Source organism: Heterocephalus glaber, unplaced genomic scaffold (genome assembly GCF_053883595.1).
Source record: "Heterocephalus glaber isolate CG9 unplaced genomic scaffold, H.glaber_assembly_v1.0 deba00001532, whole genome shotgun sequence".
In the NCBI taxonomy this organism is placed as follows: domain Eukaryota; kingdom Metazoa; phylum Chordata; class Mammalia; order Rodentia; family Bathyergidae; genus Heterocephalus; species Heterocephalus glaber.
Genome location: NW_028258330.1, coordinates 21,176,946 through 21,295,414, shown reverse-complemented (window position 1 = coordinate 21,295,414; position 118,469 = coordinate 21,176,946). Strand labels below are relative to the sequence as shown.

Below are 118,469 nucleotides of genomic sequence, written 5' to 3'. Positions count from 1 at the left end.
CAGGCTTGTCCTCAGGATTAAATGAATTAGTCATGTAAAGTGTCTAGGACACAGGTGGCATCCAGTATATGTTAGTTTCTTCCTCATGGCTATATAAATTAAATTACAGAAGCATCACATTCAAATGAAAACAGAGACACTCTTACTGAGAGAATGGTTGCTGGGCAGAGGAGCCATTGCACACTCTGACCCTCTGCACAGAGACCTCTGGAAGAATCTGGAAGATTCTGGAATCTGGAAGGTGCAGCACAACCTGGGCCTTTGTCACCATAGTTACATCTGTCCCACTGAATAATGACAGGAGGAAAACCATGTATTGAGCTTGTATACACTGGGTGCTCTGCCAGGCAATGGAGATAAGGTGATTCATCTGTTGTTACAGCAATCCACAGATTCAGAGTGTTACCCTTTGTCCAAGGCCACACAGCCAAGAAAGACAAAGCCAGGCTTTGGCTGAGACCTGAAGGAAGGTGCTTGGACTCCCACCCCTCTGCATCTGAGTCTTGGATTTCCCTAGAGGAATCCACTGAAAAGGCCTAGGTAGACCTCAACTTAGGCAGTAAGAATTTATGGGGCAGGAATATTGCTCAGTGGGGCTGCATCTGCCTGGAAAGCACAAGGTCCTGAGTTCAATTCCTGGTACTGAAAAAAAAATTTAATCATGTGGTTACACAAGAGCTGCAAAGGAACATGGGAAATGAAGTTTTTTGGTTGGACCTATTGCCAGATTGTTGGGTTTCTGTTACTAAAAAAGGGGAGCATGGATATTAGGTAGGCAGTAAGTAGACTCAGCCAAGGTGTGTTGGAAGACACCCAGGGCCAGACTGGTCACGTGTGCCTGCTGGCCTTTCCCAGGCAGCAGCCTCAGGAAATCTACCTCCAGGAGAGGACATGGAAAAACCCTGAATGGAGAATCTGCTCTCAAAAATCCATGTTCTCTTTAGGCTTCCATCTTCCTATTGGTTATGGGTATCATGAGTGACAGAATTCCAGCCCTGCCTGAGAGTCAGTCCCTACTCTCCCTGGACCTCAATCCTCAATTTCCAGATTTGTTCAGGGACTAATTTGGGTAGATTATCTCAACTGTGCCATCCAGGTTGTTCCCACAATGGGCCAACAGTCCCTGTGAGGCCATAGACACCACAGATGGCCAGTGGGATTTGGCCTCTGGAAACAAAATATGCTACATGCTCTTTCTCAGTTGCCTTGGTTTTGCTTTTTTGGAGGTTTGCACAAAGTTAGTTCATGCTACAGTTACAAACAACCCTGAGATCTTAGTGGCTCTTAACGTAAATCTTATTTCTACACACATGCCCACTGTGTTAGCTTTCTGTCACTGACAAAATATATGAGAGTGAGAAAGGAGGATTTATTTTGCCCCACGTTTCAGTCCATGATCAGTTGGCTCTCTTGCTTTTAGACTTGTGGTAAGGCAGAAACATGGTAGAAGGACATGATGAAAGAAATGTGGTTACTTCATGGCAATCAGGAAGCAGAGAGTTGGTGGTAGTGGTGGGGGTGGTGGCAAGAAAGGGGCCAGAGACAAAATATGCCCTTCAAAGCCACATCCCTAGTGATTTGTCTCATCCAATTGAGCCCCACCTCCTAGCAGGCTCACTGAGCCATTACTCATCCATAGTGATGAGGTCAGAGCCCTCATGATCCCATCACCTTCCAGAGCCCATCTCTGAACATCTGAGCCTTTTGGGGAATATTTGAGATCCAAACCATAATATCCACCAAGGGTTGGCAGGGGTCCCCATGTCTCCTCACACCAGGCCCTGCCCTGGTGGAACAGCCACTATCTTAAAAGCTGTCAGTAGCCATGGCAGAGGGAAAGAGACCTCCATCTGGCAATTAAATGCTCCAGCCTCAGTTGTCTAATGCCACTTCTCATCAACAAGTCACCCTACCCATCACAAAGGGACAAGGAAGTGCCATCCTACCACATGCCTAGAATCTAGTATGGGAAATACATAGAGAATGATATGAATGATGACCCCAGGCTTCTGTTCCTGGGTATCTGCCAGGGGTCTCTGATCACCTATAAAGGGGAGGGAGAGTAAATGTTTCAGGGAGGTGGCTACACTGAACTGAGGAGTGAGGAAATTGAACAGAAAGAAGACATCTGACATTTCAGATTGGGACTGACCCGACTGTCTCATCTCAGACGCTATGGCCTCAATTTGGTGTTCCCTGAAAATTCAAGTGTTGAAATCTAGTCTTCTATGTGGTAGCATGAAGAGGGGGAACTTTGGGGAAGTGATAAAGTCATGAGGGTAGAGCACTGTGAATGAGGCCTGGGGAGCTTGCATGGCCTTCTGCCCTGTGAGGATGTCCAAGACGAAGCAGAGAGCTCTCTGATCAAGGACTTCTAAGCCCCCAGCAATGTAAGCATTACATTTCTATTGTTTATATCCAACCTAGTCTAAAGTATTTTGTTGCATCAGCCTTAATCGATTAAGACACTATCCCAGCCAGGAGCTTGGGATCCCACTTTTGTAAAATCAAGGTAGTAATTTTTACCCTGTGTGACTAAGTGAAGATTAATGGAAGTACACGAGAGATGGTGAGTAAACAGTCTTTCTACTCACAGCAGCCCTTTGTGAAAGGTGGTGCTTTTCAGCGTTCTCTGAGCCCTTTGTTGTATTTGGGTGGGCAAGTTTGAGAACAGGAGCCTGCCGAAGAGGGGCATGGGAAAATGCAGTCAGGTTTGAGGGGGCATGTTGTAATATTACATGCTTGAGAAACAGGCTTCTAAGATTTGTTTGGGGTGGTTATCTGGAAGAGTTTTGGGGGAGTTGATACCTACCCCCATCCAAACAGATTTGGGGGTTTCTGTGGCAGTCTACAAGATGGAGGAGCAAAACCAGAGGGGAATTGAGGGAAGGCTGTGTGAAGGAGGGGCCCTAGGCATGTACAGTGACCTCTAGAAGAGTGAAGGCAAGTAGGACGGTCCCCTGGAAACCAGTTCTGAAGCTGCTGCCTCATTGTGATGTGAGCCCCCTCTGTTGACAGGAGGCTCATTCCTGCATAAGACACTGGGACATGTGGCCTGTGTCACCCATGTCATGTCAAACCAACCTGTGGACACAGGTCTTCTGCTTCCCCAAGGCTGGAATGCGGAAAAACACATCAAACGCCCTAGTTCTGCTCAGCACCAAGACCTAGATTCACTCTTCAGAAAGCCTCAAATTGCCAGCGCCAGTCTTCTGGCATAGTTCCTCTTATGTGCTGAAAAAAGGAGATAAAGTGCAGCAGACAGATGAGAAACTTCCCAGTGATCAGAAGCCATATTATTAATCTGGTGAGTAGACTACTTTGTAGATTAGACAGACTGAACCTGGCAGGGAATAAACCATTTTCCCATAGTAACCCCAGCCAGCCAGTGGCACTGCCAGGATGAGAAGCCACACCTGCTTTCCTACCACCTTTAGAGGAGGGAAACTGGGGCTCCAAGATCAGCAGGGCCTTGCCACGGGTCAGAAAGCAATTTGGTAACACAGCCAGGACCCAAGGATTCCAAATCTTGGTCTCATTCAGCTGCCAGCCTGGGCAAGTTGCCCAGCCCTTTCACCCACTTTTGCGCTTGTGCTGGGGGCAACCTGGGGCTGGCTAGGAAGAGGCAGCATGGTCTGAGAAGTCTGCTCAGGCCCAGATACTTGGGCTGTGCCGCACCTGCGCGCTGGCAGGAAGCAGCATTTTGAAAGTTGACCCCAGGGGGACCAAAACTGAGGGCAGACATAGGACACCCAGAGTCTTGCTTAGCCCCAGTCGGCCCTGCTAGGGGCCAGAAAGAAAGGTTCTTTGCAATTCTCTATTTTCCAGCGACGAAACAGGCAAGTAGGGCTCAGTCCCAGGATTCAGTCTCGTGCTTGGCGAGCACGCACACGGGAGGAGGGTGTCGGGTTGGGTCGTGCTTTCCTGGCGGCAGCCGCCGCTCCGCCCGGCGCCCGGAGGGGCCCCACCGGAAAGCGAGAACAATGGGCCGACGTGGGGGCCCTCGGTTCTGGAGCTAGGGCTGGGGCTCTGGGCCGGCTGGGAAAGGTGGAGATTGTGAAAGGAACCACTAGCATTTTTGAGCCCTTATATTCCAGGACCCATGTTAAAAGCTTTATAGGGATCATCTCAGAGTCCTCATCGTACTCCGATTAAGCCCCTTACAGATGAAGAAATTGAGGCAGAGTTTCAGTAAAAATCTCAAGAATTGAAAGCAAGATTCGAGCCTAGGTAGTCTGGCTCCGGACCCTGTTCTTAACTATAATAGATTACATGTATTTATTTGGAAGCTAAATATATAAATATACAATATTAATACTGTATATGATAACAATTGGGGATTTGAGAAGGTCCTGGTTCATTCACCTGGCAGTTCAGGTGACACCAGAGAAGAAAAGCATCCTTCTTAAATCACCTGTCAGCGCAAAAAGAGCCTATAGGGTTATTATAATGTTATTATACATCTATATATAAATGCTATCTACACCTCTTCATAACTTCCCTTTTTTGCCTACTCTATCAATTTCTGTAGTCCATACTGCCCATGCCCCTACCCCTGCCCCCGTACTGGGGATTGAACTCAGGACCTTGCGCTTGCAAGGCATGCGCAATGCCACTGAGCTAAACCCCTGGCCCCAATAATGTCCATGTTTAACGTGCTGTCTCTAGGTACCTGTAGAAGAGACCTAGACCATGGGCCCTGCGCACCCCAATCTCTCCCCCACCATCTGAGGGGCCAGGGTTTCCCGCAAAGCCTAAGTTAAAATGTGGCTCCTCTAGTTTAAATAGGTGTAACAGCAGTGGCACCAAGGTTTGAACTAAGGGGCGCTTAAACTCTTCTTGAATCTCCATCCAAAGCCCTCTGCCACCCAAATACACCAGACACACAACATCTAGATTTTTATAAATGTGCTTATTGTGCAAAAGCGCTTTGAGACAGCTTTCCTCATGTCCAGACTGCAGCACCCAAGTCAGCTGGTGGGTTAACACCCCAGAGGTTGCAGCTTTGAATACAAGACTAGAAATGGCAGGTTTCTTAGGATCCCGTTGGGTGGAGATTTGGAGCTCAAGGCAGTGGGAGACACAGGAAGATCCAACCTGGCCAGGCACTGGGGGCTTTAGAAGGTCCTGCAACTCTAGCCTGGAATTGTGCTTACTGTGTTTTATATAAGAAGGAGGCCTCAGATTGGCACCATCAGTAACTGGGAAGGCTCTCAGAATGCTGGGGCAGCTCCTACCTGGCTCCCTTTCATTTGTGCCAGCTGGGGGACACCCCCTCAGTGCAGTGGGGTCAGGTGGGAGACTCCTTAAAGACATTCAACTGCAGTTGCTGGGGAAGGTGATGGGGGCAATAAACCACCTGCAGGCCCTGCACTGGGAGCTGAGTTTGGGCCCTAAGAGGCCAGCTAGGGCACTGTATGGGGAAGCAAGGCCCCTGCATTTTGGGTTTTAGTTTCATGCCTGCCCCAGGCTACAGTGCCACCCTGGGCAAGCCATTCCCCATCTTATCCTCTGCTTCCAGTCCCTGACACACCTGGGACCTCTGGACTCTTTCCAGTCTCATAGGTAGGCTAACAGGGATGCCTGTCTTCTCTGGGGTCACCTGAGTCGCCAGGTGATGATCCTAAACTTCAACTATTATTATTTACATAATTATCTTTCAAAGATAGCTGTTTAAATAACTCAGCATCCATTTCCCTTTGTTAGGTATCTGGCCCCAATTTCCCTATAGGCAAGCCTCCCCGGCTCCTTTACCTCTGACTCCAAGGGTTCAGAGGGACTAGGCCTGTAAACTCCCGCATTCTAGCCCTCAAATCTGGGAGGAGGTACAGGTCATGTGACCTGCACAGCTAAAGGCATCAGGCTTAGGGCTGCCCAACAGTGAAGTCTTGGGAGCTTTTTACCTGAGAGGATCTGAAGTTGGATCTGCTAGCCACCACCCTGCCTCCACTGGCAGTGGAGCTGCTGCTGAGCAGGAAGAGTCAGGTGGGGGTGGAACTGTGGGCCATGGTGCAGCTTAAACCCTCTGCTGCTGCCTCGGCTCTTAGGATATTCATGTGCAGGAAGCATTCAGGTGTCTTTTCACTGAGCCAGTTTGAAGTAAGTTTTCTGTTGCTCCAGACAGAAGAATCCTGTTGCGTTGAATCTTCTTGAGTCTCTGACACCATCAATTGCAAGCTAATTTTTAAAGAAAAATATCAAATCTACTTAATAGTTTTTTGTTTGGTTTTACACTATTGGGGATCAAACTCAGGTCCTTTGCACTGAGATACACCTCTCCTCCCCTCTTTTTTGAGACAGGAACTCCACAAGTATCCCAGGTGGGACTCAAACTTGATCCATCTGCTTCAGCCTCCCAGAATGCTGGGACTGTAGACAGGCACAACCATGCCTGCCTAACAGTGTTTCATTTTAACAGTTTCAAATGTGCCCTTTAAAAAAAATTGACCGTAGTTCATTTTTTTTATAAAATTATGTATCACTGTTCTCTTTGGTGCTATTATCAAAGTTCTTCACATTTAGTGTCTAAACTTATTTTGGTAATTTTTACTCCCAATTGTATTACCTGGCTAGTGACAGTCATTCTTCTGATTCTTCTGTACACTGGATAATCTTTTGTCCATGTGGCATCATTTGCAAAGTTATTTTAAGTGATGACAAGGGATCTAATCCAGTAAAATTCTACAGGGTTTAATCACAGCCACCCAAATAGGACAGCAGACAGTAACACTGCCTAACTCATGCTCCACCTGCTGGCTGGCATGTTTCTCAGACATCAGTCATAGGCCACATCTTCATTCCAGAAATGTTAAGTTGGGGTGGTAGGAGACAGTGCATCAGAACAAATTAGGGATGTAGTCATCACTTCTTGGGGGACAGTCACTGAGTTAAACACAACAGAGATGTGATCTTAAGTAAGTAATGTCACTGCTCTGTTTCTCAGTTGCTACATCTATAAATGAGAATAATGTAACTTCATTAGTACCTTTTTCCACATAACTTCTGGAATTAGGAACTCCAGAAGGGGACATCAAAGACCAAGGAGGAGGGCTGAGGATTTAGTTCAGTGGCTCTGCCACCTGCCTTGAAAGCACAAGGTCCTGAGTTTGATCCCCAGTACCAAAGAAAAAAAGAAGAAGAAAAACCATTATAAAAAAAAAAGACCAAGGAGGGAAGAGACTATCCAAGGACATACAGCCAGTGAGTGACTGGGCTCAGGCTAAAAGCCCCATACCCTGACTCCTCACATGGTCCTCATGCTTCAGTGCCCTTCCTTATGGACGGCATCCCAGCACTTGATGGATCCAAGAAGCCCCCGACGACCACCCAGGCCACATCCACATGCTTCATGGTAGAGGTTGAAATACTCATTTGGCACTTCAGATGTATACTTTAGAGTCAAGGAGAATTTGGGTTTGGATTCTACTTCTACTATTTTTTAGTTGAGTGATCTTCAGTTCACTTTCTCCTTTTACTGGTCTTCAGTTTCTTCACCTGCAAAATGGGCTACAGAAGCCCAACTCATGGGACTGATGTGGAGTTTCAGATGAGGGCAGCATGGGTATGAAGTCAGGGCAGGTAATTTTCTTATTTCAGTCTTCTCTCTATAACATAATTATTTCCATGGATAATCATGAAATAAAATGAATAATAATAATGATGAGAAAAAAAATGCAGACAGTGAAAGTTTTCCTTTATGGGATTTCACATATTGCGCCAGTGAAAAATAAGTGAACACAATTTTATAATGCAAAAAGTAATGAATTAATACTTCTAAATCACATTAATGTCTTTTTTTCCCCTCAAACAAGAGGATCACAAATTGAAACTCGTATCAACTTAGCAAAAGCCTGTGCCAAAAGTAAAAAAATAAAAAGGGCTAACCCTAGATAGGTGGGCCAAAAAAAATACTATTTTATTTTACCTTCATTGATTCTTTGATGTTCTTTCTTTTTGTAGAGTGGAGTTTCTGATCATTTTCCTTCTCTCTGAAGAACCACCCTGAACATTTCCTGCAAGCAGGTCTACTGGCCACAAATTCTTTCAGTTTGTTTGTCTAAGAAATCTTTTATTTCTCTCTCATTTTTAAAGTTTTCTTTCTTTCTTTTTTTCCCCCCATTGTAGGGGACTGAAACTAGGGCCTCTTCACAGCTAGGAAACTGCTCTACTATTGAGGTAGAATGCTCTACAGCCCTAGCCCTTTCATTTTCAAAAGATAATTTTTGCTGCACACAAAATTCTAGGCTTTTAACAATTTTATTCCTTCAACATTCAAAATATTTCATTCTAATTTCACCTTGCTTGAATGATTTTTTTTTTTGGTACCAGGAATCAAACTCAGTTCCTTGCGCTTGTGAGGCAGGTGGCGGAACGAGTGAGCTAAATTCCTGGCCCTTGCTTGAATAATTTTTGATGAAAAATCCAGTGTAATGTTCATCCTTGTTCCTCTATAGATGTTTTCCCTGTTTTGGCTCTCTTTGCTTTGTTTTGCAGTTTGTGTATGGTATGCTTAGATGTAGATTTTTTAGTATTCACCCTATTTTATGTTTTCTGAGCTTCCTGGTTTGTGGTCAGGTATTGATCACTAAATTTTTTAAAATCTTTAGCCATTACTACTTAAAGGATTTCTTTTGCTTCTTTCTCTCTTTTCTAGTATTTCTATTATGTATATTTATACTTTTTGTCATTGTTCCACAGTTCTTAACTACTCTATTCTAGTTTTGTTTTTATGGTGCTGGGGATCAAACCTAAGGCCTTGTACATGTTAGGCAAGTGCTCTTCCTCTTAGTTACATCCACAGCCCTCTTCTATTCCCGCTCATCCACTGGTTTTACACACTGCATCTTAGTTTAGGAAGTTTCAATTGACCACTGACATAGTTCATGTTGATTTATTCTTTCCTCAACTGTGTACTATCTGTTGATGAGCCCATCAAATGTATTCTTCATTTCTGTTACAGTGTGTTTGTATCTTGCATTTATTTACTTCAATTTTTTGGTACTTTCCTAACGTTTCCCTCTGCCTGTTCACATTGCTCCTCTATCTTTGCGTGCTATCTACTTTGTCTATTAGAGCTCTTTGCATGTTAGTCAGTTACTTTACTTTCTTAGACTCATAGTTCCCAAATCTTTATCTATCTGCTGATTCTGATGCTTGATTTATCTCTTCAGACTATTTTTTTAATTGCCTTTCAGATAGTCTTAGAAGTTTTTGTTGAAACCCAAGTATGATGTATTGGGTGGTAGGAACTGTGGTAAAGAGTGAGTGTCTACTAGGGTGAGTGTCTACATTTATCTGGCTAGGATTTAAGCTGTTTTCTGTAGCTATGGATGTTAGAGTCTTCTGTTTCCTCTGGTATCCTTGTTTTCATCTCCTGCTATGGTTTCAGTGTTTTTCTCTCCTCTAAGACTCATATTGAAGCTTAGTTCCCAGTGCTGTGCTATTGGGTGGTGTTGCTTTTGGAAGGTGACTGAATTGAGTGGATTCTACCTTCATGAATGGGATTAGGAGCCCTTAGAAAGGGCTTGGAGAGGGAGTCACTCTTTTTTGCTCCTATGTCAATGTTCCTCACTGCAGAGGATACAGCATTCAAGGAGTATCTCAGAAGCAGAGGACACCTCACCACACAGGAAGCCTACTGACATCTTACCTTTTTTTTTGGTTTTTTTGAGACAGGATCTCACTATGCAGTTCAGGCTGGCCTTAAACTCACAGTGATTTTCCTGCCTCAGCTTCCCGAGTGCCGAGATAACAGGCATACACCACTATCCCTGGATGGAACCTTGCTCATAGGACTTTTCCACCTCCAGAACTATGAGAAATAAATTTGTTCTTATAAACTACCTAATCAATGATAGTCTCTTATATCAGCACACGCCAAACTCAGTCATCTGTCTCCCCTCTTGTCTTTTGTGTTCCCTTAGAAACTCCTTAAATAGAGTTGGAGCCTTTTAGTTTTTTCATCTGTAACTCATTCTTATCTTGCAGAAGCCCTATTGAGGTAGTAGGAAGGTGTAGGGGAGAAAGCATTCTGTAATCCTATGATTAGGTCTCAGACTTTTATGGGCCTGTACCCTTGGGCAATGAGTTTCACAAGTGCATCTCAGTTCCCTCTTCCCTTAGATGAGACAAAGCTAGAGGGGGGAAAAAAACAACTTTGAAGTATAATTTATATGAAATACAATACAGTGGTACCGTGGTTCATGAATGCTTTTGTTTGTGAACAATTTGGTTTACAAATCAAAGCATTTGGCAAGTTGAAACCCAATTTTTCCAGCACCATTTATTAAAGAGGCTATCTTTCCTCCAGGGAGGGTGTTTGGCTCCTTTGTCCAAGATGAGGTGGATGAGTGTGTCTGGAGCTGTTTCTGCATCTTCTAATCTGTTCCACTGGTCCTCAGGTCTGTTTCTTTGCCAGTACAATGCTGTTTTTATCACAGTAGCTTTGTAGTATAGTTTCAAGTTGGGGGTTGTGATACCCCCTTGCCATGTCTCTGTTACCTAGAATTGCTTTTGCTATTCTGGGTCTCTTGTTCCATATGAATTTTTGGATTGTTTTCTCAAGGTACTTGAAGTACATGGCTGGGATTTCAATTGAGATTGCACTGAATCTACATAGCAGTTTTGGAAGTATGGCCATTTTCACTATGTTGATCCTTCCTACCAAGGAGCAGGGGATGTCTTTCCATTTTCTTTTTTATTGGTACTGGGGAGTGAACTGAGGAACTTGCACTTGTGGGGCAGGTGGCAGAACCACTGAGCTAAATCCCCAGCCCTCCAATTTCTGATATCATCTTCAATCTCTCTTTTCAGAGTGCCATAGTTTTCAGAGAAGAGGTCTTTGATCTTTCGTTAGGTTGATTCCTAGGTATTTCAGTTTTTTGGATGCTATTGTGAAAGGAATTATTTGCCCTATTTCCGTCTCAGTGAGTCTGTCACTGGTGTAGAGGAAAGCTATTGATTTTTGTGTGTTGACCTTGTATCCAGCTACTTTACTTAATTTGGTTATTAAGTCTAGAAGACTTTTGGTGGAGTTCTTGGGGTCTTCTATATAGAGTATCATGTCATCTGCAAATAATGACAATTTGACTTCTTCATTTCCTATCTTTATTCCTTTTATTTCTTTCTCTTGTCTAATTGCCGTGGCTAATGTTTCCAGAACTACATTGAACAAGAGTGGTGATAGTGGACATCCTTGTCTTGTTCCTGATTTGAGTGTGAAGGATTTCAGTTTGTGACCATTTAGTATGATATTGGCTGTTGGTTTTTCATAGATGGCTTCTATCAGTTTGAGGCAGAGACCATCTATTCCAATGTTTTGCAGGGTCTTTATCATAAATGCATGTTGGATTTTGTCAAATGCTTTTTCTGTGTCTATGGAGATAATCATATGGTTCTTGTCCTTGGCTCTATTGATATAGTGTATTACATTGATTGATTTGCATATGTTGAACCATCCCTGCATCCCTGGGACGAATCCCACTTGATCAGGGTGTATGATCTTCTTGATGATCTTCTGCATTCTGTTTGCCAGTATCTTATTAAGGATTTTTGCATCTATGTTCATTAGTGAGATTGGTCTACAGTTCTCTTTTTCAGTTGGTTCTTTCTCTGCTTTGGAGATCAAGGTGATGCTTGCTTCCAGGAATGAATTTGGGAGTATTGCTTCCCTTTCAATTTCACTGAAGAGTTTAAACAGTAGTGGCAGTAGTTCCTCTCTAAATGTCTTGTAGAATTCGGCGGTGAAGCCATCAGGGCCCAGGCTTTTCTTAGTTGGTAAGTTTTTAATTACATTTTCAATTTCATTGATTGATATTGGGTTTAGAATTTTTAGGTCTTCTTTGTTCAACTTTGGTAATTCATATGAATCTAGGAATCTGTCCATTTCTTCTGTTTTCCATCTTATTGGCATATAGGTTCTGGAAGTAGGTATTGATGATCCTCTGGATTTCTGCTGGGTCCGTTGTAATTGCATCCTTTTCATTCCTAATTGCATGGATTTGGGTCTTTTCTTTCCTTTTTCTGATAAGATTGGCTAAGGGTTTGTCAATTTTGTTTATTCTTTTGAAGAACCAACTCTTGGCTTCATTGATTTTTTGTATCATTCTCTTAGTCTCCACTGCATTGATTTCTGCTCTGATCTTTATAATTTCCTCCCTTGTATAAGCTTTGGGTTTGTCGTTTTCTTATTTTTCTAGAAGCTTGAGGTTCAGCATCAGGTTGTTTAATTGGGCTCACTCTGTTTTCCTAATATGCATATTCACTGCTATGAATTTCCCTCGTAACACTGCTTTCATTGTGTCCCATAGATTCCGATATGTTGTAATGTCATTTTCATTTAATTAAAGGAACTGTCTGATTTCTTCTTTAATTTCCTCTGTGACCCATTGGTTCTGCAGAAGTGTGTTGTTCAATTTCCATGTGTTTATGAAATTCTTGCAGTTTCCTTTGCTATTGATCTCCAATTTCATTGCACTATGGTCTGATAATATACAGGGGAGAACTTCAACTCCTTTGCACTTACTTAAATACATTCTATGAATGAGTATGTGTTCTATTTTGGAGAACGACCCATGTGCAGCTGAAAAGAATATGTATTCTGATTTTTTGGGGTGGAAGGAACATTCTGTAAACATCTGTTAAGTTCATTTGTTCCAGAGTTTGATTGAGTTCTAGTATTTTGTTGCTTAGTTTTTGTGTAGTTGATCTATCTATTTGAGACAGTGGGATATTGAGGTCCCCCACTACTATCGTATTAGTGCTTATATGATTTTTCATGTCCGTTAATATTTGTTTTATATAGTTGGGTGCACTAGTGTTTGGTGCATAGATATTTATGATTGTCATCTCTTCCTCTTGAATTGTTCCCTGTGTAGTGCCCTTCTTTGTCTTAATCAGTGTTGGTTTGAAATCCACTTGATCTACAAAGAGGATAGCTACTCTTGCTTATTTTTGGAATCCTGTTGCATGGAGTACTTTTTTTCCACCCTTTAACTTTCAGTCTATGAGTTTCTTTTTGAATTCAGTGTGTTTCTTGTATGCAGCATATTGTTGGATCATGCTTCTTGACCCATTCTGCCAGTCTATTTCTTTTGATTGGTGAATTGAGACCATCAACATTGGTGGTTATAACTAATATGTATTGAATAATCATTGTCATGACTTTTTTTTTGTTGGATTCTCCCCCTTTGTGTTTAATTTCTTGTCATGCCCTATGGACTCATTCTGCTGGGCTTCCTGGGGTTGGATCCTCATTGTCTTTTCCTAGGATATTGTCTAAAGTTTTTTGGAGTGCTGATTTGGTATTCATGAAGTTCCTAAGGTGCTCTTTGTCATGAAAGTATCTTATTTCTCCATCAGTTTTGAAAGATAGTTTTGCAGGGTACATCAATCTGGGTTAGAGGCTGTTTTCTTTTAGGGCTTGGAGTACATCACTCCAAGCTCTTCTTGCCTTGAGGGTTTGCATTGAGAAGTCTGCTGTGATTCTGATGGCCTTTCCTTCATATGTGATTTGTTTCTTTTCTCTAACTGCTTGTAGAATTTTGTTCTTCTGTTGGGTTTCTGGACTCTTATGTATTATATGCCTATGTGTAGATTTTTTTTTGATCAAGGCTAGTTGGAGTCCTATATGCCTCACTTATCTGTATGTCAAGTTCTTTCCCCCTGCTTGGGAAGTTTTCTGCCATCACTTCTGTGAACAGTTTTTTTAATGTCTGCACTGTCTCTTGTTTCTTCATTGAGTCTGATTAGTCTTATGTTATTCTTCTTTGCATTGTCTCTCAGCTGCTGGATTGATTTCTCATGGTCCCTTACCATTTTGAAGAAATTTTTCTTTTCCTGGTCACTAATTGCAATCTTATCTTCTATACCTAAAATTCTGTCCTCACATTGGCTTATACTGGTGGGTAAACTTTCAATGGAGTTTTTAATCTCCTGGAAATTTTTGCATCTGTTTTATGGATTCCATTTGTTTCGTATGTTGGAATTCCATCATGTTCCTCAGCTCCTCTATTTTTTTAATCTGTGTCCTCTCTAGATTTGAGTATCAGATTGTTCCATCTCGTTTCCCTTTGGGGTGGCTGTAGGTGATCTCCAAGTCTGGTTTTGAGGCTTATTTACATGTCTTCTCATTTTGACGGGGGTGCAGGGAGGGCTCACCCTTTTCGTGCTGGGAACCATGATACTATAGCCCAGAAGCCTCCTCCTCTCGGCTGTGAGTGGTGGTCTATGAGATTTTTGTTATGTTTTGCAAATATTTTCATTATGGCTTTTTTCAAATCCAGAATGCATTTAATAGAATAGTTTCCAATTCATCTTGATTGAAGGTGCTTTCTGAGCTGCTTATTCCTGGAATAAGCTTCCTCCTGGAAGCCTTGCTTTTCATCCTATAGGCTGGCAGAGGACCATGGATCAGCCAGCACACAAAACTACCATGTGTACCTAAGGGCCTGGTGATTTTATTGCATCCTAAACATTTCACAACCATGGAGTAGGAATTGAGGCTCTGCACCAGGTGCTTTTCTCTCCTCTTCTTCTCGAGAGGCATGAAGGAGATCCTTTGTGAGAGGCATGTTTTCATGTGGAGGTGATCACGGCTGGACTGCATGGCTCATCTTTTGTTTATTGGATACTAAGGGTTTTTAGGTGGTCACATAAACAATTTTCTTTATGTCTTTCTGGTTTTGCTTCTTGACTAAGGACTTTTCCACTTGAGGATGTACTTTAATTTTTTTTTTAAAGCAAGTAAGAGAAAAAATAACAGTGTAAGATAATGCAGTATGGTGGTGGGTGTCAGAATAGAGCTAAGTTTAAAGTAGTTTTCTCTAATGAGTGGCCTGGAGTGAGGAAGGGCCAGACAAAAAACTACTGCCTTTCTACAGATTCTCAATCACCTTCCAGCATGGAAGTTGCACTGATACTGTGTTCCTTGAATCTGACTGCTCACTAGTCTTTCTTTTATCCATCTGTCAAAGGCTCCATCATCTCTGGCCTTGATCTCAAGTGCCTCACAGGTTTCCTGCTTCTACCCATAGCCCTGTTCAGGTATCTATTGCTGTTCAATAAACCACTTCAGAACCAAGTTATTTGGTCTCACAATACTGTGTTTTTTCTTGGCCAGGTGGAGTGGTTCCTCTATATATTGCTGGGGTGTGGGCACCTGTGGGCTCAACTGGCACAATGCCCATGGGGGCTCCCTCAGCTGCCTGGCCATTGATGCTAGCAGTTGGTGGAGATCTCAGCTGGGAGATCAGGTCTCAAGTCTCCCATGTGTGGCCTCTGTGTAGCTGTGTAGCTGGAGTTTTGAAGTGGATGCCAATGATCTTCTTAAACCTGGGCTTGGAAGTTCCACCACAGCCTTCCATTGCCTCCTAAGGTCAGAGCAGGCAGAGGGCCAGCCTAGATTCAAGGGTTGTGGAGGAATCTCTGGGGTCCATTTTGGCAGACTAGCTATTTCTCAGCCAATTTTCCAGTTTTCAGAGAGATCTTTAAAAAGATACTAGTCCCTTGTTGAAATTCACCAATGGCATCATCATGGGACTACACCTGTAATGTAATGCTGCTTTACCTGGCCCCACTCAATCCTGTCCTTTCCACCTCTGTTCCACCTCTACTAGTTTTTGCTGCTGTTTCTCCAGCTCCCAATACTATGCCTCAGACCACTGCACTTACTCTTCCATTAGCCTACAACAGTTCTGCTCCAGGTCTTCACTCGGCTTCATCATGCTCTTCACTGCTATTGAACTTGGATACCTGATGTTATTTATTCATCCATTTTTGGTCTCCTTCACTAGAACTTAAGGTCCTTGCTGGCGGCACTTTCCTCTGCTTCATCTTATACTCACTCCTAACACCTAAAATAGCACTGATTAAGGAATGGCATCACCATAAATATACTGTGATTAAAAGAATTTGTCTTCCTAAATCTTGGGGATGAGTTGATTTGATAAATACACAAATTAATTTTAAAACAGGAAAAATGACAGCAATCATCACAGGCAGATCTGATATATCAAGTCTAGCAAACATAGCCACTGGCATGTATTTCTACCTTTCTAACAAAAGCTGACAGCTGTTTTGCTGAGTGACACATGGGGCAGCTGCTACAGCAAGCCCAGCCTCTGCTGGATCTGTAACCAAGCTGCTTGATGCATGCTTGGAACTTAAGGAACTTGGATAAACTCATCACACACTCTGGGCAGAAGCCAAGGGAGTGCTGCCCTTGGCATTTTAATTTTAATCCATTTTTTATATCAGCTGTCCTTCATTAATTCACTAAATATAATTAGAGGTCTGAGGGAGAATCCCTACACTGACTTCTCAATGGTTCTTTAAGAAATGAATCCAATCAAAAGTTTGTCAACCAAAACAAGCCCACATTTATTCAGGATGTGTGTTAAGGCAGAATTTTCATACACATCCCATCTGTCAAAGACAAAATTAAATCTGAAATTAACAAAGTCTACTTACTCATAAACTTGTACTGAGGAAAACTTTCTGTACTCATCTAGTTTCAGTAGTTCAAAGGTGTCAGAGAGTGTTTTACAGAACGCAAAGAGGAAATACCAACAGAGTTCCATTGGTGGATGTTCTAGTAGGCTAGGATCTATGGAAGCACAGGAGAGAATAACTGGTCTTTGAGTACATTTGGCCATCTTTGATTAGCTGCAAAGGGCACGCAGCCATTTGGGAGGATATTTCAAAAGAGGAAGGAGGTGGAGAGTTTTCTGTGGCAAGCCATTTCCTGGAATGAGTGTTTGTGTGTGTGTGTGGGGGGGGTCAATGGAATGCTTTTTTGCAGTCAAACTTCCGTCATGGTTTTCATAGGGTAGGGTGGGGAGGTGGTGGCACGTGGCTGCCATGGCAAAAAGTTTCTCACACAAGTCATCAAATTTTAAATAACATTTTAGAGTTGGGAGGTATCTTAAGGTTCACCCATCACTTTGAACACTTCTGTCCCCATTTCCACTTCAGGTCCACTTAACAAATGGAGTAACTCAGACGCAGCATAACTTGTCTAAGCCTTAGCAGAAAGGAGGAGAATTAGAAACAAGCTTTCCTGAGTCCTAATCTGTGAGTATAACCATCATGCTTCTCATAAATAAAACAAAAAATGAAAATGTAGTCAGTAAGCAACATAAACCATTTCCAGCTAATTCCCCTTTCTTAACAGAATCTGACTGGTTATGTTCAGTGGCTCTAGGCTCCCCCAGCCTCAGCGTCCTTTTCCAGACCTGGGGAAGGGTCTTGACTGGCCCAGGGTCAGTTGTCCAAATTTAATTCTATCCAATGAACATGAGGGGAGATGGCATAATGGGATGGTGTCTTAGTCCATCTTGTGCTGCTTTAACACAATACTACAGACTGGGTAACTTACAATGAGCAGAAATTTATTTCTCACACATCTATAGGCGGGGTAGTTCAAGATCAAAGCATGGCATCTACCAAGAGCCTTTCTGCTGTGATACTCTGGAGGAAGATGAAAGGCCAAAGGCAGAGAGAGGGAGGGCAAGAGAACAGAATTTATCCTTACACAGTGAACATAGTCCAACAATAACAAACCCACTTCTGTGATGTTATTAATCTGTTCATGAGACCAAAGCCCTCATGACTCAAATACCTCCCACTGGACCCTACCTCACAACACTGCCACACCAAGAATCAAGTTTCCAACACATAAACCTTCATGGGAACCTTCAACTCACAGCAAAAGGCTTTTAGAAAATTGAAGATTCTTAGTTTTCTTTTGTAGATCATAGAAATGATGGCTCATTATCTGGATTGGGACATGGGTAGTATTTTTTAGCGTGGAGGTAAAAAAACAACTCTGGTCTAACTTGGCAATGCAAGTCAAGACATTAAATCTCTTCTGACCCTACAGTTCCCCTTCTAGTATTTTACTCTAGAAGAGAGCATTTAGAATAGAAAAAGATTACATGTTCAAAAATGTATTGGCTTTCAAATTCATTTTAATAAAAGCAAAGAAGTGGAAATAACCCAAGTATCTGACAATAGATCGGTAAACACTACGAAGGATTCTGAAATAGGTCCATCCCTGTTCTTCAGAGGTGTTGCATCTAACCCACCCTTCAGGGTTGTCTACATCTTAATTGGTTTTGAGCCACTTTAGTTACATAAACTAAAGGAAACTGATAAAGCAGACTCTTGCCCACAGAAATGTATGTTGTGACTACAGGAATGTATCTGATTATTGCTATGGATATTGGCCAATTTTGCCAGGTTTATGTTATTAATTTCAGCACTGTTACTGGGCTAATATATTTACTTGCTTCTTGGATTCTCCTTTGAACCAAAGAAAACACCTCAGCACTTCTCTCATTAATGAGTAAATAAAATCTTTAACATGTTCACTTTGTATTTTCACAAACCATTTTACTTACAGAACAAAAAATTCTTTAACAAGGTAAACAGAAAGAAGCTCAAATAATTCCCCAAATTACCTACTCTGCTGTTCAAAAGAATTTTAATATAGATGCTAATTTGTGTCATTTGTACTACTAGTTTCTCTCAGTCACTGAAAAGAAAGTTTTGTGCTATTATGTGTTTCAGCTTTGTAAGAATCTTTTTTTGGTCTATGTCTTGTACTGTGTAACTACTTTAAAGATAATGATACACAGGGCATTAACTATTATTTTATGAAATTTTTTTCATAAAATTAAAAAAACTTAAGGGGGGGTAGCAGGGAAGAAATGCAAAATTTTTACTATGCTGTGATTAAAAGTGGAAATTTTAAGTGCTTAGGGCAAGAACTAGAAGGGAAGGAGAAACTGAAGTTGGATTTGCTGGGAGTAGTTTTCCTGTACAGTAAGTCCCTGACTTACGAACATTTGAGCTGCAAATTTTCACAGGCGTACTGTGTAAGATTCACAGACCTGGCTAGGGATTTAACTCAGTGGCACAGCACCTGCCTCACAAGTGCAAGGTCCTGAGTTCAATCCCTGGTACAGGGGGAAAAAAAAGATTCACAGGTGTACTGCATAACTTTGTTGGATTACAAACAAATCCAATTTACAAACGTTCTCCTGGAACAGAACTTGTTCTGTAAATTGGGGACTTACCGTGCAGATTTAAAAAGTGATCCTATATTAGTTTTCTATTTGTGTTTGTTGCTGTAAGATTACCATGAACTTACTGGTTTAAAACAATACTAATTACTTCAATTCTGGAAGTTAGGTACAAAAAGCATTTCATGGGACCAAAAATAAGGTATGAGCAGGGTTCTGTTCCTTTTAGGAACCCCAGAGAAGAATTCATTTCCTTGGCTTGTACCCGCTTCTTCCATCTTTGAATCCAGTGGCACTGCATCCTCAAATGTCTTTGTACCTTCACATCTTCTCTGACCCTTGTATGAATTGCTCTACTTGGGTAATATAAGATAAATCTCTTTATCTCAGGGTTCTGTTTAATCTTATCTGCAAAACCAGTACTGCTGGGGATAAGGATATAGGCATCACTGAGGCGATGATTCTGCTGTAAACGCCAACCCTGATCTAGTTTCTCTGAAAAAGTTCAATGAGAACAGCTTTCCTGTGAGCCTTAAAGCACACTGACTAACAAGTGCCAGAGGGTATGAGGTAGAACTCTATTTAAATTAAATTCTAAGGTGGGGATGGTGGTACATGCCTGTTATCCCAGCACTATGGGAAGCTGAGGCAGGACTGCAAATTCAAGTCCAGCCTGGACAAATTAGTGAGATAAGGTTGTAGCTCAGTGTAAAATCAAAACTTTTGCCTCTGGAGGTGGCGTAGGAATTAACTAGAAGGAATAATGGAACTTTCCTGAGACAATGATGTTCTACATTTTGTTAATGGTGTAAAAGTATAAATACTATACACTACCTATGATATATATTGGGGGAACTGTAGTAATACCTGTCATTTTCTATGAAATGTTGACAAAAAGGATGGTATCTATCCATCAATTTGTATCTGCATGTTTATATGTGAAAAATAGGTACAGCAACATTTTTATAACAGAATCTAGTATTTCCTCAAACAATCCTTCACTTTGACAAATTTTATTTTTATAAGTTGGTCCAACTTTATTGTAATGTTACAAGACAAATAAGAACCAATATCTTTGGTTTTAAGGCCTTTAGAAATCTCAGTTATGTCTTACTACAGAAGAATATAAATTAGCTCAAAGTACAGTATAAAAACAAATTTTACAAATGAATAGTGAGTGTATCATTAGATGTTTGTAAATGGTTTCTTCTTACTTCACAACCAACAACAGTGCTTCAAAAAATTCCAATAACCAGTTTGGAACTGACTGAGAAAACTCACACTTGGTCTAACATGAAAGATGTTCACAGAAGAGTACTCCAGCCACAACCTTCACATACTACTGAATGTTGGAAGATGCTCTGTTGCTAGATGAAAACATTTTGTATTTTTTCTAATTAGGGAAAATTATACTCACACATAAGAAATCATCTCTTGCTTTACAAATGCAAAACAAATTCTTTGGGGGATCTCCATGTTAGAGACACTTTTTCAGTTTTAGGCAAAATATTGTATCTCTTGAAAAATGTATTTAGCAGAACTCAAGTCCTGCACTAAAGCAGAGAACTAGGGGTGGGGTAGGGTCCTGAGATCTCAGGCTTTTGCGCAAATACTTAGGAAGGTCAAAGTTTGCCTTTAGAAATCAGAATTCAACATAGAAAACAAATGCAGTTGTCAGACAACTCTTCCTTACACCAAAACTGTACAACATAACAAAACTCCATTTTATCCTAAAAAATTTTACATCATGCAAACTTCAAATTTAAAAAAGAATTGTTCCAAGTTCCAGTGTAGATCATGAGCCTACTTAGACCCTAGCAACAGAAAATAAACTTTTACATTTTTCTAGTCTTCCTGTGTGGTATTTTTTGGCTGACAGATTAACATCATAGGCTGAATCTGCTGCTGAGGAACACATTTCTTTTTCTCTACCACTGAACTCCATTCTCAGCCACAAGGAACACACTTTTTGATCTGGTAACAGAAAATGGTTCTGCTAACTTTTTCAGCAGTTACCAGAAGGGAGGGAGGGAATTCTGCAATGATAGGGCTCCTGCCACTCACTGCTTTTGTGCAAGTTTTCCATAGCCCCCTCTTCCCGCGTCATAGTCCTGCTGGTATTCATCGCAAACCTGGTTTCCAGATTGCCTGCGCCCATACTGCCTGCCCTCCTTAAAGCCTGAATCCCAGTCTGTGCGAATGATCCTGTCGTCCAGATGAGTTCTGTTTATGAAACGCATGGCATTTTCTGCATCTGCTCTCGAGTATTCCACAAAACAGAAGCCACACGCTGTTTTCATTTTATCCAAAACCATAATGATCTTCTTTATGTCACCACTTTTGCTGAGTTCATAAATTTGTTCTTCAGTTGTGTAAAAGGAAAGATTTCCGATATACAATGTACAACTTTTCTTCAGTAATTTTTCTTGTTGTCACTTCGAAAGTGCTGGTCCTGGTACTGGCTCAGCTCCACATAGGAGTCGCTGCGCAATGCCTTCAAGAGGTCAACATGATGCTAAGAGGTAGAGAAAGATGCATCGCCTTTGTGAACAGCTAAGGAGCTTTCCACTTTGACAAATTTTAAAAGAACTTTTGAGAAAATACGATCCTGGAATATTACTCCAACAATATAAATTAAAAACAAAAGGAAAAAATTTGAAAGTCATTAATCAAGTCCTTAAATAACCTATTTAAAGTCAGTGGCTCTCAGCCAGAGCAGTTTTTTGTTTTTTGGGTTTTTTTGATACTGGGGATCAATCTCAGGACCTTGCGCTTTCGAGGCAGGCGGTGGCACCACTGAGCTAAATCCCTGGCCCAACCAGAGCAGTTTTGAGTGTCAGAGTAATTTGCTAGCCTCCATAACTTTCAGTAAGGGAAGAATGATACTGGCACATACAGGCTGGGGATCAGGAAAGGTACTATAATCATTCAGTCTAAGTGGCAGTCTTTCCACACCAAATGTTACCGAGGAATAATTTAAAGTCAAAATCTTCCCTTTGTAATTCTTCATCAATTTGCTTCTTGACTGTGACTTTCTTCTTGAGAGGTGGATATATCTCACACGTCTTCGTAGCCCAAGAACTAGGTGGCACAGTGTTCCACCTAGAACACATACTTAAGGACATGTGACGATGGGGGAGGGGGTACTCCCTGACTATCCCAGCCTGACTTCCAGACAGTTCTTTTGATGACAACCTATGGCCAAATCTTCCTCCTCCTCCTCACCCACCCCAGAGTGGTCAATGGGTAAGGATGATCACTGCTGCAGTTCTGCTAACATTTAACTTTGGACACTATCCCTATTGCTACCTTTCCCTCATCCAGACCCTCCCCCCTGCACCAAATGGCAGGGGAGGCATGTGAAAGTAACCACCATGACACAGAGCTGAGAAAAGTCAGCATAAAGCACTTTTATTGCAATAATAAAACTTGAAACTCATATGTGGCGCGGGGATAGGGGTGGTGCTGAGCGTGAGTGGAATGGGGAACAAAGCAACACTTCTCACCAAATCACTACACAGGACAGCAAAGGGTGAGAAGGGACTGAGGGAAGAAAAGCCAGGAAGCTCTGAGATCAGCAGAGGGAGCCAAGCATCAAAAAAAAAAAAACAAAACCAAAACAGAACAACCCACAAAAAAAAAAACCCCAAAACAAACAAAAAACAGGGGATGCTGAAGCTGCGATGACCAGCATCATTATTTTAATAGAACACTCAAGGATTTGTCATGATGGCAGGGCTTTCGTTGGGTGATAAGTCTACAAACAGCACCTTCAATTTAAACTTTCAATTAAAGTTCTTAAAATTTAGGAAGTGGAGCTTAAATAGTTATGAGATTATAAAAGTCCTGAAAATCCATTAGAAAAATGGGGTTGGGGGAGTAGGTCAAGAAGGCATCAGAGGTCCCCGCTGGCCCAGGGACAGATACCTGTAGTGTCCAACATTGCAGTGAAAGTGATCTGCTTTCAAAAGGCAAAGGTTTCAGGGGAGGTGGCTGGGGCTGACAGAGGCTAAGGCTCTCCCCCTCCCCACTTCAGCTTTGGGTAGGGCTTTTAATTTAACCCAAGAACATCTCTCACAATGGAGAATAATTCAGCCCTCAACCACATCTCAAATCTGCTATGGCTTTGCAGCGCAGCAGCAAGAATGTTTAATATATAATAGATAAAAATTTCATCCCCCCCCCAAAATTCTTGGAACCCCCCCCAACACTAATTACTATTCTAAAGTTAACCCATCACTTGTGCTCTTAATACTTGACAATATACTTAATTGGAAACTAGATCCAAAAGACTGAAACTGAATCTTCAACCCAAAACAAACAAAATGAATAACTTGAGGTTAATGGCATATAGTTTAGGTAAACACACATACAAGGACACAGGGAAGAGGAAATGGAGGTGTCAGAAGCAAAGCTGAGTGACAGAACACATTCAGTCGGGGTAGATGTTTATATAAAGAGTAGTGGGATATCAGGAAAAGCTCCATATTGATTCATGTGCACGCATCTGGAGACACAGGATCCCTCCATAGCAGATCTGTTGAGAACAGAAAATCTGTGAGTTCCAGCAACTCTGTTCTTTCTGAGGACAGCCACAATGCCATCTGCCACACCAAATCTTGTCCCTAGCAGCTAAGAGGTCTTGCTGGGACAACACCATTTCTCTTCTAGCTGGAGAAAGCCAGATAGGCTGGTGCTGGGTTCCCAGGTGAGCCAACTTCTTCCTGCTTAAATTGGTCCATGTATTTTGTTTTGCTCTTTTGTCCTGAAGTTTATGTGCAGCTTGCTGAGGATAGAAGACCTTGACCCATGTTGCTGACAGCATAGTTCCCCATTATCTCTAGTCTCCAACTTGGCTACATACAGGAATCACTTGGGGGCTTGAAAAAATCTTAATGCTTGAATCCCATCCCCAGTTACTGTGATTAACTGAATTCAGACTGAGAACCACACCTTGTTATTTGTCAGGGTGAGTAGACTAGAAAATGTATTCATTCAGTCAAATCTACAACTTTCTGAATTGCCTTCAGGCTCTCCTTTGTGATCTTTGTAAGAAGCTCTGAGATGTTTGGCAGAGGGTAGGGTTAGGTCAGGGTGACTTGTAGCCCTCACCTCTTTCTCTCTTTTTCCTTCCTCCAACCCATCTGGCTTACAGAAAATATTCGGAAATAGGATAACTCCAAGGCTCCCTGTGTGCATTTATATTCAAATAACTTACCTCTCTAAGAACAGGAAAGGGATCGGGATGAGGTAGGCACCTCTGGGCAGACATAGAGTATAAGATTTCCTCTTGGTAGAAATGATGAGCAAAGAAGCTAAGTTATCAAACCTGGCCAGCCCTGTATTACCTCAGTATATATTTACATCTCAGGCTACTGAGAGGAAAGATTGCTAATAATAAAAGAGCCTCTCACTTCAAGAAGCCTGCTGCAAGGCAAGATTCCAAGTAGCTCCGATTGCCATCACTGAGTTAGCAGCCACTTGCTACAGCTTTCAAACAAAAGCGTCCTCATTTAGCCTCTGGCTGTGGCCTTCTGGTTCCATGGACAGGTGGGCAGTGAATAGGAAGAACTGGGCAGTTGGAAAGCAGATGACAGCATTCCTGTGTGTAATGATTCTAATACCTGCACAAAAAGGGATGCCCTATTAGGATATTGTTTGGTTTCCCCCAAAAAAATAAGTGTAGAAGAGGGATGTCAGGAAATAGGCTCTAGTCCTTTTGCTACAGCCTGAATGTTACCCTGAGAAAAGGTTTTCTTCCTAGGTCTCAGTTTCCTCACCTGCTGCACAGGGTGAGTCAGATCCTTCCCAGGACTATGTGACCTGAGTGAATCCTTTAAATTTCACAAGTATCCTCTCGCCTCATCTTTCCTCTCCATTCACTGAAAACAAGCTGGCCTTGAGTGTCCTGAGCTCGGTCCCTGAGGCAGGTGGACTAAGACAGTAATGCCTCCCTCACATCTTCTAACAGGCAGTAACCGCAAATTGTACAGCTGAGAAAGCCACACAGGCTACACATTTGCAGGAGAGGTGCTTTGCTTACTAGCGTCTAGAAACATGGGGTAGAGTGAAGTCATCAAGTCTTCTAAAGAACTAAAATGCCAACATTAGCCATGAGGCCTGTGTTTCCACAGTCCCCAACTCAGTTAATAAGCTATATATAAAAAGTTTGTTGTAACAGCTGCCATCCCCATGAGTTCATTCCAGAACATATGCCATCCCTTTTCTTTGGATAACTAGCTTTTATATGCAAGGTGTACATTAAAAGAATGCCCTAACCAGGCATGGTGGCACATGCCTGTAACCTCAGCACTCGGAAGACAGGCAGGAGGACGGCCACGAGTTTGAGGCCAGCCTGGACTACACAATGAGTTCCAGCCCAGCCTGAACTACACAGCACGACCTTGTCTCAAAAAGATTTTTTTTTTTTTTTTTTTAAAGGATGCTCTATAGGGGAAGGATACAGGAGAAAAAGTAAGCCTCATAGGTTTTTTTTGGCCTCTATCCACCAAACCCTGGGCATAACAAGGGAGATGCAAAAGCAGTCAAAAAGGCCCTTCAGTATTGTTTCCTTACCCAAGAACAGGGAGCTAAGGGAGGAGGCCACTCCTGTCATTCCAGTTTTAGAAGCTCCACGTCGAAGACAAGAGTGGCATGTGGTGGGATGATGCCTGGGTGCCCAGTGGCACCATAGGCATAGTCTGGGGAGATAGTCAGTTTGGCTCTCTGACCCACACTCATCTGTGAAAAGAACAAGGAAGAAATGCTCAGTTGGATACACTCCTCGTCTCTGTAGAAGCAGAATGGTTTACCTGGAAGTTCCCTGGTCAGCACAGTTTTTGTGTTGGCTAGGACATTCCAGTCACTTTGCAGCTAGCTGTGCAGGTATCAAGCACCTCCTCCTCCTGCCCACAAAGGACTTGGAAGCTGGCAGTCAGACCCCAAGGGTCCCAATGGCAGTGCAAAACCCCTCTTGACTCCTACAGAATCAGGCCTTCAACCTTCTACCAGGTCTTACTGATGGCCACTGGGCAGGCAACAATCTAGAACTTTCCTCAACCAGTCCTCAGTGGTCTGTCACTCAGAGGACATTTGGTTAAGTGGCATCTATGTTCCTTTTAGTAAAAGAACTAGATTCATTCCAAGACTCTGAGGATACCAAAACCTGTGATGCTTAAGTCCTTATATAGAATATTTGCATATGACCTACACACATCCTCTTGAACATTTCACATCATTTTTGTATTGCCTATAATACCTAATACAATGTAAATGCTAGATAAAGTTTTTATAATCTGCTATTTGGGAAATGACAAAAAAGGTTGTATATATTCAACACAGACTCAACTTCTTGAAATATTTTGATATGTGGTTGAATCCATGGATGTGGAAACTGAACACAAGAGGGCTGACAGGTACCTTGATCAAATCTTTGCTTTAAAAGAAAATAAAGTAGTTGGGATAATCTATTTTTTCCTGTACTTTCTATATTTACACTCCTATACTGAGAAACTTCAAAATAGTATGATTTTTTTTGCAGTACAAAATAGCATGCTATCATTTATGAGATTATTTATATATTTGTACCTGCTGTATATATGGAAAACATCTTTGGAAGGACACCATTAAGTGAGAGTAGTGAGTGTGAAGAGTGACCAGCACGGAGGGAAAATTTTTACTTTAAAAAATACATTTGTATATTTTTTGTTTTTAATCAAATACACAAGTAAATGTAAATACCTATTTTCTGAAACACTGAATAGGTTTTCTGCTGTATTTCTATTCTTTACCTGTTTTGCTTTGTAGTTTCTACGTGTGTGTTTCTGGCTGTGACCGAGCACAAGAGATGACAACCACAGAGGAAGCTATGGGGTGAAATGAAGTTTCTAATGCAACTCAGAATCTATACTTTAGCATCTCTGAGCAACTGGAACATGACGGATCAAGGTAGTAAGGACAGTTAAGAGCATATGGCTTTATTTAATAAAATTCAAAAAAATCCTATCTTTTGACTCAACATTTCTACTTCTAGCATATTCTAACCCATCAAAAGGGGTGTGTTTCACAGGCATGTTCATACCATAGACTGGCCATTAGAAAAAATATAGTAATACTTAGGCAAGATGGTACATGCTTGTAATCACAGCACTCTATGGCTGGGGATTTAGCTCAGTGGTTTTGCCACCTGTCTTGCAAGCGCAAGGACCAGAGTTCAATCCCCGGCACCAAAAAAAAAAAAAAAAAATCACAGCACTCTAAGAGGCTGAGGCAGGAAGATTCCACGTTCAAGTATGGCCTGGCAAATTAGTGACTTTGATGCTGTCTCAAAATAAAAACTAAAGGTGCTGAGATTTAACTCAGGATGAAGGCACTAGGTTAAATCAATCTCCAATATTGATAAGGGGGGGGGAGAATATAGTAGCCAGCTTTTAATGTACTAATATGGAAAGATGCCCAAAACATACTATGAGAAAAAGGAAACTGCCTATACAGTACTTGTGGCACCTGGAAACATGTAAAACCAAGAAGAGGCACGAGACCTTAAAAAGGAGCAGAAGACAGTCCCTTCTTCCTCCTATGTCTTTAACTCAACATTCTATACAGGAGAGTTTAAAAGATGTTTTATGTAGTTCTCACACTACCCAATCTTCTCATAAGTGACAGGGCTATAATGGACCCCAAAGCAAAGGGATCTGGACATTGCCCAGGTCTGTTATGCCTCGAAAACTCTGGATGTGGCTTAGGTGGATAATGCTATCTCAATAGCAGCTGTAGCACTTGGGCCACACAATAGTCACTGTCCCAATGCTGGTACAGTCACAGAAGATGAGCTGTCATGTGGACAATGGTTAGCATAGCAGGTGAGGGATGAGCTACAGACCCAAGAGCTGGCCAGATCACAAGTACAGGGACAAAGAGATATGGCTGGCAAGGTTTCCCAAGAGAAGGAAGCCACAAAGGGGCTCTTCCCTATGCTGTCAACCCTCTGCCCTACAGAAGCAGAGATCCAGACACCTGGGAGTGAGGAGGCTTAAAGTTTCTAAAAGTTAAGCAGTTTCCTCAGATATAAATTGGTGATATTTTACAAAGTAAGTGGAGCAATGTGTATTCTGGAAAAGAAAGAATCTTTCTTTTATCCTGGTTAAATTTCTACTTCTTGGTGAGAAGAAAAGATTATATTACCCATTATCCAGAGCCTAATTATAAAGCCCCTAGGGTCTCAGCCCACTGTAAAAATCCCTTTATCTGCTTAAAGCCAAGGAAAAATCCCTGTCTGGTAAAGACAGAATCCAACTGAAATTTGGCAACCCTGGTTCTCCTATTGTCTCCCGGGAATTCTGTCATGTTGACAGAACAAAAGCTACTTTCACAAATGGAAGGGAAGAGATGAGGAATCAAACTCAAGACAAAATTACTTTCTCCACAAGTGTGACCTCTCCCAAGGGACTGGATGTGACATGGGCAATAATAAGAGAAACACAAAGTAAAACTACACAATACACCATTTTCCATTTATCATATTGTCCCACAGCCAGAAGTTTATTACTGCACTGTACTGTTGGGGCTGGGAGTAGCCAGCACCTTTACTGCATGTCAGTGGTAGCTCAGAGTGCAATCCTGATGAAGGCAACATGACAAGGCCTGTGCATCATGCAGCTTTGAGCCACTCACCCCACTTTGGAGAATTCTGTTCTATAGCAACACTTGCATATATGTAAAATAAAGTTTACAAGATGAGCCACTACTGCATTTTTTATAATAACAAAATACTGGAGATGGCCCTAACAGCCATTGTTAGTGCTCTGTCAAATTAAATTGTAACACATCCACCTCATACATGTAGAGCTGTTTATGTTCTGGTATGTTTAATGTTCTGGTGTGTAAAGGGAAGAAAAGTGTATGTACACTTCCATATATGCTTAAAAGTCTGTAACACAAGACACATTAATAGCTACTTGTCGGGGGTATTAAGAAGGGGTGCAAGGCCAGGGATTTAGCTCAGTGGCATTATGCCTGCCTCACAAGCCCAATGTCCTGGGGGGAGGAGGAGGAGGAAGAGGGAGGCAGGAGGAAGAGGAGGGAGGAAGGAGGAGGAGAGAGGAAGAAGAAGAAAGAAGAAGGAGGGGGTGGGAGGAGAGATTATACCTTTTTGATTTTCAAATCATATGAATGTTTTCCTAGAAAAACAATTTAACAGGTAGAAACAAAGAAAAAAACAAAACAAATGATAGCATACCTGGGCTACCCCTTCCTCCCAGCCTCGGATCACCTCCTGCTTGCCCAGCATAAACTTAAAGGGCTTGTTTCTGTCCCGGGAGGAATCAAATTTCTTTCCATCTTCAAGCATCCCTGTGAAAAGGGGCAGATGTAACATGAGCAATGAGGAGAAATGATAGGAGGCAAGTCAGAAACTAGCAATGAAGGGCCCTTCACAGATGCCAGCACTAATGGGCCTGGCAGGGTGTTTCTAGGCCTAGAATGAACTGTGGCATCTAGGGAGGATTCCCATGTCCTCACTGGGCAGCTAGGGATTTGGAGCAGTCCTTGATGCCAAGAAGTAAGTGGACCCCCAAAAGACCTCACCTCTCACAGTCAGTAGCAGTCTACCTTGTTCTGGAGGAGAGCACAAACTTCCTCCTGTCATGACTTTTCCAGCACCCCCTGGATTTCTTCCCAGATCAAGAATCATGTTCACCCCAAGGGTTTATCACCTTTTATGTATAATGCATAAAACATAACTGCTCTTCCACTGTTTGGCTGAGGTAAGGCCCCTTCCACCATCACCACCCCATGACCCTCTCAGTGACTCACTAAATGTGACACACACATGCTGTTGCTCTCCCAGCTGGCTAACTAGGTGTTCATCCAGGGAAGGGGAGAACCCACTTAGCACCCTGGGGTGTGGAATGAGAAGGAGGATGCAAGCTTTTGAGAGCATTTGGGTGGCGAGAATCTCATACCAACATGGAACCTGGGCACAGGCTGGCTCCTGAGTTATCACTTTTGTGGGAAAAGTAAAAACTAACCTGGGATGATCCAGAAAAATGAAAGAACTTGTGTAGCATTCACCCTATGTATTTCACCCAAAGGTGTCCCAGCTCTCTGAAGCTCCCTTCTCTAGACACAAACTCAGCTATCTCCACAACACTGGTTCCATTTCACAGAGAAGACACTGAGGCAGAGGAGTAATTTGCTGAAGGGGTACTGCTGAAGAGGTAAAGCTAGACCATCAAATCCAAATTACCATGTTCTATTACACTGGTTTCCCAGAAGCCAGACAAACCACAAAGGCATCTCCAATAAAAGGGGGAATTCCAGAGATAGAGGTCTCAGAGTTTGTACCATGAGAAAAGAGGAAAAGACATCTTGACAGACATCTACAACTCCTTTTTCAAAACACACCATCAGCATTGAGTTCTCTGGAAGCCAGCGTCAGCCAATTGTGATAGCTGACACTGAGTTCCTGGAAATTCTCACACCAGAATCCCAGACTGGAAGAGGCCAGACAGTTGTTGACGTGAAACTGATTTTATCAGAGGCTGAGAGGGTGGGCACCCACCAGGGTTAAGCATCACACAGAAGACCTACCAAAACAGAATTATGTTGTATATGTCTACATGTTTAGGGGAGAAGGGAAATCAACATAAAACCCCAGCCTAAAAACACAATGTCAACACTTATATAAGATAGGGAAGCAGAGATGAATTGAAAGCATTACCACAGCTACTGGACTATGTAGACTTTAACAAAACTAGAAAGGGGTGGAGATGGCTGTCCAGAGAAAGCAGGAGGGGAGACAGATGTCCTGGGCAGCATGGGCATGGATGTGGCCTAAAGCCCCTCCAGAAGCAAGAGCTGGCTCCTCAGAACTTGTAAGCTGGGATATGCATTTAGCTCATTCCTTTGCCAGAATACAATCACCACCTGATGAAAGAAATGACAAATAGCAGGGCTCAAATTCTTTTGTATATATAAGTAACTGGGTGAGAAACAGCTTTGACACTCCAACAATAGACATGCTTCCTATGCTGAACCTGAACCAACTGAGCCCAGGTTTAGGGTAGGAATGGGCAATAAACATGGTTTTCAGAATCCTTGCATTCACGTGCAACAGAAACAAGAAAACCACTCCAAGGCTCTGCAACTCACCCAAGGTCAGAGATAGTGAACGGTAGGGCTTGGCTGCAGTGAAAGGTTTTATTTAGCTGAAGGAGGACTGGGAATCATTAAGGAGACCAATAAGCAGAATTAGCCTCTTCCTGGTCTTTCTTTTGAGCAGACCTTGAGTCTGACAGAACCCACACCTTCCTGAGCATCCATGGTGGACAAAAGAGTGAGGAAACATCAAAGGAAAGGACCCAATATGCAAGGGTGGTCCCTGGCCTCTGAGCCCTGACTGTCTGTAAAGGCTGGCTGAAGAAAACCTAGAATAAAAAACATGCCGCGGGAAACCTGGAAGCAATGTTGTGACCCAGTCCAGATTCCGTTTCCTTTCTCCTTTTTGATTGAGCATCAACTTTCCAGGAATACCAACAGCCCAGCCTAGATGAACTGGAATCAATCTAAGCTCTTCCCTATGCCAAGGCTGGTGTGGGTTGGGGTATGGGTCAATTTGGGCACTAGAACCTAGTAGTTTAGGCATTATTTTATCTGCGTTGAATGTCTCCTAGAGTCTTCCTGGAAAGTCCTGTCTTACGAAGAAAAAGAAAAAAAGGCAAGAAGAAACCTTCTACCTTATCTTCCTGTTGTAAGGATGTGGTGTTTGGTGCTACAGCAGTTGCCCTGTAACCCTGCAGTCAGGAGCACCAAGGAGTAGGCATGCTGGTGCCTTTAACCAGCTCCCGCAAGACCTGTGTTCTGAAGTGACTTAAAGTCTGCTTCAATTTGAAGGCAAAATATGGAGAGTATAAAATGACTGGTACTGGGAGTCTGGATGGGGTGGATGAACAGATGGAACACAGGGCACTGAAAATAATCTTTATGACACTATAATGGTGGCTCCAAGTCATTATACAGTTGTCCAAACCCACACAATATATGCCAGGAGTGAATTCCAATGTTATACACTTCTCATTTTAAAAAAGGATCTGATTGTGACCCATTATTTCATGATACACTAATAGGTTATAACCCATAGTTGAAAAAATACAGTATCCCCAACAAAAGAACTATACTATTTCTTACCAAATCTAAACAAATAGTCCTGACCTGGGTAAGATCATATTTTGATTGCAATGAAGAATTACAAAGTACAGGGAGAAACTTCCTACACTCTCCTTTTAACCCAACGAAATGCAGTGGTGAGCAACCTTCTGATGTTACATGCATTAATGCTGCTTTGCCTGCGGTGAGAGGCCTCAACTCTGACTGGTACCAGGCAGGAGGCACAAAGTAGGACACACTTTCCACCTGCTGCTGAGCCAGTCTGAAGATCTGGATGGTCACTAGTATAGTGACTGTGGCTATCTAATTATGCTTTCTTGAGCTTATGTAGGACAGACAATGAGGGGCAAAGCCTTTCTCTATTATCTCAGGAAATCATAAAAGCCAGGAGACAGAATCTCTGCCTATGATTCTTATTGCCCTATGCTATATTTCAGATCAGCTGTTGTCCTGGAAAAGGGAAATGAGCATTGCTCCAGAACATCAGATCACAGTCACTACGTTCCAGAATGTCATCACAGTTACTATCTGTCAATCCCATCTACATGTCTTCACCAAGAAGGACTAGGGTGTGGAGGTGGCAGTGTTCCTTAGGTATGAAGAGGGGATGTCCCGTAATCCAAGTCCATAACCTAAACAAAATCCCTAGAAATGAGCGAGTGGCATGTGATTAAGTGGGTGTCACTCAAAGGCATAAGCTATAGGACAAGGAGATGCTAAAAGGAGGGCTTCACCAATGGGAGGAACAGACCCTGCTGTATGGCTCTAAGTGGTAAAGCTGGGGGAAAGAGGCAACAAGGAAGGGATGCAGCACTATCTGTTAAAGAGGCAGGAATTCGCATGCATAGTTTTCTGGGGTGTGAATTATGCTGGTCAGCATTAAATGCAGGATGTAAGAGAAGCTGTGATGTCAAAATCGGTAGGGAGGACTTCCATTTTCAGGTAATAGAGAAAAAAGGGTCAAATTTGTTCCTAAAAAAACCCCAAACCACCCATCCTCTCAAAAAACCAAGAAACAATCTGAAGAAAACATAGCTAAAGAGTAATTTTGGGTGTACTACACACCCACATGAAGGATAGAAATCCCTGAGAGATAGGAAACAAATGAGGTGGACATACAATTGTTCCAGGTTATATCCTTGAGAGTTTTAAAGGAGAGGGATATGGAAATAGAGCAGAGAAAGAGAGAAAGCAAGCAAGCAAGAAAGCAAGAAAGAAAAGAAAAGAAAAGAAGAGCAAAGAGAAGAAAAAAAGAAAGAAAGAAATAGAAATAGAGCAGCAAGAAGCCATAGGACAGAGTCCCAGGCAGGAAAGCACTGCAGAAAGACATATCGCAGAGATCTGCAAAGGACCCTCGTTGAATATTCAGCAGACTACTATCCTGTGCACCTGTATGAGGAAACAATATTTAAGGGCAGGAGAAGAACTATCCAAAATGTCTACAGGAAACAGTGCCCAGCGCTCACACTGGGCTTGGATCAGAGCCTCAGACACTGGGTATAAAATGCAAGATCTTACCTCAGTAGTGGAAAAGTATCAGCCTGAAACTGAGCACTGCGCTTCAGACCTATCTAACAAATCACAAAAGCAAGATTCACAAGGACTAAACTGTTTCCTAAGTAACTTAAATGCTTCTCAGTAGGAAGCTGGAATACAAATATCTAGCATTCCAAAAGTTAAAATTCACAATACCTAGCCTACAAAGATTACCAGTCATACAAAGAGGCAGAAGTATGGAGAAACAGATAAAAAGGATATTAAGACTCAAACTTCTAGAGATGAGAACTACAATGTATGAGAAGAAAGACACTGGAGTGGAACAAGATTTGAAAACGCAAAAGCTTGGATCCATACTCCATACCATTATCAAAAACCAACTCAAAATGGATCACAGGACTAAAAACAAATGATAAGCCTATAAAATTTCTCCAAGTAAACACAAGAAAGAAATCTTTGTAATAAATATTGAATTAAGAATTTCTTAGGTATGTCAAAAAGTACAAACCATAAAAGAAAAAAATTGAACATCAAAATTAAGTACTTTAAAAACCATAATAAAACAATGCAATTTAAAGAGACAAAAGATTTGAGAAGGTATATCATTGAAAGAGATGTATATGCATGCCAAGTAAGCACATGAAAAGATATAACATTCTTAGTCTTTATAAAAATGCAAATTAAAACCACCAGATGACTACTACTATTAATTAGAATTAGTAAAGCTGGAAGATCTTAGGGAAGATGTGAAAGAACTGGAATTTTCATCTATGCTGGTGGGAATACAAAAAGCAGCAACTACTCTGGAATCTTGGTAGTTTGAGTTAAACATATACCCTCCGTATGACCTAGCTACTCTACTCCTGGGCACTTACCCAAGAGAAAGGACAGGCTATGTCCATACAAACACTTGTTTGCAAATATTTAAAGCAGTTTTATTTGTAATAGGCAATGACTAGGAACCAACCAAAACATGATCAACTAGAAAATGGACAAGTATATTCATATAGAGAAAAATAGTCAACAATAAAAAGGAATAAACTATTAATACATGGAATGATATAGAGGAATCTCAAAATAATTATGCAGAATAGAAGAAGCCAGACCAAAGAGGACATAATGTATAGTTGCATTTATAATTAGAAAATACAAACTAATCTCTGATGACAGAAAGCACACCAGTAGTTGTTACGAGAGGGTAATGAGGGGGATTCCGAAGGGAAACAACGAAAGCTATAAAAACTTATGAAACTATACACTTTACACATGCGCAGTTTACTGGATGTCAAGTATGCCTCTACAAAACTTTAAAAAAAAGGAAAAAGTAGGTAGGGACATTTACCATAATCCTGCATGTTTAGCTCTAAACCCACCCTGGCAACAGATGGCAAGTGCTTCCTCTGTTGGGGAAGGAGCAGGTAAAGCAGGCAGCAGCTCAAGTCTCAGCAGCTACACCAATTTTAGCTTGAAAAGCTCTGTGCCAGGACCTGGAGCCCTTGACCAGTGAAGCCACCTGCCAAGTCAGTGCCATTAATTTTCTAGAGAAAGCATGCTCTGCAGGGAGGAGGCACTGAGGTTATAGTTCTGACATGTCAGCTGGCATTCTCTGGGCTCTAAAGTCCCATTAACATAAAGCATCACAAGCATTACCTTCTATAGGCAGCATTCGCCACCTTCATTTCCAACTATACACTACTATATATCATGACCAAAAAACTGCCTGGAAGAGCTCCATATTCTTGATTCCAAGTATTAAGTCTTGGCTCTTGGGACTGAATGCAGCTTGAGGTCACAGATCTGGACTCAATTATATGTCCCCACAGTACTAAGCTCAGCCACTGGCATTTGCAATGCTGGTATTCCTGAGCACTTTTGGATTTGCTTCACTTGCATGATTTTTAAAAACCAGAGGGACAAGCAGGTTTCCCTATTTAGACCTTTTCCGAATATGGTAAGAAATATCTCACAGGTAACCCCAGAATGGCAGTCTTTACTTTAAGCTCCTTTAAATTACTCATCAGTGAGAAGAACGAAAATTGAGCATCTCCAGTTAAAAGCAAAACACCACACAAGGTGTAAAAGGTATGGCTGTATGCAGAATTGATGTTCTCTTCACCTGGATCTCCTCCCAAACTGATTTTTGGGAAGAGCCGGATTCAAATCCTTAGAATGAGCCACAGAGTTGTGTGTGTGTGTGTGTGTGTGTTAAATTCAGCCTCTTGCATGATGGCCTGCTCTTTCCTGCTGCTTATCTGGGTCTGTTCTTGTGCAGAAAGAAATAGCAGAAAGATAAGACTTGGCCATCAGCTGGTGGGCAGTTCCCCTGGACTGTGTTCCTGGTGATTGGCCCAAGACACAGAATCCAAAGACAAATGGGTTATTATTTCACTAATAACTCAACAGAAATGGAGCCATTTCCACTTCACGCTGCTTTGTGGAAGGAAGAGTTCCTATATGCTGTCTACTGGGGATGGGAAGATGACTGAGGAAGGTATCCTTGGAGACTTTGCTTCAGCACTGGTCAATTCACAATGTGGTGTACAGCTGCTCATTAATCTTTGCAGGTTTTCATAAACAGCATTTTACATAGATCAAAATACAAAATAAAGTTCTTGCCATTTGCAGTGGGAAAGAGAGAAAAGGTCTTTCCTTTCAATACAGGTGAGTTTCGGAAGTACAACCAGTGCCACCAATGGGAGGAGGTAGGGGGACCAAAACTGAAGACATATATATGTATATATGTGTATATATATACGTATATATATATATGTGTATATATATACGTATATATATACACATATATATATATACGTATATATATATATATATATTTTTTTTTTTTTTTTTTGGCAGATGTGGATTTGAAGCCACTTAGAATGTTCCCAGGGGGTGTACTGACCAAGGTCTAATGGCAAAGCTGTTTCCCTTCATTCTTCTATTAGTTGGAGAAGCTCTCTGAACCACTTTTTGCTTAACTCACAAAATCCACCACCTTCACATACAGCAGCCTGGTGAAGAAGGCTTCTTCCTGCCCCAGTCTCTAGCTCAACCTAATGCCTTTATAACCATGAGTTTTATGCTTACCACGGGGTGGGGGTAGGGGGGTCAGCTGTATTTGTTCCAAACTCATTCATGGCAGTTATGCTAACAGTATACAGATGACATAATTAAATAGTATGTAAGTTAATGGAATATGAATGACTGGAAAGAACAGTTCCAGCTAACTGCTTACAGAGCAAGAAAGTCATTTAAAAACTACTACTAGTGAATAGCTATATAGGAATGAGGCCACTGCATGTTTGGAGAAAATTTTAAAATCTGGATAAAGTTTGGTATTTAGACAATCTCTTACAGTAGTTCTTGCTCTACTACTTAAGAAAAAAAGCCAAAATTCAGTTCTGTAAGAACTCTGATGGAAAACTCTAGCTGCTAAGCAATACTCAAGGAATGACTTGTTAGCAAATGATTTATGTTTTGAGTTTGAAACAAATGTTTAAAGAAGCCATACCAGTTTTCACATTCAACATATCAACTACCTACTTGTCCCAATCATTGTGAGTGAAAAGGGATTTTACATGTTCGTAGAAAAGGTTTTGTTTTCTATTTCCATTTCTGGGTATCTATGGCTGGAATCCAGTACAACCTTCCTGAACTGAGGTTTTCAGAACCTCTTGAGAGCAATATGACCAAAAGTGAAGTGTCCACCTCGAGTTCACAAAGTGACTGCAAGCTCATTTCCCACTGGCAGTATGGAAATAATTCTAACCTGTGGTTAAATCCCTTTAGATTTTACAACCAAAAGTCTACTTCAATTACAAGGTCCATGATGGGGAAGAACATATAAGAAAAAAATGCCAGCAGCAATACAAAGAACACAGACAAGAATGCATATCCTAGTAGGCATGCATTTCCATTTCTCATTTTAATAACAATACAAATAAGAGTAGTGCCACATTAAGTCACACAAAGAAGGGAGAAGGAAACACCATTTATGGGTGTTGAGCTGGAAGAGGCAGAAATTGCATTTTCCCATAAGGTATAAAGGTTAAAGGCCTGAGTTCTGGTCCTCTGCTTCAGATTGCTATTATTATCCCCCCCCCCCCCCCCCCCCCCGTCTTCTTGCTTCCGCCCTTGCTCTTGGGCAATCTAAAATTGATATGGCAACCCGACAGATATTCCTTTAAAATGCTAGTAAGACTTTGTTATTCCTCTAAAAATACCTTCCCATGGCTCCCCATCTCATTCAGAAAAGTGAAGTCCTTAAAATGACTTATAAGCCCTTGTTAAACCTCCCCCTCCTCCAACATCTCTCTGACCTCACCTCTGATTATTCTTATACTTCACCACTCCCAGAATACTGCTTCCTTGTTCTGCATACACACCAGGGAAATCCATTCTCCAGAACCTTTGCACTTGTTATCCTTGATGCTTAAAAGGTTCTTGTTCAAACAGTCACACTGATCACTCCCTAGCTCTCTCAGCTCTGCTCAAATGTCACTTTCTCACTTGAGGACTTTGCTATTTTAAAACTTCAACTTCACCTGCCAACTCCTTTGTACTTACTGGCTAACATACAATAAAATTTTGCTTATTACTCATATTCATTATCTGTCTTTTTCACTAGAGTATAAGATTTATAAACGTAGGGACTACGTCTTATTTACTCCTAAATTTTTGGTACCCAGAATAATTCCTTTACATAGTAGATGCTCAATAAGTACTTGAAGAATTATCAAAGGCACTGATCCCCCTCTGGTCTTTGCAAATACAACCAAGATCAGGAGGAATTTCTTCCAGGGCATTCTAGCCTTGTAGGTGCAGACTTTTCCAGGTACTTTCTTGTAATAGAATCACTCCCTTCAGGGTAAACCCCTCAAGGCCAGGGCTGAGCCTTTCCCCCTTCCATCTTCTAACACCTTCACTGAGTAATTGAGGAAAGGCTTTGGTACACTGACCTGTGTGCAATGGGTGCAAGAGGAAGGAGTGGCCACAATTTTATTAATCTACAGAGACTGACCAAAGCTCAAAAAGTTGTAAATATTTTCTCATTCAAATCTAAAGGAAATAGAAATATTACACCAGTCATAACAGGAATGTAGGCTTTGTCTACTCCAGCTAGAATCTAATGCCAGGACCTAAGGAAATAGAAATATTATACCAGTCATAACAGGAATGTGGACTTTGTCTACCACAGCTAATGTCTAATGCCAGGTCCTAGCTGGCACTCATTTGTCACTAAACACCTATTATGACACCACAGTGCATCAACACCAAGCATTAATGGGAAGACCCTAAATTAAAGAGTAGTGGAGTCTGGCCTCCTGTGACCTACAATCTGCTGTGGAAACAGTAAATGTAACTAGACAGAGCCTGACTATAATAAAAGCTAAGAAGAAAACAAACAGGTACCTTGTTGGAAAATCAGACATGTTTGTGCACACATGTGAAGAACTATGTTAGCCAAGGATCAGAGAAACCTCCTGAAGGGGGGTTGCTTAAACTGTGATATAAAGAATAGGAAAAAGTTTAATTTTGAGGCAGACAAATGAACCCCGACTGATAAGACACAATAGACCCACTAGCACTTCATGAAAATCAAATTTTAGCCACCAGAAATATTCAAGTTAAAAAGTCTATGAGTGGGAGGCGTGGAAGGGTTGAAGGGAGGGCAGGGGAGTGGGGAAAAAAATAAGAACCAAGATATATCATGTAAAGGTACAAATTCCCAATGATAAATGCCATCATACTGTATACCTAAAATGTACCAATAAACTTAATGAAAAAAGTCTATAAGTAACTGAATTTTACGGTATGTCAGTTATATTCAATAAAGCATTAAAAAAAAAACTATGGGACACACAGTTTACTGGAGATGGCTGCGATCAGAGAGCAGTGAAACCAAGGAACTTATAAAGGAGTAAGTAGGAGCATGTCAAAAGGGTAATACAGCCACCTTGATGGAGCTCCTACAGGCCAAATTTAGGATAATATTATCAAAGATAATGAATATTATTAATTTGAAGGCCACACTTGAGCAAAATTTACTGTATCAACATAGTGTAGTAAAAAAAAAAATAAATAGGAGGAAAAGTCAGTTGCCATTATTTAGGATGAATTTCACACTGATTCCCCTTTAAAAACTGGTTACCACGTGCTCGCTTCAGCAGTACATATAGTAAAAAACTGGTTATCAAAGAATTAACTTTACCCTGTTTTATAGAATAAAGGCAGCTGATAAACACATAGGAAAAGAACAAATTTTAAAAATAGCCACTTTGTGCATGCCAATGAAAAACTTTCATGAAGGTAAGCTCTCCACCAGTGGAAACACCACCAGGTAAAAGCTGATGAGGTCGAGGCATCTGCAGGAGGTCCAAGCACTCCACAGTTCAGTGCAAAGGGAAATAGTGATGCCTGCTGTGGGTGCTGAAGATGAAGTATTCATAGGGAAATATTTAACCAGAGCTAATTTAGACATCTAACATTGAATGTGCAATCTGTAGAAAATTAAGACCTGTGCGCGTGCGTGCGCATGCGCGCGTGTGATGCATTAACACCAGGAGAAAACAATGGGACAGCTGTGGGTATTCTCTAAGATAACCAGCCTGACTTCTCTTAGAAAAATCAGGGTCATTAAGAAAATGTAGTGCAAAGATTTTTCTAGAAAAAACACTTTGAAGACAATGTGAGGTGGTTTCAGAGTTTAGTTTTAGATAACTACTGAATCATTTTTTCTTGGATGTGACAGTTTGGAGGATAAGGAGAATATCCTCATTCTTAGGGTATGCTCAGGTCTTCAGAAGTACAATGTTACTTTTGCAATTTAAAATGGCTCAGCAAAGACACAGATTATGAACTATACATATTCTACAAGTAATCAGAAATGGCATACGTGACAAAATGTCAACCACTGTGGAATCTAGGTGGTAGCACATGGGTATTTATTGTTCTATTTTCATTTTTCTTTCTTTAACAACTTCCCCATGAAGAGCTGTATACACATATAAGAATGCTATATGAGATCTTCAGTTCATTTAAGAGAAGAGAGCCTTCCTCTGCTACTACCTGTGCAAGAGTAGGAGGAGGGCACCTATGTGATTCTGTTTTTTGGTGAGCACAATCCCAAAGCAAAGTAATGTTTCTACAGCAAGGTTGAGTTTCACAATGTTAACATCTTACTAGGCTACAGAAAGTAGGAGAAACAGGACTGATACCATAACCTGCTCTCACAGCCAAACTGGTACAGGCCCAGCCTGGACCCTCTCATACAGTGGTGGCCACAACCACAACTAATAAACCTCCCCTGGCCTCCAAATGTAAGAGACCAGCTCCAGTGTTCCTGGATTATACACATCCTGGGAAAAGGTTTTCAGATGAATCCTCGGTAAGCTCCATCTCCCTTTTTGAGGTACCTATTTCCCCATAGGTGAAATGGAAGAGGATGAGGTCCTAGCCCCTGCCAAATGCACAAATCTTAAGCTGCAGCAAGTATGGGCCACCCAGGAAGCTTCAGTGTCAATACCACAGCTCTGTCTTTTTCCCAATATAAAAAGGACAAGGGTGGATGCATCACTCAGTGCCTGGGACACATATGGGGCCTGAATAACAGTATGTGTTACTGTTACAACTCACTGTCACCCCCAGGTCAACTCAGGCACTCCTCACAGCAGGTGCTGTTACTCCAATTTACATGGAAGCTGAGAAAGGCAGGACAAATTACTTAAATTCTCAGAGCCTAGTACACAACACAGGCAAGATGTGAACCCAGCAAAAGACCTCCTTCTGCTTTGGGGATAACTGTTCATCTGACACCACTTCTGCCATGGCCTGGCCTGGGATATTCTAACACTTGGGATACAACCAGGGTCCTCTTTCTGCCCTCTCTCCACAGTTCACTGTCCATACGGGAGGCAGAAAAGAGGACGTAAAATATAAGTCAGCTCAAGACCTTCTACTAGCTCCCACCTTACTCCGGAAAAACCAACGTTTTCCTAACAACCTGCCAGGCTGTATCATCTCTCTCACGGCCTATCACATTCCTCTTTCACATCAACCTTCCGCAGTCTTGGGCCCTGAGGGAGCCTAAGTACTCTTCCACTATGGCCACAAGGTCCACTCTCTGCCTTCCTTCCTTTGAATGATGCTGAGCAGCTTATGTCAGAGGGCTTCTCCAACTTCCTCCTTAAAGGGAAACACCCTTCCCACCCTCCCTGCTTCACTCCCTTCACAGTGCCTCTTACCACCTGCTATGTCATGCTGCCATGCTAGTCTCCTCGCCATGGGCTAAACTCATGGTCTTTGTGTATTTAGTTCATTGACCATGTCTTGTGCCTGGCTTGCTGCAGGGTCCTTCATAGCCTTGCCCAAACATCAGAGGGAAGCCATCTGAAGCATCTCTGCTGGAGGCAAGCCTTCTACATTAGATCACTGGCTAACCAAGAAATAGTCAGTGGAGAAGTATATGAACTAAAGGACAGAAGAGTGGGGATGGAGGCTAAAGAAAAGCAAGGGGCTTGAAGGGGCTGCAGGAGAGCAGCCACACTGATGGACCCTGAGGAGAGAAGGCTGAGAACTCTTGGCTTACTCATGATCAGGCCAGGAATGACTTAAGCCTGACCCCAAGGACAAGATGTCCATTTACTTTTTAAGAGAATAAAAAAAGGAATTCCTTCAATCTACTTGAGGTTGCTCTCACAATGGCAAGCACGTGTCTGCTGGTGTGAGGGACATGAACCTAGCTGTGTGCCAGAGGAAGCTCAACTGTACAGATGACAAAGCTCCTGGAGGCAGGCAGCAGGCCATGAGAATCTACTCAATCTGCAAGGCACTTAATTGGCAGGTTACCTTCCCACCTTCTCCCTCCCACCTCAATCAAGGCCTGTCATGCTCCTATAGCTCTTAGCTGCTACCAGTAAAGTCTTTTATTTTCTCTCTGGCACCACAAAGAGGTGGTGCAGGCCTTGTTCATGCTATGTTGTTAGAGGTCATGGAAATAAACAGAGGGCCTTGAGAGTGGCATCAAGGCTACTAATGGCAGCCACTAGTGGCATTTAAAACATCTTTGTTATAAAAGTCAGTCTATTCTATACTTTGGTGGCTACAGGGGGATTCTCATCACCTTACTTTTACTGTCCTTTCTTTGGATCTCTACCCAAATCAGCAGTAATGGACACCTGGCCAGAGCAGACTTGATTGAGTGTTTACCTGACCCCAACGTGGGTCAATCAGATCCTCCCTCTCAGGAACTGTGATCAGTCACATCAAGCATCTGAGCCAGATATCAAAAGGGGACAGAGACTTGGCATTGTGGTGGGGGTTGGTGGTGGAGAGGTAGGTATGTGGGCAATTTCTACCATCTACCAGTTGGGAGAAGCAGAAAATAAAAATCTCTAATGGGATTACTGAGACAGGGAGGAAATATGAGAGATGAGAAGTAGGGGCATCACCTTCACAAAAATTTCTTTTCCCTTCTTGTAGCCCAGTGGGCTTCCTGCCTTTGAAGACGTCCCCAGATCTTTATAGCTCTCCCTTCAGATCTAATTTCCTCAAGATGGATTCTGTTTCCAGTGATTAAAAGCCTGAAATGATACGGATGACATCTCAACAGTTCTAACCTCCTCCCTCCCACACCCTCACAGGTCTCAAACAGGTTCTTCCCGGATGGCTCGTGGCAAAGACCCACAGGAACAAAGCTGCCCGAAAACAGTCTATTCTGTGAGCATGAAGCAGAGCTGACTTCTCACTAAGGCGTCTTTGTAGGGCTTATCAAAATGAAATTTAAAAAAAGAGAAAGGTTTCATTCCAAAGCATGCCAGGGTCCTGCTGCTGTTCTGGGAATGTGTGGGTAGGTGCCACCCTCGAGGAAAACACAGACTTGAGAAGGCAGTGGGAGCTCTGATGGTGTTCTGGGTCCCATAGCCATCTGCTGATTTAGGAAAAGGATACAGACATACTGTGTGGGGACATTTAACCAAGAGGCACAGCAAAATGAGTTTCGGTCTACATGATGGTGTCTAGCCCTTAACAGTACCAAAATATGGCCAAAGATTAGGGGCACAAACTTAGAGGAGTGGGACAGATGTAGCCACACACACTAACGTGGCTACCTGCAAACTAGGGTGGGCAGGGGCTACAGTGGAAGGTACCTCCTCACTAATGAAGTCCTAATCTCTGCCCTACTTGGGCTGTGGGAACTCAAGGAACTGCTTACTCAGCCTGGCACTGTAAATAAAAGGCAATGGCTACTCTTCTCAATCTGCTGATCAAAAATGAACTGACTTTTTTTCCACTAGCCCCTCCCCAGCCTGAGGCGCCATGCAATGACAGTCATTTAAAATGTCAAAACCACTTTGTAGTTTCATCTAAAATATGAGACTGTTTCTTACAAAGATGGACTTCTACACTTCCTACATTGGCAGTCCTGTAAAGATTTTAATTCTTAACTTATTCCATCTCCTACCAGCATTTTTGAGTTAAGAAGTGTCACAGAAATAAAAGGGCAGGAGAGGGAATTAGTTGCCTCTTCCCCTTCCTAATATAGGTCATTTCCCTCAAGGGGGCTCCTCCTATGATAGGAGAAAGATGTATGAGCAGCTAGGTCAGAACTGCTTAGAAGGAAGGGGTTGAAGAAACATAGGAAGGAGGGGGAGGGGAAATGGGAAAGGGGAGGAAAAGGTTATTCATATCAACAACTGTGGCTACACCAATCTCTCCAGTCCTAGAGCCAAAAGCCCACAGCCACTGAAATCACAGCCAGCTCAGACCCTCCCCCACCCCATACAATTTAGGAGTACCTTGTAAGGGCATGGAATAAAAAATGGTACCAAGGCACAACATGTTTGAATCTTGGCTGGGGGAGAAGGGGGTCTAAAATATCTGCTGAATTACACTACTGTGTGTATCCTCCCTGAGCCTCCAGTTTATCTTTAAAATGGGCGTGAGAAAAATATTACTAGAAGGGCTGGGGAGGACTAAACGACACAAGAAGCTTTCAGATAGCCTGGGCCATCAATGCAACAGAAGCCTGGATTTGTAAGAGATTCAAAGGTAAGAGGAAAAGAAGTGGTACAGAAAGGAAGGAGTACCCGCTGCTGAAGGGAGAATTCTGAGTTTCCCCAAGCGGAATGGGTAGCTCTGTAGACTCTGAATTACCTCGCCCCTCCATCTCCACTGAACAGAGGTCCGAAGCGGGCGAAGAGTGTTAATCTGGTCGTAGAAATAGCACAAATGTTTTCTCAAGGTCCTTGGCTAGGGCTCTGCCCGTTCCTGCGCGTGTGACCTTAGTCACCAAGACTCAGTTTCCTCATCTGTGCAGTGGGCACGATGGCAGCATCCCAGACTACTCTGAGGTTTCGAGGTAACCGCTGGCCACAGCCACCGCTCACCTCCACGTGTTCAGGCGGCCCCAGGCTCTGTAGGCCCTAGGGTGCCCCTCCGGGCGCGGCCACCGCCCAGGCCTCAGGATCCCGCCACGCGGGCCTCGCCGCCGCCACGCCCCAGGTCCCTAGCTGCCGAGGCCGGCAGCACTAGGGCGGGGGTCAAGGCCCGGGTCCCCACCCTGCAGACCCGCCAGACTCACCGGTGTAGTGTACCACGCAGGTCTGGCCGCGCTTCGGAAAGGTGCGCCCTGGGGAGGTAAAACAGACGACAGGGTGAGCGGAGGCGCGCAGCGGCGAGGCCCCGGGGCCGCGGGCGCCCTACTCACCGTCTCCTGGGGAGATGGTTTCCACCTGCACTCCCATGGCGGCGGCGGCGGCAGCGGCACGAGACAGGCGACGCTACCGACGGCGTGGACAGAAAGCCGACCTAGCAGTGTTACCGCGGCTCTACTAAGTTCCTCCGCGCGTCGCCTAGGCACGCGCGCGCCCCCGCACGACCCGCCCTGCGTGCGCGTCCACTAGGCGGAGCGCGCGTACCGGAAGCGCCGGCCGCCGCACAGAGGGACCGGAAGCCGGGAAGTTCTGAGGTCGCCGGATGCATCTGTGTGGGAGGCCGCGTCCTGCTGACCTCTCCCTGCTTTTCTCTGTGCTTCCAACCTGGCTCCATCTCTCTTGTCAAGTTTCCGCATCCTAGAGATGGATGCAATGATAACGGGCCAACTGACCGGGTGACTCTAAGGTGTTTCACACTAACAAGCAGTTATCCTGTCAAGATGGCAGTGCCCAAGTGGTAGATTAGCGTCCAGTAAATGACTCAAGTTCCGGACTCGTTTACAAGATATTTTTGTTTTTGGTGCTGGGGATAGAAAGTAGGATTTTGAGCCTGCTAAGTACCTGCTGTACCTGTGAATTACATCCTCAGCCCCCACGGAGGTGTTTGTTGATTTGTTTCAATCCCAACACTTCCATTTTGTTTCTCTTTGTAGGTTGTATTTAATTAAACTATCTCTTCATTTGTTCCTAGATATTTATCCTTATTCTTTTTCTTTTTTGTTAAAAGACTACGATTATTCTGTTTTTATTTTTGTAGTGGTGGTGATCAAACCCAGGATCTTTTGCATATTAGGCAAGCACTCTACCCCTGGGCTACCTCCCCAGTGCTTGTCCCTATTTTTTGAAACATTTTTGTAATAGCTCCTTTAAGGACTTTGTCAGGTAATTCCAACAGCTGTATTATTTCAGCTGGGCTTTTTACATGTGAGTTGAGATTTTCTTTTCCTTTTTTTTTTTTTTTTTTTTTGAGACAGGGTCTTGCTATGTAATTCAGGCCAGTTTTGAACTCACTATTGTAGCCCAGGCTGGCCTGGAACTTTCAGTGATTCTCCTGCCTCAGCCTCCCAAGTGCTGGGATTACAGGTGTGTACCACTTGGCCCAGCAAATTGAGATTTTCAGATTTACATGTCAAGTAGTTTGGGATTATATCCTAGCTATTTTGAATATCATGCAATAATAGAATTAAAAAAAAATCTTGTGGAGAATTTGGTATTTTTGTGTTAACAGGCATTTTTGTGTGATCAGATTAGGCTGAGGCTATCTAATCTCTCAGTTCTAGGGTCTGCAAGTCTGCAAGTGAAGACCATCATTGCTGTGGCTGCCACCCTTACAGGTATTTCCTGGGGGATGAGGTATGAGTGAATAGAATTTATTTTTTTTAAAAACGTGATAGATATCCACTTGGGAACCAGAAGACCTTCTGCTTCTTACCCTGTAGCAGCAATAGAAGGCATCTGTAATTTTCTCTGTCTGTCCTGGTGTGTACTTCCAGGGTTTAAGCTGAATTGAAAACATGCTGGGAAATAGTGGTGGGAAAGAAATGATAAACTCACTTCTGGCTTGGTGGTATGTCAAACTCCAGTTTTGTTCCTTAAACATATCTGCTACTGTTTATTTTTCAGAGTTCCTTAAGAGCTACTGTATACATTTTGTCCAGGTTTTAAAGTTGCATTTATTGGGAACAAAGGGTGTATTGTACTTTTCTGTTTCACCTAAGTCAGACATTGTCCCCTTTGATTTTAAAGATGATCTTTTTCCAGAGACACAGGGGGAAAATGATAAGGTAGAATCTGAATGAAGGCTATAATGGGAAGCCTCCATACAATTTTTTTTAAAGGAAAGAAATTCTAGCCTGTGTTACATTACCAATGAGCCTTAAGGGCATTCATTATTCTAAGTGAAATAAGCTGGTCACAAAAAGACAAATACTGCGTGTTTCTACTTATATGAACTACTTAGGGTAGTCAGAATTATAGAGTGGTGGTTGTAAAAATTTGCAGGGGAGGAGGAATGGAGTTATTCCTTAATGGCTAAAGATTTTCAGTTTTGCAGGATGAAAACAGTTTTGGAGATAGATGGTGGTGTGGTCACACAATATAAGTGAATGGTATACTCTTAAATGGTTAAGAGTAAATTTTATGTGTATTTTACCACAATAAAAAAAGGGAGAGGGGATTTAGATACAAAAGCACCAATCTAAGAAAATAAGGTGTCACTTTCCAACCCCAGGAGAAATTATGTTCCCATGATCTCCATAGAGCTCTCCTGCTGACCTAGCTGAACTGTTCACTGGTTACAAGATTTCTACAGAGGACATGCAGGGAAAAGCTTTGATAATATAGAGATGACTAAGTAGCTGGTGAACTGGTCACCTCCAGTCCCTTAGCCCAATTCTGAGTCGAAATTCAAATTTGGGCTTCTTTCCCTTGTGATAACTGAGTCCGCCTGTTCTTATTATCATAGAGCACTAACATGGTAATACTCAACTTGGCATACACAGCAATTAGGCTGTATTTCAAAGCTAAGAGATAAAACCTATCTATAGGGCCGGAGATTTAGCTCAGTGGTTCTGTCGCCTGCCTTGCAAGCGCAAGGACCTGAGTTCGATACCCGGTACCAAAAAAAAAACAACCTACCTATAATCCCAGGAAAGCAGATGGCATCTGAGACCCACATACAAGGAACAATTGCCAAACATCCCAAGCCTCTTCCTTCTTGACTCCTGTCTTTGTTACTTTTCTCTCATTGCTGAGACAAAATACCCAACACCCAAAGTTAAAGGGGGAAAGGGGCAGGGATTTAGCTCAGTGGTGGCACCGCCTGCCTTGAAAGTGCAGGGTCCTGAGTTTGATCCCCAGTACCAAAAAAAAAAACCCCAAAAAACAACAAAACAAAACAGAGTTAAAGGGGGAAAGGTTTATTTAGCTCAGAGTTTGTAGAGGTTTCAGTCCATAATTGACTGGCTCCAAGGCAGGGTGGCATGGCAGACAAGCATCTCAGAGAAGAAACAATTCATGGTGGGCAGAAGGTACCAAAGCAACCAAGGGGGCAAGACAAGCCTCTTTCTGTCCCTTACACTGTACCCAGGCTACCGAGATTAGGGCAGTGCCAAACCAATCAGTGGACTGATTAAGTAATCACCCACCCTTAATCCTAGAATCTTTAATCCTACCATTGCACCATGAATCAGTGACACTTTGGATTAAGCCACCTCTGTAAAAGCCCCACCTGTGACTGCCTGAGGGTGTGCGGGGGACATCTAGACACAAGTCATAACAATTCCCATTTCCCTCTTTTTTCAAAACCTGGAGAAAACCTTGTGGATTTTTCAAAGTTTCAATGTATAAGGACTAACAATATCTTTGTTCTGTATTTTAAAGGCTTATATTTAAAGGTTTGAGTCTCCTGATTAAGGGTCATTCTCTTATGGTGCAATTTCAGACATTCACCAGTAGATGGAATCAATACATTTTAGCCTTCCTGAAGTCTTAGGAGACACAATCTAAGACCCTCTTTGCCTCGGCCTTACTCAAATGCTGGAATCTCCTCAATAGACAAGCTTCTAAGGGCCTGCCCTGGTTTTGCTTTAATACTTCCATGGACAAGAAACCCATTGCCTTCAGGCATAGGACTGTTCATCTTTGGAGAGCTCAGTGTTGAAAGAGCCCCAGGGATGGCCCTGCTATTTGTGGTTAAAGGGTGAGTGCAGTAGGCCAACCCTGAAGGCCTTAAACTTGATAAGAAGCAGGACAGGGAGGTGAGATGCATTGCTGTGTCAGGGCATGACTGAAACTATTTAGTACAGCACAAGGTAGAAGGCTTGAGGGAAAAGAAACTAGGTAAAATACAGATGCCTTATTAAAAATATCCATTTTTATGGCAAACTGTTGTGTGTTTGCCTTTTTTTAAAGAACAGCACTTTGATTTTCGTGTATGGAAGCACTTCTCTTCCACCCCTCAGCAGTAATATCTAAGTGGAACATAGCTCCAGCATGTGACTGAATTCTGGTCAGCTGGAGCTATGTATCTCCTTAGATACAGTGGTTGACTTAGGGATGTGCATATTCCTTAGTCTTTTCAGGCTGATGTAAACAAAATACCATAAGATAAATAGCTTATAAACAATAGAAGTTTATAAATCCATGTCCAGGATCAAGGCAGATTCCATATCTGGTGTTCTGGCTTACAGTCAGTACCTTTTCACTGTGCACTCATATGGTGGAAGTGGTGAGTGGTCTCGGCTTGTTTGATAAGGATACTAATCTTATTTATGAGGCTCTGCGTATGTCTTTATTACTGCCTACTGCCCCCCACCCCTAATACTATCACCCTGGAAGTTATTATGGTTTAGATCTAAAATGTCCCCCCCCCAAAGCCTTATATATTCATAGGTGGAGCTTTTGGAAGGTGATTGGATCATGGGGTGCTATATTCATCAGTGGATTAATCCATCAGTGAGTTCATAGCTAAATGTACTAAGGGGCCTGTTTGAAAGAGATGTATTATTGAGGGAATCCCTTTGGAAGATATATCCCCTTCCCTGGCTTGGCTTCTCCTTCCTCTGTTTCTTGGCTGCTATGAAGTGAGCAGCTTTCTTCCTCCATTCCCTTCCATCATGATGTTTTTGTCTTGAAACTAGCAGACAATGGAATTAATCCCCTGAAACCATGAGCCAAATTAAACCTCCCATCCTTTAAGTTGAAGATGTCAAGTATTTTGTCCTAGCAACAGGAAAGCTGACCAGTGTAGGGATTAGGGTTTCAACATTTGAATTTACAGAGGAGGGGATATAGACATTCAGACGATAACTATGTATGATCCACACAAAATGTTTTAGTCAGCTTAGGCTACCATAACAAAATACCGTAATCTGGGGCCCCCCACAATGCTGGTGATCAGATCCCAGGCCTTTGCATAAAGGGAAGCTCTACACTGAACTACACTTCCAGTCCCATGCTGGATGGCTTAAAAAACAGAAGTTTATTTTATTTTATTTTTTTGTTACCGGGGATCGAACTCAGGACCTTGTGCTTGTGAGGCAGGCGCCGGAACCACTGAGCTAAATCCCTGGCCCTACAGAAGTTTATTTTATCACAGTTCTGGAGGCTAGAAGCCTGATATCAGAGTGCCAACATAGTTGGGTCCTAGTAAAGACTGCTAGTCATGGCTTACAGGTGGCCTATTTCTTGCTGTTGCCTCACGTAGAAGGGAGAAGGACTCTGGTGTCTCCTCTTGTATGGATACTAATCCCATCATGAAGATCTATCTTAACCTAATGACCTCATTTAACTCAAGATTACCTGCTAAAGGTCCTGTTTTAGTTACTTTTCTCATTACTGAGAAAATACCTGGCACTCAAGAGTTAAAGGAGAAAAGGTTTGTTGTAGCTAACAGTTTGTAGAGGTGTCAGTTCATAGTTGGCTGACTGCCAAGGCAGGGTGGTATAGCAGAGGAGAAACAATTCATGGTAAGCAGAAGGCAGCAAGAGGTGAAGTATCAAAGCAGCAAGCTGTGACACCATCCCTCTTTCTGTTCCTTATATTCTATTCAGGCTATGTGCCCTGAGGGCAGGTAGCACTCACACCCAGGGCAGTCCTTCCCATTATCCACACTCAGAACTATGCCAAACCAATCAGTGGACTAATTTAGTAATTACACACTTAATCCCAGAGTCACCCTATAGATCCAGCCACTTCTGAAAAGCATGACTTCGAGGTTTGGGGGGACATCTAGACACAAACCATAACAAGTCCCATCTCCAAACACCATCACATTTGGGGCTAGAGCTTTGACATGCGGATTTGAGGGGGCACCATTCATTTCATAGCACAAAGTTAAATCTCTGATTCTTCTGGATGCAGTTACTAATTAGATTCAGCAGTGTCTGAATCTAGATGACTTAAGTTTTTCATTATGTAGGCTAATTCTCCTTTTTGCTAGTTTGAATTGGACTTTCTGTTATTGTCAGCTAAAAGATTCTTAGGAAATATGACCCCCAAACTCACAGATCACTTGATCTACAAAGGCTGCACCTGCTGATTAATTAGATGCTGTGTGTCTGTGTGTGTGTAGTGTGTAATGACTATAGGGAGTTCTCATACTTAAGTGTGCATCAGAATCATAGGGTAGAACCCAGATTGCTGGGCTTCATCCCCAGTTTCTCATTCTGTGGATATGAGATCTGACTAAAGAATTTGTACTCCTAACAAGTTCCCATGTGGCACTATTGGCCTGAGAACCACATTTGGAAAACCACTAGTGTAATAGAAGTTCCTGGCTCCAGAAATGAGAACACCTGGAATCTTAATGTTCCGGGCTTAATAGGACAAGAAAGGTGGCAGTGGGGAAGAACTATGTTGGAGTGTTGCATGACTATGGGAAGTGAGGGTGATTCCACTCTCAGCTCCCAGAGAGAATGCATCCCAGTTTCAGAACAGACATTCTCAGATGACCTTTGAAATCCCAGTCGTTGTTCCCTTTTCTACTACACTCAAAATAAAACAAAAAAACTGAGGAGTCTTACAAGGCCCTGTGTGATAGGGCTTTCCTGGGAAAAGTGGAAGAGACAAGATTCTCCATCCTCTTGACTCTTCTCTCATAGACTACGTCGACAGTTATAGGCTTACACATGCTGGAAGTTCCTGGGCTTTGCTGACAGCAATTTTTCTGCTCTGTTGTTCTCAGCTATTTAAACATCAGGAGATTTCTTTTTTGCGAGGATATAAACTAAACTATACCTCTTATATGGCTTTGGGGCTCAAGACATCAGTGGCTCTAGAAGGAGTCACCAAACAGTATGTACCAAGGACCAAGACAGAGGACTCAGCTGCCCTTGACTACCAGGAAAGGGTCTTTTCACTGTCTAGCAAGGCAACAGGTAGCTGACTCAATGGCAAGAAATGTAGGGGTAGGTATTTTGCATATAGTGGCATAAAATTCTGATCATGACATTATTAATGCTCTCTTACAGAAGGGAAGCTGAGATTTGGCAACTTTGGGTAACTTATCTATGGCTGTACTGTATGTGTTACCTTGAAAAAGGGGCTTCTCCAGAATACCAGGTGCTAATCCCTGGAGCCCATAAATGTTACCTTACATGGAAACAGAGCCTTTGTCAAGGTGTGATTAATTAGTTGAGGATCTTGAGATGGGTTAATTATCCTGGATTATCAGGTTGGGCCTTAAATACCATTTCATGTATAAAGAGGAAAATGGGGGAAATTTGGCCCCTGTACATGCACACAGAAAAGAAAGTGCTGTGACTGTGGAGCTCAGATATTTGAAGATGCCAGCCTTAAAAACTGGAGTGATAAGCTCACAAGCTAAGGAAGAGCCAAGGAAAGAGTCTCTTCTAGAGGCTCTGAACGGAGCATAGCCCCTTTAGTTTTACTCCTGAGATAATTTCAGGCTGCTGACCTCTAGCACTGTGAGTGAGTGAATTTGTATTGTATTAAGCAATTGTATCTACAGTAAATTTCTACAACGGCCTCAGGAAACTAATCTACAAGCATCTAGAAATGTGTCCAAATCCATCTGGATCCCATGGTTCTATGGTTTTTCTCTGCATCCTGGAGCCACAGCAGGAGAAAACAAATGCTGCTTCCTATTATCTGGACTGGGGAAGGGCTTGGAGGTATATCTCAGCCACTCTGTCAACTACAGGAGAGCCAAAACACTGTGAATGGCATCAATTCCAGAAAGACAACATTACTCTTTTAGAATGTAGGACCTTGTGCTTGCCAGGCAGGCACTGGCGCCACTGAACTAAACCTCCGGCCAATATTACTCTTTATAGTGTGTCAGAGGGCAGTGTGTTGGAGGCACTGTACCTTCCAGTGAGTCCAACAAAAACTCTCCTTCGATCTTCTACTCAGCCGAGCAGCAGAGAAGTCCGTAATGTGTATGTGAGATGTAAACCCAGAGTCCCCTCCACACCTCAAATGCTCTCACTCTGGGAGTCCAGGGTTAGAGCCCAGGGGAAACAGATCTTTGTCTCTTACCTGATGCCCATTGCATCAGATGACCACTCTTTATTACTGAAAAATGCATACACTATTTTAGCCAACATCCAAAATGAGATGCACAGTATTGCAAAGGAAGGGTGGCAGAATATACTACTTTGACATAAGGATTATTTTGAGCTGAAGGCATTTGAAAAACAGCATGTGTAAGAAGAGTATTCTAACTTCCTCTCTTCTTCCTGAAAGCAGGAGAGAAAATGTCCATGTAAAAGCTGTCTTCCCTTTACCAGAAGGAAAAAACATTCTATTGTCAGAGACTAGGAGTCAAGGACAAGGAAATTCAGTACAATTCTTCCTTTTGATTGCCCACACGTACTAGTTACTTTTCTACAATTGCTTCTCTTTGTACAACTCAATATATATAAGCACCTAGATTTTGCATCTTCTCTTTGTCTTCATTCGCTTATGAAGGCTTCCAAGTCACGTAAAACTTATATTACACTCATATACTTCTCCTTTAATTCTGTCAATTTACTTCTCAGGTCCATTTGAAGACTCTAAGAGATCATTGGTAAAATTTTGCTTCTCCTACACCACTACCCTAGAAAGTTTCCTATTATCCCTTTCCAGTCAACTACATCACTAAGAGCCAATCACTGTTCTTATTTCCATCCTTGTAGGTTTGTCCTGGAACAATGCTGTCCCACAGAACTTTCTACAACAATAGAAATATTCTATATGTGCACAGCCCAGTACTGTTTCCACTAGTCACACATGGCTATTCATCCCTTAAATATGGCCAGTGCAAATGGAGAAATGTAATTTTTATTCTATATAATTTTAATTAATTTAAATTTGGACTGCCATTTGTGGCTGCTAACTACCATAATAGTGCTAGTACAGTTCAGTGGCATTAAGTACACACATACAGTATAAAAATTACTACCATCTATCTTCAGAATGTTTTCACCTTCCCCAATTGAAACTCATGTCCATCAAACACTAAGTCCCCATCCCTCAACCCCCAGTTCCTGGTAATCATCATTCTACTTTCTTCTGCTAAGTAAGTAGTTTTTTCTTGCTGAATTTGTTTTTAAAAAATTTTATTGTTGAGCGGCATTCTTTCAATTTCACTCTCATTTGCTTATGAAGGATAAATGTGCATGAGTCATAATTCAGCTACATGCTTTGGCTTCTGCATGTTCTACTGTACTAGAGGAGACCTTTTATGGAAGAGCTATGCCTTCTGTTTTTCTGAATTCCACACTATGTATATCCTGCCATGGAGTTGGAAGAGACTAAATGTCTGTTCATTGTGAGTTCCTGACATCTGATGGGGAGCTTGGGTAGGCAATCAACTTCTGCTGAATGCGCACATGGTATCCCAGTCCCAGGCAAGTTCTCTCTCCAGTAGGCCTAGGTTATTTTTTTTTTTAATTCTTTTATTGGTACATTTTAGGTACACAGTACATTTACATTTATCATTGGGAACTTGTACCTTTACATAATATATCTTGGTTCTTATTTTTTCCCCATTCCCCTGCCCTCCCTTCAACCCCTCCACCCCTCCCTATTTACAAAGACTTTGCTTTTTTTTTCTTTTCTCATATTTTTTCCTTTCTCTTCTTTCCTTTCCCCTACTCCTCCCACTTTCCCTTTCCCTTTGGACCTTTTTTTCCTATTTCACATTATCAATTATTCATTTTAATCCTTATCTACACTTTCAGTTTCTCACACCAAAGAAACTATGCAGTATTTACATGTGTGTCCTATTTATTTCACTGAGAGTATAGGCCTAGGTCATTTTAACCTCATCTTCTTAGTGTATCACTAAACCAAAGCTAAGGCTTCCCACTCTCATAGGGTCAATTATTATTTTCTAGGACTGTTCCCTCCCAAAAGAAGAGCATTCTGACCTTCCTGCTTCTTCCTGAAAGCAGGAAGAAGGAGAAAACACGTTTAAACTAAAATGAGTCACAGCCAGATAATTTGATAGATGGGAGAAAGAACATTATCCATGTTAGACTTAAAAACTAAATGGCTAGGATCATGGTTAGGCTGGGCTAACCAACTACTTCATAAGTAGACCCATGGTATAAACACTTGAGCATAACAAAAAGTTTCTTTCTTATGGAACGTTCCAGAGCAATTACTCCAGCAGAAGTGGTAAGTACTCTACTTCATGTTGCCATTCAGGAACATAGGCTGCCTTAGAGTGTGCCATTGTCAGCACTTAGCACCAAAGTCACCCTTTTCACTTCAGTTCAAGAGCAGGAATAAAGGGTACAAGGAGTGGGCATGGGAGGCTTCCCTGGCTAGGCTTGGAGTGGCACCAGTCTTTTCCAACAGAGGAAATTTAGTCACACTGGCCATACTCAACTGCAAGGGAGGCTGGGAATTGTACCTAGCTAGGAGATGGTACTGGATTTGGTGGTCATTTAGCAGCCTCTCTGACACAGCAGATGTTTGAGAGCCTTCTGAGCAATAACACTTTTATAGGGAACTTCAAAGTTCTGCAAAGAATCTTCACCTTTAAATCTGCTTACACACACACACAGTAGGCACCCAATAACAGCTATCACTGTTCTTAGTTAACACCTTGGTTCAGACTCAGCATTTACTAGGAAATTTTAGTCAGCTTCTCATCTAGATTTATTTACTAGGAAAGAATGCATACCAGTGAACAGGAGTATTTGGTTTGCTATGTAACTAGTTTTGTGCTAGATACTGCCATCTACCCATTTTCTTCCTTACTTCACAACCAGATTTTTGTGCAGAGTTGTAAAGTGCTCATTAAACATCCATCCATCACTATCTCCCCCATGCACACCCGTACACAGGCTCCTTTGCTGCTAGCACTTGCCATGTCAATAAGTCTGGCTAATGAAATGAAAACGTAAGTCTCCTGTCTGGGTCTTCTGAGAAATACATTGTATTCCTGCCTTTAAAAAAACAAATAGGGGGAAAGGAAGAAAGGGGAAAGAAAAAGAAGAAAAACATGGAAACAAAACTTTTATAAATGAGGAGGGTAAGAGAGATTGAAGGGAGGGGAGGAGATTGGGGAAAAAAATCGATATATTACGTACAGGTGCAAATTCCCTATGATGAATGTGATATATATATATATATATATGTGATATATATATGTGTGTGTATATATATGTGATATATATATATGTGTGTATATATATGTGATATATATGTATATAGATATATATCTAGTACAATTAATTTTTAAAATTAAAAAGAATAAATTCAGCTGGTATTCTGCTCTCACCATTTACTTGTCTTTCTACCTAGGGTACGTGACCATGGAGTACAGCAGCCACATTGTATTCATAAGGATGAAGATCACATGACAGAGAGTTGGAAGGAGCTTGGGTCACTAATGCTATTGCTCTTCCCTAATCCCAGAAGCAGTGCCTGCTTCCAGACTTGTGTGAGAAAAATAAAGCCCTTATTTGGTTTTACCATCACACTGTACTCATATTTCTGTTACATGTGGCAGAATGGACTTAGATACAGTTTTCTTATTGAAAATTAAACACCAGTGCCTGGTTTATACAGTATTCTCTGCTAAGTTTATTATGAGGTTTTCTCCACAGGTGGTTCTGGTTCCCTTTGAATCTATTAGGTTTTAAAAATTTATAACAGAGGGTTGGGGATTTATCTCAGTGGTTCCACTACCTGCCTCAAGCGCAAGGTCCTGAGTTCAATCTCTGGTACCAAAAAAAAGAAAAATTTATAACAGACACATAAGAATTGTACAGATTTATAGGGTACAGTGTCCTATTTCAATACATGTATACAATATATAATGATCAGATCAGGGTAATTGGCGTATTGATCATCTTAGAGATTTATCATTTCTTTGTATGGAGGAATGGTCAAATTTCCCCCTAATAGCTATTTTTAAATATACAGTTAATTATTGTCAATTATAGTTATTCTATTGTGCTACAGAACACCTTTCATTCCTTCTATCCAGTTGCACCCTTGTACCTGTTACCTTTCTTCTTTATATCCCCCTCGCTCCATGCTTCCTAGCTGGTGACAGTATTCTACTCTCTACATCTATGGATGTAACTTCATATGTCAATGAAAACATACATTATTCATCCATGTTGCCACAAATGACAGGATTCCATTCTTTTTATGGATGAATAATGTTCTCAAATATATGTATATGTGCATCACATTTTCTTTATTCACGTATCCACTTGCTGACACTTAGGTTGATTTATATATCTTGGGTATCATGAATAGTGATGCAGAACACAAGATAGTTCAGGTACCTCTTGACAAAATGGTTTCCTTTTTTAAAAAAGTATATACCCAGGGGGCCGGGAATTTAGCTCAGTGGTTCCACCGCCTGCCTCGCAAGTGCAAGGACCTGAGTTGGATACCTGGTACCAAAAAAAAAAAAAAAATACACACACACACACACACACCCACCCACCCAGTAGAGGGAATGTTGACTCATTGGGTAATTAAAGGGAAGTTCCACACTATTTTCCATAATGGCTATACTAATTGACATTATTAAGTACTAATTTACATTAATACATCTCAATAACACACGAGAGTTCCCTTTCTGTGTGTCCTCACCAGGGTGTTATATTTCATCTTTTTGATAATGGCCGTGTTAGCTTTCTCTCACTTTAAAAAAATACTTGAGGCAGTCAACTTAAAAGGAGGAAATGTTTATTTTGTTTATTTTGATTCATGGTTTCAGTCCACAGTTGCTTGTCTCCATTGCCTTGGGCCTGTGGCAGCATAACACATCATGGTATGAGACCATAGAGGAGGTCTGTTCACTTCATGGTGGCCAGGCAGCTAAGTGAGGGAGAAAGGAAATGGCCAGGGTTCCAATAGTCTCTTCGAGGGCATGCCCCAGTGATCTAATTCCTTCCACTAAGCCCTGCTTTGTAAAGGTTACACCCCCCTGCCAGTAGTGTCACAGGCTGGCAACCAAGCCTTTAAGATGTGGGCCTTAGGGGACATTTAAGATTGAAACTCTGAGAATAGCCATTGTAACTTAAGTGAGATGATATTTCATTGTGATTTTGATTTATATTTTTATTAGTGATATTTAATACTTTTTCATATATTTGACTGTTTATACATCTTATATCTTGTTTTTGTTTTTTTTTTGGTACCAGGGTTCGAGCTCGGGACCTTGCGCTTGCAAGACAGGCGGCAGAACCACTGAGCTAAATTCCTGATTCCCTGTTTATATATCTTCTGAGAAATATCTATTCAGATAACTTGTCCATTTTAAAATTATATAACTTGGTTTTTGTTTGCTTGTTTATTCATTTATTTATTTTTGCTGTTGAGATGTTTGAGATCCTTATATATTCTGGATGTTAGTGCCTTCCTAGATAAATAATTCACAAATATATTTCCTATTCTGTAGGTTATCTTTTAACTCTATTAGTGTTTCTTTTGTTATTCAAAAAGTTTTTAGTTTGATATAACTCCATTTGTTAATTTTTCCTTTTGTCACTTGTGTGTTTGGTGTCATATCCTTTTTTTTTTTGTCCAGACCAGTGTCCTGAAGCATTTCCCTATGTTTTCTTCTAGTAGTTTTATAGTTTGGGTCTTACTTACAAATCTTGGATCTATTTTGAGTTGATATTTTTTATATGGTGAGAGATAGTGTTCTGATTTCATTCTTCTGCACGTAGAGATTCAGTTTTCTCAACACCATTTATTGAAGAAACTGTCCTTTCTCCAGTGTATATTCTTGGCACTTTTGTGAAAATTCAGTTGGCTATAAATACATGGATTTATTTCTGCGTTCTCTGTTCTGTTCCATTGGTCTATTCTGTTTTTTAAGGCCAGTAACCATTCTCTTTTGGTTACTGTCTTAGTTACTTTTTCTCGTTGCTGAGACAAAATACCCAACACCCAAAGTTAAAGAAAGAAAGGTTTATTTGGCTTACAGTTTGTAGAGATTTCAGTCCATAGTTGACTGGTTCTAAGGCAGGGTGGCATGGAAGAGGGGCATCGCAGAGGAGAAACAGTCCATGGCAAAGCAGGGCAGGCAGAAGGTAGCCAGCAGTGAAGTAGCAACCAGGAAGAGACAAACTACAAGTAAATAGCAGCAAGCCTCTTTCTGTTACTTATATTGTATCCAGGCTACCCGCCCTTAGAGTGGATAGCACTTACACCCATAATCCTAGCATCGCACCATCAATCACACACTCTAGATCCAGCTGCTTCTGAAAAAGCCTCACCTATCACTGCTTGAGGCTTTAGGGGTACATCTAGACACAAGCTTTTACAGTTACTATATCTTTGACACATGTTGAAGTCAGATATTGTGATGTGTCCTGCTTTGTTCTTTTTATTCGGGATTGCTTTTACTATTCTGGATCTTTTATGATTCTGTATGAATTTTAAAAATATTTCTATGAAGAATGTCATTAGTATTGTGGAAATTGGATTGATCTAGGTCATTTTGGTAGTGGGGAGATTTTAACATTATTGGTTTTTTCCAGTCCATTAACATGAGATATCTTCCTATTTTTAGTGTGTCACTTTCAGTTTCTTTTATTGGTATTGTATAATTTTTATTGTAGAAATCTTTCACTCCTTTGGTAATTTTTTTCCCATGTATTTATTGTGAATGAAATTACTTTCTTAGTATTTTTCAGCCAGTGCATTATTAGTGTATAAAAATGCTACTAGTTTTTAAATGTTAATTTTGTATCCTGCAACTTTACTGGGTTCAATTATCAGTTGTAGCAGTAATCTGGTGGCCCTCTAGGTTTTCTATATATAAGATCAATTGTCTACAAATAGGGATAGTTTGACTTCCTCTTTTCCAATTTAGATGCCCTTTATTTCTTTTTTCTTATCCAATTGCTCTGGATAGGAAGTCACTAACAATTGGATTCTGAACTAATTAAAAGCTAAGCAAAGCTAATAAGTTATAGATCTTTAAAAGTAAGATATCCTACCTGGATAGCCTACCCTGGGGCCCTCTCAGTGGAATGCCACTCAACTTTGTCAGATGACATCTTTGCCTCAAACACTCATGGGAGGGCTTTTCTTGGAAGCTCTTGTCAAAGGTGCTCTGTTATCTTCACAGGACAGCAAGATACAAAATTTGGATTTCCCATCATCATGATCCCAAGGGAGAACCTCTACAGGTAGGGAATTTCTTCCTTCAACTCTGTTCTGAGTAGAATCTTCAGAGAATGAAGAGGTTCATCAGTTTATTAATAGAGTCCAAGGAAAACATTATGCCCTGTGTTCTCGGTTCTTTCAGCTCTTCTCCACTCATCAAGGTTTTGGTGACCAGAACTCTGACTTTATTTGGTCAAATGAGAACTTGGCATCATGGCTGCTGGCAGGGAAAATCCCTGGAGAAAAAGTTTAAGGGGTGAGTTAATCTCAAAGACTGAGCCAATATTCTCGTGGCAGAGGGCTTCCTATTTGTATAGATTGGGGAGCCTTTCCTTTCTATACCAAGAGTCACTCCTACACTAAATCTAGTCCTACCTCAGGGCCTTTGTATTTGCTGTTCTCCTGCCTAGAATCTTCCCACAAATCATGCTATGGCTGATCTCTCAAATACAAGCTTTATAAGAGCAAGGATCTAATTTGTTTTGCTTTCTGTCATGCCCCTTTGGTCTTCCATTGTGTTCAGCCTACTATAGGTACGCATTAATTTCTTGTTGACTGAATTAGTGTATATCTAACCTGTAAGTCATTCACTTCTTTTTCTAGACATGGCCATATCTGAGAAATGCAGATGAGCTGGTATTAGTAGTAATGTTTCCCTGACTCCTCCCACCCCACCCCCATAGGCCTTTATCTAGAAAGGGCAAACCCACCTTGCATTCTAATTTTGATGTGACTGTGGAGGTATTGGTAGGGGTTGATGTGAAAAGCAATTAAGATGGAGAAGTTCCATACATCCATCCTGGCCTGGTATCCACTTAAGTAACAGATATGACATCTTATACCAAAAATCCCCATAGTTCTTAATAGAGCTCCCCATTTCTTATTCAAATGAAAATTTATTTCTATCTCAGTAAGCCTTTTTTTTTCTATCTTCTGACCTATAGGAGTGTGTATCTGGCATGAGAGAAGAATTCTTTGCCCATTCTAGCAGAGAGCCCCAAAGAGTCCCATCAAACCAGGTAAAAACCCCGCCCCCAGCCAAACTTGTTGAAGAAGATGTTCAGCCATCCTGGCACTCAGAGACCACTGCAGCCATGGTCTAAGGGGGCCAGGCCACTGTTAGAGCTGGTAGCAGGCCTTGGCATTATCCATGTGGTGCTTCTAGAGGTTAAATTTCTTGCCTTTGTTGAAAGGCTGTTTTCCCCATTGAATTTTCTTTAAATCATTATGGAAAACTCATTATCCATATACTTGTATCGTATGAGGAGAGCCTTGAAGAACTCTTCCTTTTCCACTGATACCCATGTTTATCCTTATGCCAATACAACACTTTCTTTTTCTTTTTTTTTTTTTGGTACAGGGGATCAAACTCGGGACCTTGCGCTTTCGAGGCAGGTTGCAGAACCACTGAGCTAAATCCATGGCTCAATATAGCACTTTCTTTTTGATCATATCTTGAAATCAGTGTGACTTATTCAACTTTGTCCCTTTTCAAATTTCTTTTCTTGCCAGGTATGGTGGCACATACCTGTAGTCCCAGTATGCAGGAGGCTGAGGCAGGAAGATTGCCAGTTGGAGGCCAGCTTGATTTATGTAGTGGGTTCAAGACTAGCCTGAACTACATAGAGAGACCCTGTCTCAAAAAACAAAAAAATCTTTTCTTATAAACAGTGGTTTATAGAAGAGTTTTTTGACAAACTTCTCTTCCAAAAATAACAGTTGCCTCTTACAAATAATTCATACACTTTAAAATCTTGTGCTATCTGTTCACATAGATTGATTATATCTAGTCAGGTCTACTGATCCGATCTTTCCAGACTCAGCTCAGGAACTACCTCCTCCACAAAGCACTCTAACCATTCCAACCGTATGTGCTCTGTCTCCATGTTTCCTAGGATCTCTGGGACTTAAAGCCTTTGTAGCCCTCAGTGTTTTGCATTGCAGTTGCTTCAGCTACTTGATTTCTTCCCCACTGTTCTTTGAGCTCTCAGAAGGTAGGATTTGATTTGACTAATTTCCATGATCCTAGCATCACCCTCTACAGGCCTGGCAAAAATGAGGACTAGTGAGTGTTTGTAGAAGCAAAGAATGAATATAGGAAGGGAAGAAAGAAGGAGAAAAGAAAACTGGAAGGATGATCTGATCTGAGGGACACCAGAACCTGAAAGTGGGGGAAATTGTTATCAAGCAAAAGAAAGCTGGTCAAAGTAGATATAAACCCAGGGTCCTCTTCCAGAGGTGGCATTTGATCAGACCTAAGAAAAATGTTTGTATGTGAAGAAACAGGTCATGTTAAGATGTGGGAGAAGGCGGGGAGGGGGGAAACACATGCAAAGGCCCTGAGGCAGAAGTATAGCAGACGTGGCTGAGGGACAATAAGGAACCCAGTTTGGGCAGAAGAGGGAGATGGGGGCGAGGAGTTAGGAACAGTTTGAGTAGCCTGGCAGACCATGCTAAGGGCTCTGGCATTTACTAAGCATAAGAGAACCAGAGATGGGCCCACCAATTTAAGCTATTACTAGTATATTTCAAGTCCCTTGGGGGATGGCCCTAAGCTAAAGCCTAACACATACTCATTTGATCTGTGGGTTGATCTGGCAGGCTCTTCTGTTTCAAACAGAGTGGGACAGAGGCTGTACTTCTTGCCTTACTGTGTTCTCCAGCGAGTTGGTGTGTTCTCCTACCATTGCTGCCAAGGGAGCTGTTGTGTCCTAAGCAATCTTGGTTCATGCTGCTATAGAAGTGGCCAACCAGCTGCCCCTGAATGGCAGCACCCACTAGGGTGCTGAAGATCTCCATGGCCATGCCTGCAGGGGATGAGGAGACACATGCACTAGGCTCCAGGTGGCCATTAGCTCTGACACAAGAATGGGACAGGTCATGAAGACACCCAAGAGGTGGAGGCTTGAGGATGCCCCATCTCTCCCCATCACTTGGCTTTCTTTTAATTCTCACCCACTATAGAACTCTATGGCATCCCTTTGTTTATTCATTTATTTTTGATGTTCACCATTCTATTTTCAGAGCCTTGATTGCTCTTCTGCACATAAGAACTGAGCATTGACTTTGTTGAATTAATAAAAGAATTAATTTAAAAATAGCTTGTGTTTGCTGAGACCTACTATGTGCTCAGTGCTATGCATTTGTCATCTCTGATCCTCATTAGAGCCCTGGGACTTAGATCCTATCTCTGGTTGCCCCATTTTGTACAGGATAAAATTGATAGCAGCTGCAGCGAACTATCTGAGGCCACTGCTGGGAATTGAGGAGCCAGGACTCATGCCTGGGTCTGTCCAGCTGAACAATGTACTGCATCTTCACTAGCCATAGGGTCCCTGGGCTCAGGTCAGGCTTTGTGTCCTGGGAATCCTCTAAGGTGAGAATGTAGAGGCATGGGTGTCTCTCCAACTTATAGCAGAGTCTCCAGTAACAGAGTTTCGGTTGCACTGATTCCCTTCCAGTAACATGGTCAGCAAGGTGTATGGCACGTGGTAGCACTGAAGAGCAGATTTGAGGAAGCTGGGGATCCTTGCCTTGACTCTTGGTACCTCTGCCCCTGTTTATATTGAAACACATCTGGAACAGGCAGTATGTGACCAGGTCAAAGGCTATACACATTCAGTCCTAAGATGAATAAATTCTGGGAACCTAATGTATAGCATGATGACTATAGTCAGCAGAACTGTACTGTATACTTGAAATATGTGTATAGAATAGATCTTAACGTTCTTAACATACACACAAATTGATAAGTACTTGAGATATAGATGTATTAACTAACCTGATTGTAGTAATCACTTCACAATGTGTCTACCAAATTATCACATTGTATACATTAAATTACACAATTTTATTTGCCAATCATCTCAGTGAAGCTAGGGAAAAATAATTCACATACCATGGTCACCCTTTAAAAATGTGTAATTTAGGGCTGGGGATTTAGCTCAGTGGTGCCACACCTGCCTCACAAGGACAAGGTCCTGAGTTTGATCCCTGGTACCGGCAAAAAAAAAAGTGTAATTTATTGGTTTTTAATATATTTTCAGGGTTATGCAACCATCACCATTACTAATTTTAGTGTATTTTAATCACCTCAAAAAGAAATCCCCATTTTTCTCTCCCTCTAGCCCATTGCAACCATTATTCATTCTGTCTCTCTCTCTCTTTCTCTCTCTCTTTCTCTCTCATTGGGGATTCAACCCAAAACCTTTGACTAAGATACAAGCCTAGCCTTTTTATTTTTTATTTTGAGACAGGATCTCACTAAGTTGCCCTGACTGGGCTTGAACTTGTGATCCTCCTGCTTCAGCCTCCTGGAATGCTGGGATTACAGGCATGCACCACCATGCCTGGCAACCACTAATTTACTTTCTGTGTTCATGGATTTTCCCACTCTCAACATTTATACCAATAGAATTATATAGTATGTGACCTTTTGTGTCTGGCTTCTTTCACTTAAGGTTTTCAATATCCATCCAAGTTGGAGCATGTATCAAGACTTCATTTTTTATGGCTGAACAATATTTCATTGCATGGATTTACTACATTTTGTTTATCCATCTATCAGTTGATGTACATGTAAATTGTGTCCACCTTTTGGCCATTGGAAATCATGTTACTATGAATAGTCATGGATAAGTTTTTGTATGGATACTTATTTTCTATTTTTGGGGGTATATATCTAAAAGTGGTATTACTAGATAGTGGTAACTCTATCTAAACTTTGAGGACCTGGCAGTTTTCCAAAAGTGCTGCTGGCAGCAAAGGATGTGAGTTCTGACCACTCCCCATTCCACCAGCACTTGTTATTGTCTGTCTTTTTAATTATAGTAGGAGGCCCTGGAAGCAAAGATGAGTTCTATGCACCATGACAGGTTTATAGGGAACAAAAACAGCTTCTGTCCTTGGGGTCTGAGAGGGTGGGGGGAGGTTGAGGGCAGAGTCCATCTGTGAATGTATATAAACTTGCACATGGGATAGTGCAGCTGCCAGGAACTCACAGATAATGAGGGCTTCCTCTGTGCTAAGCACTCTTCCACAGCATCGTATTTTATCTCTGCATCAAGTTGCATCCAAGAAGCAGAGGAGGTGGGATGAAAAACAAGATGATTCAGCCCCAAAGTCCATGCTTTCAGGCTTAATGATGTGCTGCCTTTTGGGCAAGTGCTCAACACTGACTGAAGGGATGGACCTACCCCCAAGGTTTGTGTGCCACCCAGGCAGTTTATACTGTGAGAAGGGTAAGGATGGGGTTGTGCTCTTACTGTCCCAGAGATGTAGGTAGCAAGGCTGTTGGAAGTTACACTGCATTAGCACTTTGTGACCCTGGGATTGTTTTCTAACCTCTCTGAGCTTCAGTTTCCTTAGCTGTAAAGGAGGATGAGTCCTCATCTCATTGGGTGTCATGAGGAGGAAATGTGTGAAGGTTAGTGCACAATAAGAAGCACCTGGCAACATCAGCTGGGGTTTCTGTCTTCATTTGACTTATGGGACACAGATTATGCTAAGAGTTGGTGATTATGAGTGGGTCCTCAGCACCACTGGAGATAGGAATAGTCTTTGCACAGTGAGTGAATCAATCAGAGGCTAGGCATCCTCCAAGTGTATGGTGTTAGGATACTCCAGGTCCACTGCACCCTAAGTGACAGCCCAGCCTGCAGTGCTTGGTGTGGTGTGGCCACATCACTCCTGCAAACAAGCTAAGCTCTTTCTTGCCCATTATCTCATGAGTTCAAGTCCTCCAGGGAGCCAGGAGAGGCCCCACTGTGCACTAGGCAACCTTAGTCTCTCCTACAAACCTCTCCCTTTCCTGGGTGTAGGAGAGACATAAGACCCTGCTCCCTCACAGGGCCACTAAAGCAACAAAACAAAATCGCATGCAGATTCTATAGTGTGGATCTTGGATGACACCAAAGACCCATGTGTGAAAGTCTTGTTCCTCAGGGTGGGGTGTTGGAAAGTGGTAGAAACATTGAGTTCTACTACATCACCTGCCTCTTAAGCACAAGGGCCTGAGTTCAATCCCTGGTACCAAAAAAACCAAAATAACCAAAAAACAAAATATTGGGCCAGAGATTTAGCTCAGTGGTTTCGCCACCTGCTGCGCAAGCACAAGGACCCAAGTTTAATCCCCAGTACCCTCAAAAATAAATAAATAAATAAATTACGAACCCTCAAAACATCACAACTAGATTAGTATGATGTTCTCCATCTTTGGAAAACTGCCTAATTAATATAATGCTGCAGTAGGATTGTTTAGATTTGAATTCATCTGTAAAGCTAAAGACATAAATGTGAAATAAAACAAGCCTGAAAGGGTGAACTGTGAATCTTCATTTCTAACATTAATTTAACTTTCTATACTGGATCAATATATTATATTTAGGTGATTTGGAAAATGGTAACCTACTTAATTTAAATGTTAAATTTTAAATTATGGGCCGGGGATTTAGCTCAGTGGTTCCAGCGCCTGCCTCATAAGCTCAAGGTCCAGAGTTCGATCCCCAGTACAAAAAAAAAAAAAGAAAGAAAAACTTTAAATTATGAGGTTTACATCAAAACCAACATTTCACACATGCACTTTTTTAAGGCATGATAAAGATTATATTCTAGATAATGTAATGGTTTCTTGGCACCCATAAGTCAAGAAATAGATAGTTCAGAGATGAGAATGTTATTGGTATATGGGAATTACATTTAAATTTAAAAACATTTTGTATTAAGCCAAAATACAGACCTACTAAGTTTGGCATATTCATTGAGCTATCTTTAATGTTTCTACTAAAGAACAGGTGACATTTGTATCAATGATAAAAATTTCTATACAGAATCTACTTCCTCAGTCTTATCTAGTTCCATTTTAAAAAATATGTTCTATTATATTACATAGTTAAGTCAAAATCAATTACCGCTCTGAAAACTTGCTTTACCCTAAGTTCTGGCTAGATAAAGCACTCCAGGTTTTACTATGGACTGTTTCTATAAAACTGCCATTGCTTCCCGTTTTGTTTTGTTTTGTTTTGTTTTTTTAAGGAATAGAATATACTTTCACAAATTTCCATAATGTGTCTTAAGAAAAGTAAGGAGGCACCACCATAATTATGAGATTGCTGAGGGAGTGTTTGGAATTCTCCATATGAGCCAATCAGTATAAGGAAATGTACATATATTGTTAGTGTTGTAAACAGTGCAGCCTGAAGCCTGAGTCTATCCAGAATGGATATAACCAATTTTGACATCATGTTACAGATAACTAAGCATTGAAAAATAAACCAAAGAACCACAGTATATTCTACCTTTAACTTTTTGTAAACCATGTTTTGTGGATACTTTCAGTTTTACCATAAGGCTGATATATTTCAATATTTTGAAAACATCAGTATTAATTTTGAATTGGCAGAGGTAACCTAACCAACTACCTTTATGTTTGGTACTAAGAGACATACCTTTCAATAAAATTATTGAAATGCAAAAAAAAAAAAAAAGAAAAGAAAAGAAACATTGAGTTCTAGTACTTTATTGCTTTTTTTTTTACTAGTTGATCTATTTGTGACAGTGGGGTATTGAGGTCCCCCACTACTATTATATTAGTGCTTATATGATTTTTCATGTCCATATTTGTTTTATATAGTTGGGCGCACTAGTGTTTGGTGCATAGATATTTATGATTGTCATCTCTTCCTCTTGGATTGTTCCCTTTACAAGGATGTAGTGTCCTTCTTTGTCTTTCTTAATCAGTGTTGGTTTGAAATCTACTTGATCTGCAAAGAGGATATTACTCCTGATTTTTTTTGGATTCCTGTCACATGGAGTATTGTTTTCCACCCTTTTTAACTTTTAGTCTGTGAGTTTCTTTTCGAATTCAGTGTGTTTCTTGTATGCAGCATATTGTTGGATCTTGCTTCTTGACCCATTCCGCCAGTCTATTTCTTTTGATTGGTGAATTGAGACCATTAACATTGATGGTTATAACTGATATGTATTGACTTATCATTGTCATACTTCCTCTTTTTGTTGGATTCTCCCCCTTTGCATTTAGTTTCTTTTCGTGCCTGATGGATTCATTTTGCTGGGCTTCCTGGGATTGTGATTCTCATTGTCTTTACCTAGGATATTGTCTAAAATTTTTTGGAGTGCTGGCTTAGTATTCATGAAGTTCCTAAGGTGTTGTCATGAAAGTATCTTATTTCTCCATCAATTTTGAAAGATAGTTTTGCAGGGTACATCAATCTGGGTTGGAGGCTGTTTTCCTTTAGGGCTTGGAATATGTCACTCCAAGCTCTTCTTGCCTTGAGGGTTTGTGTTGAGAATTCTGCTGTGATTCTGATGGGCTTTCTTTTGTATGTGATTTGTTTCTTTTCTCTAACTGCTTGTAGAACTTTGTTCTGTTGGGTTTCTGGAATCTTAACAATTATATGCCTATGTGTAGATTTTTTTGATCAAGGCTAGTTGGAGACCTATATGCCTCCCTTATCTGTATGTCAAGTTCTTTTCCCCTGCTTGGGAAGTTTTCTGCCATCACTTCTGTGAACAGTATTTTCTTTTTTTTTATGTCATCTGCACTCTCTCTTGTTTCTTCATTGATTCCAGCCAATCTTATGTTATTCTTCTTTGCATCATCTAGCAGCTGCTGGATTGATTTCTAATGATTCCTTACAATTTCAAAGCAATTTTTCTTTTCCTCATCACTAATTGCAATCTTATCTTCTATATCTGAAATTCTGTGCCCTCACATTGGCTCATTCTGCAGTGTAGACTTTCAGTGGAGTTTTTAATCTCCTGGAAATCTGTTTGCATCTGTTTTATAGATTCCTTTTGTTTCCTATGTTGGGATTCCATCGTGTTCCTCAGCTCCTTTCTAGAGTTATTAATCATGTCTTGCACTATGAGCTCAATCTCTGCTGTTATCTCAGAAATTATTTCTGATTTCATTTTTTGCAGATCCTCTTTTGATGCCAGTTCAGGGAGATCAGGTGGTTGAGTATCAGAGTGTTTCATCTTGTTTCCCTTTGGGTTTGCTGTAGGTGATCTGGAAGTCTGTTTTCGAGGCTTGTTTATGTGTCTTCTCATTTCGATGGTAGGGGAGGGGGTGCTGCTGGTGCAGCTCACCTCCTCTGTGAGGGAGGGGTGGTATGTTGGAAGTCTCCTTCTCTGTCAGGATGGTAGAAACATTAAGTGGGCTCTAGGGGAAGATCTTAGGTCACTGCAGATGTACCCTCAAAAGGGATACTGGAACCCCAGATGCTCTCTCTTTCTTTCTCTCTCTCTGTCTCTCTCTCTCTCTCTCTCTCTCTCTCTCTCTCTCTCTCTCTCTGCTTCTGCGCTATGAAGTGAAAAGGCTTCCAGCCAAGACACTCTTCCTTATAGGTCCAAAAGCAGTGATGCTGTGACTGGTAACTTGATATGTTAGCTTTATTGGATTGAGAAATGCATAGCAGATTAGTAGTGCATTCTCCTGGATGTTTTTGGGTGGGTCATGGATGTATAGCCTTGGGTACAATATACTGTCCCTCATCCATTCCTTTCTGGCACTGTCCCCTGCTCTCTTTCCCAGCTGCCAGAACTGAGCAGCTTTCTCTGTCACGCCCTTCTGCCATAATATTTCTCACTTGGAGCCAGCAGACTATGGACCGAATCCCTTCAAACTGGGAGCTAAATTAACCTTTTCCTACTTTAAATTGTATCCATTATTGTGTCCCGGCAATGAGAAAGCTGACTGATACAGGTGCCAACTAATCATGGATTGAAACTCTAAAACTTACCCAAATAGACCTTTCCTCTTTTAAAGTTACTCTCTCAGGTATTTTGTTTCAGTAAGAGAAATCTACTAACAGCGGAGGGGTAGGGGGAGTTGTAGGAACAGAGTTGGTTAGAACATCCAGCAAAGGCAGGGAATTACTTAATGGAAATTGCAGAGAGCATCACCATATGAAATACACTAATGATACTACATACAATGACATTTGTGTATAAAACACAACTCAATTCTAAAACAGTACTCATTTTGAGCCTCCCAACCATTATTCTCTGCTGTGGCTATACTTTAGAATCACCTGGAGAGCTTTATTTTTAAACTTTTCACTATGGAAAATTTCAGACATATTTCCAAATAATGAGAACACAGACATCCAGGTACTCCCCTCAGCTCTATCTGTCTTGTGTCATTTACTCATGTCTCCTGTTTGTTTGTTTTTTTCTTGGATTATTTTAAAGCAAACACCAGACATAGCGTCACTTTTCTCACACAAGGGCCAGTGTTCTCTTACTGATGGATGGTCTGCCAATATCAAACTTATCAAAATTAGTAATTCCACAGTGTCATCCAAATTCATTTGATACTCAGATTCCCCTTATGGCTACAGTTCTGTTATTGAACAGTGGGTTGGTGTGAATTCATCTAAAATCCCAGACTACATTTGTGGTTTATGCTGTCCTGTGTTTCCCTCCCATTTTTCACTTCTCTCTGCCCACCTTTTGCCCCTCCAGTCTTCTTTTTTGACATTGCATTGTGGGAGAAAGTGGGCCATCTCTTCTGGAGTGTGGCCTCCTCCTAGTGTTTCACATGTCCCCCTGTCCCCTGCATGCCCTGTACACTGGTGGTGAGATGGAAGGCTTGGCTAGATTCAGAAGCAATGTTCTTGGGACACCCCATCTGTGAGGCAGTGTCTTTCCTACTACATTGCCCTTGAGAGGTGTAGTGTCTGATTGTCCTAGCCAGTGTTACCTCCATCATGAAGTTTCTGGGGAGATTTTTCAAAGTACACATACTCATCATCACTCTAGCCTAAGCCAGAATATCTGGGGGCAGGGCTCACAAATCAAAGTTTTGTAAACACTTCCCAGGTGGTCATAAAGCACATTTAGGAATGAGAATGACCAGAGGTACAGATTCAGGTTTGGCCTACTTTGAAATCATTCTGCCACACACTAGTGGTGTGATCAGGAAAGGCATGTCCATTCCTGGCCTCAGTTTCCGTCTTTTATTGGAGTGGTCACACATACCACCTAAACAGCTCAGAGATTTCTTGTACTTGCTGAATGCCAGTGTGAATCAGCACTCCTGAGGGCTCAGTGTCAGGCAGATCAGCAACGTGGCCCAAAGAAGTGGAATGACTTGCCAAAAGCAACACAGAGCAGGAGTTGAACACAGGTCCTTCTGTCTGTGCTGCAGGAGCTGCTGAGGTGATGCTGGCCTGAAACCCACTCTGGGTCAAGGAGCTGGTCTTTGACTTCTCTTATCTCACTCTGGCTGCCCCAGCTGCTTGGTTTACTCCTTAGACAGGGATTGGGGCTCTAACCTTAGCATCTCTAAGTCATCTGAGGTATGGTGATTCCTGAACTATTTTTTTTTTTTGCTTGAATTCTTTTACTGGTACATTTTGGGTATACAATACATTTACATTTATCTTTGGGTGCTTGTACCTGTACATGATGTATCTTGGTTCTTATTTTTTTCCCCATCACCTGTGTGCCCTTCCCTATTTACATACTTTGTTTCCATTTTTTTTCTTTTCTCATAATTTTTCCTCTCCATTCTTTCCTTTCCCCATCTCCTCCCACCACCCCTACCCCTTTGGACCTTTTCCTATTTCAAAGTATCAATTATTAGTTATTAATCCTTTTAGTCCTTATTTATACTCTCCGTTTCTCACACTAGAGAAACTATTCGGTATTTACACGTGCGTCTTATTTATTTCACTTAAGAGTATGGCCTCAATATGCATCCATTTAGCTATAAATGACTAGTTTCTCATTCTTTATGTCTGAGTAGTACTCCATTTTATAAAAAAACCACATCTTCTTTATCCAGTCTCCAGTTGATGGGCACTTGGGCTGTTTCCAAGCTTTAGCTATTACAAACTGTGCTGCAATAAACATGGGTACACGTATATCTCTGTGGTATGATTCTTTTAATTCTTTTGGGAAAATACCCAGCAGGGGATTAGCTGGGTCAAATGGGACCTCCGGCCCTAGTTCTTTGAGATATCTCCACACTGATTTGCATAGTGTTTGCACCAGTCTGCACTCCCACCAACAATGGAGAAGGGTTCCTTTCTCTCCTGAACTATTTTTTAACCACAAAAGTGTTTTCCTAGGGAAATTTTATGCAAAGTGTTAGAACACAGAATAGAAACTGGTAAATTTCCATGAGAAGGTGAATGCATGGATCTGCAGAGGCCAGGGGAGTGAGCTCTTAAATTCCTGGTCCAGAGGGGCCAACTGGCACTATCACAGCCCCAGCCACTATACTAACAGAGCCCAGCCAGGCCCTGTGGCTAGAGGTGATGGAATGTGTCCAGTCTTTTCAAGTTTTTGTACATAAGACCCTCTGCCTTTGACCACATAAATGAACACTATTAAAAAATAGAGAACCAAGGAGCGGTGGCCTTGAAGGTAGGAAAGCCCAGGGCCACCAACAACGAGTCAGAACACCTTCCTGGCCCAGCTCAGGTACCATTTTGCAGAGCTGTTTGGAGCATTCTGGGACAGGAAATAAATAGGCCTATGTTTGCTTGTAAAAATTACAAGAATGATAATAGCTACAATTTCTTAAGAACTTAATATATCTATAACAATCTTTACAGCAACCTAAATTTTATTTATTTATTTATTTTTTTGGTACTGGGGATCGAACTTGGGTCCTTGCACTTGCGCAGCAGGCAGCGAAACCACTGAGCTAAATCCCCGGCCCAACCCAAATTTTATAGATGAGAAAACTGAGGTTCAGGGAGGTTAAGTCAGTGCCTAGGGTCACACACCAAATCAAGGGTAGAGTTGATTCAAATCTTATAATGCTGGTGTCCTCTGTCTCATGTTCTGGAGACAATCATGCAAATGCAGACAAGCTTGACTCTCTCTGGGTCTGTCTCCTGCATGAGGAGAGAGTGAGGCAGTTCAGGTGCCACTTACCTACCTCAGATTCCACCTGGAATCTTCCCCACAGCCTTCCCTGCAGTTAGCTACATCACTAGTACCACCACCACCACCATCATCTTTATCATCATCATCACAGTGTTTCCCTGGGTTGCAGGAAGGAGGGAGGGGTGCATTATAACACTAGCCCCAGTCCATTCTGCACACATGCAGAATGGACAGGTCTGACCCCAGTTCCTGCCTGGGGTTCCTTAAACCCCCACCTCTCTCCTGTCCCCCAGCACCTCCTGATGGTCCTTAGCTTTGCAGGGAAGTGCCTCCTGTGTTACTAAAGTTCAATCAGTTCTGGTCCCTCATTCTGCCCATCTGTGCTTGGGGTCCTGCTCCTTTGGTGCTAAGTGGGGGGTCTGGTGGCATACAGCTGGCTGCCTTCAGGGAATCACTTGGCAGTGCCTGGCACGTGCTCCAGGGTTTACCTGGTGTTCACTGCTGTGGGTGCAGTATGCGGGATCCTTGGCTGCAGTGGCCACGGGCACAGGGCACAGGTGAGCGGTGTCTCCCCAGGAGGAGCAGTGGCACTCCACTCTCTCCAGCGCCCTACCCCTAACTGCTGCCCTATAGGAGGAGATGCCCTTGGCCATTTCCAGGCCTTTTATGTCAGAGCAGTGTTCCACCCCACAAGGCCCAGTTTTCCCCCTTGTTCACTGCCTTATCACTACCATGGCTGGCACACAGTACTGTAACTGCTTCAGAGATATTTGGCAAATGGATTAATGAATAAATAAATAGAAAATTCAGATATTGATTGAAATTAGATGTTTAATTGATTCAATTCTTGAATTCTATATGTTTTATCAATTTAACAGTCAACAATTGTGACCTCTGTCCCACATGATAAGCCAAACGCCATCTGGCACAGTGTGACCATGGATGAGATTGCCTGTCACAATTCATAGTTAAGTACTGCTGACTGGGCTGCCCTGGTCAGACAGACAGACAGACAAACATACACACATGAACTCACACTCACCCTACCTCCACTAACATTAGACGTTTTGGTCCTAAATAGGTTGTATTTTTCATGCTTGGAAATTTTTATTCATGCTGTTCCCTCTGCCCTGTCTCCCCCTGCCACCAGTTTCTTACATATTCTGAGATATCAGATATGAATGCCTTTGTTAGTATCCAATTACCTCTGCTCCAGCCCTGCATCCTTTGTGAAAGGGAATCTCCTACTATGTGCTCCTACAGGTGCCTGGCTGTACTCACTTCAACTCTCTGAACATCCTATTTCAGTTCCCCTGGGTCTTTCTGGGGCCAAAGCAGTGCCTGGCTGCCAACCTGGCTGGTACATTTTAGATGAAAGGATGAGACTTGGTGAAGGTAATGGTGGAGGTCATTCTAGGTGAGTAGCTCATAAGACCTAAGATGTCTAGAAGGACAGTGGGTAGAAGAGAAGCTGACCTGGAGGAGATGGAGGGGCTGAACTCTAAGGATGGCATTCTGCTTCTTCTACCCACTAGTCTCTGTCCTGCTGGGGCCTCTAGAGCAAATCCTTAACTTTCTATCTCTATTCCTCCCAGTCCTCATGCCTCACTCATGGGCCTCTCCCTTCTGCTGTCTCTCTAGTTCTCCACTTGTTAGCCTCCAGCTCATATTTCCAACCTCTGGTGTTGGTATCTTTAATGGGCTCTGTTTTCCCAGGAGTTCCCACCTTATAAGTAGGCCAGTGGTGGTGAACCTATGACATGTATGCCACAGTGGGCCATTTATATTATTGAAAGCTCTAACAGGTTAGCCATCACTGACATAGGATATTGACTCTGAGCCTCAGCTGTGTGTCAAGTCCTGTTCTCACCAGTTAATTCCTTAGAACTTTATAACATCTGGAATGTTAGGTGCTGCTATTACTAATCCCATTTTATAGGGTGGAGAAATCGAGGCATAGAACAGTTAAGCAACATATCCAAAGTGTTGAGGTTTATATGCAGGTGGGCTGACTCCAGAGTCTATTGTAACTGTTGCCTATAAGTGCTTCTGAGCAAGGGCTGAGTGTCACCAAGGAAATGGTTTAGCAGGATGATATAGGAAAGGGCCATAGAGTCTCCTTGGTCCAGATCTGAATCCCAACTCTCCCATAGGCTGGCAGCATGACCCGGGAAGGACATGACTGTGTGATAGCCTGCTTTGCCATCTGTTAAGTGGGATTAACTCCCTTATCTCTAGGACCATTATCAGGATGAAATGAGGTGATGCATGTGACATACAAACCGGAGCCTGGCATTTAGTCCTGTGCAATAAATGGCAGCTGGCTAACTACTAGTGATACACCTGTTCATATATTTACTCTCAACAGGTGCCCACAAGCATTTATTGAATAAACCAATGAATGACTAATCGTTTTTAGTAATAGCTACTATTTATTGAGCACCTACAATGTGCCAAGATCTATCTGTGCTGGGCTCTGGAATCCTCTATCCATCAGAGCTCCCCTGGCTTCTCTTCTTGTAACCTTTTAGTCCCTGAGGGCTTGGAGCTGCTATTGACAGAACCAAGAGCTCTGCATGCTAATGCTTCTCTGTGTCCTTGTTGCCAAGAGTATCGCTCTGTAGTGATAGTCTCTCTGGTCCTCCAGCATGGTCTTCTTACAGCTTTAGCTAAAAGTTGAATTTAGTGAAACTATAGATACATCAGTTTATAACAGAGAGACATAAAGTAACAAAGGTTTAAATGCCCTCTCTTATAAGAGGCCAGTCTATGATAGCATCTCTGCTCTGTAAAGTTGTGGCAAGCCCAGTCCATCCTTAAGGAGTGGCCCTTTTTGGTGTGGATGGCTCCCTATTATATCTGCCTCCCAGCCAGAGGAAAAGCAGAAAGGAGTTGGCCAGAATGTTATCATATGGCTATTTCTAGCCATAAAGGAGGCTGGGAAATGTAGTCTTTGCTTTAGGTTAAAAAGTGGAGTTTTTATGACATTGGGAAAGGAGAAGGATGTGAGGGATAACTGGGCATTTCTTCCATAGAAGAGACCACCTTACTGGGGAATCTCATGGATTTGTCCATGAGCCTGCTCAGGGTCTCTGTGGCTGACTCTGCCAAGACTATTGTAAAGTTAGGGACAGGCAATCCCTGAGAAGCATTCAATATCCTCAAGTGTCTGTATAATTTCTCAAGATGTTATGTGATGCCAATATAACAGGTCTTGAAAATTAAGTTATATGGGTTTAGCTCTTAAATTTTAGCTTAATGGTTCATTTTAAGTTAATTTTGTATATGATGTGAAATAAGTAAGGGTGAACAATCTTGAAACAAATGGAAAGATAAAAATTTTCAGCAAACATGAAAGATATTAGAAGAACCAAGTTAAGCTTTGGGATTGAAAAATATAGTAAGTAAAATTGAAAAACTCATTGGGATGAGCTCAACAGCACAATAGAGGTATATTAGGGGTTGAATTATATACCCCTAAAAGATATGATGAAATCTTAACTCCTGGTACCTATAAATATCACCTAGTTTACTAGTAGGCTCTTTGCAAACGTAATCAGGGTAAGATGTCTTCTTCTTGCGTTAAAGTGGGCCCTGATTCTAGTATGACTGGTGTCCTTATAAGAAGCAGAGGAAAATTTCAGACCCAGACCCATAGACACCAAGTGATGACAGACCTAGAGAAATGCCAAGGATGGTCAGCAACCCTCGGCAGCTAGGAAGAGTCAAGAAAGGATCTTCCCTTAGAGCCTTCAGAGAGAGAGCATGGCCCCGCTGACTTCTTACTTCTAGCCTCCAGAACTGTGAGAGAATAACTTTATGTTGTTTTAAGCTATTAGGTTTGAGCCAGGCATGGTGGCCCACACCTATAATCTCAGCATTTGGGAGGCTGAGGCAGAAAGATTGCCATGAGTTCGAGGCCAGCCTAGGCTATATAGTAGATTCAAGGCCAGTCTGAAGTACACAGCAAGATCCTATCTCAACCCCCCCCCCAAAACACCCCAACCTGCCCCCAATAAAAAGAGAGAAAAAAAAAAACCCCAAAACACCACCAGAAAACCTACCAGGTTTATTAGATTTTTGTTGTATCATTCTAGGAAAGTAATACAAAGCGATAAGGGAGTCAATGAATTTGAAGATAAGTCATTAGAAATGATCCTATCTTCCCAATGAAATGAAAAAATTTTAAGAAATAGACTCAGAGACCTATAAAACAGCAGGAGTTCTAATATTTATGTTTTTCCAGTCCCCAAAAGAGAAAGAATGCAAAATAAAAAATGAATAAATAATGTCTGAATACTTCCCAGGTTTAGTAGAAGACATAAACCTACAGATTCAAGAATCTCATCAAAACCTTAAACAGGATAAGTTCAAGGAAATCCACACCCAGACAAGTCAAAATCTAACTGCTGAGAAGTAATGGAAATATGTAAAATAAATTCAATGGAAAAAGGATAATTTTCAACAAATGGTATTGGAAAAATTAGATATTATGCACCAAAAACAAATAACCTAAAATTCAGACCTGAAAATTAAAAGTAACCCAAGATAGATCATAGGTTTAAATGTAAACATAAAATTATAAAACCGTTAGAAGAAAACACAGGAGCAGACATTCTAAGATATAACAATAAAGTATCATCCATAGAAAAAAAAATTCATAAATTACCCTTCATGAAAATTAAAACCTTTTGGTGTACAAAGGGCACAAAGAGAATGGAAAGCAAACTACAGACAGGAATAAAATATTTTTCAAATCCCATATTTGGCAAATATATTCAAGATTCATATTCTTATATCTAGAATATTAACAGTAGGAAGACAAATAATCCAATAAGTCAAAAACAAAGACTTAAAAAGATACCAAAGGAGATTTGTAGATGGCAGTGACACATAGAAAGATGTTCAAAATCATTAGGCATTAAGAAAATGCAAATTAAAATCACAATAAGAGTGAGTTCAAGGCCAGCCTGAACTACACAGTGAGGCACTGTCTCAAAAAGAAAAAAGAAGAAAAAAAACCTTATAGTAGGAGATAATCACATACCTATAGAATGACTAAAATAAAAAATACAGACAATACCAAATGTTGGCAGATGTATAGCAACTGCAACTCTCATATGTTGCTGATGAGAATGTGCAGTGGTACAGCCATTCTGGGAAAAGATTTGGTAGTTTTAAATTAAATAATTTATCATATGATCTAGCCATCCTAGACACTAGCTGTCTCTGGGATGTTTACCCTAGAGAAAAGAAAACTTGTAGTCATGTAAAAGCTTTTCTATGAACATTTATAGCAGCTTTATTTCTAACTGCCCCAAACTGGCAATACTGTAAATGTCCTTTGATGGTTGAGTGGATAAGCAGATTGTTGTGCATTCACACCATGGGATATTACTTGGTGATACTGTCACTGATACACACAACAACTTGGATGAATCGTACAGGAATTGTGCTGAACAAAAGAATCTAGCCTCCAAAAGGTAAATACTGTATGACTTCATTTATATGATGCTCTGGAAAAGACAAAATTACTGTGATGTGGAACAAAGAGATCAGTGGTTGTCTGGGCTTGAGGTGATGTGTGTATGTGACTATAAAGTATAGCACTAAGGAGATTTTGGGAGGGAAAGAACTGTTTGGTGTCCTCATCATGGTGGTAGTTAAATGGATCTATACATGTGTTGAAATTCATAGAATTGTACACAACATAGCCAATTTGGCTGTGCTATAATTTTAAAAGTAAAGTTACTTAAAGGCTGACAGCTAATACTTATATGCCTACACAAAGTTATTCTGATGTCCCCATTTTGCAGATGAGGAAAAGGAAGCCCAAAGAGCTTGTGGGTTTACTTGAAATCTCAGATCTAAGAAGGGCTGAGCTGAGACTCTGATATTGGCAGTCTGTCCCAAGTTCATTTTGCATAACCTCTTCACTGACTCAAACGGGGCACAGATCAAATGTTTCTGAATTGTCAGGTAATTATTGTTTTTTAAAAAATTTTCTAGGACTTTTACACTTGATCTTAGCCAAAAGGCCGAGTTTTAGAAATTATATATTTCTGTATACTGTGATAAAATACATTTTTAAAAATTTAGAGTATCAAAAGATGAAATTTCTAAATACTGAATAATTTCTCTGGTGTGAGAAACTGAAAGTGTAAATGAGGATCAAAATGAATAACAGATAATGTGAAATAGGAAGAAAAGGTCCAAAGGGCAAGGGGAAGGGGAAGCGGGAGGGGTAGGGGAAAGGAAACAAGGGAAGGGAAAAAATATGAGAAAAGGAAAAAATGTAAAGAAAGTCTTTGTGAATAAGGAGAGGTGGAGGGGTTGAAGGGAGGGCAGATGAATGGGGAAAAATATAAGAACCAAGATATATCATGTAAAGGTACAAATTCCCAATGATGAATGTCATATTGTATACCTAAAATGTACCAATAAACAATGAATTAAAAAAAAATGAATTTCCTAAAATGCAGGGAGGTTGATCCTAAGTGTCTTCAGAGACAAAGATGTTTTAGAATTGTAATAAATAGGAAAACACAGTGGGTGGTGGCCCATGTCCCTGCCCAGGGCTCCTGCCTCCACCTTTGGGCTGCCAGCTCACAGCTATGGCCCTGCTAGGTCGCCAGGCTCAGGGATACCAGTGTGGACACTGGACAGCCCCTCCCACTGCAGTGGCACCTGCCTGCCTGTCTCGCTGCTCCACACTGGATTTCCTGCGCCTCTTTCTCTGAGTCCCGGGTGAGCCGCATTGGGTTTGTCTTTGACGAAAACAAGCTGTTGCTCAGGTCACTGGTATCTGTATTGGAGAAATGTAGCATACAAGCAAGATTACAGCTTCAGTAGTGAAAACATTTTCATGTTAGAGACTGAGAACTCTTGTAGTCATTATGTCATTTCTTCTTCTCCAGACAGAAAAGTACCAAAAAGTAACAATAAAACATCCCTTCTTCTTAATGATAAATCCATCAATAAGCCAAAATGTCTGCCAATGTCAGCTGCAGCATTTCAGATTAGTTCTATCAGTCCTCCCCAACATGTTGTGGAAGAAGAGGAGGATGATTGGGGAAAAGATAAAACTGAGGAAGCTCAGAGGCACAGAATGGATGAAATCAGTGACCATGCCAAAGTCCTGACACTCAGTGATGATTTGGAAAGAACCATAGAAGAGCATGTAAATGCCCAGTTTGATTTTGTTAAGGAAAAGAAAAAAGAGGGCATTATTGACCCATTTTACAAATTGTTGCTGTCACCGAAAGACTAGATATAAAAGCCATGGATCCTCTTGTTCAGACTGAAGTTCTTTTAAATTAGATTAGAGAGACTCCAAATCAGCCCGCTGCAGACAGGCAGGTCTGCGCACACCCTACCAAGGTCCCCAGTCACATGGAACAGGCCGAATCAGCCCGGTGCAGACAGGCAGGTCTGCACAAGCCCTACCCAGGTCCCGAGTCATGCAGAACATGCTGAATCAGCCCGCTGCAGACAGGCAGCCACCTGGTTCCACACTACAAAGACACAGAGGACACCAGACCACCAGACCACGGTACTGAGTCCTGCTGCTCCCGGCCTAGAGGTAGGGGCTTCTGAGCTGGCTTCCCACTGCTCCTGGTCCAGAGGAAGGGGCTTCCCAGCCACCATCCCTCCTGCTGCTCGCAGCCCAGAGGAAAGGGCTTTTGGGTCACCTTCTGTCCTGCCGCTCCTGGCCCAGAGGAAGGGGCTTTCAGGCCACCATCCCTCCCACCACTCCTGGCCCAGAGGTAGGGGCTTCTGAGCCGCCATCCCACTGCTCCTGGTCCAGAGGAAGGGGCTTCCCCAGCCACCATCTCTCCGGCTGCTCCCAGCCCACAGGAAAGGGCTTTTGGGCCACCATCCCTACTGATGCGCCGGGCCCCTGTCCCACCTCTCCCAGCTCAGAGGAGGTAATCCGTGCAGGTGCCAACAGCCCCCCCCCCCAGTCAAAATGAGAAAACATGTAAATAAGTCTCAAAACCAGACTTCCAGATCACCTACAGCAACCACAAAGGGAAATGAGATGGAACACTCTGATACTCAACCACCTGGACCCACTGAACTGGCAACAAAAGGGGATCTGGAAAAAATGAAATCAGAAATAATTTCTCAGAGAACAGGAGAAATTGTGCCCTTAGTGCAAGACATGATTAATAAATCTAGAGAGGAGCTCAGGAACATGATGGAATCCCAACATAGGGAACATGATGGAATCCCAACATAGGAAACAAATGGAATCCATAAAACAGAGGCAAATAGATTTCCAGGAGATGAAAAACTCCACTGAAAGTCTACACAGCAGAATGAGCCAATGTGAGGACAGAATTTCAGATATAGAAGATAAAATTGCAATTAGTGACCAGGAAAAGAAAAATTGCTTCAAAATTATAAGGGAACATGAGAAATCAATCCAGCACCTGCTAGATGATGCAAAGAAGAATAACATAAGACTGACTGGAGTCAATGAAGAAACAGGAGAGAGTGCAGATGACATAAAAAATCTCTTCACAGAAATAATGGCAGAAAACTTCCCAAGCAGGGGAAAGGAGCTTGACATACAAATAAGGGAGGCATATAGGACTCCAAATAGCCTTGATCAAAAGAAATCTACACATAGGCATATAATTGTTAAGATTCCAGAAACTCAACAGAAGAACAAAGTTCTCCAAGCAGTTAGAGAAAAGAAACAAATCACATAGAAAGGAAAGCCCATCAGAAAAACAGCAGACTTCTCAACACAAACCCTCAAGGCAAGAAGAGCTTGGAGTGACATATTCCAAGCCCTAAAAGAAAACAGCCTCCAACCCGGATTGATGTGTCCTGCAAAACTATCTTTCAAAATTGATGGAGAAATAAGATGCTTTCATGACAAAGAGCACCCTAGGAACTTCATGAATACCAAGCCAGCACTCCAAAGAATTTTACACAATATCTTAGGAACAGACATTGAGGATCACAACCCCAGGAAGTGAAGCAGAATGAACCCATCTGGCATGACAAGAAATTAAATGTAAAGGGAGAGAACCCAACAAAAAGAAAAAGTCATGGCAATGACAAGTCAATACGTTTCAGTTATAACCATCAACGTTAATGGTCTCAATTCACCAATCAAATAGACTGGCAGAATGGGTCAAGAAGCAAAATCCAACAATATGCTGCATACAAGACACACACCTAATTCAAAAGGAAACTCATAGATTGAAAGTTAAAGGGTGGAAAACAATAGTCCATGCAACGAGAACCTGAAAAAAAGCAGGAGTAGCTATCCTCTTTGCAGATCAAGTAGATTTCAAACCAACTCTGATTAAGAGAGACAAAGAAGGATACTACATCCTTGTAAAGGGAACAATCCAAGAGAAAGAGATGACAATCATAAATATCTATGCACCAAACACTAGTGCACCCTACTGTATAAAACACATACTAACGGACATGAAAAGTCATATATGCACTAATACAATTGTAGTGGGGGACCTTAACACCCCACTGTCACAAATAGATAGATCAATTAGACAAAAAATAAGTAATGAAATACTAGAACTCAATCGAACTCTTGAACAAATGAACTTAACAGATGTTTACAGAGTCTTCCACCCCACAAAATCAGAATACACATTCTTCTCAGCTGCACATGGGTCATTCTCCAAAATAGACCACATACTCACACATAGAACATGTTTAAGTAAGTGCAAAGAAATTGAAGTTATCCCCTGTATATTATCAGACCATAGCGCAATGAAATGGGAGATCCATAGCAAAAGAAACTGGAAAAATTTCATAAACACGTGGAAATTGAACAATACACTTCTGAATAACCAATGGGTGACAGAGGAAATTAAAGAAGAAATCAGACAGTTCCTTCAATTAAATGACAATGACAGTACAACATACTGGAATCTGTGGGACACAATGAAAGCAGTCTTATGAGGGAAATTCATAGCAGTGAATACACATATTAGGAAAACAGAGCGAGCTCAATTAAACAACCTGATGCTGAACCTCAAGCTGCTAGAAAGAGAAGAGCAAAACAAACCCAAAGTTCATACAAGGGAGAAAATTACAAAGATCAGAGGAGAAATCAATGCAATGAAGACTAAGAGAACAATACAAAAAATCAATGAAGCCAAGAGTTGGTTCTTCGAAAGAATCAACAAAATTGACAAACCCTTAGCCAACCTTATCAGAAAAAGGAAAGAAAAGACCCAAAACCACACAATTAGGAATGAAAAGGGTGAAATTACAATGATCCCAGCAGAAATCCAGAGGATCATCAATACCTAACTTCCAGAACCTATACGCCAATAAGATGGACAACACAGAAGAAATGGACAGATTCCTAGATACATATGAATTACCAAGGTTGAATGAAGAAGACCTAAAAATTCTAAACCCAATATCAACCAATGAAATTGAAAACATAATTAAAAACTTATCAACTAAGAAAAGCCCGGGCCCTGATGGCTTCACTACTGAATTCTACAAGACATTTAGAGAGGAACTGCTACCACTACTGTTTAAACTCTTCAGTGAAATTGAAAGGGAAGCAATACTGCCAAATTCATTCCTGGAAGCAAGCATCACCTTGATCCTCAAAGCAGAGAAAGACCCAACCGAAAAGGAGAACTTTAGGCCAATCTCACTAATGAACATAGATGCAGAAATCCTTAATAAGATACTGGCAAACAGAATGCAGAAGATCATCAAGAAGATCATACACCCTGATCAAGTGGGATTCATCCCAGGGATGCAGGGATGGTTCAATATACACAAATCAATCAATGTAATACACTATATCAATAGAGCCAAGGACAAAAATCATATGATTATCTCCTTAGATGCAGAAAAAGCATTTGACAAAATCCAACATGCATTTATGATAAAAACCCTACAAAAAATTGGAATAGATGGTCTCTGCCTCAAACTGATAGAAGCCATCTATGAAAAACCAACAGCCAATATCACACTAAATGGTCAAAAACTGAAATCCTTCACACTAAAATCAGGAATAAGACAAAGATGTCCACTATCACCACACTTGTTCAATAAAGTTCTGGAAACATTAGCCATGGCAATTAGACAAGAGAAAGAAATAAAAGGAATAAAGATAGGAAATGAAGAAGTCAAATTGTCATTATTTGCAGATGACACGATACTCTGTATAGAAGACCCCAAGAACTCCACCAAAAGTCTTCTAGACTTAATAACTAAATTCAGTAAAGTAGCTGGTTACAAGGTCAACACACAAAAATCAGTAGCTTTCCTCTACACCAATGACAGACTCACTGAGAGAGAAATAGGGCAAATAATTCCTTTCACAATAGCATCCAAAAAACTGAAATACCTAGGAATCAACCTAATGAAAGAAATCAAAGACCTCTTCTCTGAAAACTATGGCACTCTGAAAAGAGAGATTGAAGATGATATCAGAAAATGGACAGACATCCCCTGCTCCTGGGTAGGAAGGATTAATATAGTGAAAATGGCCGTACTTCCAGAACTGCTGTATAGATTTAGTGGAATTCCAATTGAGATCCCAGCAGCATACTTCATGGACCTTGAGAAAACAATCCAAAAATTCATTTGGAACAAAAAGAGACCCAGAATAGCAACAGCAATTCTAGGTAACAGAGACATGGCAGGGGATATCACAATCCCCAACCTGCAACTATACTACAAAGCTACTGTGATCAAAACAGCATGGTACTGGCAAAGAAACCGACCTGAGGACCAGTGGAACAGATTAGAAGATGCAGAAACAACGACAGACACAGTCAGCCATCTCATCTTTGATAAATGAGCCAAACACCCTCCCTGGAGGAAGGATAGCCTCTTTAATAAATGGTGCTGGAAAAATTGGGTTTCAACTTGTCAAAGATTAAAACTAGACCCATCCCTATCACCATGCACTAAATTAAGATAAAAGTGGATTAAGGATTTTAACATTAGGACAGAAACACTAAATTTGCTGGAAGATAAGTTAGGTAGAACTCTTGAAGATATTGGTATAGGAAATGCCTTTATGAACAAAACCTCAGTGGCAGGGGAACTTGCACAAAGAATCAACAGCTGGGATCTCCTCTTATTAAAAAGCTTCTGCACTGCAAGAGAAACCACCAACAGAGCTAACAGACAACCTATAATGTGGGAAAAACTGTTCAGCAACTGTACCTTAGACAAAGGACTACTATTTAGAATACATAAAGAATTGAAAAAAATCAGACCCCCCCAAATTCAAAGACCCAGTTCAAAAATGGGCATCTGAAATGAACAGACATTTCTCAAAGAATTAAAAGCATCAAATAAATATGAAAAAATGTTCAGCATCACTGTTCATCCGAGAGATGCAGATGAAAACAACACTGAGATTCCACCTCATCCCAGAAAGAATGGCTATTAAGAAATCATCTAATAACAAATGCTGGTGGGGGTGTGGGGAGAAAGGAACCCCTCTCCATTGTTGGTGGGAGTGCAGACTGGTGCAACCACTGTGGAAATCAGTATGGAAATACCTCAAAGAACTAGGCTTAGAGGTGCCATTTGATCCAGCTATTCCCCTGCTGGGTATCTTCCCAAAAGAATTAAAAGAATCTTACCACAGCAATACATATGCACCCATATTTATAGCAACACAGTTTGTAATACTGAAAGCTTGGAAACAGCCCAAGTGCCCATCAACTGGAAACTGGATAAAGATGTGTGTGTTTTTTTTTTTTTAATAAAATGGAGTACTACTCAGCCATAAAGAATGAGAAACTAGAAACGTTTATAGCTAAATGGATGCATATTGAGGCCATCCTCTTACATGAAATAAATAGGACACATATGTGTAAATACTGAATAGTTTCTCTAGTGTGAGAAACTGAAAGTGTAGTTAAGGATATACACAGATGAAATGGCCTAATAACATTTCTTGGATTGTGCTTCCATCGCGTGTCATATGACTGTATCAAAATTTAAATTAGGGAGAAGTTTGGCTTATGTGGAGTCTAACTAACTGGAATTTTTTTCCAGATCATTATTTGTTCAGTGTTGGCTTTGGGGATCTTTCTGAAACAAATCACATCCTCTGGTGTTTTGTTGGTGCTTGAGATGCTTTTTCAAGTTATATGGAAGAAATGTTTAAGTGCTTTTCAGTTTTGTTTTGGTTGAGTTCTACTGTATTTGAATATTACTGTAGTTTTTTTCCCCTTGCATTGTTCTTTGAATAGTTTTAATTTTTTCTATGTGTGTTTGATAATAAAGTTATTTTATTAAAAAAAATTTTTAAAAATGGTACCTGAGTCTGGCATCTGTCAGAAAGATGGGGTGACTATATTAGCTGGGAAGATGGCAGTGATAGTAAGAAAATTCCTGGAGATTCAAAAGTTGCTAGATCAGATAACGATCAGATAAGGAGCTCAAGGCTCCTGAAGGAATTGCTGCATCCTCAGTTTATGTCAGATTCTAACTTTGTGTTTGGTCTATAATGACCTAGATAATGTAATCTATCTTTGGAAAAGAATACTACCTGCTATAAATCTTCAAATTCTGAACTTGGGAGAATTTGGTCTGTAGGAAAAAGTAAATTTTCATGGGATTTCCTTTTTTTTCCTCTCTCTCTCTTTTTTCCTTTTTTTGACAGAATCTCACTATATAGTTCAAGCTGGCTTTGAACTCACTGTAACCCAGGCTGGCCTTGAACTCATGGTGATCCTTCTGCCTCAGCATCCCGAGTGCTGAGATTAAAGGCATGTGCCACCACACTTGGCAGTCATGGATTGATATGACAATCAATGCTCACTAGTAGTCTGACATGGTCCGGTCAATCATGGAAGCACTTAGAAATGCAACAAGAAGATAAGCCTTTGCCCAGGTTTCTCAAGCATGTACTTCAGTAATGGCTGAGTTTGAATTCTTTGCAGTTTTCATTGGATTCCCTGTGGAAGAGGCTCTGAAAGGCATACCAGAGCCAGTCTGGCAAGCCAACTCCATTGTGAGAATGGTTCTGCCCAGAAAGCCAGTTGCAGAGGATTAGTTCCACCAATCCCCAGTGAACAGCAGTAAGCCTGATTGGCCGATTATAGGGCTTTCTTATACCATTTTGAATTCAAGATGTAACTTCAGAAGCTTATATACTGACAGAGAAATGTAAAATTTTCATTTTGAATTTATTGAAGTACCTCAGCATTCCTTACTATGTGATAAAATATATAATACAGAGTCCTCAAACACCATGCTGAACAGTTGTTGAAACACATCTTGCACTGTAATATTTAACAATTTGGTTGGAGCTTATCAGTATTATGTGGTTAGTTTATATTTCCCAGTGACTCATAAAATAAGCTTTCCTGTTTCACGTAGAACAGTGGTTGTCAAATTTCTTCTCCCCGCCCCTGCACATACCACACTCCCACCTGGGCCACTCATTGACAGCAGTAGTGATTCACTGAGGACTGTCCTGATGGCAGTACCTGAATTTCTGGGGATTGTGACTCACTCTCTGGAAAATATGCTCTCTTCTCTGACCACGGAGAATCATTAATGCAAAGTACAGAAATATAGTTGAACTAATAGACTATTTCCTTAGTAACCCAGCTTGTTAACATTCGATTTTTTTCCCAAGAGACCTTATCATGAAAATGACTTTGGATATTCATGAGAAGCGTTAAGTTGTAATATTTCCTTTCAAAAGAAGGGAAAAGTTAAGTGTGGAATGTAATATATGGGGAAAGGAGCTACTAAAATAAGCGAACTGTCTGTTTGTTGCTTATATTTATCCCTTGTTTCAAGAGAGCTTCCTTTTGAAGAAATACTGGACAAATCTCATGTTTAGTGTGATAACTCTCTGAATATTTGAGGTTATCTTCAAGGTTGAAACATCCTTGTTTCATTTCTTCTACATTCATCCAAGAATTGAGTTCTTTAAAAAAGGCACCTGCCTCTATTAAATGTACCTGCTTCATAGCATTGATCTGAGGATTAAGGAGATAATGCACGGAGAGGATTTAGTATTTAATAAAATACAGAAAATAATTCCGTAATAAACGGTGTCCAGGGCCGGGGATTTAGCTCAGTGGTTCCGCCGCCTGCCTTGCAAGCGCAAGGACCCGAGTTTGATCGCCGGTACCAAAAAAAAAAAAGGAAAAAATAAATAAATAAACGGTGTCCATTGCTAACATACACAACAACCACACAGGAGGAATTCATTGCTCATTTACCTAGTTAGCTGGTTGAGGAACTCCCACAGCGCACCCTGGTGGGAAATTTGTGGAAAAAGCTTTGGCATCCATTGTGGGAGGGAGAGTAAGTTGGTCAATCCTCTGACCCCACTGTCCCACTTCTAGTAATTTACTTTGTTTATATATTTGCAGGTACAAGCTGTCCTAATGCAGTACTGTTTGTAATAGTAAAACACTAGGTACACTTGTATGTCCTTCCCAACCAATGATCTCCAAAATGGAAAAGATGCAGACAGGGATGGGCAGGCTGCCATTTGTGAACAAGAATCATTGCAGAATCTTAACTACAAGAGGCCAGGGATGACAAAGACATCATTATGTGTCCCTAAGGAAGGCTGACTACTGCTGATTAAACTGGCACAATGCTCAGAACTTTTTGAGATTTCACTTATTTAGACATGAATTTGTCATATATCAATTTTGGACATAGATATAAAGAAATATAAGTGAAATGTTACAGTTCTTGGTGAAGCTAGGCATGCCTGATTATATTGTTTCGAGGTGTTAAAATGTGGAAAAGTGATGCATGTCTTAGACTGAACAAAGTATTAACTTGGACTCAGGAATCCTGGAATGAAAATGCCAAAAACTCACTGGAGAGGGAAGGGAATTTCTTATGCAGGGATGAGTTAGAAGGGAGGTACCTGAAACTTTAAAAAATTAAAAAAAAATCTTACCTATTAATTTTTTAAAAAGCCATTCCAATGTCAAAGTCAAGACTTTGAACTTAAAGGCATAGTTTCTCCTATTGTTAGGGACAGGGTCACAGGAGAGGCAAGGGGCAGAAAAGGGCCTGCTGGCTTCCTGTGGCCAGGGCAGATGCTGTGAGGCCCCTTCTAGGGGGCATTTATGGGCTCTTCAGTCTTGGTCCAGTCAGGAGCTCTTGCTCATACTTCTGTGGTGGCCAAAGAAGAGTCTTTGGCTGGCTACTTGTTTCTCCCTTGGTCCTGGAATCTATGTCTATCTTCCACCCAGTTTCCTCTGTTCCTACAAAGCAGGACCTAATGCATAGGTTTGGCTGCCTCACAAGGGCCCACTACTAACTCTTGGGAGATGCTGTGTATTCCCAGACCTCAGACTCTTAGGTTCCAGGCTCCTCTGGGAACTCAGTTCTCTATGCTCCAGCATGATGGAAGCTGGCCTGGGAGATCATAGGGGAAGGATGACAAAGTGGAGAGATCTGGGATGCATCCAAAGTGGCACCTTGATTGCTTGCTGATGGACTGGACATGGCATGAGGGATGAGGCCACTGAAACAGAGAGGTAAGGTCACACACTGCAGGAACTGGCTCAGACTGAGACTTGGTTCAGATGCTACAAGTCAGGGTCATGCTTTCTATTCTGCTTGTCTAGCCTGAAAGGGGGATGGGAGGGGACAACCATGACACAAGCCAAAACCATTTGAAAGACCTTTTATTTAGGCCTGGGATAGGGTCCTGAGATAGCAGTTCCTTTAAAAAAGCTAGTTAGGATAGCCCTTCTGTAACAGCTGCTTCCCTTGAATGAGCTCCAGAACACTGGCACTTTGGCATTGCCATCCACAGTGTAAAGATGTACCCAGTTCCTGCCCCCCAAACTGGTTTTCTCCCAGGGATATCTCTGGAGGAAGTAACTAGATGTACACAAAACTCTACCTACAGGTTTGTTTGGCATGGTTGTTGCACTTGTTAGGGCATGACAGCTAACTTGCCTTTTTCAGTGATAAATTTGGGATATTTTCCCCATCAGGAAATGTCCCAGTCATTGCACTGTATCTTTGGGCAGGCCCCTTTAATACCAGGTGGCTCCCTTACTCACCAACTGATGTTGGGGATGTTCCAAAATCCTCCAGTTAAGAACTGTCCTGAATTCAGAAGCCAGGAGACTGGTGCCTTATGAAAGCCCATCTAGGCCACCAGAACTAAAGAATAGCTTTTCTCAGCCTGGAGCCAGATCAATGCAATTCCTCTGACCTTAGGCCAGGCACTGGGACTGTCTGAACTGCAATTATAGGTAAGCTACATCAGCAGTCATGATCCCTTCCCAAGGTGGACAGAAATTCAAGAGCCCTCTGCAAACCAATCTAGATGACGCAGGTGTTACTGGGTCTTAGGAGCTGTTCTGATGTGTGATTTAATATAAGCAGAAACCCGAAGGAAGGGCAGGGAATAAACTGTGTGAAGGCAGGGCCTAGGGGTGGGGGTGGAGTATATGTACCTGGCCACACGTTAGAACACAGGCTCTGAAAGACAAGCACCACATACCATTTACCAGCTGTGACCTGGGCTTAGGTTCTTGCACTGTAACGTGGAACCTCTGTGGAGCACCACAGAATTTAAGATGGCTGCTGTGACTTTCCAAGCAACTCATTAAAAACTACAAAACTCTGCTGTCTTCTTTCTGGTTTTTAATGGTCAAGGTGACAATAATTTTGTTTTCAAGATCTGTATTTAGCTCCCAGTTACCACCACCTGCTAGAGAAAACACTGGGGCAGGTACTGCAGCCAGTTTGGGATTGAAGCACCAAGCCAAGTTGAAACTACCACCTTCCATGGCTGTAGGTGGATACAGCACTAGTTCCCGGCTGGTAGCAAGGGGGTGAAGCAGGAAATTGTCTGGTGGTGCCCACTTGTTAAGATGGTTGAGGCATAATATGGCTCAAAACCAGGTTGGATCTGTGGCTCACTTAACATGGTGGTAGGAAAGGTTCCATCTAAACCCGAAAGGTCCTCCTCACCTGCCTTGCAAAGAAGCAAACTTAGGGGTGTGGAGGGTCTTTACCAGGCTATGACTACAACCTTAACTGCTCCAAGTTAGAAGCAATAGAGCAGAGATGATGTGAAGTGAAACCTGCAACCCAAAGCTACATTCTGACATTATATTCACTCTCAAAAACTGCTTGCCAGTCTCACAAACACCAACACAATAAAAGGCACCCGCAGCACAGGACAGTACTCACCCCTTCAGCATCTTATTTGCAACACACTAGTGAATAATTTAGTAGCACTGATTTGTTGCTTGCTTAAGCCAAAATACCCTCTGAACTCATCTGGGTTGGCATGAACTGTATCCCAATGAAGACATACCCTACCTACCTCTTAAGTCCCCTCAGACTTCTGCATATGGAATGAAGCAATGGCAGCAACCAGGAATCACCAAGGGAGAGTAGCCTTGGATGGTGGGAGGGCAAATGGATGGGCAGGTGTAGAATCTCACTGGCTATGGCCTGGGAGCATGGATTTCCCAGGCAGGGCTGAGTGAAGGGTATGTGGAGAAGTATTTATTTTCACCCAAAGAGATTGTGTGCATCCAGCTCTGACCTCACACTTCAGGGAACTTTTGCCACTGCCAATTTTTATTGGGTCAAGTGATATATTCATATGGGAACAAGTGGCTGCAAAGCCTCTTTCCATATATCTCTTCTTTCTTCCCTATAAAGGGAGAATCCTCCACACTTTTGGGGGTGGCAGAAGGTACATGCTAGTGGATGAGTGTTGTGTGTCAGTCAATTTTATGCATAGAGGATGGAAAAAGGGCTCCTGCCATGCTCCTAAGATAAATAACATTTTATGGCAATGAAGTTCCGCTCCAGGGGGAGTTTCCATACACATGCTGGTGATGTTTCTTCCATTTTTTTTGGTTTTTTATTTTTTTCCTTTAAAGTCCATTGATCCTCACAAAAACCCAGGAAATGTAACTAAGGAAAAAACAAATGTCCAACCAAAATCTAGGAACCCAGAGCTATAGAGGAGATGTGGCACTGGAGCACTGGGTGTGCACAGGGGCAGGGGGGTGATCCCCATGGGGCATGGCTGCCAACTGCAGGAGACATAGAAAAGAGGTGGCCCGAGGCTGAGTGGTTATGTTAACCGCTGCACGATGACAGCATTGAGTAGGTTGGCTTCCTTCAGAGTTTGGCTCTCGTCAGCCAGCTCTTTGTTTGGAAAGGTAGTCATGAGGACAAAGCTGGTGGCAGCCATGGCTGGCCGGGCATCCACGATGAAAAGTCGGATGTCGCTGATCCTGAAGGAGTGAGAGTGGGTGAGCAGTTCTATCTATGATCCCCACAACTCCCACCCTTGGAAGGATGAACATGAATCTCTTCCCTGCCCAGCTTCACAATGAATAACCAAGGCCATCATTTGGAAGCACATCAGACCAGTCCCTCCCCTGCTGAAATCTCCATTTTCCTTACTGTGGTCCTAAGGCCTACCTAATTTTGCCCTTCTTCCCTTCATTCTCTTCTCCCTCTTAGTTTCTCATTAGGCCACACTCTCTTCCCCATTTGGGTCCCTCTTTCCAGATACTCTCCTGCCTCCCTTCCATAATCCTAACCACATCTCAGGCTGGAATGCCACTTCCTCTGCAGCCTTACCCTGCTCCTGGTCTATTCTTTGACCTTCATTTTGTGGCAGCAATCAAGTTTGTAAGCACACAATTCTGATTATTGCCTCTTCCTATGGACCACAAATTCCACAGGGGCAGACCAACCATGTCTTTTTTTGTCACAGGAGGCACTCAAACTGTCACCAATTCAGTGCCAAGAATCCCCTCTCTAGATGTTGCTTATGCCCTGAATCTGCTAATCACAAGAATGGAGTCACTTGGAAGCATCTGTCCCTAGATTCCTTCAACAGAAGTTTCCTTCTGCTTGCAAGCCCTGGCATCTACAGTATGGTCCTTGTGCAAAATGCATGCAGCCTGAGGCTGAGCAACTAGGCCCTCGCACCCATACTCTGCATGGGTTGTGCTCCCTGGGCTGAGCAGCAGTCCTGCTGGGGTTGATGAGAGAACTGAAACTGAAGTAACTCTGACAAGTGAGATGGGTCACTCCATTTCAGAGAGAAATCTGAGCAAGGCTCACACTGGTGGCTTAATGTACACCTTTATGGTGAACCTGGTCAGCATTCAAGGAATGCCAAACCATTCATTGGCCCCACGGGTGGATCCTGGCTAAACACCCTTGTTCTAGAGAAAGGAGTTGTCAGATAGCTTTATTAGCGACAATCCTCTAGCACCTCTCCCATTAGTCTCTTCTTGTGGTGCCATAGACCACAGCAATTCTAATTTGACCTCTTGTATCTAGGCTTTACTAGAAGACTCCCTTTGAACAAAGAGTCTAGTGGTTTAAAAAACCAAGGATGAGGAAGGGGACCATGGGATAAATGTGAGAAGTCCTTGGCCATACTAAAAGAGAATGGGAACAGGACTCAAAGGCCTGACTTGCAAACCCTCTATCCCTCCCTCCAAAGGATGGAGGGCCTGCAGGTGTGCAGATGTCTCAGACACTACTAGAAAACCTAGACCAGATGATGCAAGGTACCTGTGGCTGTGGTTAAATTTCTGTACCAGTCTCCCACCATCGGCAAGTCGAATTTGGATGTTGGTAGTAGGCTCTGACTCGTTGATTAAGACAGAAGAGCTGGCTTTGGCTTCATTTTCTGCCTGCTGGGCTGGAGAGCTGGTACTCAATACCTGGGGGGCTGTGCTGAGGAGAGAAAACGTTAGGGTTGGCAGTAGGAATCCCTTCACACTGAGTATTTGCCGTGTGCCTGGCCTTTGCCTGGTGTTGCTGATGCAGTGATCAGGACAGACTAAAACCCTACCCTTCTGGGACTCAAAGATCCTAAAGAGTTTACTTCAGACCCCAAGAATGGCTCCTGGCTTCCTCACTCCTGAGGAGTCTTGGGTCAGGGACTTAATTATCTTCCGCAGGAAGCCTGTGGCTGGAGAGACAGAGAACAAGACTGCAGCACTTAACAGCAAGACTAATTGTCAGGCTCTATGAAGTGCTGAGGGGAGCACTGCAAGTTTACAGCTGAGAAGCCTGGGCACAACCCGGCAAGCAACTGGTTGTGGTAGATTCTTCAGACTTACATCCCCATGCATTCATGGGTATGTCTCATATTCATGTATCAACTACAGGTGTGTGGGTGGGGTGGGTGGGGGAGTGATGGCAAGATTTCCTGAAGGCCAAATAAGGGCCAGGTAGTATAGGGATTCATACAATGAAGAGGACATGGAATCTGCCAGTGGTTAGAGCTCAATCTTAGAATCATATGGGCCAAGACAGTGTGGCCTTGCATAAATCATTCAGGTTCCCTTAGTTTTACCAAGGGTAGTAACAAGGACTTTTAACAGTGTTAAAGTTGTCCACCTGCCTTGCTCAGCTTTTATAAGAATTAAAGAGGAAAATTTTATAAAGTACTCAGGGTGGTGCACAAACACAAAATACACATAAACTCCCAATTTACAACAGTTTGCAGCATTCTCTCTTCTCAACCACCCACTTGCCTCATTCTTATCTTTTCTCTTAGCAGATGGCCTGGCCTAGACTTTTACAGAGGGGCTATTAAATATTTTGCTGACTTTCCCTCCTAACCCCCCATTTTTATCAGTTTTCTGCCTCACCCTTCCCCTGATCTTTATGGCCTAAAAAGGGTATTTGTAGCAAATCAAACTGAACATGTTCTCCGAAGTTTGTTTCATAGGACCCTAGTTCCTTGAGACAAGTCCAGAGAGGTTTGAGAAATGCCACTTTTAGCAGCACCAAAGGGCACTAGAGACTATTAAAGGTCTCAAGAGATTGTGCAGTGAATGCAAACTTAGTGAACCACCAGAGCCTGCCCTTTACACTTGTTAGTGTCCTGCACTTGTTAGAAAACACTGTTAAGAGTATTTTATGGATCCCAGTTTGTGAAATGTAGAAATAAATGTTGTAGAATACATAAAAAAACAAAGTACATATCCTTTTCTGTGAGTTTAGGGAATTAGGAAATAGACAATGCGGGCCACATTTGTGTGTTATGAGAGAAGCTGCTCTGTACATCAGCCTCAAAGCATGTAGGACTCACATGTGGGCTGGCGCACCCAGATAAATTATGCGATCACACCCTCTAAAGTTGTTTGGAAATAGTGGAAAGTTACAGGTTACACATGTAAATGTCTTACAGCTACTAATACTGTTTTGTTCACTAGTTTTATGGGCATTAGGTCAACTCTTCAGTTATACTACAGGCAACTGATCACTCAACTGTTTATTACAATTCCAAGTATGTAGCAGGTATTCAGTGAAGCTACTGCCTAACACAAATGGATGACTACCACATTTTCAGTGAGACCTAAAATGAGGAAGAAGCTGATATTTGTTCAGGTAGATTGAGGGAGAGGAAAAATAGGTGTGACATCTACATTTATTTTGTTCCGGTGCTGTCTAGAGGGCTTTATATACAGCCTCCCTGAATCATGACCCTTTCAGATAGGGGTTATCTATCTTTATTTTACAGATGAGAAAAGAGAAGCACATGCTACAGACCAGTTCTAAAAATGTTACTTATGCAACAGTTTTCTCCCCATATGTATTATTCTATGTATTTCCACCACGCAGAACTCTTTGTTGAGCTTTACTTTCTATGGTTTACTTTATGGAACTAATATTTATATTGAAAATTCTTTCTCAATCTTCTCCCCTGCTCCTGGGGGAATCTAACATACTTATCAGTTAGGAACTTGTGACCCTTAGCATGTTACTAAAGGTCTTGATGTCTCCATTTCCTTCTCTGTAAATGGAGATCCTGTCTCCACCCCCTCCTACCTTTTAGGATAGGCATTCCAGGGTGGCACCCATTGTTACTAAGGATAGTAAGTGTGCAGAAACTTCAGCAGCACTGCATGCCACCTGGTCCCAGCTATATCATTAACTAGAACTGTGACCTTGAGAACAAGTTCACTTTCTAGGGCTTCAGTGTTTTTGTGTAAAACAAAGAGTTGTTTGCATGGGTGTGTACATCTGTAACCCTAGCAACCAGGAAGCTGAGGCAAGAGGATCATGAGTTTGAGGGCTACACAGTGGGACTGAATTCTGAACCTTCCCTTATAACTAGAGTGGAGGTAAATACTAGATACGGTACCATATTTTTGGAGGACAAATTGACAACATCTTATAAATATGATGATCTTCTGAGCCAGGAATTTTACCTCTAGTCCAACATTACAGGGTATACAGAGATTTAATTACAGAGATATTCACTGCAATATTCATAGTACTGGCAGTTTGCGTATATATTTTAGTAATGATTGGTGAATTTACAGCACATCTGTAAGAAACAAAATCACATAAGCATAGAAAAAAGTGTAGAAATACATGTACTGATATTAAATGACAGCCATACTTCACTGATTAAAAAAGCAGGGGATAAAACAGATATACATTAGCTTCCTATCATTATAACAAAATACCTGAGCTACTTTAAAAACATGTATCTGGGCCCATAGTTTTAGAAGTTCCAGTGCAAAATAGGGCATACCTATTACTTTTTGTCCCTTGGCAGGCATGCCAGATGGTAATACTGGGGAATGCCTGGCACAGCAGACTGCTTACCTCATGGCCAGGAAGCAAAAAAGAAAAGAGGAGGAAAGATGCACAATCCCCTTTAAAGGTATGTTCCCAGTGACCTAAGGACCTCCTGCTAGGCCCCAACTCCAAGGGTTCCTATACCTCTCAATGGTGCCAACCTGGGGGTCAAGATTCTTAACAATGGGCCTTTGAAGGACAAGTATCCAAATACACAGTAGCATGTTTACAAACACACACACATATAAGACTAGAAGGATATATTCTCCAGAGAATAACTGAATATTTCTGGGTGTTATGTTTAGAAACAGTTTATTTTTTACCTGAATTTTCTATTATTTTACATTTATAGAACAAAACAATCCCCCCGCCCCGGCAAAAACACAACAAAATAAAACAAAACCCCAACCCCCCCAAAAAACCAAAAACAAAAAACAAGTGTCTACAAAGCTCACTGCAGCTGACAGGGACACTCATTGTGAGTATGGCCATTCTGGGCCAGCCCCCAAGCCCTATTTGGCAGGTGAAATGATGAAAGCAGGCTGACATAGCTACACTGGTTACATGGTCACACTCCATTGGTCTCTAATGCCCTGAGCTTTGACCCTTGCTCTAAGGAGGCATGAATGGCCAACAGGGAAGTAGGGGATTCCTGGAGAATCAGCCACAAGAAGAAAGGTCAGATCTGCTGGCAGACCAAACATTAATTCCTGCTGAGGGGGGTGAGAAGAGCAAGGGCAATGGCTAGCTTGAGGGCAGAAGGAGTGTGGAAAGGAATTCCAGTCAGAAAGCCCAGGTTCTGCCAGTCTACCACATATGAGCCATGTGCCCAAGGGGCAGTCCTCAAAGCCCAAATAGCTTTGGGCTTCTCCTCCAAAATCTGGACTTTCCTGGCAAGGGGACCCTATGTTGAATACCTGTCACATACATGGTTCCCTCTGAAGAACACTTACCATGTGACCCCATGGCCATGGTCAAAGATAGAGAGACCTTGAAAGAAGGCAGCCTGCCCGAGGATAGCCAAGGGTCTGGTGAAGAACTCTGCTCATCACAGATTATCAGTGACTATTAACCAATCAGATCCAGTTGGAGTTTGAATACAAGACAAGAATGACTTGACAGAGGGTGCAGAAGTGAGAAGACAGGACAATGACAGAGGACATAGGCAGAAAAAGCCAAAGGAAGAGAATGTCAGATGGTACTAAAGCATAAAGAGAGTGCTGAGCTGCTACAATGGTGGAACATATGCCTGAACAGAACAATAGTGACTTTGATTCCCTAGGATCCTAAGAAATACCACTAGGAGGCCTGCCTGGTTAGGTGGAAATTCTGAGATTTCTTATCCCTCTGAGTACCAATTTAGACCTTAGGTCATCAAGGAGATCACACTTTCCCTGAACACCTTTGATTAATGAGCCAAAGCTCCAATTACATTACTGTTTGCAGTACTCTATATGTATCAGTTCCTTTATTCTTTCCAACAACAATAGTAGGATGTAGAGGCTCTTATTAGACCCAATTTATAGCTGAGGAAACTGAGTCTATCAAGTCCAAGGTCACATAACTACAAAATGAAGGAGGGTATTTACCTTGGGTCTTATAACTTCAAAGTTCACATCCTTCATGTTCTTCCCATAAAAATAAAATCTGAACTATTTTGCCAACAAGTATCCCTAGTGAGGACACAAGGTCTGCTGGGCCTGTCTAGTGGGACTAACATGGGAGCTGCTTCTTACCTGCCGAGTTTCTGGCCTTCACCAGTGAAAGCTTTGAAAGCTCCCTTAGGCTTCACAAAGTCCTCATCCCGATGGTCTTCCATATCCAAGTTCACCTGCCCACCATGAGCTAACCTCCGCAGCTCTGCTGGCACCTCCCTGAGAGGGAAAAGACAATGTTGAGATTCATAGCAGTCAGGACATTGGCTAGTGATGGGGTGAGAGAAGAGACCTCTCAGGTCCAATGGTGAAAACCACTAGGAGCTGGCTACTCCAGTGGCTACCTGGCTGCTTCCACTTTCTTTCTTGCTTGCTCAGTTATGAGACACCTATTTCTTATTTGACCACTTAGCTCTGCCCCAGGTTAAAAGGGGAAAAATGAATATAGTTTTTGGAGCAGATCTGTGACTCTGTATCTCAGTTGTGCTAAATATGCTTCAAAATTTTTATTTCTCAAATAACAAAATGCCCTGCCTCTAACTTGGCACCTCATCCACTAACATGGGACTCAGAGAGGGCTTGTCTGCTCACCCTCTGCGGATTGACTCCAGAAACTGGGCATTGGATGGGTCTTGGTAGCTTCTGAGCTCGCCATTGTCCAGGCTGAATCCACTTTTCCAGAGCTTCAGAACGACATGAACCTATGACAATTGGAGGCAAGCAGTTAATAGAGCCAGAAACCTGGAAAGCACACCAACTTGAACCTGCAAATTAGTAAGTATTTACTATTTTACCAAGTTGCTATTATTAAAACACAGGCAGACATACATATACACACATTCATGCAAAGGGAAATCAATTAACAACCAATCAAGAATGCATTAATCGGGGCAACCACTTTCCGGGTCACCCTTCAGTCTCTCTTAGACAGAAGCTTTCTTTCTCCCAATAAATTTTTCCTCTTAAAAAAAAAAAAAGAATGCATTAACCTAAAACAGGAAGGTGATATGGCCTAAGTCAGGAGCATGGACAGTGTTTTAAAGAGACTTGGGTTTGTATCTTGACATTGCCACTCACAAGCTAGGTAGCCCTGAGCAGGTGATGCAAAGCTGACTCCCAAATCTGTATGGTTGCAAATTTGTCTGGTATGTAGCTAGTGTTCTAGCTCATCTATTCATGACTATTTTGTAGTCATTAAACATGTTATCTACAGCTGGGTTTGGTAATATATGTCTGTAGTCCCAGCTACTTGGGAGGCTATGGTGGGAGGATCACTCGAGCCCAGTTCAAGACCAACCTATGCAAGATAATGAGACTGTCTCAAAAACAAACAAAAATGGTACTAATAATTTCTGTCAGCAATTCCTACATACATTCACTGAAAAGGGACAGACTCAAGTGTGGTGGCCCACACCCATAATTCCAGCACTCTGGAGGCTGAGGCAGGAGGAATGCAATTTGGATCCGAGCCTGGGTAACTCCCTCTCAAAAAGAAAAACAAAAAAAAAGGGCTGGAGATGTAGCCCAGTGAGAAGCCCCTCGTTTTAATTCCCAGTAATGAAAAGACAAGAAGAAAGAAAGGGGTCAAAAAGAAAGAAAAGGTTCAAGAAGGCTAAAAACTCCACAATATTGTAAACATTATGTAGTATAAACATGTACTAATAAAAAATAAACTATAGGGTGTTTAAAAAATGAAATATAAAGAAAACAAAAATTAAATTTCTACTGAAATTAAAAATTTTAATTGTTCATTTTTATTAACAAATAAACTTGATTGTATCATACTAAATGTGGAAAAGCTAAAAGCATTCCCCTTAAAATCAGGAACAAGACAAGGATGTCCACTATCATCTCTTCTATTCAACACAGTACTTGAAACATTAGCTAGAGGAACTAGGCAAGAGAAAGAAATAAAAGGTGTATATAGAAAAGAAAGAACTCAAATTATCATAATTTGCAAATGACATGATACAGAAGACCCAAAAAACTCCACCAAAAAACTCCGAGAATAACTAACTTCAGCAAAATAGATACAGGATACAAGATCAACACACAAAAATCATTAGCATTTGTGTACACCAACAATGAATGGGATGAGAAGGAAATTGTGAAAACAATGCCATTTACAGTATCCTCCAGAAAAATGAAATACATAGTACAACACATTATTCTTGTGTTTGTGTAAACAAATGTAAACATGTAAACAAATCTATTGCATTGCCAGCTTGTTAAAAGTATAGCAATACAGTTATGGATAGTACATAAGAACTATATTACTGTTATTAAAAAAAAAACGAAATATCTAGGAGTTAATCTAACCAAGGAAGTGAAAGACTTCTACAAAGAAAACTACAGTACCCTTAAGAAGGAGATTGGAGAAGACATCTGAAAATGGAAGGATGTCCCCTGCTCCTGGATTGACAGAACCAATATAGTCAAAACAGCCAACTTCCAAAACTGTTACATAGATTTAATGCAGTTCCAATCAACAGCATACTTTATGGATCTAGAGAAAACAATCCTAGAATTCATAAAGAACTAGAAGAGATTCAGATTTGCAAAAGTAACTGTGGGCAAAAAGAGCAAAGCAAGCAGCATAGCACCACCTGACTTCAAACTATACTGCAAAACAATTGTGATAAAAATGGCATGGTACTGGAACAAAAACATGTGGATCAATGGAACAGAATTAAGGATATAGAAAAATCACCAGACATATTCAACCATCTGATCTTTGACAAAGAGGCCAAAAACATATGTTGGAGGAAAGATAGCCTATTCCACAAGTGGTGCTGGGAAAACTGGTTATCTGCAGAATAAAACTGGACCCTTATCTCTTTTTTTTTTTTTTGGTATCGGGGATCAAACTTGGGACCTTGTGCTTGCGAGGCAGGCGGTGGACCCACTGAGCTAAATCCCCAGCCCTGGACCCTTATCTCTTACCATGTACTAAATTGAAATCAAAATGGATCAAAAATCTAAATATTAAAACAGAAACATTAGAGTACTACTCTGCCACAAAGAAAGATGAGCTTCAGACATTTATGGCTAAATGGATGGACCTTGAGACCACACCCTTAAGTGAAATAAATCAGACACACATGTTTAAATACTACATTATTGCTCTGGTGCGAGAAACTGAAAGTGGAAATAAGCACTATAATGTATAACAGATATTGGGAAATGGGAAGAAAATGTTCAAATGGGAAGGGGAACAAGGAAGGAGAGGGAGAAAGGAAAGAAGGGACAAGAAAAAATGTGAAAATACAAGGAAAGAATGGAAGCAAAGCTTTTGTACATAGGGAGGGGGCAGGGTACATAGGGAGGGCAGAAATAGGATAGAAAAATAAAACAGAAACATTAAACCTTCTGGAAGATGAAATAGCAGCAAGAATCAACAAATGGGATTATATCAGACTAAAAAGCTTTTGTACAGCAAAACAATCAATCAGCAGAGTGAAGAGACAACCTATAGAACGAGAAAAAAACTTTTGCCAGCTACTCCTCAGAGGACTAATATCTAGAAAATGCAAGTAACTCAAAAAAATTAAACCACCTAAAATTAAAGACCCAGTCAAGAAATGGACAAGAGAAATGAACAGACACTTCATAGAGGAAGAAATACAAATGGTCAACAGATACATTAAAAAATGTTCAACATCTTTAGCCATTATATGCAAATTAAAACAACACTAAGATTCCATCTTACTCTTGACAGAATGGCAATCACTAGAAAATCAAACAATAACAAATGCTGGTGTGGCTATGGTGATATAAACTAGTACAACCATTATGGAAATCAGTATGATTTCAAAGAACTGAAATTAGAAATTCCAGCTATCGGGGCCAGGGATTTAGCTCAGTGGTTCCGGTGCCTGCCTTGTAAGTGCAAAATCCCAAGTTCGATCCCTGGAACCAAAAAAAAAAAAAAAAAAGAAAGAAAGAAATTCCAGCTATCTCCCTGCTAGGTATCTTCCCCCAAAAGCTTAAGTTATTCTACAGCAATACTTGTATACCAATGTTTATAGCAGCACAATTCACAATAGCTAAATCCTGATATACCCCATCAACAGATGACTGGATAAACAAAAAATGGTATCTATATATAATGGAAGACTACTGGGCTATAAAGAATGACAAATTTGAGACATTTGTAGGAAAATGGATGGACCTAGAAAATATAATGTTGACTAAAATAAATCAGACACATAACCTTAAATATCATACAGTTTCTCTTATTTGAGGCAAAACACAAAGAAAATGATGTAAGACAGACAGAAATGGACAAGGGGAAGGACTTCTTACAATAAAGAAGTGGTCCAAGGGAACAAGGGTGAGGGGTGAGGAAGGGAAGGGGAAATAAGAATAAAGATATGCCATGTACAGGAACCTAAAAATCCCAATTAATGTAAACACTACACACCATAACATGAGCTAAGACAAATAACATCAACAAGTATGAAAAAGAGGAGAGGGGAACCAGTGGGGAAGGAAAGAGGGGAAAGAAAGGGGGAAGGGGATTATAAAACAAAGAAACAAGCTGTAATATGTACATGTAACCACTCTCAAGATGACTGTAAACTGTGTGAATTGCAAATACTAATAAAAATTAAAAACAAAATAAAGCTCATACATCCACAGTATGTAAAAAGATAGATAATAGAAGTAAGTAGATACATCTTTTTCAAATGGGAGGGGGATCAAGAGATGTTGGGTGGGCAGGGAAAGGGGGTGAAAAAGAACTGAAATGTGTTATGTACATGTACCAACTCCCCACAAGGAATATAATCATTACGTACTACAAACATGTACTAATAAAAAAACAGAAACTGAAAAAAAGGCTGAAAACTAATGCATTCGTAACTGTTGCCACAAGTAGACATGATTTTTATTTTCTTCCTGCTTGACTTTATTTTGGAATAAACCCCAAAATAATTTAAAACATATATTCTTATACAAATAAATGGTCACAAAGCAACATGAAAATGTTTGTGGCATAATATTAGAGATTTAAAAACATCCAAAATTGTCTGTGAAGTGTGACTGCACTTATAGGGGAAGAGACACTGTATACATGGAAGAAGTACTAGACAATAATAAAGAAAACTAAAAAAGAGCTGTGTTTCAGGCCTCCTCTGGTGGTCTGAGAGCAAATCTTCAGCCACGCCCACAACACTAGAGAATCCAGATACACTGTCCCTTTCTGCCTGAGATCCATGGAACATTCAGAAACCTTCACTTGTCCCTTCTAGCAGTGAGATGAAAGCTGCCTCTGATTTCCCAGTAAGGGCCCCTGTTCAGACCATAGCAGGGGCAGTGTCTCTACAGACCCTTCTTACACAGATTGCTGGTTCATGTACAACATGTGATCAATCCCTTCTGAAAAAGGGTGGAACAAACAATCCACAAGCTTCCATGAAGAAGGCAGAAGTAAAAAAAAAAGGCAGAAGTATACTCACATCCTGGCTGGAATGCTGTCTCCTTTCTCCTGCCACATAGGCAGACTCTTCCTCTGGTGCTGCTCCAAGACGGTAGCCACCTCCTGCAAAGGGCTATAAAAGACAAGTTCACAAACACTTGGTGGTGGGGTCACTTGGATACAATGATGCAACTTAGGTAAATAAAATTAAGAGGACAGGGATCCTGATCAAGCTTGTTAACTACTTAGATGTATTTTCTCCAAGTATCAAACTCAGTGCTCTAGGGTCAGGCAACAAGGTAAATAAATCAAGTGGCCAAGACTGCATTGAAACCTGGAAAACATAGTATGCCCAGCTAAAGGAAACAGTTGCTGCTAAAATCTAAGTAAGTATGGCCATGTAAAAATTTGGATGCAGGATTAATACCAAAGACTTTCTGATTTTCCTAAAGACAGAACTCAGATTTAGGATCTAGGCTATAGGCCATGGGTTTGAGAACTCTGTCCCCAATCATGGTTTCATGTTAATGGCTAAGAGAAACTACACTAGTTTTCTGCATAGGTGACCAAGTGAGCAAATGAAAGAAACAGTCACCAATGGAGTAGGAGAGGCCCCGTTCTTCACTGTGGAACTTGAGCACTACAGGCATAGGCAATGACCCTTAATGCTCACTCTTGGTTTACTGGTCTCTCCAGGGCTCTTGGTCACTCGCTCCACAGCTACAGCTCCGTGCTCCTTAGCACCTTTAAAGAGATCATCCACCAGCTCGTTGGGACTTTTCTTCCTGGGAGGGCCAACAATCTGTTGTCCACTTCTCTCTGAGCCCCCAGCATAAAACCTGTGTAGAAAACATACTTCTAACACCAAATGTACTTGGAAAACAAACAAAGCATGCCACTGGTTCTGGGCACAATGAAGCAAAGGATACAATGCCTATCTTTAAAGAAGTGACTGACCACTTGTGGAGACATGTAAGAAGGCACGCAGGTACAATGCAATGTGAGAAGCCATGAAGACAGTAATGGGCCTCTGGGCACAATGAGCTGGGGAGGACAGCCAAGGCTTCCTAGGAATGTGTCTCTAGGCTGAGTCTGGAGGATGAGGTTATCAAATGAACAGATTGGGGAAGGGCATTCCAGGCATGCACAACAGCATGTCAGTGCAGGAGGGCACCAGAACTGGGATTGTCCATCCGCATGCCAGTGCCTCTCTGAAACAGTGACTATGATTCTAGTCAGAAGCCGCTACTTTCAGTAGCTGTGAGTTAATGGTGGCTGTGGTGTGGTTAGTACAAACAGCTAGGCTCCAGTCCTGATTCTGCCACTGTGTGATCTGGGTAAACCAGTGCACTGCTCTGTACACTGTCCTTGTCTTTGAAATGGGAAGGAGGGACCACATGCCCTACCTACCTGCTCCTTAAGTCAGGGCCGTGAGGTTCAAATCAGCAGATGTATGCAAAAGAACAAGCAGAGTAATGCACATATGTGAGGTGGTGTGTGGCACAGCACCAAGAGCTCCCCCAAGACTCACCTCACCTTGCCATTCTTGTGACATAACACTGGGGGCCCTGAGATGGTACTGGAGAAGGCCGGTGAAACTCCATTCTCAAATACAAGCTCCAAGATATCCATATCAGGCTTTATAACGGGTGAAGACTGGCTTCAGATTGTTAGTATTTTTTTTTTTACTTTGACCTGAAAACCAGTTCTTGTGTCGCTGCTTCCTTATAACTATTAACAATTAAGCAATAGCATGTCCCCAAATTGGGAGATGAAGACTAGTATAAGTTACTTTCAGCTCTCAATCCTGGCATTCACTAGGGAATGTGATGCAGAGCACAGGCCCTGGTAGGGACAAGGTGGTAGTGTTGCTTCAGGTCTGAAATACTGAGAGGCCAAGATATTCATAGGCCCATATGTGGGCCTATGAATAATGGAAGGTCATAGTTTGGAGGATACGACTGGGCAGAAGGTGGAAGAGGCTGGGCATTCACATACTAGATAACACTACCTCAAGGGATGTAAAACTCTGGTAGTAATGTATATTCCTGAACCTTGAGTAGATGTAGAAGGACGGTTCTGAGGTAGTGTAAAGGCCAAAATATGAACAGCAAACAAGGGGTGGGCGAGGTGGGGCACACCTATAATCCCAGCACTAGGGAGGCTGAGGCAGGAAAATCTAAGCCAGCCTGAACTACATAGCAAGATGCTGTCTCAAACAAAACAAAACAAAAGGCAAACAACCCCCTGAAAATATATGTAATTTCTATGTTCACTTCCCAAAGACTGACCATTGTGAGGCAGCTGTATTTCCATAGTAGTTACTATATGTTACTTAAGAATGTTCAACAGGCTGAGGCAGACTGATGAAGAACTAAAACCAGTGACATGTGGCTGTGGCCAGTTCATTCTTGTTCCATCCATGTGGATAAGGTTCTGCTCAGTGGTCTGCAAGGTCCTTATTAAGGGATCTCCAAGCCTTGGCTTAAGAGCTGGGAGGCTGTGATCAAAAGCCTTAAAAATATCCATGCCCCTGACTTGATACTTTCATTTCTAGTAACTATTACAAGAAAATAATCTGAAATGTGGCTAAAGATTAATACAAAAAGATGCTGACAGCACTGACATAGTAAAAAATTAGAAATGACCAAAATGTTGGGCATCCCAAATCAGTTATTATAAACACTAAAAATGCTTATGAAGAATTTCAATGATATGGAGAATTTTTTAAGACCTAGCATTAATCTAACAAAAGAAGAGCAAAATTCTGACCTTCATTGTGTAAAATATAAAGTATATTTATATACAGAACAAAGACTGAATAATATACCAAAATATTAACTGTATTATCAAAGGATAAATTAGTACTTTTTCATTACACTAGCCGATATTTCCCATAATGCAAATTAACTTTACTATAACATTCCTAAAACTTAAAAAACAGTGTATGTGTGGGTTGGGAGAATATACATCTATAAGCCTCTATTTATTATTTGTGTATTGCTTTTTTCTATAAAAAGAAAAAGCTACAAAGAAATAGACTAAAAATATTGATACCTAGTTGTATCTGGGCTGTGACATTATAAATGACTTTTTCCTTTCTACCAGTTTGTTTCTCTCCTCCTAATATTCCTCAAAAAATATATATTGTTTTAACAAACAAACAAACCAAACCCAGAATACCATAAAAGAAAAGCAGGGAACAGAGATGACTTCTAAGCTACAGGGAGTAGGCAATGTTCTTGGATATAAGCCCCTACCAATAGTAATGGTTAACAATAACCAAGCACGTGTCCTACGTTCTGTTCTAGGTGATTCATGCATTACTGTGAATTTCTTTTTCTTTTTTTTTGGTACCGGGGATTGAACTCTGGTCCTTGTGTTTGCACAGCAGGCGGTGAAACCACTGAGCTAAATCCCTGGCCCTACTATGAACTTCTTGTGGGCTCTGCCCTCCCATCAAATACTTACCTCTGGCCCTCTTCCTCTTCGTCATCCTCATCTTGGTCATGAATAAGGTCTCTGAAGGATGTCACCCTATTATCACTGAAGACACAGAAACAAGTAAAGTGATTTCAAGGAGAGTTAAAGAAAGGTAATCCTCATCATCAGCTGCTAAGCTCAGGACACTGGAACTAGATTTTTTCTTGGTGGGGTGAGAAGATGTATGTGGAAGAGGGCTAAATCCCCCCCGCCCCGGCAAGTTTGGATGCAAAATAATGTAGCATTTATTTCTGCAAGGTCATACAGGATTAAGACTAAACTAGAAAGAGCTATTGTGAGGTAAATGGAATCTAATTTAAGCTGTCCCAGAAGTGGGGTAATGGGGTCTTTATTACTTTAAAAATTAATTACAGCCCTTAATGGCCATTTTTAATCATTTAATTCTCAAATACTGACAGAATGACTATATGTTAGACGCTACACTGGATACTGGCGCTGTAAACATAACTGGATCCAGTTCTTACAGGCTAGTGGCACAGATGGGCCAGGCAATCATTCACTAAATCTCATGTGAGAGAGGAAGTCCAGGGGCTTTGTGAGTAGAAAGCCTTTTGTTCTGAGTGGGGTAAAGTCAAGAAAGACTTCCCAAGTCCCATTTGACCCTGCTGTTCCACTGCTGGGGATCTTTCCCAAAGAAATAAAAGAATCATACCACAGTGATATATGTGTGCCCATGTTCATAGCAGCATAGTTTGTGATAGCTAAAACTTGGAAACAGCCCAAATGCCCATCAACTGGAGACTGGATAAAGAAAATGTGTTTTTTTAATAAAATGGAGTACTACTCAGTCATAAAAAAATGAGAAATTAGAGACATTTATAGCTAAGTGGATGCACATTGAGGCGATACTCTTTAAGTGAAATAAATAGGACACACATGTATAAATACCGAATAGTTTCTCTGGTGTGAGAAACTGAAAGTGTAAATTAGGACTAAAATGTATAAGAGGTAATGTGAAATAGGAAGAAAAGGGGCAAAGGGGAAGGAAGTGGGAGAGCTAGGGGAAAGGATAGAAGGGAATGGGATTAATATGAGAAAATGGAAAAATAGGAACAAAATCTTTGTAAATAGGGAGGAATGGAGGGGTTGAAGTGAGGGCTGGGCAAGGGTGAAAAATAAGAACCAAGAGAGATTATGGAAAGGTGCAAATTTCCAATGATGAATGTCATTGTATTGTATACCTAAAATGTACCAATGATTAGAATGAATAATCGATAATGCAAAATAGGAAGAAAATGTCTAAAGGGGTAGGGGTAGTGGGAGGGGCAAGGGAAAGGAAAGAAGGGAAAGGAAAAATGCTGAGAAATGGAAAAAATGGAAATAAAGTCTTTGTAAATAGGGAAGGGTGGAGGGGGTGAAGGGAGGGCTAGGAATGGGGAAAAAATAAGCACCAAGATGCATTATGTAAAGGTACAATTCCCAGTGAGAAATGTAATTGTGTTGTATACCTAAAATGTACCAATAAAGGAATTTAAAAAAAAAAAAAAAAGAAAGACTTCCCAGAAAAATACCACATTTTAACTAGTGCCAAAGAACTGGAAGATAGGGAATCAGATGGACAAAGGGTGGTGGGGCTGGAGGGGAAAGGGTATGGATACAGCATTTCAGGAAAGCTGCATGTGCAAATGTACAGAGACAAGAGTCACACACTGAAGGAAAGACAAGAAGTGTAAATCCAATGAATATGGGGGTGGCAGAACTGAAGGAGAGAAGGTCCCTGTCTACTTCTGCTACAGGCCAGTCAAGAAAAGATATTTGTTAATATTTATGGGAAAAGAGTGTCATGTAGTATGGGGTGTGGTAGGGAGGGCACAACTAAACAAAGGTATGAGCAGAGTTTATACCCTCTTCTAACATTCTTACACTGCCACTTTTTTCCTAGCTTAGCCCTGTTTTCAAGGAACAAGTTTAATTTTTCAAGGACCATTAGACAATTTTGTAAAGATGAAAAACATTTCCGTATTTCTGAGGGGAAAAAAGCAGCTCTGGAGTGGTGGTGGAACAGGTTTTCTGAGGCCAGACAAAGAGGAAGAGATTATTTACTAGGAAAAAAGTTCCAGCTCAGTCTTGAAGACTACAAGGAGATAAGCAGGAGATGAGAAGCTATGGAATTCTATCAACTAGGAACAAGAACACACAGCCCCTACTTGAGTTAGAGGGCAACATCCTGGGAATTCCTTGAGCTGGATATAACATAGTTCAAAAGGATCCAACTGATGACATTTGCACTAGTCCACAGAGAGAGGTTAATTCTACTTATCTTCCCAGGGGGAGTTTTCTAGCTAAAGTCTTTGAACGATGAGTATCCATGGAAAAAGCAATTGCCTTGTTGTTAAACTCTTTTCTACACATACATCTGCTTGAGCAAACGATTTGCTTTTGCTATGCATTTTTTTCCTTCCTCCTAAAACCTATACATGTAGATTCTCACACGCACCTACGTGGTGTCAACTTCAACTCTGTCTCCTACCCTGGGATCTCAGGCATGCTAGTTAAATTCTTTAAGCCTTCATTTTCTCACATGTAAATGCAGGCAATCTTAGCACCTCCAAGGTTTTCTGTGTACAGCTGGGGTACGGATGCATGTAGAGCCATTTGCATGCTGCAGTACATTTAAATACTATTCATGAGCAGCATTTTTTGAAGTACAGTCCTTAGATCAGGAGCATCAGTGTTACTTGTGAACCTTTGAGAAACGCAAATCCTCAAGGTCTACCTTCAGAAACTCTGGAATGGGTGCCCAGCAACCCAATTTTTTTTTTGGCACTGGGGATCGAACTTGGGTCCTTGCGCTTGCGCAGCAGGCAGTGAAACCACTGAGCTAAATCCGCAGCCCCCAGCACCCCAATTTTAAGGAGCCCTAAAGGTCATTTTGAGACAGCCTCAAGTTTAAGAACTGCTGCCCTGGAGTAATGCTTTGAGTCAGTCACCTTATGGCACTGTCTTTGGGACATTACTAATTTCAGAATTCATTGCCCTATGGGCTTCATAAATTGTAAAATGTCTGAGAAATTTCCAGTTTTTGGCAGCAGAATTCTATCCTCCAGGCCACTCTGGCAACCTGAACTAGCACAAAAGTTCTTTATTAAATCATATCTGCTTTTAATCTGGTCATCTTGGTTCTTTGGTAGCACCATTTTTGTGATGATGGAAATTTTTTTATCTGTGCTGTCCAAATAGAAAATCACTAGCCACATGTGGTTACTAAGGTTCTGAAATGTGGTTACTGCAAACAACTGAATGTTTGTTTTATTCAATTTTAATTAACGTAAACTGCTACATGAGGCTAGTGGCTAACTTACTGGATAGTGTAAAGAACCAAACAATAGTCCCAGAAATTCTCTTTATTAGATGAAAAAGGAAAATAAAGTAAATGACTGTCACCTCTTGCTTGATCTGTGTACGGGGGATAAGGGTGAGAGATGTTGCTCAGGGAAGTAGCATGGGGTAGCAAAAGCAGCACTGGCTTTAGAAAGCCTTGGCTTCGAATCTGCAGGCACAAAGGTTGAATTACTCAAACTTTCTAAGACTCAGAATCTTGACCCATGATTGGCAAGTACTCTACTACTTCCAAAGCTATTGAAAGGTGTAAGAGAATACAGAAGAGATACCTGGCAGAGCAAGACAGTTGGTGAGCATTCTTGAAATATCAGTCATCCCACTTCCAATTAGGGAGAAAAATTAGAAAGAGTTCAAGACAACATAGGAGAGGTGACACCCAGTAGTATGAGGATATGGTCAAAGTGAAAGAATTAGAATTAGGGCCAGAGATCTGAGGAACAGGACTGTGGTGTGCTGCTCAGCAGAGTGGGGATGGAGGCAACTGTGGTAGAAAAGGACACAGGGATGAGATAGGCAGAGGGCAAGAAAGCACACAACCACTCAAATAAGAGGCTCAGAAGAAAGCAGAACCAAAAATCAGCAGAGCTGGGATACCAAAGGACTTAGTCTGGCTGGAACAAAGGATTAAAGAAATGACAAAAAGTGGGTAAGACTAGGAAGGCAGTCTCAGGATAAACTCTTGAGGCCTTTGAGTATTCATAGGGAGAGCCAATATGTTAATTGTGGATGACAGTGAAGATATTAAATGCAGAACAGTCTTCCCCTGAAGTCCTTGTTTTACTGTGACCTTGGGAAAAAGCCCAGCCCTCGTGTTTTCATCTGTAAACCGGGGATAGTAACAGTATTCATCTCACAGGGCTGTTGTGAGACCTAAAAAGCTGTGACTACAAAGGCTTAACTCAGTGTCTGGCACACACTAAGTGCTCAATAAATGATAGCTGTTATTATTGAGGAGTTTAGACTTCCTCCCACAGCAATGATGAAGTTTTTTTTATGTTCTTTACTCCTTTGAGAATCTGATCAAAGCTATGGACTCTCTTGCCAGCAAAGATACCTGCCAACATACACACAAACTTGTGCCTACAATTTCAGGTAATTTATAGACCTTCTCTCATCCATTCCACAGACTCTTCCCAAGGGTTCAGGGGCTTCACATCCAACACCTCTGTTCTAGAGTCAACGGAGGAGCTCAATCATTGAACAGTGTTCTGAGACAGCAGTGACAACATGAAAGGTAGGTAAGATGATGTGAGGAATGGCGAGAGGTTAGCAACAGGCTCAAGTATCTGTGACAGTCAGGTGGAGGGGGTGTAGAGGTTCCCTATAAAATTCATCTGGGGTGCTAGCACAATTTTGGCTTCTCCAAAAATGCAGTCAATATTTTCCTTTCAGACCAGGACAATGATGGAACAAACTGCCTTCCATCCTTTTTCTTGGCTTCACCAAGCCCATTACCAAGTCTGAGGCTTAACCAAACCAAACAGGCAAGGCTTCTGGGCTCAAATATGTGTCCAGTCTTTTACTTCTTTCAGGCTTAATGTTAAACTCCATTTCTTTGATTATTTTGCTTCTATGCTTATGTTTTAATATATGTACTTGCTGTGGAATGAGGCTGGGCACTAAAAATAATTTAAAAAACAACAATAAGAGACATATACTCTATTCTAAATGTTATGTAAGTATTAATTCATTTAAGCTGCTATGAGGCAGATGCTACCATTAATCCCATTTGACATATAAGAAAAACTAAGGGACTGAGGTAAGTAATCTGCCCAAGGCTACAAAACACTGAAGTGGTAGAGCTGGGCTTTGAACCTATGCAGTCAGGTTCCTGGGTCCCTGCTCTAATAAGCCACTGCCTTGACCGGACTTTGAGACTGCTGAAAAGAGGATATAAGAATATGATGGCATTAGAGGCTAACTTGCAACTTCTCCCCATTGGTAATTCTGACATGCCAATAACCCAAGGCAGCTTTCAAAGACTCGGATCCCAAGAAATCAACCACGGCTACCAGCAGCTGGAAGAATAGCCCTCACCCTAACAACCATGTCCAAGGCAGTAAAACCCATGTGCTATCACCAACATCTCCTATCTTAGCGATGGTCTGTGAAATGGTCACAAGAAAATAACTGAAAGACTGCTTTCCTATTACCTCTTTTCTCTGCAGGTGAGAGGCAGGAAAAGACGTGGAGAGCAAGGAGATCTGGTGCTAGTTTTCCTTTAAAGGAAGGAAATATATCTTAAACCTTAAATACCCTGAGAGAGATAATTTACCACTTCATGCTAAAGAAACATTCTTTCTGTTTTCTGGGGGGTGAATTCAAACCCAAATAAAATTTTCTGGTGAAAACATATACCAGGGAGTAGAAGCTAAAGCAGAGAGCAAAGTCAGAGTTCAGACACTTCTGTATGAAGAGGTCCTGCCTATCTCCTGGAAAACCAGTGTTGTCGCATCCTATAGATCAGAACTGTCATCTGCCACGGGAGCCAGGGGGCCAGGAGAGGTGGTGGAAATGGGACCCAAAGGATTAATACTATTTCACCTAATAAACTAAAGGGTAGGTTACACAGACTTATTTTCTATAAGAAATTTTAATAGGATACTAGGCATACTAAAATACCAAAGCAGTATTCCTGAAGTCATCTGGGTTCAAAGTTTAAACTTTCACATCTATTGCAACCTTGAAAGACCTTTGGATTTACTTAAAAACTTCCACATATAGAGGAGTTACTCATGTTTCAGAAATAAAAGGTCCTCAAATATCTTAAAAGTAGGTTCTGTGATTTCTCCTAGAATTGAACCATAACCACACTCAGGAAAGAGTCACACATATCTCCATGCAGGAAATGAGTAAAGCATAAAGGGAATTACTCCCCATCACTTGGTCTAAATTTATTTTCTCACTCAAGCCTCTTAGTCCACATACGCAGACCTGAACCTTCTGTCAAGTCAGAAAATAACTCCTCCTCATTGCTGGAAGCACTCAGGTGTCAATAACTGAAGCAGGCCCTTACCTGGGGGCTGTGCCTCTGGACACTGAACTGGGGGTTGCCTGTGAAATGGTCACAATGTCTTCGTCCCCTCCGTCCTCATAAAAGCTCGCTAGCGCAATCTGAAACAGAAAAGCAGTACCTTGGAACTTGAAACCGTCTTTCACCTAATATATATCTCCTCTGAGCACAAAGAAGCAAGAACACCAAGACATGACCCACACAAGTCGGCTTGTACCTAGAGCCACAGAAAATGTGACTGAGTTACAGACCAAATGTTAGTCTTCATATCATCTGAAATGAATTCCACCCACCAAGGAGAAAAGAAAAGAAAGAAGTGTGGGGTGGAAGATACTCTTTGTTCTTTTTTTATGAAGTTAAAGCAGCATGTATTTATTGAGCATTTATTTATGTGCCAGGTTGTGCTGAGTCCTCTGGATGTGTTAATTTAATCTTCACAGAACTCCATGCAATTAGTACTATCACTGTCTCATTTTACAGCTGACAAAGAAGTACTGCAAAGTTAAGACAATTGTTCACAGCTAGTTATACAGTTGGTAAGGAGTACAGCCAGGGTCAATACGAGGTATTATGCTCAGGGCCTCAAACTTTTATAACCAGATGTCAGGAACTGTGGGGTCTGGTCTCTGTGCTAATTTTCCTTTCTTTCTTAATCTGTGAAATGGGGGCAACTGTACCACCAACCCTACAGATTATAAAATAATCCATTAAGATTTATGTACAGTCATGTCTTAGCCCTGTACATACTGAAGAAACATAGGAGTCCATTGACCACTTATGACTCTATGTCTCCCTTACCAACTCACTGGACAGGCACCACATCACATATACTAATACAAAGAAAGAAGAAAGAACGCTAGGGTCTACAGAAATGAAAAAGATGTAGCTTCTGTCCTCAAGATGACCAGCCATACTGAAGGCAGTAAGCTGTCATAGGACATAACTAGTCTGAGTATGCCTTATGCGAAACAAGTACCCTGATGGGGATAGTGTGCTACTTGGGCATTTGCACTGAACTGACAGAGAGACTATATTTATGTCCCGGTCCTGCCATTTGCAAGATCCTCAGTTTCTCTACCCACAGTGTGAGAATGGGAAAGATGACCTGTTGACAATAATACTGTGTATTTTTAGAGAAGCACTTCTGTTTCATACTTCTGCCCAACACAGGGGCTTCACACTGTCTGCACAGGCATGTGAAGCAATGTAAACTGTAGAATCAGCAGACTCAGTTCAAACTCCAATCCCACTATTTATTGACTGTGTGACCTTGGGCACATTCCTTGCCCTTTGAGTGTCCAATTTCTCATCCATAAAATGGGGCACTGGCAGAGTGGGACTCAAATGGGGACAAGAGACAGAATTCTTGGGCCTTAATCAGTGAGTGAGGTGAAAATATGACTTTTCCCCTATCTTCATGTTCGTTATCAGGGCTAGTCTTTTTCTTCTAATTAAAATGAGACTGAACTGAATTCTAATTTTATCTCTACTCTTGGTAGCCAGTAAGGACTTAAGCAAGTTATCCTCCTTAAACCTCAGCTGCAAAATTCGAAAGTTAAAAGGCATAAGACATGTAAAGCTGTTAGAACAGTGCTTAGCTTGTTGAATCTACTCAATATTAGTCATTGTCACCATCTACCTAAGACATAGGTTGGCCAAGAACATTTATGCAATTTTTCTACAATTAATTACTGAATGCTTATATGCTAATCATTGTTCTAGGCAGTGGGGATTCATTTTTTGTGCAAAAATCCCTCCTTAGTGAAGCTTATTTTCTTATTAACTAGCAAGTATTTAATGAACACTTAGTACTTGCCAGTGAATTCCAAGACTCCTATTGTATACTTTCGTTAACCAAGGTGAAAAGAACCAACCTCTCCACCATTCCACTGATAGTTTCTCCCAGCAGTTAGGTAAAGGGCGGGGGGGGGGGCGTAGGCCAACTCCAGGGCCGCGTTCCTCTCTGCACTGTGGTCAGGCTGCGGACAGGGAACGGGGTGGGGGGTGGGGTGGCGACCACCTCCGCCCGAGCCTGGCCACGGCCAGGAGTTGGTCACTAGGACAAGGGTGGTCTCCAGCAGGCAGTCTGCTCCGCAGCCACGCCCCCAGGTGACGCTTCTCCAAGCGGGCTGTGATAGTGCCCTAAGTCTCGCTGACGCCTAGGAGCAGGCGAGGCAGTGGGGGGAAACTGAGGCCCGACACAACAGGAAGGGGCTGGCACGCGTTTCCCCACTCCCAAACCGAGCCGGGGACGTGTGGCAAGCGGCCCCTGGGCCATAAGGCCTGGGCCGGGCCCGGGTCGACAAGGATGACTGTGCGCTTCAGACGCCTAGGGCTTAAAGGGTCAGGCGCCCGCACTCCGCAGTCCCCAGCCCGCCCAACAAGGCCCGCCTTGCGGCCTTACCTGCAGGTCCCAGCCGGCCGACTCGAGGAAGAAGCGGGCCCGGTCCTCCTCAGCGCCCGTTACCGCCACAAACTCCCTCAGCGCATCCTGTCGTTCCGCCGCCATCTTCCCTTCGTGCACTTCCCAAACCACTCCGGTGGTCGCCGCACAGCTCTGTCGCAGCGTTCCGGTCGCCGGCCCGGCCACTGGGTTCCAGCCCACAGGCCCCGCCCCACGTGGTGCCTCATACAAAGTCCTCCGTGCGAGCCGCCCCCCCCACCTCCTCCCGCTCCACGACCCCTAGAGGCCGCGGCGGGGACCGCAGCCTAACGGCGGGAATGGAAGTGAGCAGAGGATCAGCAGGGAGTTTTCCATAAACCTGTGGGATGAAACACAGATCCTGAAAAAAATCAGATTCACAATTAGCTGTTGCTTCATCCCAAAATCCATTAATTATTCATTTGTTTATTCATTTACTTGAAAGATTTCCTTTACACTGTTTTTTGTTTGTTTGGTTGGGGTTTTTTTGGTGCCAGGGATCGCACTCGGGTCCTTGCGCTTGCCCAGCAGGCGGCGAAATCACTGAGCTAAATCCCCGGCCCACTTGAAACATTTCCTGACAGCTTTCCAGGGCCTGATACTCTTCCAGGGCTGTGTATATGGTAGGGAGGAAAAAAATCTCAAGGCCCTGAATCTGTCATTCCTCTGCTCACAGTTCTTCCAAGGGTCCCTATCTCACCCTACATAAAACATTGTCATGCCTGCAAGCCCCATGTGAAGTTGGCCGCATGCTTCATTTCATCTCCTAGGGTTCGTACTAGTTTCGCTCCACCTGCCCTTCTTTGCTGGTCCTGAAATGTGCCATATATGCATTGACCTCAGGGCCTTTGCATTTGCTATATGCTTTAAAAAATTTTTTTTTGTTTTATTGGTACGTTTCAGGTATACAATATAATGACATTCATCATTGGAAATTTGCACCTTTACATAATCTCTTTTGGTTCTTATTTTTCCCCCTTCCCCTGCCCTCCCTTCAACCCCTCCATCCCTCCCTACTTACAAAGACTTTGCTTCCTTTTCATTCTCTCATATTAATTCCATTCCCGTCTTTCTTTTCTCCTACCCCTCCTACTTCCCCTTTGCTCCTTTTCTTCCTATTTCACATTATCTATTATACCTTTTAGTCCTTATTTACACTTTCAGTTTCTCACACTAGAGAAACTATTCGGTATTTACACATGTGTGTCCCATTTATTTCACTTAAGAGTATTGCCTTAATGTGCATCCATTTAGCTATAAATGTCTTTAATTTCTCATTTTTTATGGCTGAGTAATACTCCATTTTATAAAAAAAAACACCACATTTTCTTTATCCAGTCTCCAGTGGATGGGCAATTGGGCTGCTTCGAAGTTTTAACTATTACAAATAGTGGTGCTATGAACATGGGTGCACATATATCACTGTGGTATGATTCTTTTAATTCTTTAGGGAAGATACCCAGTAGGGGAATAGCAGGGTCAAATGGGACTTCCAGTCCTAGTTCTCTGAGGTATCTCCATACTGATTTCCACAGTGGTTGCACCAGTCTACACTCCCACCAGCAGCGGAGCAGGATTCCTCTTTCCCCACAGCCCCGCCAGCATTTGTTATTGGTTGATTTCATGATAGCAGCCATTCTTTCTGGGGTGAGGTAGAATCTCAGCATTGTTTTCATTTGCATCTCTTGAATGACCAGTGATGTTGAACATTTTTTCATATGTTTATTTGCCATTTCTACTTCTTTGTCTTAGAAATGTCTGTTCATTTCAGATGCCCATTTTCGGATTGGGTCTTTAAATTTGGGAGGTCTGTTTTTTTAAGTTCTTTATACATTCTAGACAGTAGACCTTTGTCTGAGGAATAGCAGGTGAAATTTGTTTGCCATATTGTGGGTTGTCTCTTCACGCTGTTGGTAGTTTCTCCTGCTGTGCAGAAGCTTTTTAATAGGAAGAGATCCCACTTGTTGACTATTGGTGCTAGGTCACGTGTAACTGAGGTTTTGTTCATAAAATCTTTTCCTACACCAATGTCTTCAAGATTTTTACCTAAACTCTGTTCCAGCTGGTTCAGCGTTTCTACTTTAATATTTAGATCTTTAATCCATTTTGATTTTAATTTAGTGCATGGTGAGAGATACAGGTCTAGTTTTAATCTTTGGCAAGCTGAAACCCAATTTTTCCAGCACCATTTA

General features: G+C 41.7%; 3 protein-coding genes, 1 long non-coding RNA gene and 1 pseudogene across 8 annotated transcripts; 2 read left to right on the top strand and 3 right to left on the bottom strand.

Annotated features, from left to right (window-relative positions):
* Nucleotides 1-3,123: 3,123 nt before the first annotated feature.
* On the top strand, nucleotides 3,124-27,014 carry LOC147824689 (uncharacterized). Its single transcript, XR_015441998.1, has 3 exons — nucleotides 3,124-3,307; nucleotides 16,972-17,070; nucleotides 26,829-27,014. It is a non-coding gene; the product is annotated as an uncharacterized LOC147824689 (long non-coding RNA).
* On the bottom strand, nucleotides 17,064-22,240 carry LOC147824690 (nuclear cap-binding protein subunit 2 pseudogene; annotated as a pseudogene).
* Fkbp1a (FKBP prolyl isomerase 1A) lies at nucleotides 22,409-45,586 on the bottom strand. 4 transcript variants are annotated; one of them, XM_021254963.2, is made up of 5 exons: nucleotides 45,388-45,586; nucleotides 45,262-45,309; nucleotides 29,260-29,372; nucleotides 25,599-25,763; nucleotides 22,409-24,646 (listed from the first exon to the last, which is right to left on the bottom strand). In XM_021254963.2, the coding sequence occupies exons 1-4, from the start codon at nucleotides 45,422-45,424 to the stop codon at nucleotides 25,635-25,637; spliced, it is 327 nt and encodes a 108-aa protein (XP_021110622.1). In that variant the 5' UTR covers nucleotides 45,425-45,586; the 3' UTR covers nucleotides 22,409-24,646; nucleotides 25,599-25,634. The 4 variants fall into 4 exon arrangements, with proteins under 4 accessions (XP_021110622.1, XP_004840714.1, XP_012926135.1 ...); XM_004840657.3 differs by having other exon boundaries at nucleotides 22,409-23,559; nucleotides 45,388-45,585; XM_013070681.3 differs by lacking the exon at nucleotides 29,260-29,372 and having other exon boundaries at nucleotides 22,409-23,559; nucleotides 45,388-45,585.
* LOC101703907 (uncharacterized) lies at nucleotides 45,423-86,084 on the top strand. The gene is made up of 7 exons (XM_087188581.1): nucleotides 45,423-45,469; nucleotides 45,537-45,800; nucleotides 46,669-46,728; nucleotides 56,657-56,795; nucleotides 60,461-60,516; nucleotides 60,636-60,749; nucleotides 61,438-86,084. Exons 1-7 carry the CDS (start codon nucleotides 45,423-45,425, stop codon nucleotides 61,454-61,456), a joined length of 699 nt encoding a protein of 232 aa, XP_087044707.1. The 3' UTR covers nucleotides 61,457-86,084.
* Nucleotides 86,085-87,500: 1,416 nt separating this feature from the next.
* On the bottom strand, nucleotides 87,501-116,451 carry Nsfl1c (NSFL1 cofactor). Of its 2 annotated transcripts, XM_004840659.4 has the most exons (9): nucleotides 116,260-116,450; nucleotides 113,859-113,956; nucleotides 107,468-107,542; nucleotides 104,670-104,835; nucleotides 104,037-104,129; nucleotides 99,169-99,278; nucleotides 98,659-98,796; nucleotides 93,893-94,057; nucleotides 87,501-92,592 (listed from the first exon to the last, which is right to left on the bottom strand). In XM_004840659.4, the coding sequence occupies exons 1-9, from the start codon at nucleotides 116,362-116,364 to the stop codon at nucleotides 92,430-92,432; spliced, it is 1,113 nt and encodes a 370-aa protein (XP_004840716.1). In that variant the 5' UTR covers nucleotides 116,365-116,450; the 3' UTR covers nucleotides 87,501-92,429. The 2 variants fall into 2 exon arrangements, with proteins under 2 accessions (XP_004840716.1, XP_087044885.1); XM_087188759.1 differs by lacking the exons at nucleotides 87,501-92,592; nucleotides 93,893-94,057 and adding an exon at nucleotides 95,589-96,665 and having other exon boundaries at nucleotides 116,260-116,451.
* Between the last annotated feature and the right edge of the window lie 2,018 nt (nucleotides 116,452-118,469).

Coding starts and splice junctions, on each gene's coding strand:
- LOC101703907 (XM_087188581.1), top strand. CDS start 45,423: ATGGCGGCGGCGGCGGCAGCGGCACGAGACAGGCGACGCTACCGACG. Junction 45,470..45,536: donor GACAGGCGACGCTACCGACG/GCGTGGACAGAA, acceptor CGCGTCGCCTAG/GCACGCGCGCGCCCCCGCAC. Junction 46,729..56,656: donor TGTGGCTGCCACCCTTACAG/GTATTTCCTGGG, acceptor CTTTCTACCTAG/GGTACGTGACCATGGAGTAC.
- Fkbp1a (XM_087188761.1), bottom strand. CDS start 45,424: ATGGGAGTGCAGGTGGAAACCATCTCCCCAGGAGACG. Junction 45,310..45,387: donor AACCATCTCCCCAGGAGACG/GTGAGTAGGGCG, acceptor TTACCTCCCCAG/GGCGCACCTTTCCGAAGCGC. Junction 25,764..45,261: donor CTGCGTGGTACACTACACCG/GTGAGTCTGGCG, acceptor TTCTTTTCACAG/ATGAGTGTGGGTCAGAGAGC.
- Nsfl1c (XM_004840659.4), bottom strand. CDS start 116,364: ATGGCGGCGGAACGACAGGATGCGCTGAGGGAGTTTGTGGCGGTAACG. Junction 99,279..104,036: donor GACAGCATTCCAGCCAGGAT/GTGAGTATACTT, acceptor CAATTGTCATAG/GTTCATGTCGTTCTGAAGCT. Junction 94,058..98,658: donor GAAGGCCAGAAACTCGGCAG/GTAAGAAGCAGC, acceptor TTCTCTCCTCAG/CACAGCCCCCCAGGTATTGA.